Raw genomic sequence first — 141687 nt, 5'->3', positions numbered from 1 at the left:
CTAGTGAATGTCGACAAAAATAGCCTAGGCCGATGTCAGCCGCAAAACATCATCAACAGGCATTGGTTGAAAAAATTCTAGAAGACATCAGTCAAAAAATGACCCCGATTAAAGTTAGCTTAAGAAAACTTAGCCATCATCATTTGAAAAATTGCATCGGAAAAAAAAATCATCAATCGACATCAACCAAAAACTCTAAACAACATAAGCCAAAAAATAGCCCTAACCAAAGTCGAACAAAAAAAATCATAGCTGACATCATCCAAAAAATAACATTGGTAGACGTTAACTGAAAAAGTTTTGGACGATATCGACCAACATCGTTTGAAAAATATCATCAGTTCACGTTTATCGAAAAATAGTCTCAATCGATGTCTGCCAAAAAATCTAGGCTAATGCAGGCCAAAACATAATCTCGACCGACAATGACCGAAAAATAATCCAGCTGGCATTGGTCGAAGATTGTCCACAAAATCTATTGTTATTAAGTTGGATCAATTTTGATCCATTAAGTATTGATTACAAGATTCATTGAATTTTTAAAATTGGTGGATGAATCATTAACTATCCATAAAATTAAATGGGTGGATTTGGATCCATCAATTTGTTTTATTATTTTGTAATGGATTGGGATGCCTTTTATTATACTAATTACTAATAAATATTGAAAAATTATTTTTTTTATTTCCCATTTAAAACTCATTAAATACTTTAAATGAAAAAGAAAAATAAGTACAAATATAGAATGAATTTAAAAATTTAAACTGTTAAACAAATTAAAGTTTGAAAATAATTAATATTTTATTATTAATTAAGTATGGTTGAATGTAATTAGTGATACATTCATGGTATGTTATGTTATTTAATTTAATATTATTTGTTTAAAACTCATTAAATACTTTAAATGAAAAATAAAAAAATACGTACAAATATAAAGTGAATTTAAAAATTAAAGCTGTTAATTATAGTTTGGAAATAATTATTGGTTTATTATTATTAGGTATGGTTGAATGTGATACATTCTTTGCATGTTCGTTATGTTATTTAATATAATACTTCAATTGAAAAATTAGAAAAATAAGGACAAATATAGAATGAATTTAAAAATTAAAAGTAGTAAATAAATTTAAATTTGAAAATAATTAATGGTTTATTTTTAATTAGTTATGCTTGAATGTAATTGATATATTCTTGGTATGTTATGTTATTTAATATAATTTTTTAAAACTCATTTAATACTTTAAATGGAAAATAAAAAAATAAGTAAAAATAGAATGAATTTAAAAATCAAAAGTGTTAAACTAATTAAAATTTGAAAATGACTAATGGTTTATTTTATCATGATTCTTATCTTTCCCGTTGGTTTAATCACTTCCTGTGAAATTCCAAACATCAATCATTTGGAATTTTCCTATATTCCACCATTTGTTTGAGGGTTCAACATTTTGTTTATAGTGGAAAATTTCATACTTCTATTTACATTGACATTATCCCTTATGCAGCAAAACCAGATGAATAAATAAAAATAAAAGTCAGTATGCAATAGAGGTCCAAAACAAATCAGTTGGACTAATCATTATAAGATTTAAAGCCACTGAAAATGTAAATTCAATTGTCCAGATTTTAAGAAGTTAAGAAACAATGTTAGCTACTAGAACATGTGGGTGAATATTAATAAAGGAAATAAGCATTGATACAGCAGCACATGGTGGTCACAGAAAATTCTAACTCTACTATATTCACCCACATGTACCTAAACTAAGAAATTAGTCAATTATACCCTACAATTCCATGAATTGGCCAAAAATGCGTAGCAGTGATGACATTCATTAAAAATAACAAGAACTTTTGCATTAGTAATTTCTTATCTTCTAACTAAGTTATTCAGAAAAGATTGAAATATGAAAGAAATTATTCAATCTTGCTCAGTATAATGAAGACAAAATTTAGCTCAAAAAGCCTCTAACTCCACATGTGCTGCCACAGAAATTTCAGGCGTACACATAAGATGGGGGGCTTGCATAAGAGATATACATTGACTTACAGATTGTTCTCTTACATTGTTACGTGGATGAATCAAATTCACATCGAGCTCTAAAGCAAGTTGACATGTAAACCGAACATAGGATAAAAATAAAACCATAAATCTCTTCATCTGCTTCTATCCAAAATAAAGAAAACAGCGGCTTAATTTACAAAACTAATAAGATTTCTATAATTCCAGTAAGCTAACTTTGACCACAAAAGTCATGAAAATTTTCTCACAGTCATTGAAAAAATTACAATATCGGAAAAAATTCCCTAGACAGCCATTTCAGACTGTGATTTATAAATCACACGTCCAATTACATGTTTATGTTTGCATAGGTTATCCCCAAGTGATAGTATTCTACATCATCATGGTAGACTCAATTAATGGTCCTTCAATCTTTCTGAGCAACTGTATGGCAGTCCTTGTTTCTCCTATTTTGCATAAATCATTGATCAAAGTCCCATAACTAACTTGGTTCAACTTAGATCCTTGAGCTACTAATACTTTGGCATGGATAATGCAGGATCAATTGAAACCTGGCTCCGGCCCGTGTCACCCAAACAGGGAATTGTGGGTGCTCTTGGAGGACCTTTGAAGGTGCAATTTGATACACAAATCGGACACCATTAAACTCACCATTAAGACAGAGACCTTGTAGTGTTGACACAAGGGAACAGATCCTGAAATAAATATTATTAGTGGAAGATTTGATTGAATAGGATGCAGTTGCAGATGGAACATGCGATTGACTAAGTGAAGTGAATGAGTGGAGGATGAGGCTGAGGCAGAGAGTGGAGGCTTGTGGCATAACAAAGAAGAAAAAAGGGAAACATAAGATGAATCTAAATGGGAAGAGAGTGATAACCAGAGAGGAGGCATATCTTTGTGTTTATCCTTAACATTGATGACCACATAGTGTTTGGGATTGCTATAAATAAATAGCATAGGAAACTAGGGCTGAGTCATCCAAGTGGAAAATGAATTGGATTGGGCTATGCCTTTTCTTTTTGGGATATGCTAGGTGCACCAGCACCAGTAATTTTAGTGAATGGGCCATTTTGTCCTTTAAATAAAAATTTAAAAAAGGCGCTCCTCCTCCCGAAACCACTTCCTGCTTCTTTTCCTCGTCCCGGAAGACCACTTGGTGCTGCTTCTTTTCTTCTTCCTGCGTGCTTCTTCTTCTCCGCGAGACCAGCGAGCCCGGCTGCTTCTTCTTCTCCACGAACCACGCCTTTTTCATCTGCTCCCCACCTTTGTTAATAAGGGTAACTTCCCACTTGTTAAAAATATGCCTATTTTTAAGCTACACAAGCACAAACAAATGAGCGCTTATGTAGCTTAAAAATAGGCATTTGTTAAATATACCTCCCACTTTTAATCTTATGCCTGTTTTTTGTGATTGCTTTTCCAAATATATCTCATTCTTTTCCTCCTGAAAATTAGTACACACTCCGCTCTTACTTGTTGCGTTTTATTTCAACAACTTTCTTCTCCTTTTTCGTTCCATCTTCATCTGTGTTCCAGATAGAAAACGTTAGTAATATCAGTTCAGTGAGATAGAAACTAAAAAAACCCACAAACATTTACAGAGCGGAACGAACAAAACCGGGAGAAGAAGAAACTTGCTTCACACTCACGAACACAAGACTAACAGAAGAAGAGAAGTTTCGCAATTCGAATTCACTCATTCAATTGAATTCATGTGGTACGTAAGAAGCCTTTTATAGGCACACAAAATTCGCTGAAATCTGTTTCAAAAACTGTGTTTGTAATAGACAACTGCCGCTGAACATTCTTAACTGTGAAGAAAGAAGAAAGAAAAAAAGGGGGGAGGTGCACTAATCTCTGAAAATGAAGGATATATATTTTTTTAAAATAATTATAAATTAAGTAAGCAAATGTGAGGTATATGATTAAAACTGAGAGGTATGTTTAACAACAGCCTAAAAATAAGCTCCATCTGACTCATTTGTATCCTCTTTTTTGTTTCATGCCATCTATTCTTCTTTTTTTTTTTTTTTTGTCTGTAAAAAACTTGAGAGAGGTGCAAAGAGAAAAAAAGGAGATACACATAAAATTCCCCATAACAATAGTGAAAAAACAATACAAAGACTAGAAGGAACTGGGCTTAGCCCACTATGAAGGAAGAAGGAATACATAAGCCAGCTGGCATCTACTAATAAAAAAATTAATTATCTTTGAATTAAATTTTATTTTTAATATGTTAGGCCTCTGAATTCATTCCAAACGGGTAACATAAAAGCACTAACCTTGAAATTTTATGATTTCTAATTCTGAATAAACTTTTTTTTTTACTGGAGCTAATTCTGAATAAAGTTGAGTTAGCTTTTTGGATAAAAGACGGTTATGAAATTTCAATAGTAGCTAATATTCTTCTAATGACCAGGGATGCTGCAAGAAAATTAGTGGAAAGCATCTGCTATTATCTAAACCTGAACTGCTCAAACCTATATATTGACACCTTTTACAGGTACCATGAATGTTATTGACAAGAATATTGATAACTGCTAAATAATTGTATTTTGATAATAGAAAATAAGGCAAAATTGTCTTTAAAAATAATTATTTAGCAGTTATTTGCGCTTAAATATTAAAGAATTGATGTTTTGTTGAATTTTGGCTGCAGATATAAAAACTAGAGGTGTAACAAGCAAAAAGACCAGAAAAATTAAAGAAAAGAAGAAAATCTGAAGCAGGCCCAATTCAATACGCGCGCTGAGCGCGCGTCACACGCTAAGCCCATGATCCAATAGAAGCGCGCGCTAAGCCTGCAACACGCGCGCTAAGCCCGCGATCTAACAGAAGCACGCGCTAAGCCTGCAACACGCGCTAAGCCCGCAATCTAATAGAAGCACGCGCTAAGCCTGCAAAATGCGCGCTAAGCGCGCGATCTACACGCGCTGAGCGAGGGGGTGTCGCGCTGAGCGCGCCTACGAAGGCCCAAAGTCCACTCCAGCAGCTATAAATAGAGAGCCAGTCCAAGGGACAGAACACCACGACAGAACCCCCTCTCCTAGGGGTTTCATTTACTCCCTTTCTTTCACCCCTTCTCATTGTAAAGCCCTCAATGGCCATGAGTGGCTAAACCCCCTTAGTTAGGGCCTGACAGGCCTAGAAGCCAATGTGATGTATGATGTATGATGTACTCTTCACTATTTATCAATGCAATACCAGGTTTTTCTTTCCTATTTTCTTTTCTGTTTTTATCTTGCATACTCATCTTTATACTCTGTTAGGAGTTAGATGCTCGGGAGAGGGTAACTTCTAAATAAGATTTGAAGAAGATATGCATGCATTAGTTTTAGGGGTTAGACGCTCGGGAGAGGATAACTTCTAATAGAACAAGAAGAAAAGATATCATAATAAAATCATTGCTAGGCATATAGTGATTGTATTATGCCCATGCGTCAAAGCAAACATCTAGAATTAGAACTTCATGCATTTTATCTATTGAGTCTTTGCAAAGGCATTTGGGAGATAGATAGGTAGAATAAGCTTGTTATCGTGAGGCATCAAGGGCAAGTAAATGAATAGATGTGGGTAGGGTAGAATCACTTGAATTGATAAAGAAAAAATCATAAACTCATACATCCTAGGCAGACAAGGCAAGTCAGTTCCTAATATTATTTTATCGTGAATTTATCCTTTATTTAAATCTTTTATCTTTCTTATCTTTCATCTTTTTCTTTATCTTTAAATATCTTATCTTTTCTTTTATCTTCTAATTTTATCTTTAAATATCTTATCTTTTCTTTAGCTTATCTTCTATCTTTCTTTATCTTTTATTTTGCATTAATCTAAGTACAAACAAAGTCCCTGTGGATTCGACACTCGGACTTCCGAGAACTTTACTGCTTGTCACGATTTGGTGCACTTGCCAAAGAGCTAACAAATATGACGAGGAATTAAATTTCATTTTATGTGTCGTTCTTATTATTTTTGATAATGCTTACCCTGAAATTTTTGGTCCAAATTGCTTTGTAAATTCCTCCGCATTAAATGTTTATCTAGATCATATATGGAATACATGCCAACAGAAAATAAGAACTTGATCCATCTATCTCAAAGTAATTAAGTATGCTAATAAGAAACATTTCTGTAGTGTGACCAAGTGTCATTTGATTTTGAAGCAATTCTTTCATACGTTTTATTAGGAACTATGAAGTGCTGGCACTCCTTTTGGTTGATATGTCTAAGTTTGTGACACATTTCCAACAACGATAAAAGTGTGTCAGACACTCTTCATTAAGTGTTTAATTAAAACAGTTATATTCTGTGAAATGAAGGATTTTATCCAGTGGGTCTCCCATTGTTTGCTTTTGCTAATGTGAATTGAAGGAGTTAGACCTATCATGGAATAAATTTAGAGTTATTCCTGAATTTGAATTGGTGCAAGTGTCTTCAGGAAATTAGAGGGATTCTTCCAAACTTGAAATATTTCTATGAAGATTAATGCCTATCCTTGACTTCCTCGTGTAGAAGCAACTTACTGAGGCATGTGTTGTTTCTTATGTGTTTGATATGGTCATCGATGGTGTATTTAGTGTTGCTAAACTGAATGAATCATTTATGACTAACAGGAACTGCTTGAGGCTGGAAACACCTTTTATTTTCCCGTAGCTGAGATTCCAGAGTGGTCTGAGCACAAGACCTCGGGATCGTCAAACTCTTTGTGATTCCAAAACAAATTTCAAACAATTAACATTTGCCAATAAAAAACAAATTCAAACCATAGCTATTTGTCTTGTTGGGGATGAAGAGTATTATTCATTCCTTGAATATGAAGATGTATTCCCCATATGAAGATAAAGATGAAGATGGGTATTCCCCCCTAGAAGATAAATTTGAAGATGTCTATGTCTATTCCCATCTAAAAGGAGTAATTTTAAGCCCATTGTGATCATCAATGGCAATTTCCATATCTTTGAGAACATATTCTTAATAAGCATGGATAATGCACGCCCTTTTGATCTGCAGGAAATGGAACCCAAGGATAAACATTTGTTTGAGTACAATTTAGATGCACTTGTAGAAAATGAAAGGAACCATGCAGAGTTTATATTTGCAAGTTGGGGTTGTGTCCAAGTCCATGTAAAATATGAATTCATGTATTGAGACGGCAAAGTAGCATGGAGGATATTCAATTCACGGATTCTCACAGAAAAATAAAATCAGATGATGATCTCAATAGTTCAGAATCTCAAAACCAACAATTGCTGAAACAACAATGTAACTAATTCTCTTGCCTTACTGCTTACTGGAAACTGATTTATCTTTTCTATTCACGTTTAGTTTTAGACATTTGACTATGCTTTGGTTTCAATAAAAATAGATTGGGCATTTGAATGTTTTTACACATTCCTCTGAATCTGCGGTTATTTTTCCACATTTTACTTTATTTCCTGAAATCTAAACTTGAACTGCTCAAACCTATTGACACCTTTCAGGCTTTCACAGCTGCCATGGATGTTATTGGCAAGAATATGACAAGGAATTAAATTTCACTTTTTATGTCATACTTAATACTGATTATTTTGGTATAGCTTACCCTAAAATTTTTGGTCCAAATTGCTTCGAGACAGCCTGTAACTAATAACTAGATCCATCTATCTCGAAGTAAATATACTTAAAAAAAACATTTCTGTTGTGTCTGACCAAGTGTCATTTGATTTTGAAGCATTTCTTTCATGCATTTCTGATTATGAAATATGAAGTGCAGGCACTCCTTTTGGTTGAAATGTCTAAGTGTGTGACACATTTCCAACACTGATACAAGTGTGTCAGACACTCTTTATTAAGTGTTTAACTAAAAAAATTATACTGTTAGCTCATATGGTTCATATATTTTTGCCTGCACTTGCATATGCATGGACGTACACTCTTTAAGAAATTAGAATTGTAAAAGAAATCCAATTTGACCTCTCTTTAAGAACTCGAACTCTCAAGATGTTACTGGCTCAAGATTTTTCTAAAAATATTAGGAAAGGGGGAGAATATAAAATACCTTTGGTTTGCACGAAACTCACCCCAAAAAGATCCCACTTTCTTTTTGAAATCTTTCTCAGTTTCAAGAATTAGATCTGGGTGACAAAGAATTAGAGAGATTAAGAAGCTGGAAAACTACCATTTTCACTTCGAACATATCCATGATGTCAGAACCGCATAAGATCAGTAACGGATCCAGAAATTTTATATTGTGGGGACAATACTCATACAAATTAGTGGAGATAATATTCATATAGGTTACTTTTTTATACTACATTTGAAATTATGGGTACAATTTATAATTACACATGTATATTACAGGAAGAAAGTTTTTAAAGTTAGTGGGGGCAATTGCCCCCAAAACCCACCATGTAGATCATTCCCTGGATAAGATTACAGTTTAGGATTGAGAGGGTGGCAATGCCCTATAGTGACATTTGCCAGAACCATGTGTTCAAACATTCAACATCTTCGTCTCCAAAACTGCAACCTTTCAGGTGAGTTTTTTCCAGTAGGTCTCCCATCGTTTGCTAATATGAAGGAATCAGACCTATCATGGAATAAATTCACAGTTATTCCAGAATACATTAAAGACTTCTGTTTTTTAATTTGCCTTAATTTGAATGGCTGAAGGTGTCTTCAAGAAATTAGAGGGAATCCTCCAAACTTTAAATATTTTTATGCAGAAGGTTGCCTATCCTTGACTTTCTCTCGTAGAAGCAAGTTCCTGAGTCAGGCATTGTTTCTTATCTATTTGATTTGGTCATTCATAGTGTATTAAATGTTGCTAAACTTGATGAATCATTTGTTACTAACAGGAACTGCATGAGGCTGGAAACACCCTCTTATTTGCCAGGAGCCCATAGGAGATAAGATTCCAGAGTGGTTTGAGTGCGAGACCTGGGGACTGCCAATCTCATTTTGGTTCCGAAACAAATTCCCAACTATAGCTATTTGTCTTGTTAATCACAGGATGACTATTTTCTGCATGAAGATGAAGATGAATATTCCACCCTAAAAGATGAAGATGACTTTTCTCTACCAAAAGGCAAAATGGTTTGCCGCATTGTGATCATTCAATGGCAATAACAATTTTTTAAGAACAATATGAAGATAACCACTGATACTACTACACGTCTTTTTGATCTGCAGATGATGAAACCCAAAGATAAACAATGGGCAAAATACGTAATTTTATTTCAAGCAGGAAAAAAAAAACTTAAAAGAGGCAAGTGTACGTGCATGAACTAAACATGTGTGTACAATTGCAGTTGAGGAAGAAAGAAGTGAACAACACATGCTGAATTGTGAGAATTAATCAAGTGTAGGAGCTATTGCTTGAAGGCTCAACCTATCACTCCTCCTTCTACAATCTTGCTGACCTCTCTTCTCAGTTCTCATGGCTATGAGACCATCCTCATCTTCATTTAGTTACAGATTCACCTATGACATGTTCCTTAGCTTCCGAGGGGAAGATACTCGTTGTGGTTTCAGTGGCAATCTCTACAATGCCCTTCAGGACAGGGGAATTCACACCTTCGTCGACTACAAGGAGCTCCAAAGAGGGCATGAAATCACATCAGCACTTGAGAAGGGAATTGAAGTGTCCAGAATTTTCATCATCGTGCTCTCCCAAAACCATGCATCTTCCTCCTTTTGCTTAAATAAACTTGCTTACATCCTTAACTTTATTAAGGGGAAGGGTCTGTTGGTTTTACCAATTTTTTATTATGTAGATTCTTCGGATGTGCGACACCACAGAGGTAGTTTTTGGAGAGGCATTGGCTAATCATGAAAAGAAGTTCAATGCAAATAAGATGGGTTTCAAACATAACATGGAGAAGACAGAGGCATGGAAGATGGCTCTGCATCAAGTGGCTAACTTGTCTGGCTACCATTTCAATGGGTACCATTACAATCTTTTAACTTATTTTTTACACTCATTCATTAATTTTAACTCTTCTAATGATATTTAAATATTAAAATTTAAAGAGAAAAATAATACTTACTAACCTTGAACAACATATATACATAAGGTGGCGGATCCAAAAAAATAGCAGGACAAAAAAAATAATAATGTTTTTATAAAAGGAAAAAATTACAATTTCTTACAAAATCCATAAAGTTCCAACCAAAAAAGTAAAAAATACTCAAGTTTCTACGTACACATACTTTTACATATTAAAGATATTGTATAATTTTGTTACGTCAAAGTTATTTAAAATTACAAAGGTAAAGTAATAAAATTAGTACCAGTTTATTCTCTTTTTTATCTCCTATAACTATTTATATTACTTCATTTTAAAAAATATTTTATTGGAGCAACACCGTTTTTTATGGGGATAAAAATAAAATTTATTAAAAATATTAAACTATAATTATTTTTCTTGTGGGGGCAAATTGCCCCCATTGCTGTGAACGTAGATCGCCAGTGCATACATACATATCAAGACATGGACATGAGAGATTGGTCTGACTTCACACAAATATACTTGATTTAATAGGGGCGGATATAAATATGAGTTTATTAAGAGGATAGTTGACTTGATTTCAAGCAAGATTAATCATGCTCATTTACATGTTGCGGACTACCCAGTTAGACTAGAGTCTCAAGTGCTAAATGTTATGTCACTTTTGGATGTTGGATCTGATGATGTTGCCCACATGGTGGGGATCCATGGACTTGGTGGAGTGGGTAAAACAACACTTGCTGTTCCTCTATAATTTCATTGCTGACCATTTTGAAACTTTATGTTTTCTTGAAAATGTGAGAGAAAATTCAAACATAGTTACAACATCTCCAAAGGAACCTTCTTTCTGATTCAGCTGGAGAGAAGGAAATTATGTTAACAAGTGTTAAACAAGGAATTTCCATTATACAGTGTAGGTTCCGATGGAGGAAGGTTCTTTTGATTTTTAGATGATGTCAACAAACGAGAACAGTTACAAGCGATTGTTGGAAGACCTGATTGGTTGGGTCCTGGCAGTAGAGTCACCATCACGACTCAGGACAAACAGTTGCTAGCATGTCACGGTGTTAAAAGAACTTATGAGGTGGAATTGTTGAACGATGAAGATGCTCTTCGGTTACTCTGTTGGAAAGCTTTTAATTTAGAAAAGTACAAAGTTGATTCCTGTTATGAGGATGTTTTAATTCGAGCAATAACTTATGCTTAGGGCCTTCCATTGGCTTTAGAAGTAATAGGTTCCAACTTATTTGGAGGAAGTATGGAACAATAGGAGTTTGCTTTAAATCGGTATGAAAGAATTCCTAACAAAGAGATCCTAGAGATACTTAAAATAAGCTATGATGCTTTGGAAGAAGATGAGCAAAGAGTTTTTTCTCGACATTGCCTGCTGCTTCAAAGAATATGAATTGGGAGAGGTTGAAGATATACTTCATGCACATCATGGCCAATGCATGAAACATCACATTGGAGTGTTGGTTGAAAAATCTCTCATAAAGATTGGTTTGGGTGGTAAGGTAACACTACATAACTTGATTGAGGACATGGGAAAAGAAATTGTCCAAAAAGAATCACCAAAAGAGCCTGGAAAACGTAGCAGATTATGGTTCCCTGAAGATATAGTTCAAGTTTTAGAAGAAAATAAGATGAATAAGATTGGTATATGATGATGGTTTGGTTTTTCATCTTTATCCTTGAATTATCTCTTTTGTTTATTGTATTCTCTTTTCATACTTATTTTTTCCCTTCATAATAATATGTACATTTCTCTAAACATGCATGTATGTTGTGGTTGATTCGTGAATTTTGGGTTAAAAGGGAACTCGTCATATTGAAATCATGTTTATGGATTTTCCCTTATGTGAAGAAGTAGAGGTAGAATGGGATGGGGATGCCTTCAAGAGGATGAAAAATCTCAAAACACTTATTATTAGAAATGGTCTGTTTTCCGAAGGTCCCAAACATCTTCCTAATACTTTAGAGTATTGGAATGGTGGAGATATCCTTCACAGGTTTTGCCAAACGATTTTCATCCAAAGAAACTTGCTATTTGCAAGTTACCCAACAATTGCTTTACATCACTCAAGTTGGCCACCTTATTATTGAAAAAGGCAAGTGTATTATTGAGTTCATATCATTGACCATGTTTATTAATAAGTTGAAAGTTCACTCGTTATTCATTTGGTTCTTTTATTCATGTTTTATATTAATAAATTCAGTTTTGGTTTATTGATTTGCTTCTTTTTTCCTTTTCTTTATGTTGCAGAAATTTTTAAATTTTGATGGGTGTCAATGTTTAACAATGATACCAGATGTATCTTGCCTCCCACAATTGGAAAAATTGTCATTTCAATCGTGTCAGAATTGATATACAATTCACTGTTCAGTTGGGTTCTTGGACAAACTTAAAATCTTGAATGCTGATTGTTGCCCCAAGATAAAGAATTTTCCACCCATCAAGCTGACCTCTCTTGAACAATTCAAACTTTAGTTTTGTTCCAGTCTTGAGAGTTTTCCAGAAATATTAGGAAAGATGATAAGTATAACACAACTTGACTTGGAAGGAACTCCCATAAAAAAATTCCCTCTTTCATTTAAAAATCTTACTAGGCTTAAACAATTACATCTGGGTGACACAGTAGCACTGAGGTATGATGGTCGCATTTGCATTTCGAACATTTCCATGATGACACAACTGGCTGATATTACAGCTTGGCGATAGGAAGGGTGGCTATTGCCTAAAAAGGGTGCAGAAAAAGTTAGCTCAACTGTGTCTTCAAACATTCAAAAGCTTGCTCTCCAATACTGCAAGTTGTCAGATGAGTTTTTTTGGATAGTTCTCCCATGGTTTGTTAATGTGAAGGAATTAGATATACGTGGGAATAATTTTACAGTTATTCCTGAATGCATCAAAGAATGCTTCTTTTTAACTAGTCTTTATTTGCATCACTGCAAGCTTCTTCAAGAAATTAGAGGGATTCCTCCAAACTTGAAATATTTCTCTGCAAAGAATTGCCTATCCTTGACTTCCTCATGTAGAAGCAAGTTACTGAATCTGGTATTGTCTCTTATGTATTTGATTAATTTGGTCATTCATAGTGTATTCAATGTTGCTAAACTTGATGAATTATATATTACTAACAGGAACTGCATGAGGCTGGAAACACCAACTTTCATTTGCCAGGAGAAAAGATTCCAGAGTGGTTTGAGTACCAGGCCGGGCCGGGGGTCCATCAATTTCTTTCTGGTTCCATAACAAGTTCCCAGCCCTAGTTATTTGTCTTGTTACAGGATCAGTCGAGTATTCGCCACCCGAAGATGAAGATGAGTATTCCCTGCTTGAAGACGAAGATGAGTATCCCTTGATAGAAGATGAAGATGAAGACGAAGATGAGTATTCCCTGCTAGAAGGAAGATGAGAATTCCCTGCTAGAACATGAAGATGAAGATTATGGCTATTTCCTGCCAGGAAGTGAAGTTGTTAGTACCATTTTGATCATCAACGGCAATAAACATTTATTTGAGTACAATTTGTGGATGGAAATGGATACTACACGTCTTATTGATCTGCAGGAGATGGAACTCAAAGATAAACATTTGTTGAGTACAATTTAGATGAAGCACTTTCAGAAAATGAATGGAACCATGCGGAGATTATATTTGAAAAATGGGATTGCATCCCTGTCCTTGTAAAAAGTGGAATCCATATATTGAAACAGCAAAGTAGCATGGAGGATATTCAGTTCACCGATCCTCGTAGAGAAATAAATTAGATGATGATCTCGATAGTTCAGAATCTCAAAACCAACAGTTGCTGAAAAAGCACAGACTAGCAGACATGGAAGTTGCTAGGACAACATTGTAACTAATTTTACTTGTGCTACTGCATACTGGACACTGATTTAAGTTTTGTAATCAAGTTTGGTTTTAGATATTTAACTATGCTTTGGTTTCAATGAAAATAGATTGGGCATTTGAATGTTTTTTATACATTCCTCTGAATCAACATTTATTGTTTCATATTTTACTTCCCATCCTGAAATCTCCAATTTTATATAGCAGTCTCAACTTTATCTTTGGTTTAGAGTCTAGACCTCTTCGTCAGGTTTCAATATTTCATTTAAAATTGGTGACAAAGTAAAGATTAATTTTGTATTTCATCGGTAGAATTAATCACTTTTTTTATGTCGTTATATAATTAATTGTTGATCGTTTTTGAGTTTTTAATTTTGTATTTCATTGGTCTTTTATTCTAGGTTGAACCATAGGATGCCAAAACAGAAATTAATTACTCCTTGATTCAACATTTGCGAAAACCATTGCATATCAGAGACTTCCTTATAATAGTGTATCATGTTTATTTATGCCTCAAAAGGCTAATAATACGAAGTTATTCTTATAATATAGCATTTCTTTTTTTAGACAAACAAAAATGGACAAGGCGAGATTTACACTATTCATGGAAAATAATGCATAGGGTCAATAAATCCCAATCATCGACCATTATTTATGCAGAGGTAGTTATTTATTAATCCATGTAGCTAATAATCATATCAGAAACAGGAAATATATCTGGTTTTTCAGTAAATGGAAAGATATCTGCTCTGTTGTATACTTATAATATGAGACAGAAGGCAACCCAAATTGGTGCTAAATCACTAATACATATTCCTGTATTGTAAAAGTGTGTGTGTGTGTGTGTGTTGCAAGTAATGAAAATGTAAGCTTGGGTGTTTTTTTTTTTGGAAAATGGGTTTTATTACTTCTTAGTCTTGATTTTTTTTTTCTTTTCATTGTGGGTTTGTTGCCTGTATTCCCATGTATGTTCCTACCACCACCCTTCTTTTGTGGCAATTCATTCTCCTTGGTCAGAAAAGTTAACCTGTTGCTTTGACTAGTGCGTACGACTCTTGTATTCCTATTGATGATCATATATCTTTTATCTCACTAGCTTGTGTTTCATACAATTGGCAAATTTTGGCATGTTGGATTATAATTTGCCTACACTAAACTCTAAAATGAGGGTACACAAATTAAAATTTATCTAAACATGTATGCACATTCACAATTGCATCATGTTTAAACTTATATTTGAATCCCAAATATGATTGAAAATGAAAAAATCACTTTTTCCTTGGAAGAAAGCATGGTTTCCAAACTATAATCCAAACATATACATATTTATGTAGCTAAAGGAAAGATGGTGTACCAAAATATATAGTCAAAGTGGAAATGATATTTTCTCTCTGCAACCTGGTCAAATGATTTGCGGAATGCAATATCATGTATTGGTCCCTGGTTCGAGACAAGACAGTCTCTTCACTCTACCAAACCAAAAACTGCAAATGATATTTTATTATGATTATTATCTTTCCCTCTCCGAAATTGCAAATAGCAATCATTTGTTTGCAGGTTCAACATTGTCTTTGTAGTGGATGTTGAAAAAAACTGGCAAGTTAATAGGTGTACATTCTGACATTGAAAAAAAGAAAGAAAATATACCAAAAATAGAACTATGTAGAATAGGAAAAATATAATTAAGCCCAGCATCAACAACAAATTCCAATTTTCATTTGACTTGAATCTTATTGCTATTTTGCTGTTCTTTGTTCCCAAATCCTTAGGAAGTTAGGATGCTTAATAATACTAAAATAAATCAGAATACTCAACTTCACACACATTAACTAGGGCATTGAAATCCAAAGCCTAACTGGTGATTCATCAATTGTTTCAACAAACAATATTATCTTTCATCAATTAATAGCATTACTTAGTGAGTTAATTAAGATAAAGAAATAACAAATACAAATACAAATATCAAATATCTTTATCTTTAAAAAACAAAGTGCAAGTGCTTCTGTAATTTCTTTGCTTCAGATTCAAATGACTAACTGAAAAATAAACAAAACAAAACAGCCATCAAGGAAATGACCTCTCTTCAGTCTTCATCATCAAAGAGATAAAAGGTAAAGAATAACAATAAAAGAAACGCATGTAAATGTGGATAAGATACATCTTCAGGTGGACTATTTTTTGGTTTTCTGATTTATTAAGGTTGATTCACTATTTCTTTTATAGAGGGGGGCGGATATGCAGGGATTTGTTTAGAAAATGGAGAAAATCTGTTTCTGTTATTAGTAGTGTGCATGCAGGGAATGGAGGCAACCTGCTTCTGTTATTCCTATTGATGTTTCCTCTTCGAGATGATCATGGCTTTTCAACAAGCAGCTGATATTTGAAGGGGGAACTGGACTAGGCGTCGGAACTTAGTTCTTTGACAGCAACAAGAAGGAAGCCAACAGAAAAGGGTATGCAGTGGTAGGGAAAATAAGTCTTATTTGGATGCTGCAATGTATGGTGAGAATTTAAAGCAATAGGCATGGAGGTTAATGAAATCAAAGCAATGATAGATCACAATTGTCAAGTGGTGATATTGTTTGATTTTGATGTTTTTTGGTAATTTCTGCAGTAGGTAGCCCATATTGGTGGATCAGATTTTTTAATTTGGTGTAAGGGGGAACCCTGCTTGATCTTTTTACAAATTGTATGATCTACTATTTGGCACTTCTTGAGCTTATGAATATATATACTAGTTTGCCGATAAAAATTATAAAAAAAAACAATGAGAAGAAATGCATCAATGGAGTTATTCATAGACAAAATAAGGTAACAGCAGCTTGATTTATGAATAGTTTTAAAGCAATTACACATGTAAACCGAACAGAGGATAAAATCATAAAATTCTTCTGCTTCTATCCAAAATAAGGTAACAGCAGCTTGATTTATGAAACCAATATGTTTGTAATTCTAGTAAGCTAACTTGACTGCAAAATCATGAAAAATTTAGAGTGTGTTTGAACCAAGGGAATTTAAAATTCTGAAAAATTTTAAATTCTAAGAATTTCAAATATTTCAATTGAAATTCTTTTATTTTCAAAATTTTGTATTTGGATAAAAAAAATTAAAATTGTGAAGGTGAAAGAAAATGAGTTGCGAGTTCGAGAATTAGGTTTCAACAACTTTTAAGTAGAAGGGAAGATTAAGATTATAAAGAAAATATGGGAAAGTTTTGGAAGATGATTTTTTACCTTTTAAAATGAAATTAAAATTTCACATTTTTAGTTATTTAAAATTCCAAAAAATTTAAATTTTTCATAAAAATAATTAAAACAATAAATTTTAGATTAAAGAAATTTAAATTTTTTTGATAAATTATTTTCCCTATTTAAAATTTCTTGGAAATGACCAGATCGGGAGAGATCCCCTTGACAGCCATTTCAAAGTGTGATTTATAAATCACACACCCCAAGCTATCATGATAGTGTTGTTCATTACCACACTAGACTCGATTAATTGTCCTTCAACCTTTCTCAGCAACAGCATGGCTGTTGCTGGACCATCAACGGATCAAGAAGCATTGGGCCTTGAAAGGCCGAAGAGAAAGACTAAGCAATCAGTTTTGCTTAATTATTATTGGTCTCATTGCCATTGCTAATAGCCCCTACTAAGGGGCTGGCACCTCTTTTTTTTCTCCAAAAATGTCATTTTCCCAAAACATGATTCCATTACAACAGAATCGTGTTTCCGTTATGTGATGGGGTGTGTATATAAAAATACATAACGGAAATACAATTTTGTTGTACAATTATACAATGGAATCATGTTTCCATTGTATTACAGGGTCGGAAAAAAATTAACAACGAAAATAAAATTTCAATGAAACAATACAATAGAATCGTATTTTCGTTGTTATTTTAATGGGGTGGTGTGCGGTGCGGACGGACTAGAGGTGGCTTTGCGGCGAACAGAGTTGCAGAGGTGGCTTTCCGGTGGCACAGTGGTGACTGGACCATGGTAGAGGGGGTCACATGCGCAAGGGAAGGGGAAAGAGGGTCGCGCGCGAGGGAAGGGGAAGGAGGGTTGGGGGGGCACCACAAGGGATGGGGGCACAACGTAGGGGATGGGGGAGGAGTGTTGGTGGCACAGGGGAAGGGGAAAGAGGAAGGTTTGCACTGAGGGGTAAGGGGGTCTTTCCCTGAATTTGTAGGGGCCAACAACAAAGAAGGTAGGGCCAATAGTAGTTCCCTTAGGAATTTTATCCATTTTGGACTTTAAGTAGTTCTCTTGTTAAACTTTGTTAATTCCTTGTTTTGGACCCTTTGTTATTGAGCTTTTGTGTTGTTTCATTTACCTAGTATATGTACTCTGCAAAAGCGAATGCTAGCTTCATAAAAAATGAATGCAAAAGTTATCTTCCTTTAATTTCTTAGTTTATTCAGTAGCAGTAACCAAACAATGGCAGCCCTTGTTTCTCCTATTTTGCATACCCTATTGATCAAAGTCTCATGACTAACTTGATTCAACTAAGATCTTTGAGCTACTAGTACTAGTACTTTGGCATGCGAAAAGCATGGCAAGTTTAAATCTGTCTCCAACAAGTGTAACCCAGGCAAAGAATTGTGGGTGCTTTTGGAGGACCTTTGAAGGTGTAATTTGATACACAGATCGGACACCATTAAACTAACCATTAAGACATAGACCTTGTAATGTTGACACAAGGGAAGAGATCCTGAAATAAATATTGTTAAAGTGGAAGATTTTATTGAATAGGACGCAGTCACGGATGGAGTATGCGATTGAGTAAGTAATAAAAAAGAGTGATAAAAGAGGCAAATAGTGGAGGCTTGCAACATAACAGAGAAAAAAAAGGGAAACGTAAGATGTGTTGAAATGGAAAGATAGTGATAAAAGGGGAGGCATATTTTGTGATTATCCTTAACATTGATGACCACATCATGTTTGGGATTGCTCTAAATAAATACCATAGGAAACTAGACCTTAGTCATCAAAGTGCAGTGTCAAACTGGAATATGGATTGGGCTATGCCTTTTCTTTCTAAGCAGACAAACAATCATGTGAGTTGTTATCGGTCTCATTGCAATTGATTTCGTCCACTGCCAAGGGGTTGTCCCCTCTTTTATTTATCAATATTTAATTTAAAATTGGTGATAAAATGTTCTTCCTTGGTGTGGGGATTTCTATGGTCACGGGAGAAAACACAAATATAAGTATTTTGGTATTTGATTTGTACAAATACTACATTGATTCTATTTAGAACCAATGTAAAATGTTTTTACATTGGTTCTAGCTACCATAATCGATTAATGTTGAGTCATAAGATGAATCAAAATCCTCAATTATTTTGATTTGATAAATATATATTAAGTTTCAAAGTTTCATCTGATATCCATACAAAATAAATTGTGTTGAGTTTTCGTCTGATAAATCAGACGATAGCAGACAGATGCTAAGTCTACAATATTTATGATCAATTAAATACTTTGTCCTTTTGATCCTTTGTGCATGGAATGTTAGTTATTCTTCATAGGATCTGTTGAAGAACAAAAAAGAAAAGTTAGATGATAAAGCTATCACTCAATCTAAAGGTGACTCTAGAATAACCTTATATATAGTACAAAAGTTGATTTGCCTTGTGATGCAAGATTTGAAGTGTTCATCAAGGAAGATGAGTAAAATGTTTTATCTAATTAATTGACAAGTAGGTGACAAGCATTTAATGCTCCAATAAACACCTTTACCAATAGACAAAGATAAAAGGAAGAAGAAGACCCTTTAGAGACAATGATTACTTCTCTAGCAAGTATGTAATAAATAACATAAATTTTGAAGTTACAAACTCTGAACAAACATCTCTCTCAAGCATTCAAACTCTTATAACTTTTTCTTAAATTTTCTAAAAAGCTCTCGAAGCACCTTATAAATCCTGAGAGAGAAAGACAATGAAATATATTTATATATCCACCTATAAATCCCGAGAATGAATGACTATGAGATATATTTGTAAATATTATATGTAGTCTCAATGGTTGAGACGAACTAATATAATTTTTTTGTGTTTTTTAATTTTGTTTTCATTTGTTATACCTAAACTTGAATTGTGAAGTTTAAATCATTTCATTTTATAAAGGCTTTTGATAAAACAATAAACTACTAAGATTATATGGTCTTCATTTTCATTTTAAGTTTTGTTGACAAACTTATAAGCAAACAATAAGTTGTGTTTGAAAAGATTACAAAAATTTTATAAATCACAATTCAATCTTTTTTCTTATATTTTTTCCTTTATAATTTAAAATATTAGACTTTTTACATCAGCAAGATCTACGTCAGTTCTACAACCAATGTAGAATGACAACCACCACCCCTTAATAGTAACACATGTTGCATTGTGAGAATTGAGTGTAAAAGCTATTGCTTGAAGGCTAATTTTTTTAATAAAGGCGGTAGACAATAGTTGAATAACGAGATAAAGGGCATGAGAAGGTGGATGTGAGTTTTTTTTTACAAGTAGAAAGTGGACAAAGGTGAATCATGGATATAAGCATTATAATTTGAGTAGGGTATTTGAATGCATTATGAATTTTCAAAATAATTTGAATGCATAAAATATAAAATCACATGTCTAATTGTTTATATATCTACAAGTTAATGTAATTGACACATATCTTGACTTTCTAGTGTGTATTTGATATTGTTTGAGGATATAAGGGTGTAATTTTTTTACCATCACTATTAGTCACCTAATCGTTACTAGTAATGTATTTATGAAAAATAAAATATTTTAGTAAAAGTATTTTAATAACTAACTTCTTTATTTCCTTAAAAAAAAGTCACTTTTTTTTATTGTTTTTTAGGTTAAGTAATTCTTTTATTGTTATTCTTATTCAAGATGAAAAAAACTTTAAAAATCAATAATTTGGAAATGGAGGGAGTATTTAATGCTTCTAAGAAAATTATTAGAAAAATTTACAAACTTGTTATACATTTACAATCAAATAAAACATAAAAAAAAATCAATACACACATTATTTATTTATTAAAATTGTATAAAATACTTAAAAATTAAATAAAGAAAATCTTAATTAAAAACATTTTTTTGGTGAATAAATTAAAGACAATTTAGTAAACGTTTTCTTAGGCTGTCAAATGATAAATAAATAAAATCTTTCAAAATCAACATGCAAAGCAAATACCCAAAAAAAAAAAATGTAAAGCAAATACAAAGAGTAGCTTATAGCATGTTCCTGAAGAGTTAAAAAAAAAGAAAAATTAACGAGGTAAGACAAAATTTAATGCGTAGTCCGTGGCTCCCTTGGGCTTCGTCTTCATAGTTTCACAGTTGACAGCATATTTAATTATTTATATACAAACACGGATTGAAGAACGAGGGTTGAAGCCCCAACACGATGAAATGAAGATCGAAAACGCCACATTGAGATCTACTTCTCTTCCTTTTCGCTCACTCACTTAACCCCCCCAACCCTATTCTCTATTCAGATCCCTCTCTACCCAAACCCCGCCACGCGATGCGTTTCAAATCGGAGTCATAAACCCCCGCATCTCGCACGATCCGACGCCGTTTCGTGAAAAATGGGTGCGAGTCAGTCAGTGCAAGTGGTGGAAGACAGCGAAGAAGAAGAAGATGAGAGGAACCTCAACGGGCCCTTGATGGGCCGGGCCCAATTGGGCAACCACATGGTGAAGAAGGTTCTGGAACAGGAGCCCGAGATGCTGCCGTGCCACGCGTCGGCGTCTCCGCTCTCGCCGCAGCTCTCGTCCCTCGGGACGCCGCGGCTCGGCCCCTCGATCAAGGTCTGGGACCCCTACAACGTCCTTGGCCCGCCGCCCCCGCTTCCGTCGCCGCCCGCGCTGTCCCGGAGCTTTTCGGGGAACGGGATGGTCGCCGTGGCGGACGACGAGGCGGTGACGGAGGTTTTCCTGATCAGCCACGGCGAGTGCGAGCTGAATCTGGCGCCGGATTTGGTTGGCGGCCGCTGCCCCGCCGCCGCACTGACGGCCAACGGGAAGCGCCATGCCAGGGCTCTGGCCGTGTTTCTCAAGTCGCAGGGGGTTCGGTTCAGCGCCGTGTATTCGTCCCCGCTGGATCGGGCGCGGTCCACGGCGGTGTCGGTGTGCAAGGTAGTTTTCTCAGTTTGAATGTGCTCAATTGTGTGCAAGTGCACGGATCACTTACATTTTGGAATAGTAGTGTTTGTGTATGTGTGTTCTTGCCATGTGTTTTGAATGCTTCTAACTGCATTTTATGTTTTATAAGCTTTTTTAGAAAGATAAATTAGAATATCTTACAAATTAGACAATAGTGACTTATGTTTGCTTTTAGAGCATTGATTGTTTCTCTTGATGAGATTTGTGTTTTATGTTAATTTTGAACTAATCATGTACTTTGTATTGTAACCGATCCGACTGGCATGGTGTGATCCTAGGTGGGTAAATGCGACATTACATAACATCTATGAAATTGCTGAGGAGAGTGGAGGAAAAACCCATAGATACCACAACTGATTATTACTGTTGGCTTATATTGGATGTTGATTCGTATGAATAAAAGTTATAGATGTTAATCAAAGCAAGATGGAAAAAGTGGAAACGGTAAAAACTTCAATGGCAACTATTATTTTGATGCTTGACATTAAATAATCTTGTTCAGAATGATGTGGTTGAGAGGGTATTCGATAGTTGGAAGGCATGAACAAAATAAACTCCAGAATTACCTAAATCTGCAGTAGCAGCATGATTATTTTACAATGGTCATTTATGTGTCTTAAGTAATTTCACTTCTGATGGTTCATGGTTTGCATAACTGCCAATGAGAAAAGGAATAACTACATTCCAGAATCTCATGCTTGAAATCTTACTCTTTAAAGTTCCAATGAACAGGAAGTCAATTTTTCAGAGGAACAAATTCAATCCACAGATGCTCTTGCAGAGATTAGTCAAGGGAATTGGGAAGGCTGCCTTCGATCAGAAATATATACTCCCGAAATTCAGGGCTTAATTGACAGGTTCCAGCCAGATTTTACTGCACCTTCTGGTGAATCACTTAGACAAGTAGAATTCCGGATGATTCACTTCTTAAATGGAACTGTCCTTGCATTACATGAAAAACTATTAGATTTATCATCACATCAAAATGACAACCAGGCATTTGCACAGAACAACTCCCATGCTCTTCTCACTAACTCACTTCACGACCAAGATGGACCTTCTCTCCCTCCAAACCAATGGGATTTGCTCAACAGGCACCGGCCTCCATTCTCAAGGAAAAAGTCTGGTAAGAGCAGACTACAATTTGTGACAACCACTGGTGATGAAATTGAAGATGAAATTTCTTCTGGCAATGTAAACCACGGAAGTTCTCTGCATAATTCTGGTTTCAGCAGCTTTTCACCAACTGTGTCTTGTATAGGACTATTTACTCATTCTCTGCCAATTAAGTGTCTCCTGACTGGCCTTCTTGGATGTAGCCCTCTGATGTCACATAAGTTTTGCATAGAAGACTCTTCAGTGACTGTGTTGCAGCATTCTCTGAGAACTGGTTGGCAGATAAAAAGGCTGAATGATACTGCACACCTTAGGCTTCTCTAGTTAGGGAAGCTGTACTTAAGAATCTGAATTTTTGGCAATGGTTTGGATATAAATTTAGTTGGTTGTTGATATTCACCTATTCACATGAAATGAGGTCTTTCATTGTAACCTTTATTTATTTCTGCACTGATCTATTCCAAAAGAGGAATGATGCAGGAGTTGGATTGTTGTATTAATTCTTTCTGGTTTGTAGCATTACTGAAGTTGTTGTTATACATCTACATGCCATGTATTTCCATGTGCTTAAAAAGATACAATTGTTTCGGAATTCAATAGCTTTGAAGATAGTATTTTTATCCTAATCTTAGTGATATGACAGTTAAATTTTGTTCTAGAATTATACTTGAACTTTTCTTATGTACGAATAGGACCACTGTCTATAGTCGAGGGATTCTTGTTAGTCAGAGTAGGGTCATCAGCAAAAGACCTCTCATTTTAATTTGTTGCCATTACTGTAGCATGCCGCAGGGACCATGCTACTACCCTTCTGTCATGTGAACCTCACATGGTAGGTAATGATATTTTTTCATCCTTCAAGGATCTGGGATCTAACTAGTTTAGCAACTTCAACCGTGGCCAGTATCGCTTTATAGTACTTTTTGGTTTCAGTGAATTAAATCCTTTGGAAAAGTTTGGTATGTGGAATCTTTAATTTGTTTCACTTTTTTTAGGCATGATACCATTATTATCTGAAAGCTACTTTGAATTTCAACTAATCTAAGTTGAATCAGCTACTCATTTAAAGAGGTAAACTTTTGCTTCTATTATCCTTTTTTTCCTTTGTTCCCAAAGTTCAAACTCAAGACGAAGTGATGTTAAGTCTGTGGAACTAAGATGCACAGGTACAAGTTTAACCATCTTGAAAAATAAAGTACAAGATATGATTCCAAGACATGAAAACTTATGGACCCATTTTAAACTGTAGAACTGACGCAAGTTTTGAATAAATAATACATGTAATGACAATGTAAAATGTTGTATATTGTCATCATCAAAAACTGAAAACTGACATATGTGAAGTTTATTGGCTTATATAATAATTACTTTAAAAGTTATACTAACTATTATTTTTGATTGATTAACAATATAAAAACTTTTACATTACCAGTAAATGCCTTTTATTCTCTTAACGTTTTGTATGTCTCTCTTTTACTTGAGTATACTTAATTTACTCACCGAAAATTTTCAAAACTAGCAATTGATTGGCCGCATCATGGCTCGTGGACTTATGCAAGCCAGGTCACATGGGGTAGGGAAAGCAGCAGCAAAAGGGTTGAAATAAATGGGACCAGTGTATTCAAAAGTCCAAAACCTTCAGCATGTGAAAGAACCTATCATTAGTTGCAGTAGTACATGACTCACGGTTGTGCACAAGTGCATTGTCTACTGCACAGGTTCAATTCCCCTCTCATCCCTTAGAAAAATGGAATCTTTTCTGTACTGATGGCAACAAACAAAATAAAGAGAAACCAAAGGCATTCATAAATACATGTGCAAAGAGACAACAAAAGTTAGAAACATTACATCCCCCCTGCCTTTCCCGTGACGTATTACCAAATTCAAGTATATATTGTCACACATTCACATTGGTAAAGTTCACCAACATTCCCTGACTACATCACTATTTACATCCTTCTGTTTAGCTGAAGTTCTCAGGATTTCATGGCTACTAGCTCCAAGTTATCTTCCTTTGTCTTTGTGCTTGTCGTGTTAGCCAATTCACTAGTTCTCAGCTCAAGTACTGAGCCAACAATTTCAGCTTCTCCAAAACCTTATGTAACAGCACCTGGTATTACCTCTTTTTTTCCCAGGCCAAGTGCTGATAGACCTATGAATTGGGCAGCTCCTCCTGAGGAAGAGGCATCCTCGCCGCCACCAGTGCCAAGTTCTGGTGAGTTTGTTGGGAAGAAGTCTTCCGGTTCATCTAGGTTGGATTGTGCAGCTGCCATTGTTGGCACCCTGCTCTGCAGTTTCTTGATATCTAGCATAGTTGTTTGAGCATTTACCAATTACCATAGGTGATATTTTTCGTAAGATGTCATTTTCTCCCACCAGATGAAGTGTTCTTTCATTCTATTTCTCCTCCATATTTCAATTACTAGCCTTTTAACATGTATAAAATTCATGCCATACCTTAAGAAATTTCTTTGTATTCAGTCTCAATTGTGATCATTTTTGTTCCACATTTCTTTCAATTTGAACCCTTAAAAGTAACAGCTTCAGTCAAATCTGATTATTTTGGTCAATGTGATAAAGGGTGACACAAAAATCTATATTATTAAGATATTATTGAAAAATAAAACATTAACTTTACCACAAATTCTTTATATTTGTGCAACCCAACATTAAAAGGAAAGTACTTTGATTTTTTACAAGATTTTCATTCTCCTAATTCTCTGTCTTGGCTAAAATAAATCATGAATTTATTAACATAACAATTAATTTTCTTAGCCTTCACTAGCATTAACAAGAAATTTTTTGCCAAGAATAATTTTCACTAAGCAACATTTTACAAGTGTAACAACAGGAAACAATCTTTTTACTGAAAAATGTGGTTTTTGTTTTTTGTCAATCATGGCAGTTTTTTTTTACTATCTCAATGAAATTAAACTGAAATTAAATTAAACAAGATAGAGAATCAAAATAAAAAGAAAAAAAGTTAAAGGATAAACAAAAAAATAAATAAAGTTAGATATCCCAATTACTAATTTTATCTCTAAGACACACGTTTTATTTTAATAGATAATAAATAAAAAAATTATATTTCCAATACAAAAGCAAGAATATTTAAATTTATAATATTATTTTCTTTCTTCATTTTCTGTTATGTAACTAAAAAATAACTTTTTCTTTCCCTTTTTTTCCTTCTCTTAATCCAAATACTCTAATGTTTATCTATTTTTTTCACTTTTTATTTTATTTTCCTCTCTCTTTTTTCTCTAATGAAATCAAACATTAAAGGCAAGTATGGATTTCCATTGGGATGGTTTCAAAAGTATATTTAAGAGTAAAACCACTTTGAAGTTATATTTGGTTGCCTCCAAAACTATGTTTGGAAATGGAGATTCGGAGAAAATTTGGAATACTTTTGCAAGCTCAACTTGTAATTTTAAGTTTGCTTATTTTGTCCTCATGTTGAATTCATAATTTTGTTCCTCCATTTTATTTTAAAATAGAAATATTTGGTCATTTTATTTTTAAAATTTTTGTAATTTTAGTTTCACATTTTAAAATAGAGATATATTTTAAAAAATTCACAATTTCGATCCACATATTTTTAAAAAAATCAACAATTTTGATCTAATCTTCAATTTTATTTACATTTTATTTCTTTTGTTTCTTACATTATAATTAATTAAATCATTTTTTATAGAATATGTTAAACCTAAAATTCAATTGGATTAAAATAAAAGAAATAAAACGTAAATAAAATTAAAAATTTAACTAAAATTGAAAATTTCATAAAATAAGAAAATCAAATCTCTCTATTTTAAAAAAAATTAAAATCACAATTTTTTTAAAACAAAAAAACCAAATTTCTCAATTTTAAAATTTAAAATGAAAATATCAAAATTACATTTACACGTTTTAAGTTTAACTCAAACTTAAATTTATAAACTTTAATCCAATCCACCGGTAACGTAGTAAGATGAATAAAAAAACTGAATCATTCATCTTTACTTGGAGCCAAATCCAAGAAACGTCATACAAAATTTGTAATAATACTAGTAAAAAGTTACGTTCCAGAAATTGTAAGTGGAAATCAAAGTCAAAATCAAACTGAATAAAAGTCTGAAAACTGAAGGAACCATAGGGGAAGGTGGCGTTTATTGATCTTTCCAAGATTCGACCACTTAGTTTACTGCCGCCGCCTGATTGGTGTACTTTCCAAACTGTATGGAACTAGAAACATATGTCTCTCTCCGTATCTGACTTTCTATTGTCACTCCTTAATTGATTTGTCTATTTTTTTTTTTTTTATATTGTCATGCTGCACCTTTAAAATTATACTATTTTAATTATTTTTAAAATTAAATGTTATTATTAAATATTAATATAACTTTCATGTTATTTTGATAGGATAGTAAAAAATGAAGGGATAGTAGACAAGCTAAATTCATGCCTCTTACTCTCAACAATTGACACCTCTTAATGATATCACATATTCATACACCAAAGTTGAGCATTTTGACCCGAAATCTGTTTGACCAAATTCTTTCAAAGTTGAGCATTTTGACCCATAACAAATTTGAAATTGCAGCCATATTCAGAGAAATAAAAAGGCACTGTAACCTATAAGTGATCAACTTTTATTCCAATTTTGTTTGGATAAAAGTAAATTGCATGCGTATATTATCATAAACTCCAACTTGGTTGGTCTTTCTTTCCTCTATGTTGTAGAAGTCGTGAAAGGCTCAAACTGCCACGAAGATTCGCGCGACGACATTTTTGTCATGTTGGGGATATAAAACCCGCAAGAGATGAAAATAGTTTCCTTCTAAAAGCAGAACAACTAACACACCACAATTTCTTTCATTTCTTCTCTCTTTAGTTGCTCTCTTCGAACAACTTAAACTCTTTTTTTCACCTAGGAGTCTAGCTCAGTTGTGATTTCCTAGTTCTTGAGTTCGATTCCTTCGAATCAAAACATAAACAGTGCCATTGATCTCTATCATTGTTCCATTCCTTGATGGCTCCCGTGGACTCTGACACTTTGGGGCGCCATTCTCTGATTCCGAGCTACCTCTATTCCTCTCCCTCGCCGCAGAAGAAGAAGATGGAGGCTTCGAGTTTCGCCATTCATTCTCCGAGAGAGAATCGAAATATAGAGATGTTTTCGCCGTCGTTCTATGCTGCTTGCACCGTTGGTGGAAGCCTCAGCTGTGGCCCCACTCACACCGGCATCACACCTCTTGACGTTGTCAAATGTAACATACAGGTATCACTCTCTCCATAACCCTTTTGCCTGCCAATGCATTCTCTCATATTCAATTTTCATGCCTCACTTCAATCAAAATTGAAAACAGAAAATATTTTCTCCATACGAATGTAGATAGTTTTGATGTATATCCATAATGGTATATTTGTATTGCCACTGCAATTCTAGCTACATTTGAATTTCACTAACTGCAACCAGGATCATAGCCGCAAAAAAACAATTGCTAACTTTTAAGTGAGTTGGTGCTTGAATTTCACTTTAATCTTTAGAAAGCACTTATGCATTTGAATTTCACTTTAATCTTTAGAAAACACTTATGCATTTTTTGTCACAAAAAAACAATAGCGAACTTTTAAGTAATTTGGTGCTTGATTTGTCTGTTAACATTAAGTTAGTTTTCAGATTGACCCTGTCAAGTACAAGAACACCAGCACTGGATTTGGAGTTATGTTTGAGGAGCAGGGACTAAGGGGCTTTTTCCGCGGGTGGGGACCTACCCTTGTTGGTTACAGTGCTCAGGGTGCCTTCAAATATGGATTCTATGAGTTCTTCAAGAAGTACTATTCTGACATAGCTGGTCCAGAGTATGCAACCAAGTACAAGACATTGATCTACCTAGCTGGATCCGCATCTGCCGAGTTGATTGCAGGTGTTGCTCTTTGCCCATTTGAGGCAGTGAAGGTCAGAGTTCAAACTCAGCCTGGTTTCGCTAGAGGCCTGGCTGATGGGCTACCAAAGTTGGTCAGAACTGAAGGAGTCTCAGGGTATGATTATGATTTTATAAATGTTTTTAATTAACTCTTTCCGTTGTTTTGGTAGTAGAAGGTGGTGTCAAGGGATCTAGATTCCCTGCAATTGCTTTTCCATGCATTCGCACAGTTAGCAACACAAAATCATCGAATGAAGATCAAACAGTTCATATTTTATATCAGTAAATCGAACATGCTTTCGAATTTTGAGTTAGCTGTTCTATTACAATGCATTGACTGCATGAATGTGAGAAAAAATTGACTACACCTAATCCCTTTCTATGAAGGTGTATATGTTATTCATGATTCATACTCTTACTAGGATAAGCTTATAATGAAATGTCATATGCTTTCAGGTTGTACAAGGGAATTGTTCCTCTATGGGGAAGACAAGTTCCATGTAAGTTCCCCCCCATCGTATATTCTGTAGTTTGCACTTTGCACCATAAAGTCCTTTTTTCTTTTTGCTGAATTGGCTGCTCATGTGTTGCCTATTTTAGTTTATTAAGTCATATTCTTTTTTTACAAAAAAATGTCACTTTGTTTTTATTTTGTTTCCTGTTGTCTGTAATATATGTTGTAGATTAAGTCCCAATTTGACCACAAAAAGTCTGCTAACATACTATTTTTTTTCTGGGGGATACTGGTTGGTATTTTGCTTTCTTATGTGTTATTAAAACTCGGTAGGATTTATATAGTAGTGTTTGCCATTTTCCTATGTAGTTAGTGAAACAATATGGTAACAGTGAAATTTAATAAGTTCTTATAAGGACTAATCTGAAAACTTGTCATCATACAAAATCTTATCAATGATTCCTTTTTGTGTTTTTTCCCCTCTTTATAGGAGTTCCCTTGGAAAATTGCTAATCTGTTGTCATTTTTTGATGATTTTGGATGCAATTATATATCATTATTTAGAGTGTATATAATTTTCCTTCTTGCAGATACAATGATGAAATTTGCTTCATATGAGAACATAGTTGAGATGATTTATAAGCATGCCATCCCCAAACCAAAATATGAATGCAGCAATTCCCTGCAACTAGGTGTGAGCATTGTCAGTGGATACATGGCTGGTATATTGTGTGCCACTGTCTCTCATCCCGCTGATAACCTCGTCTCTTTCCTGAACAATTCCAAAGGGGCAACGGTTGGTGATGTAAGTGCCTGGTTTGATGTACAATCAATGTTGTTTGTTTTTGGTCTTTTGTCTGCATAACTGCATTTGAAAAAAAAAAGTATATAATATAGGAAAAAAAGGACTTACCTCATAGAAGATGATTGATGCAATTAATTATGTATTTCAAGATGGTTGGTACAATTTTCTTAACTGCATCAATCATGTTCTATGAACTGCTCCATTTTTATTTGAAGATAGAGAAATCAGGAAAAAAAAAAAAAAAGTACATAGGATATGCACTAATCACAAACAGTCACTCATACCAACGGTGATTCTGTGTAAAAAATTACTGCATAAAAATTAAATTAAAAAAAAATCATACTTGTAAGGTTTCATAGTTTTAATGGAAAAAAACACATTCCTGGAGTACTGAATTTTTTATTTCTTTCTAAAATGCAGGCTGTAAAGAAGCTTGGATTATGGGGTCTGTTTACCCGTGGTCTTCCTCTTCGTATTCTTATGGTTGGAACTCTCACTGGAGCACAATGGGGAATATATGATTCATTCAAAGTTTTTGTGGGGCTGTAAGTTTGCACCATTTGCTAGCTGATCATGGTTTATGTGATCATGGTATTCATTTGGATATGGTAATGAAATTCTTTTTTTCTTATCAGGCCAACCACTGGTGGTGTTGCTCCTGCTGCTGTTCTTGCTCCCGCTTCTGCTGCTTAGCTTGCAAAGGTGTAAAATCTCCAATGGATTAGCAAGATAACACTTCGATAGTTTTGTTTCAGAAACACAGAAAACCAGCGAATGTAGGGACCATAAATATTCAGAGAACTTCTGAAGTTGATAGATAAGGAACTTTATATATAGTGAAAGAGAATGCTACATGTTTTTGAGATCTTGGTTAAGGAATAAAAAAATTAGAAAGGTTTATAAAAAAAGTGTCTTCATAATAAATCTTAAAACTTTATGTATATCATTTTTTAATCAATGTCCTGATAACCCTGTTTTTTGTAATTAAGATTAATAGTGTAGTTCACTACCGATCGTTGAATTTAAATTTAAACATTATTTTAGGATCTCTTGTATTTTATTTTATTTTTTCTTTTAGATATTAGGATCGAATAAATGATACTTTAATCTTTAAAATTATGATTTGTTTTCATTTTAGTCCTTAAAATTAATGGAATTCAATAAAAAAAAATCTAAACTTTGATTCGTCATATATTTATTTTAGTCTAAAGTTACATATATGTGATTTATGTAATAATATTAACACATGCTCTCGGACCAAATAATAAGTGGTTAAATTTACAGCTTAGACGCAAACAATTGTAGTTTTAGAGACTTTTGTGAATTTCCTTAAATCTAAGGACTAAAGTTACAATGAATTACAATTTTAGAACTAAACTAGCCATTTACTATATAAGAATCTTCAGTATGACAGGATGAAAACAATTGATTATAAATTTTATAGTCTTGATTGATGGAAAAATAGTTTGACTATCCAAAGAAAATGATCCAATGAGTGCAAAACTCTTAACCATGGATTAGATTTAAGATATCAATCAATAATATAATTATCAATGAATAAATTTATTAGGAAAATTATAACAATAAATTGATAATTTAGATATAAAATTATAAATTAAAAGTATTTGTTAGGCTGAAAGTGATATAAAAAATACAAAATAAAATGTTTCACAAAAAGTTTATCACCTAAAAACTGAATTTTGGTCCTAATTTATTGCTAATATTTTGCTAAATATTTTTTCATCTATTAATTTTTCTCCTACAGAAAATAATGTCTGTGATTCTCTATATCAATTTTACATATAAATATTCTAAATTACTAATTCAAAGTATGTATTTAGTGAGAAAATTATAAGAGTGAGAGAGTAGTAATCTTCACTATCCATTCATAAGACAAAAAGTCCCCTTAAAAAAACTAAAAGTTATTTAATGTCAAATGATTATTTTAAAGGGGGTTCAAATATTTTTTTTTCTGTAATATACTATTTTTTGTCTTTATAATTTTTTTTCTTTTCAAAATGGTCCTGGTAAAATTTCTTTTTTCTAATTTGCTCCTTATTATTTTAGTTTAGTACTTCTAATAATTTTTTTCTGGATTTTGTACTTGTAATATGTAGATAATTTATTTATAGTCCTTATCAAATATTTTTTAAATGAATGAATTCAAAGTGAACAAAATATTAGAGTGACTAAAAGAATAGATATATTACGAGGTACAACAAAATAATAAGACCAAAACAAAAATAAATATAAAAATTATTTAGCAAATTTTTTTTATAAGAAACATATTTAAGTCTTTAACAAATTACATTTATTGTAAAACTTGTATAATTTTTAGAACAAATTACACCCGCACTCGCACCATGAGTTTTTCTCAAATCATACATAATATTTTTTTCTATTTCTACACTAACATCTCTTTATGTTTTAAAACATTACAATAACACTTGTTTATATGTTTAAAAATATTACACTGGCATTTCTCATATATTATACTAACATTCTCTACAATAGAATGGAGATGATTATGATGATTTAAAAAAATGTTTATATAATTACACAAAACTTTAGGAATAGTTAGTGTAATTTATTCTAATTTTTATGTTTTAATTTCCACTACTTATAACAACATATATTGAATAATATACATATTTTTTCATATAATTTTTGTATGTTTGGCATCCTATTTCTATCTTGAGGGGAGGTCCACCTGTTTCCCATTTGTTTTTTTAGCAAATGATGCTTTGTTGTTCTGCAAGGCCATGGTGGATCAAGTGCAAGTTGTTTCCTCACTTTCATAACTCTTCAGATGGATAGAAGAGAAACTATATGTGACAATTCAGTATATTAGTGACCATAGCCTTCTTATAGTGTGTTAACCTAATACGATTTACATTATCCCCTAATGGGTCAACACTGACATCTACTCATTTAAGTCTATATCATCTGATTTAGTTGTCTAACGGACTCACTTAATTTGATCACATAAAATAAAACTCACTAATGATAAATAATTAATATAATTGTCTTGTAATATTATCCCACATTAATTATTGGAATAGAATATCCCAACAATCTCTCACTTGATCTATATATTGTAACAATTATATCAAAAATAAGTGTGCATCTATATGTTATTTGCCTTCAGACTTCCACCTTAACAACCTGGTCCATCTCATGTATCAATAATGGAATCATTGCGACTTTTGTCACTACAACAAATGTAACTAGACCCCAATGACCACTATATCAGTACACTCAATGACATAGGTCAATATGGATAAGCAGCATGAAAATTACATGTAATGTAATCTTAGTCATGTCTATTTCCAACTGATACAAACTTTATTCTTAATAGAGATGTATCCAAACACAACATAAATATTGCAAACAAAACAAACTGATAAGGAAGTGATAAAATTTAACTTTATTTCTGCAGAAAATCCAAACAACTGAATGTTTGTAAACCATAAGATATAAAACATAAATAAGACTCCCACTAAACTAAAGTACTATCAGGAATTACACTCATATGAGCAGTGTGCTCATGAAAAATTTTAAGTGTCATACCTTTATTAAGTGGATCAACTAGCATGGAATGAGTCCCTATATGTTTTATACAAATTTGTATTTTTTGAATTCTTTATTTAACAACTAAATACTTTATGTCAACAAACTTTTACTTGGTTGAATCCTTAATAAGATCAAGATATTGTTTCAAAAAACACCCGATGGTTACTTAATGCTGACAACAATAGGCAAATTAGTTACAATAATTTAGCAATCATAAATTCTAGTATGATGTCTCATAGCAAAATGTGGATCCTTATGTGGAGTGATTACTATTAAGACATTCTGAAAAAATCAAAGTCAAAATACCTAATGATCTCTAAATTTCTAGACTTCTGATATGAAAACATGTAGTTTCTTGTTCTCTTCAATTAACGTACAATGCGCTTTACTACTCTCTTGTTGTCTTCAATAAAGTAACCATTACAAAATTAAATGCAATAAATAACAATTAAAAGTGATCATTGAACCAACCTTTTGAAAGCAGACATAATGATAAAGGAGTCATCCTTCCACTCAGGCATGAATTCCAATGCTTCTTTTAGTAATGTCAAAAAAATACCTCCATGAGTCTTTATTCTTGATCTCAACCACTGTATCCGCAATAGGAAACATCCCTCTGTTTGCATCTAGTCAAACAACAAAAAGTAAGATACCTCCCAAAGGACCTTTTAAGTGGCATCCATCAACACCAAACCATGGTTTACACCCTCTTACAATGCCCTTATTGATTGCACCAATGCAGACAAAAATCATTTTAAATTAGGGGTTCTTTGACACCCTAGGCTCCATACTCAATTTGATTATACTTCTTTTATTGTTATGTCTAACAACAACTGCCTATGGTGGCAAATCATTATATGATACATCATGTATACCATTATTTGTTTTAAGCACTTTTCTCTTAGCCAGATACAATTGCATATCATTTGAAGGTATAATTCCATATTTTTCAAGTAAGACTTGCCTCATTGTAGGGTAGCTAATATGTGGATCAACAACCAATAAACTTGCAAGCTTCTTAGCAATCCAAGTTGAGTTTGCATCAGAGTTCTTCATTGTTCTAATGCATGTGTGTCTACCTTCATAGGACTTTATCTGATAAGTTTCTTTGTCTACAGCTGGAGATGCATGGATCCTCCATATGCACTCATTGTAGGCTGTAGAGTGGTATTAAACACCACTTGGAACTTGCAATCGTATGAACTATGAACATGAGGGGATTAAGATTTTTATTGACTTTGATTCCTCAATTCAGAAAGATTTTGTTGTCAGCTTTTGAATGTCCACACGGTGGTATCAATTGCAGATTGCGGAAAATGGCGGAAAGCCAATAATCCGCTATATACATATAGTAAATAGTATTTGATATATACCAATTATATATGTATAAAATATAGAGCAGTATGCAACTAAAAACAAAATACATAAAAATTGGCAACTAAATTTCCTTTTGTACATGGTATATGTCTAATTTACAAATTTTAAAAATTTAGTAAATAGTAATATTTTACTGGTACCATGTATCAAATTTTCCCTTAGTAAAACAAAATTCTTAAAACATTGGTGCAAACCCAAGGTCCATAATAATAACTTAATAAGAAAAGGGGTGCACCTGGTCAAAACAAGTAACTAACTGCCTATGTGGCAAGACTGCAAGAGTAGTGGGGCGGTGCGTGTGATGCAATGTTCAAGGAAAGGAGTATTTGAAGGTTGGCTGGAATTAGTTGGGATTTGGGAGAGAATTGGGCTCTCTTGAATTTGCCCAAATTGTTGCTTTCTTTTTAATCTCCAGCATTGGTATCTTGTATTTGATACAGACTTGGATTTCCATTAAATAGCAATCAATCTGTGTTTTTGCATTTTTCCTTCTTGGTACCTATCAAACATTCTTTTAGAAGCATGATTTTACTTTGAGAGTTCTGGGATTACCAATCATTTACATAATTAGCACTTAGCCATAGGATATTGTGCTTGAATTCTCACGTATACTTGTGCCACTGCAGGGTGCAAAAGGTAGTGCAAGTTTGAAATTTAATACTGAAAAGGAGATATTTGATTTCCTAGACTTCCCTTGTCTTGAACCACATGAAAGAAATCTCTAAGTATACAAATGGTTAGTAAGAAATCTCTTGCTTGCTCTCTGCATTCAACCTTTTAGAATATGTTGATGCATTTAGCAAATGGCTTTTCGTTTTATTGGCAGGGTGCTGCTTTGTAAATAAATATACTTGTAGGATACAATTCCCTTATCTGATTTAATATATATTTTTTGTACAAAAAATGGCTCTATAAGATGAGAGCAATTTTTCTCGTAAAAAAAAAAGAGCAACTTTTCTGTAGGCTTTGTTTAAAATGCATTATAAGTTAATCGTCATGACTAACATGAGTTGAAATTTAACACGGTGATCACAAAAGGTTGGAACAAAAAAGCTGAGCTTACTAATTCAGTGGCTAAATATTTTTTAAATTCAATGACTTAATTTAGTCATGGTTTAAACAGGAACAAAATGAAACATAAATGGCAGCTAATAGGGGTCAACAACGATACTTAAAAATGTGATTATACGATTCGTCACACGGATCCTGTCCATTGTTTTTTTAATGAAATGTAAATTAGTGCCCATTTGATTTAGAACAGAGCAAAATTAACTATGTTGGGATATATTTTAAACCGGTGGTTGTAATTGACATATGTGGGTAAATTTATTTGAATCACGTTTATGTTGAAATTATGTTTTTGTTGGACAGTGTAAAAATTGATTTTCCAATTTTAAAACACAGGGAAAAACAAAACTAGTCGCAAGTCATCTCATAGTTTATTTAACTAATTTATAAACTTTTTATTAAATTGGAAATGTTCTAAACATAGATTGTTTCACCAACTTGTAATTTTTTTGTTATTAGAAATATTTGAATTTATAACTTAAATTCTCTATTATTATTTCATTTTATCGTTAATATTTTAATAAAATTTCTCATTTACTGTCTCATTTAATATTACATTATTTATTTTAGCCAAATTTATCCTTTAATAATCATTATTCAGTTTATTCATTACACTATTTTAAAATTCTCCTATAATATATTTAAACCAAAAATATTTTAACAAAAAAATGGTAAGTTCAAAATCAACTAAAGTCTAAAACAATAATTAGCAAAACAAAATATTTTATCTATAAAATAAAAAACTATAAATAATATAAACATTTTCGCTTATCAAATAGTTACTGCTAATTTTACCAAATTATTATAATACAATGAAGTTAATAGTTTTCAACAACTTTGGCTAAACTTTTCAACTTTGAACTAATTTTTAAACTCAGTTATATTATTATTTTTAACAAACATTGCTTTTAAGTATTTTAAAATGCTTAAATACCTATTAATAATTGGTCAAATAAAGTGATGTTGGAAGTTCAAATCATATAGTTATAAAGATTTATCTCCACTTTAATTAAATATTTAATGAAATTAAATATTTAAATTAATAAAATTATATTTAATTACAAAAGTCACCTCAAGTATCTACAAAAGATATAAATTATAATTTAGTTATCATAATCTACATCTAATATAAAAATTCTAAACATCGCATGGGTACAAAAACAATTTAATCTATATGCAGACGAATAAGTATTAAGTTACTCAAAATGTAATTTTAAAAAATTCAAGACAATTAAAATATTATATGATATATTGTAGATATTTAACAGGAAAATACAAAGATTCTAACTCCTCGAGTCGCACAATCACATACGATCGAACATAATGAGACAACTCAACATACAAGTTGCTAATGATCAAAACTTGATACCACAAAACTACACTTAAATTCACCAGATCCTTATCCTTCTGGAAACTTCAATACGCTCAAATTATATATATATATATATATATATATATATATAAAAGAATTGAACATGACCCTTATGTACAAGGAATCTTTCGCTGACCCTGAAACGAGACAGGGCTTGTTTCTGGGTGCTGCACTCAAACAAGATTGATAGTGAAGGAGACATAAGGGTGGGCATCAGCATCACCTGCTAGGCCAGCCATCCCAACTCCTTCGTCCTCAGTCTTCCAGTAAGCACTGCAGGGAAAATATGAAAGGAACAATAACAATATGAGCACATGTGACATTAAAGAGTTATAAAAAAGTTGAGAACAAGAAAAAAAGAATATATATATATATATATGTGTGTGTGTGTGTGATAGATAAATAAAGGAACTATGAATACGGCCTATGTACATCAAAATATTATGGGGAAGCAAGTTCTGATGAAAAATATGTCATAGGAATTGCTGATTGAGTTTCTGTGCATGTTGTTCCATAATGCTAGTATACCGCCATCATATTACAGGGGTAGGATTAAAGTAGAGTTCAAATCAATTCATCTGGATCTGGGCATGAGTAGAGCAAAAGTAGCAATAGTAATAGTAAAAGCAACAGACAAAGTGAGAAAAAAAAAAGTGAGGAAATTGAATTTTTCGGTTTCCCAATAATAATGGGTTGGCAATGCCTAAAAAATTTGAATGCAATTATTAAGATAGAATATGTGGCAGTATAGTGTAATGACGTGGACAGTGTTTTAGATTGATGCTTCCTTGAAAAAGGAGCATCAGATTTTTGGAGAGAAATCATAGGAATTTGACAAGCAGCATCGTTGGCAAGGCATGCACAATGTGACAGAGTACAGATTAACCAAAGCAGCAACAAATTTCTTTTGTTTACTTTCTCTCTTTTAATCTGGTTATTAGTCAAGGATTATGATGATTGATTAAGAAATCACCAAATATGGTAGTACTCTCTTTGATGTCAAAGCATGACGCATCTTGCCTTTACCAAATTTTATGAGGAAGATGCATGAAACTGTAAAATAAGACACTGCCCAACACATCCAGTGACAAAAAATTATAGAAGCATAAGTTTTCTCAAAAGTCAAAAGCATTGTTTTTTCATATCTAATAGAAGTAAGAGAACCAACAATTTGTTGGACCAATAAGTACTGGACTCAATCCCCTTAAGCAAGGTCTCGGGTCGAGACTTGTGGATGGAAAAACCGTGGTTGGGAGGAAGACCTCACTAAAGGTAACCAGCCAAGTTTCCCGGCGAGATTAGTCATCACCGCACCAATGTCATGGTGACCCAAAAAAAAGAAGAGAAGAGAAGGATCTTGACCCCAATCATGTCTGTGCTTTTGCGGGTATAAAAATTACTTAAGTATATCTATTTTAAGCCATACACTAAACAGAAACAAGCCACTCACCTGTTTGAGCTATCGCTCAACCCTTCAAGGATAGAACGTACTTTCTTCTCTGCTTTGACTGATGGAGCTAAAACACATGCCTGGAATGACCACAAGAATCAAGGATAAGTGATAAAATATTCGAAGAAGGAAAAGATGAAGCTGAAAGCTGTTGTACAGAAGGGTATATCTACCAAGAAAGATGGTGGAAGACCATATCTCAGAATGCTCTCGGTAAATACACGCACTGCACAAAAGTGCATCCAGGAGCTGAAAACCTTCAGGGAAAAAAAAGAAAAAATAACAAATCAGAAGAGTCACAGCATTTACGATAACAGGGCAAGCACAAGAGATCACAGAACTTATTCACATTTTATGATAGTGAGAGCAACAAAATTGTCAAAGTCAACAAACACAAGAAATTTAAATTGAAAAACTAAAGGCCGCTCAAACATGCCAGCAGTGGTTAGTCAAGGAAAACAAATCAACATATAAGAAATACAGGATGCAGATAGTCAAGTAATTGACCATTATTCTTTTCATCATCTGCTTGGTTTCTTCCTGCTATCTGTAAATTCTGCATTGTAATATTCTGGGCATATATTCTACAAATTAAATGAAGTGACATATAAATGAATAATACCTCTCCATAACTTGTATAACACCACTGCAATAGAGAACCCCTCAAACTTTCCTGATCTTCCACCAATTTCTCTAACTCTTGCTTCCTGCTGTCGTGTGATTCGGGACTGTATTCGAAATCACGAATCTGAACATGTGATATAAAATTCGATTAAAATACTTCTCATCAACTCATGAATTGATATTGCATACTTGGCATAACATGCCCCATGTTTTCCCATCCCACATATTTCCATAAACAAGTTACAGGATGCAAATCTGTAAAAGGATATATGAATTATGCCAATCCTAACAAATTGAAGACAGTATATGCAACTTAAGAAAAGTACTTACTTGGAACCCTTCTTCCCGTGCACTAGTTCTAAAATTGTCTGCAACACGACTGAAGAGTGTTACAGTATAAAGAGCATATTCGTTATCCTCATACAACTTCTTGGAAGACCTGGGAACCTAAAATACTTATTGTAATCAGAATAAAAAATAAATCAAGGAAAATCAGAAATATTTAAGTTAGATAACATGGTTGTACTATTTATAAATTACAAAGATTGTTTTCATTAATCAAGAGAAAAATATTGTGAATCACCATTTATAGTAATCTTGGGGAATTAGCAACAGAGATTTGAGTATATGAACAGAGAAGGTAACTCTTACCACATAGTTTGTCAAGATTTCATAACTAGAGAGCCAATCCTTCTGTGAATACTTGGGAACAATTGCCAGAAGGGTAGTTAAATTTTCTGAAGTTATAATATCCTCAGGTTTTACCAAGTCGGAAAGATCACGGACAGCTAAGCTAAAAACAGGCAAATAGGTCATTTAAGTCAGCTAAGAAATATGTATTATATTAAAAGTCATGATTGGTCAATAAATAACATTCACACCTTCCAGTTTGCTTTCGGTTGATGGCATTAAGCTGACTGCGGATATTGTTATACTCGGAAACACGAACCTGACATAAAACACATAGATTTAAGGGGAAAATAGAAATTTTAATTTGCATTGTGCAAAATGGGGATTCTGTATTTTCCTTTGTTCATCAGCAAAGAACAATGTCATTCTTTTTATTTTTTAGGGAGCAGAAGGGAGGGGGGAATGGAACAATTTTAGCAAGAACTTCTGACATTGTTCATCAGTCAAAATATTAAAAAATTTGTTGTGCTTTATTAAGAAATTGACATCTTTCCCATTGTGGGTCATAAGGATTAGAGCAAGAAGGAAAAGACAGGTAACAACAGTATTGAGTATAGACTATAGATAACATGATAACTGATAATAGGGGGTGTAGCATAATGCTCTTAGTTTTACTATTTAAGTCGTGTAGTATTACTAGTACAAGCTCGAAGCTCAGTAGAAATAAGACTAAAATTATTAAAAAAGAATTCATAGCCTATCGTACTAGTTTCTGACTGAACCCTAACAAAATGTGATAAATTGAGGTCCTCAGTCTAGAATAAGTCATGAAATAAAATGAGTCTATGCATAACATACAGAGAACTTCATGAAGAATGCTACTAGCAAGAGAAGGCCTGAAGGTTGATGACTCTCCAATGAAAAGCTAAGAAAGGTAAACACACACACGAAGCTCAATATTGTCAACTCTGCATCATTTCTGTCTTTTATCAATTACAAGCTTGCAGAAATTACAATATTGACTAACTGTGCATGAGGACAAACATCCCATGCTAAACGATAAAGCATGAGCAGTATTAAATTATGTTAAGATAAGACACCACCACATTGGGTTGCATGAAACCTAATGTAGTGTGTAAAGACCATGTTAAAACAGAACTAACCCATTTGGCATGATGGGCATTAGCAACTCTGTTGAATTTATGCAAGTGTAGGATAAGCACTACTACTACCATGAAAGTAACCGTTATTTAATCTCTGTCACTGTAAGCTACATGGTCAGAGTGCCAAAGCCATAAGAAAAAAAACCTATAAAAGCTTATCTCTACACTTGTTCATCTTCAACAAAATTAAAGTATTATCAATCCGTTACCTTCAGGCATCAATCAAGAAGAAAAGAAAAATCAAAATGCCCAGCAATAAGAAAGGACTTGACATTCCTCAATAGTAAGCAAGACCATTAAATCACCGACCACGTAATATACATCACTGTACAGAAATCGCTTACGCATTTGGCACTCACACAAGCTAATTAAATTATGTCTAAGAAACATGAATAACCTTGAGATCATCCTCAATCTTTGCCACCTGACCGTGAATCCCATCGATAATCTCCTTCAATGGCGACATAGTCGGGTACCTCGCTTCATCCCAAACAAACCTGCATCCACCACAAAAACACTAAATCCCCATCATCACACAACACAACAACAAGATCACCAGAAACAGATCACAGATTCGATTCCAATCCAACAAACCGCGTCAAGTAGGAATCAACGGGGACTCCATCCACCGTCAAACCACTGCTCATCACGCCCGACACTCTCTCCAGCTCCTCAATCTGCCGCCTTATCTTGTGCGACACTCCCTCCACGAAACTGTTCGACTGCACACACACACACACAAACAGATCAAGCAAAATGAAACCAATAAACAAACAAGGCGCAATTGCAGCCACAACATAACCACATTTATCCGCAATTTTCCACAATATCAAGGATCGCAACGAAAACGGTGAATGTTTTTCGTGTGATTGGGAATTGTACGTACCTTGACGAGATCGTCGCTGAGGGAGAGGAGGGAGTCTAGGGTTCCGACCCGGAGATTGGGGATATTGAACTGCGAATTTGGAGGGAAAATGAAAATGAGAAGAAAAGGAAGAGACGCGGTGGTTGTTTTGTTGGTTATAAAAAAAAATGTGATGTGAGAGAGAGAGAGAGAGAGAGAGAGAGAGAGAGTACTCTGTAAAGAGGAGTGTCGAAGGAGTGTTTGGAGATTTGTTCCTGCAATTTGTTCCAGAGAGTGGATGCGGAATTTTGAACGGGGAGAGACACTACCCAATATCTCGTCGCCATAAGGCCTGTGAATCTGAACGATCACGCGGGGAAATGAAAATGTAGAGAGTGTTTGTCTGTGTGTGATGGAAATTGGGAATGGATCGTGTTTTTGCTGATTTGTGTCTGGAGGAGAAAAGAAAAGAGATGAAAATGAAAACAAACTACAGACAGCAATAAACACGGAGAAGTAGGAAGAATTTTTAAATTATTTTGATTTAATAGAAGAAGAAAAAGTAAAAAGGAAAAAAGATATTAGTATTCACTTGTGTTTTTATAAAAAAAATAATCATATACTAACATGTCATTGAGTTCCATAAAAAGAAAAAAGAATAATTGATTTGAATGTTATTGAATTTGACTCCCTTGAGTTGAACAAATATAAAAAATAAAATAAGTATAATTTATAAGGATTAAAATAAGAATATTATAAAGAAAAAAATATTAAATTGTAATGACTAAAAAAGTATTTAAGTTTATTTTTATCTATTTTGAATTTCCAAGAAAAATTGTAATGACTAAAAAATAATATGATTAAAAAATTAGTACTCATTTATTACTTTAAAATTAAGATAGAAATATATTGAATTGAAATGGGGCGAATAATAAAATATAAAGTGTGTATAGGCTCTGAAATCCATATCCATACAAGAAACTTTTAGTTATTAGATTAGAATAAAAAGATACAAATAACATGACATGACTTAAAAAATTTGGAAAAAATATATAATATAAAATTTAACAACGATGTCGTCACTTGTTTGTGGGTAATAATCTTAAACAAATAATCTTTGTCATCTTTTTTTTATGCACTGCACAATTCATACTTAAAAGTCTTAAAAGTATTAAATATTTTTTATAGAAAAATGTTAGAAACATATTCCTTCAAATATGTATTTTTTATTGGCTGAAATTTATTAAAAATAATAAAATTTGATAAATCTCACATGATAGTCAATGATTCTCTATCATATTTTGTAATTTTTAATAAATTTTAATCAATTAGAAAAAATATACTTAGAGTGTATTCCTAACAACCCTTTTTTCTTTAATTTTAGTCACCCCCCTCTCCATGGTTTTTATTCGACAAGGTAACTTATCCTAAGGAGAATGACAATGGCACCATGCCAAATCCTTTGCAGACTCATCCTGGTGAAATGTATAAGGAAATAGGACCAAGTTAGCGGGGGATAATTAACCAAGCATTTCCTAGGTGCAGTCCAATGCATAGGTGAAGCATCAATTCAGGGTTTGTCCATTACCGAAGAATCCCTTCACAAGCATTTCATGGATAAATAGTATTCATCATTCCTTCAAACTACACTTGCAACACCTATTCTTCATTTCCCGAAAGGCTTTTATGAACACAAAATAAATTAATACATACAGTTGAAATTTGTGAGAAATCTTTATGTTTGTAGCGATTGAGAAGAAAAACAGTTGCATTAACGTAAACAGTAAAAAATCAGCAACGCCAGACTCATTGTATTATATTATTTTTTATCAAATTGGCAAATGAAATATCATGAGCAAGATGTGGGTCAGAAAATTGGATTTTGACCGTCAGCTTTTGAGGAAACTAGAAACCCATGCCCACATGACAATTCAAGTAGACAGCCTATTGTAAAAAAAACATTGCTAAAGTGGCCTATACACTTTCCAAAGGACTGCTCGCATTCAAAATTACAACCCAATGTATCATCATCAATTTTACTTGATTAAAATTCCAAGCAAAAGTAAGTTTCAAATGAATAACCAAACTCCACCTATACATATTATCTAATGACTGGGCAAAATAAGAACAGACTTCCCTCCAAGAGACGTTCACTTGAATCTGAGAACAATTATATGGATCTGCTGCTCTGGGCAAAATCCACACTTCCAAATATGGCAATGAATTCATGTACAGAAGACACCAGCCAGTTTCAAACCAATCCCTTGTTTAAACAAATTGCTTTCTTATCACTACATCTCTATCTTCAGTAGTCTCTAATCCCATTTCTGCTTAAAGAAAAGTTTCTCTCTCAATCAAACTTCACAGTTTTACCCCCTTCTTGTTGCTGCTTTGTTGGTTCAGCAGGGAAGTATTTTATGCCAACAAGATCACCCACTCTGCTAATAACCTAAGAAAGAAAGAAGATCATAGCAAATTAACACAACATATCATGGAAATAGCAAATTTAAACAAAATCCCTGTAAGAAGTATATCAAAACAAACAAAATGACTAGACATACAGATTGGTCCTTGTTATCTGATACAAGCAGGAGAGAGAAAAGGGGGATTTATTGAGTTGCTGGTAGAATAGAAAATATTCATTTTCTTAACAAAGGAAAAAAAGCAGCGTAATAATGTTGCACAAAACCTTATCAGCTACCTCATCAACCACTTGAGTATTTTTTTTAAGAGATAACCATTTAATGAAATTTAACATACATACCTGCAAGGCTTTGATAAGGTCCTCCCTTGAATGAGCTGCAGATATGCATATACGTGCTCTAGCCAGTAGCAGTGGGGTTGCAGGAAATGCCACTGTCACAATAGCAACCTGAATTCAAAAATGGTAAACATTGATTAACAATTTCATTCTTATACATGATGTAGGGTATCGACAAGGAGCATAAAGTTGGATGTTTGATCTTACATTCTGCTTGAGGCACTCTCTTGAGAAGGCAGGGATTTTGGCGGGGTTGTAAAGCATGATTGGCATTACTGGAGAATCATTATCCCCAAGAACCTCAAATCCCATCTTCTGCAATTCTGACCTGAAAAAGTTGCTATTTTCTCGAATTTGTGCAAGTTTCTGGGCACCTATATAGAAACAACTTACTTCAATGCAAGGTAAACAAAGTAGATGAATATTATTTGGATTGATGCACGTAAAAAACCATCAAATACAAATGCAAAGCAAAGAGCAGAACTAGTGCCAGCCAAACCTCTATTGGAACCATCCTCTCCAAGAATAACTCTTATGGATGAAATTATTTGTTGTGCAGCCGGTGGTGAAATTGAAGTTGCATAAAGATGAGCAGGGCAAGTGTACTTCAAGTGTTGGATAAGGTCCTGACAGTAGATACAAAAATTCAGTATAAGAAACAGTTTAAAATATTCTAATAATGAGATGCAGAATATCCGTGATCCGAACCTGTAGAATCAATATGAAACACAAATCAGAAAAGATCAATTTTCACATGTAAAACAAAAAATATTCCATGAGTAGCTCCAACAGCACATGAATACAGCAATATTACATAACTTCAATTGTACTTGTATGAAGCTGATTTTCCTTTCTAATATCTGACAATAATTACCATTTGTAAGCATGTTTGTTGCACAGGTAATGATACAAAAACCCAATACAATTTGATACGATATGCAAATGAAATAATATTTATAGAAATTAAGATACAGATGTAGGCCATGCGGCAATATACATCAGATAAAATAGAATTTTATTAAAAAAAATTAATCCATGATTATCTATCCTAAGCCCCTTACATTCTCTCTCCTTCATAATCATTTTACTTCTCATCTCCTTGCCATTCCCTCTCTTCGACTTTCACCCTTTTACCATCAGTCTATGTTGCCTACAATCAACAATTGCCATTGTAATGGTTCATTTGGTTAAGATGAAAGTCTGTCATTCTATGCAAGAATTTTGAGGAACACAAGATTGCAAGATTGAGATTTTTTTTATTTTTGGGGGAGGTAATTGGTGAGGAGACTTTTTGAGTATCATACATGTATCAATATTAGACAAATACAAATGTAAATGCATCATACAACTACACAAGAATTAATATTAGATACAAATACTCCAGCTATACTGAAGTACCATGTGCATCCATTTATTCCATAGGTCCTTTCATTTTATTCTTCATATACAATAAACTTTTTAACCTATTCCTGATAACTGATAGAAGAATATAACATGGTTGATTTCAAATATTCAATAAGAAAGAAAATCTGAACACCTACTCTGACAAACTTTAGCAACTTACTGCCTCAGTTAAACACTAAATTTGGATTCTAACATTTGACAAAAGTACCTTAGATCCCGCAATGTAACCTCCACAGGATCCAAAAGATTTGGTGAATGTTCCCATCATAATGTCAACATCAGCAGTATCCACACCCAAGAGCTCACAAACACCTCTTCCTGTCTTGCCCACAGCTCCAATGCTGTGTGCTTCGTCCAAATATGTATAAGCCTATAAAGCAATGAAAAAATACAGAAAGTAACAATGAACCAAAGTAAAATGGAAAATAGAACTTTATAATAAAAAGTTCATCCAAAATCCCCCTTAATGTCTGCTACTCTGCTAAGGAAAGGAGTGTTATATGAAGGAAAACCTCCAATACTGTTGCCCTCTTTTTCCACTTCTCTGAACTAGACTTTTAAAGAAAAAGCAGCAACATGAAAAGTTGTCAAGAGATTATCCAAAACTATTCCAACCAAAAAAAAACTTTTAAGTAGGATCTCATTTCTTTTTCGCCATGCCCTTTATTTTAGTCAATAGCTAAAATTTATCTTAAATGGAATACATTCTTCCTAGACATAAACCATTTAGAACAATCCATTCGGAAATTTTGCAGGTATCCTCATTTGTGTGACTTTCTTACTGGATTTTAAACTCAAGATTAAATACCACCCCCATAAAAATAAAAATAAAAAATGCACATGGGAAACAGGTATAAATAAAAGAATTACAATTTGTACATTAATAAAAATAGAGCTACCATAATTACCAACCTTGTATTTTTTACATACAGCTATGACCTCTGGAAGTTTGCAAAGCTCTCCTTCCATGCTGTATATCCCCTCCACAATAACCATTATCTTCTTCCAAGGCCTATGTGTCCTAGGTTGTCCCTCAGCAATTTGTTCTCTCAACACTTCTTCTAGATGAGATGGCTCTGTAGGTAAATAACCAAGAAGAAAGAGAATAAATAATACTGCAACCTCTGTGAGCAACATCATATTAACACAAATAGAGACAAATTGAAAAAAAAATACAACCCAACAGGTAACAAAGTGTTCAAATAACAATAGCATACAAACATAACTAATCAAAAGCCAGTTCAGTTACACTTTCTCTTCAATTCCATCAACAGAAATGAAGTCACCATGTAAAATTTAACTATCCAATACAAATTTAGCATGAAGATAATGATATGATGCAAAAACAGCAGCCACCATGATCTCAAACCCATGAATTAGAATGAAGACCTTTCTTTTCAATTTTCATAACAATATGTGGAAATTGAAAAGCTGGCCCACTCAATGACTAATTCATAATACTTATTCTAGTACACAGAAAATAACGATACCCACCATTATGTTGAAAAACACGAATTGTTGCTCCTGATCCTCGTGCACCATTAACAATTGAGTTGTGGTTCAATGAATCACTAATAATCAAATTTCCCTGTAAAAGAAAGTTATATCAATGAATATTCATGCAAACATTAGTGTCTCAACAAGGTAAAACCACTAAATTTCACAAACCTTTCCCATCAAGACTGGAAGAATAGCAGAGTTCGTCACATAGCCCATACCAAAAACTATAGCAGCTGGCTTCCCAACAAATTTTGCAACACACTCCTCCAGTTCAAGGTGAAGTGCAGTTGTCCCTATTGGAAAAGCCACATTCAAGGAAACATGATAAGACACATGCAAATGTAAACAAAAAAAACCACATTTTAACGACTGGAATACAAACTAATAATACCTACCCCCATCCACACGGGTACTGCAAGTGCTAGGAGAATACTTCTTCAACGTATCAACTACTCTAGGTGTGCAGTATTCATCTGCTGCCGCAAAACCAAGATAGTTGTATGATCCCAAATTAAGGCATCTACTTATTTTATCAGTCCGTCTGCATTAGGAGAAATAGTATGAAAAATAGGCATCGGATAAATATCTCATGCTAAAGCTCTAACTTAAAATTAAATAAAATAATAATAATTCAATCCACAAGGGTCGGTTTAGTGGTTGAGGGATTTGAATAGTTTGCATGAAATCATAATCATAACTTTAAACATCATTTCCATCACTGTTCACCAATAAAAAAATTGATATTTCAGAAAATAAATCCTCCCCCATCTCCCTTTCAAAGAAAAAATAAAATAATAAAACATAATTATAGGTCTGAAAAATAAACAGAGGGTTATACTTCAGTGTCTTGTTGTTATCATTCGAGTAGCGTTCGACAACATCAAACCAAGCATCAGGAGCACTTGCAATTGGTCTCCCAAAACAGTCCTGCGAAAAAACAAACAAAAAAAAAATTATAAAAAACTTCATAAGTCACAATCACATACCTGCATTGCTAATTACATTATGATGCGATCTAGTAGTCACACAAAAATGTTCAAAATATCCTACACTGCAAGATTGAACGAGCCAATGAAAATTCAATGTTCGAATTTTGTTTTTTTCACTACTAAGGAAGCGAAAAGTGAAATAGAAACCTGAATTCGGAGGTACAAACGGCGAATGTAGAAATCTTCGAGCCCTAAGCAGATCGGCGCGTAACCCTGAGAAACAAATCAACGCGTTGTTGTTATTATTATAATAATTATTATCATTATAAGATTAAATGTAAAATGTAAAATCTTCTTGGAACCTGGAGAGTGTTGGCGCTGCACCAGTCGAAGATTTTCCGGAAGAAATCCCTGAACTGGCCAAAGGCGAAGAGCAACCCGTAGCTGAAGTAGGTGGTTAAGGCGGTTAAATACGGAATCGCAATCATGTTTGTTTGTTTGTTGAAGTAGGGATCTGGATTCTGAGTTTGGAAACTCGTTTCGCGGTGCGGCGGCGATCGGAGATCCGAACCCGAGAGAGAGAAGCGGTGGAGGTGGTGGTGGATGTTTGAAAATGGAAAGTGTTGAAGGGATGTGTTATGTTGTATTTGTTGGGTTGGGTTGGGTTGGAGGAACCAATGAAAAGGGGACCGTACAATGTGATGGAATGGAAGGAAGAAAGAAAGAGGGAAAGGTCCACCTGGCGGCTAAACCAGGGTTCCCTCCCTCGGGTTATGACTAGATTTTTTTTTTCTTTCTTGGGGTTCATGATGGGGGGATCTTTGGTAGAAAGGTTTGATTTGAAGTTTTGAAAGAGACAAATTCAATCCTTTGAAGTGTAATAAATGGATATGACAAAAGAGTTTGGCTTTTCTAAAAAAATATTTTTTTAATCTTTTAAATTTGTATAATTTGTGTTTGTAGTCTTTTTTTTTAAATAAAAGTATTTAATAAATCTTTTTGGTAAATATCTAATTTTTTCTTGAAGTGTAATTTGGTGACATAATAATTTCTTAAAAATGAAAAAATTAAATTTAATCTTCTAATGTGCAAAAATGCTAACGTATTAATTTTACTACTAGTTTGTCTCTGATGACAAAAATATAAAAAATTGTGTTTGTAATTTTGTAATTAGTTTGTACGTAAAAACTCAAAACTATATTGTCATGGGAAAAGACTATTACATGGGATGTTGACTCAAGTGGTCTAATTTGTCATTAAAATATTGATGGATTAATTTGTCATTTTTGAAAATTATAAAAAAAGAAATTATATCAACTTCTATATACACATATATTCCTCTTCTAAACCTAATACTTGTTGTAACTTTTTTCTTCTTCCGAAAGCTGAAAATTTGTCAACAATGGGTGGAGAGTCATGTGATTGATTCGATGAAAAAAAAAAGCAATGACAACTATGATGTATGTCCAACATCCAGCAACTACAATGATGCTAATAGGTGTGTTGTTGAATTTGATCGTGGGTTGAAGGTTGTTATTCAAACATCAAAGACCAAAAGAAACCCAGGGAGACTAGTATACACTTGTACGTTGCCAAAAGGTTATTGTTTCCATTTTCTCAACTAGTTTAGTGTATATGGTTGTTGTTTGTTCATTTATTTTTCACGCATACTAAAGAGGTAGTGTTGATGTGTATGATGCTGAAAAATGTAATTTTTTTATTGGGTCAATCATATCAAAGATAGATGGGTGGAAGACATACAGGTGAAGATTGTTGGCTTACAAAAGGACTTGAAGATTATAAAATTTTGTTTTTTTGTCATTGTTAATGTTATTTGTATGTGGTTGGTTTAGGGTTTGAAAATGATTGCTTAGATTTTCTTCCTTTTATTTATGTTGATAGTGTAGGGGCTAGCTGCATTTCATCCAAAGATTTACTTGACAGTTTGTTATATTATTGAGGGACTACAATGACATTAAATTTTTTATTCAGAGACCTTTTTGTTAGTAACTTGTATTCTTATGGCAACAAATTTGCTTGTGTTTCCATGGTACAACCTTAAAAACTTGCAAATTTGACTAATGAAGCTTATAAAAAATTTAAACATAAATGCACTAAATGAAAGCAAACGATAACCATTGAAGCATGGATGAATTTAAGTACTTATGTATTAATTATAAACATACATAAACACCATAAATTGTAGTTCAGCCTGTCTACACAAACTAGCCAAATGATCACAAGCTGAATGTTACACAAGTTTTTAGATTTTAGAAGAAGGAGAAGGAAGTTGCAACAAGTATTGGGTTTAAGAAAGGAAGATGTTTCCATCTTATGTGGAAAATAAGATATAAAGGAGGGTGGGAACTAGTTTTTGGGGGAAGGGGATCAATGGTTTAAAGAAAAGAGATTGCTATAAAAAAATTTACAATTTACAAAAAATGAAAAAATAGTTCATTGACATTTTGATGACATATTGGTCCTACTAAGTTAGCTTCCCAATTGACAATATTTTCTTATGACATTTGAGTCTTCAATTGTCATGTAAGCAACAACGGTAGACATCACGGACGAAACTAACAGTAGGACTAATATGTCATTACTTTTGCATATTTGGGGACTAAATTTTATTTTTCTATCTATCAGAGATTGATATGTCATCGAGTTACACTTTCAAGGATGAAATTGGGTATTTATCCAACCTTATTCTTTTTATCAAGTATTCTAAGAATGAAAAAGTATACAATGAAGTAATAAATTTAGCGGTACACCGTGAAAGGTGTACCACTAAATTTACGCAATTTGGCAAGTTCTATAAAAGCATCTCTAATACGATTGTTTAAATGAGTCGTTCAAACTTAAACAACGTTGTTTGAGAAAATTTACATTAGAGTTGATGACTAGACAACACATTGCTTAAATGAGTTGTCTAATAAGCAATCGTTACTTAATTGATTATTACAAAAAAAAACATTCAATCCAAAATTTAATGTAGCTCAAGTTAAATACTTACCTAGCAACTTTAACATTATAGATGATGGTGTATGATGGTATATCTAATATTATTCTTGTGCATGATTGACGGTTTTAATGAACTAGTGGACAAGGTTGCTAAAAATGCACCACATTTTTACAAGATTTTAATCGCAACCAACTTGTCCTTTACATATAATATGCTAGAGGAAAACACAACTGAAGTAAAACATGATAATTTTTTTTATATAATCAACAACAAATGATAACTTGTTGAATATAAAGTTTGAAGGATTGAAATGCTTCATTGAAGATCTTAAGAATTTGGTTCAAGTCATTGAAAAAATCATAATTTTAGGACATAATTATTCCTTCGTGTGACAATTGACAATATGAATATCAACTAATTTCTTGATGTAGGTAACTACAAAATGAATAAAGGATAACTTATTAGATAAAAAAGTTAAAGGATTAAAAAATTCCATTGAAGATCTCAAGAATTTGGTTTAGATCATTGAAAAGAAAATTATTTTTGGACACAAAATTATCCCTTTGTGTGACTATTGACAACATGATCCATTTATGTAAGGCATATATTACCTTGTGAATCAAATCGAAACAATATATGAAGAACAATGTAACATGTTTTCCCATTTTTAAGGTATTTTGGAAGCCAATATGAACCCTAGCAAAGGCCTTGCGAAAACAACACATGTCATTGTGTTTGATATGTTAACATCAACAAGAAGGTAATAAATCAATGATACAATTAAATTAAACATAAATAATTGATTAGTCAGACACCAACAAAGGGTAGCATAGGTTACTAACTAAGACGACGTTCAAGTGTTATTTTAAAAGTGTTGTGTGAAAGTTACAATATTGATGAACTAAATGATATTCTTGTTAACAAAAACAAATTCAAGTTGAACCCTAAGGTTACAATGTGTGACCATGTACCACAATCAAAAGTAAACACTAACATTCACACTATTGTTAGATCACAGAGCTCTTACAACTTATGAGTTCTCATGGCAAAGATAAAAGACATCTACTTGATAAATCCTTGGCAAGCACAACAAAGTATCGTGTAAATAGTATAAAATGGAAAGTTGAGTATCGTATCCATAAGGACTTGCTTGTTTCAAGCATTTGCGCAAATTCAAGTTCTAGGCAAATGAGATTTTGTTTCAAATGTAAAAGTGTAGAAAATAATGTTGGTTCCAAACTAAAAATAGAACAAATTAAAGGTGAGCAAAAATACAAACAATTGGTGGGCAAATAGAACATATTTGACTTAGTTTAATGTGTAATTTTATATATTATATGTTAATGATGATATTTTAAAGAAAGTTATCAAAATTATATAATATATATAGTACTATTTAATTATTACCGCTTTGACCATAGTTTAATCACGATTGAACCATTAAACCTTGAACCAATACCTTCATCGGCTTAATGATCGATCCAGTTTTAAAAGTCTTGTTAATCCCTTAGAAGGTCAAACTAAACCACTTGGATCCAAGAATAAAGGTTTATCAAGGCTAACAAGTGTTATTTCATCCCTAAACATAACACCAATTAGATATCACTTTTAGATCTTAGTCAAAAAGTATTTCCCAATAACATTTTAACAATGAAACATGTTCATATGGTTAATCACTAATGATACTAACAAACATCCCTCCGTTCCTAGATGAGATATTCATTAGATGCTCTATTCAAAACTTAGTTATCAAACATTTCTCAATGACAATAAAAAACAGAGAATTAAGCTAGGGTAATTACGCCACAAAAATAAGCAATCAAAATAAAAAGAAACAATAACACATGGATAACACACAGGATAAATATAAAATTAACTAAATAATAGTAAGTTTTGTATACCAATTCCCCAACAAAGGATAAACTAGCCTCTCATTGTCATGAGAGACATAAAAATGCACAATGGAAGGGAGAAAAAAATGAAGGAAAATGAAAGATGGAGGTAGATGGGAGCTCTAACTGCTACACACAATCCTAAGTTAATGTCTTTTTTATCCCAATGGTAAAAGTGTCTTACATAGCATAAGAATCTCTATTTTTTTTTTGCGAAACAGACAATTCACTTAGCACAAATATCACTTGATAAGTGCACCACCACTTTTACACTGACGAAAGTTGTAGCTAGCTCAGCTTGCATATGCTAGCTAAGTCCAATTATAGAAATTCCTAAAATTGTCTTGTCATAGGAGATTTAGGCTTGGCGCAAAAATCACTTGTTAAGGTTTTCAAAAACTCGAATTTGACCTTTTCAACTTCAAGATGTTTGTCACGTGGCATTCCTTATTTTTTGCGTTAAGTGACTCCCAACTTGCTAAGCGAGCTACTTCAATTTTGAATTCTCCAATTTGATTATTGATGCACCAAACTACAAAGCACAACTAAAATTAATGAATTCACTAAAATTAATTTCATTAAACTTAAAACCTCAAAAGATACAATATCCAACTTTATTGGGATCAAATTAAGCATTAAAAGAGAATAAATGAGATAATTGCTATGAAATTTAAGTGCAAAAACCAAGTATGTATAACAATTATCAAAATCAAAGATAGAAAAATAATATTTTTCTATGAGGTCAATTTGTGACACCCATTAGTATAGAATTTATTTATTGAATGTACTATGTAATTTATTTTTCGGCGCAACTTGTGTCTCCTTTTACCACCATTTTTAATATTCACAGAAACTTGTCATTCACATCCAAGTCTTCAAGTCATTCATCAAAAAAGAAAATGGTTAAAGACAATCTCGAAGTGAAGAAGATGAATATTACAGTCAACATTTCAGAACAATGAGATTTACAATGTCAAAGGTAGATTGAACATGATGATTACATTTGGAAGCATGATTTTATTAAGTTTAGCTATATACATATATGTATGTATGTATATATCATATTTATAAATATATTGATATCAATATAAGTACATTAAAAATAATATAATTTGAAATAGTTAAAACACATATACTAACATGGGAACTTCATAGTGTTTGTGTCTATCTATCAAATGATAGCCTTAATGAATGAATGTTAAGTTTATATATTAATGATCATGTTAAACACTTTGATGTATTTATCCGTTATGTAAATAATTTTCTTTAGTTTTTCATAAGATCCACCCAAGAGCATGAAAAAAAACCAAGTTAATTAAGAAGCCGTATACTTCATTAAAAGGTATGTCAAAGCAAGTTGCAATGTAATGATTGCACAAAAGTTGTTTTGACCCTTGATGCAAGATATGTAGTATGGGTAAGGGAAGATAAGTAAACTACTTTATCAAATTACTTTGACAAGTTGGTAACATCCATTAAATGTTGCATCAAATGAAGGCTATAAATAAAAAAAATGAAGGTGAAGGTCATTTAGTCACAATAGTTTTTTTTATGAGGCTATAAATAGTTGAAGATCTAAAGTGTTGAAGTTAGAGAAAAATAATGTGCGAGCAAGCATTCAAAACTCTTTGTAACATTATTTTATGTTTAGAATCCTAACTCTCAAAATACCTTGAACATTCTAAGAGTTTAGACTTTGAGCTTCATCATTATATGTGTTTGTAAGACATTAAGAAAGTTAGTGTGTTCTTATTTCAAACAAATATGTTTGATTTGTTGAAGCCTAAAAAGGCTTTGTTGTAAAGAATATTTGGGTGTTAGCTTGAAGAGACTAGTATAAAACCACTTGTGATTGAACCAAAAGTGTCTTGAGAAAGAATATTTGTACTTTATATAAGAGATAGTGGAACTTGATAGGTCACCAAGAACTGAACGTAGTCTCAGTGGTAGAGACGAATTAGTATAAAAATTATGTATTGTTTCTATGCTTGATTTGCTTTTATCTAACCAAAAATTTTGCTTCAATTTAAACACTTGTGTTTGAAAATAGTTTGATGAAACAAAATTTTTAAGACTATAATATATTCTTTTTATTTGTTGCACAGTTAAACACATTTTTATAAGATGATCCCATCAGTTGCAAAATGGTTTGGCATAAAGTTTTCAAGAAACACAATTTAATCCTCTCTTTTTTTGTAACCATGTTATTGGTGCAGAGTATTCATATGCCGATGATTAATCTCTATCGGAAAATCTGACTGATCACTTTTAGTGGAATTCTCCTCTTCCAATCATGTTTTATTCATCCATAAAACTCAAACCTGAGATCTTTCTTAATAAGACCAAGTTTAATATCTCTTGAACCAATAACTTGTTAGTACATAATTCAATCCTCCATATTTTTCTACATTTTTTAGAATTACTCCTAAATTAAAATGACACTAGTAAGTTAATACAGATAACTAGAGATAATTTTGTTATTTTTCGCAAGAATCTCAATTAATTATAAAAAAAATACTTTTTTTAATATCATAAATATTATTTTAGACTTAAAATATATTTTTTCCACAACTATTAAACATTTTTATTAATTTATATGAACATTTTAGTCATTTTATTATTTCCTATGTTCGGATCGAGAAATTATTAAAATCACAAACGGATAGTGTCTTTTGAAAATTTCAAATCCCTATATGAATTCTTCAAAATAAATTGTAGGGGAAATAGAAGAAATAAACAAATAAAAAAAGTCTTACACATAATAGTTTCCTACAATGACGTATCAACACTTTAGAAGGTGTTCAGTAGAAAATTCTTCGAAGTTAAACAAAAATCTTAATGTTAAATTCTCATGCTATAAATATTTTAAAAAATGTAACAATCGTATTTTGATTATTTACTATTTCATGCGAGGATGTAAGAATCTAATATTCCCATAAGTGGGATTTTTTGTTTTTAAAAAATTATCTCTCTTATTCCCAATAATATCTTACACATACTAAATATATTTATGACATTCATAAACAACATTATTCTTAAGAAATATAATTATAAAAGATATGATTCTCATGTATGTATATAATAAAAGATTTTGTATATCAAACACTCCCTTTATTCTCACGTTAGCATTTTATTGTCATGTTAATATTTTTTTTTATCAAACATAAAACCCCAAGTGAATGAATGAGCCAAAATTAGATAGTTAAAATAATAGAAAATCAAGTTAAAAAATATGAAACCTAATTCGCTAGCTAATGATACTAAGGTTGTAAAAATAAAACTTACTATGCTAAGGGTGTGTTTTACACGTATTATTACGTACAAGATAAACAGAATAAGATATGATAAATATTTAAGTTATAGAACATCTTTTTTATTATATACATTTGACAAATAATAAATAACACAAATAAAATAATATTAAAATTAATAAAATATCTTCTTTAATATTAATTATCTTAATATAATTAATAGTATTATACATTATTTTAGTTCAAAATACAGGATATATACAAATAAACTAGCTAATAAATAATATAAATTAAACAATATAACTAATAAATAATTATGTAATGTGAATTCAAAATATATGGCATGATAAGATTATTATAGTTAATAAATAATGAGAATTTAAATGTAATGAGATATATGTATCTTTTAAATACTTTATATCTTAATAAAAAAGTGTCTAATGATTTTATGAATAGAAAAAAATTGAATTTCTATCATGTTTTCAAATATTTAATTTGTGTTGTTTCATTATCTTTTCCAAATATTCAATAATTGATTTAGAAAATAAAGAATTTTTTTATATAAAATAAAGAAATACTTTGATATAAAATTTGGCCAAACCCATTATAATTTACCTTTTTTTACTTTTTCATCCCACCTGAAAACTGATTTCCCTAGGCCGTTAGATTCAAAGCTCTCTGATTTCTCTAACACGAATCAAGGTGGCTGTTGGCTGGGCTGTATGTAACCATGGTTGTGTTGAGCCTCAACCAATGGGGTTTGAGCTTGCTAAATCAGTTCCACTTTGGTTGTGAAGAGATAAAAAAGAAAGGAAAATAATTTTTCAAAATTAAGTGTGAGCCTCTTACTTCAAATATTTCTTTTGTTATTTTTTTTTCTACACAACCAAATTAACTCATGGTAATTTGATTGTGATCAAATTGTTAAGAAATAAAAGAAATATTTAAAATTTTTTGTGGTTCATATATCTTTATAATATTTTTTTTAATTATCTTTGATTCTTTTTATTTTCATACAATCAAATTCCCTTATAGGCTGTGCTTGATTTATGTGTTGTTTGATTGTAGGAGAAATTGTTATTAAGAAAAAAATTTAAAAATAACATGGATTTTATGTCTTTTTTAATTTTAATTCAAATATTTTTTTATTTTCCTTTCATTATTTTTTTCTTTCACAAAAACCTATCCGTAGGAGAGAACAGAAAAATAGCTATTTTTATCAGTTTAAACAATGTAGCCGAGTAGGTCTACCATGTTAAATTACAGTTACTGAGTCAGGATTCTCAAATATGTACACTTTTCTTTGTTTCTTTGTTTTTTTTCTCCATTAACCTTTTTTTTTATTGTATGTAATCATCATCGTTTGATGTGTAGATCGTCATTTGCTGTTTGATTCTCTTCCCGTCATTTTCTTTTTCAATTTTCTCTTTGATTTCGTGAGAAAGTTTCTACCATGGTTGTGTGGCCAAGACCTTTCTTTTCTTGTTAGGTTTTATGTGGAAACTGGTATGAATCTCAATTGTTAGATCATGGTTATTGTGTATTGAAAATTGAAACTTCAAATTTGCAACCAGTTAGATTTTCTGCAAGTGTTTTCTCTTTTACCCTTTTGTTAGAGGGTGATGATTTTCTGGTAAAGTTGGGAGAAAATTGATAGCTTAGCTTTCGAGAGAGATGAATTGTTTTCCTGATGAGGTGATTGGGCACATATTTGGTTGCGTGACTTCACAAAGGGACAGGAATGCCGTGTCTCTGGTGTGCAAGAACTGGCACAGGTTAGAGAGATGTTGTAGGAAGAGTTTGTTCATAGGGAACTGCTACACCATAAGTCCTGAGAGAGTGATAGAGAGGTTCCCTGAGCTAAGGTCCTTAACTTTGAAGGGAAAGCCTCATTTTCCATATTTTAGTTTGGTTCCTAGTGGTTGGGGTGGTTTTGTGGCTCCTTGGATTGAAGCATTGGCCAGGAGCAGGGTTGATTTAGAGGAGCTGAGGTTGAAGAGGATGGTGGTCTCAGATGAGAGCCTGGAGCTTCTTTCCCGTTCTTTCGTGAATTTCAAGTCTTTGGTTCTTGTTCGTTGTGAAGGGTTCACCACCGAAGGACTTGCAGCTATAGCTGCAAATTGTAGGTGAGATAAGTGACTTTGGTTCAATATAATGTTGCTGCTGTTTATGAAACCACCATGATTTCAAGCGATTATTGGATTGTTACTTGTCAATTTGTTCATGTGATTTAGTTTGCCATATGGGTTTTGTTTGTGTATCGATCCTTCATTCTTGTTGGGTTTAGGAATGACACTACTCGAAGGAATCTAACTAGTTTGATGTTTTGTCTGTCTAGTTTTGATTTGCTATCAGTTGTTGTCACTTGATTATTGGCTTGCATTGTATGTGACTATTGGTTGGAGAAAAGGAATTCAGTTGCTTGAGTATAATGTGTTATTAGTTTGGATTTGGACTAATGTTTTTAATCCAATATGAGATTATTGATTGTGTTTATACATAGCTGATGACTTACCAACATGTCGTCATGGTTTGCTAACAAGCTGGTGTTTAAGAGGATCTTGAGTTTCATTGTGCCATGCATACTCAAGTTCATTGAATTATCAATTTGTGAATTGTTTGTGATTCAAGTTCTCCTAGGTGAAATACTTACCTTCCCTTGAATAGTTTGATTTTTACGTGGCATAGCCGAGGGTAGAGATGAACATTGAACAATGTTCAGAAACATATTTTTTAATTGGCCTGCAGGTTGTTAGGCTTGTTATCTTGACTCCTTCATTCACTGTTATGAAATGTAGGTTCCTTAAGGATCTGGATTTGCATGAAAATGTAGTTACCGACCTCAAAGGCCAGTGGCTAAGCTGTTTTCCTGATTGCTGTACATCTCTTGTCTCTCTTAATTTTGCTTGCCTTAAAGGGCAGATTAATGCGGGGGATCTCGAGAGACTTGTGGCCAGATCTCCTAACCTTAAAAGCTTAAGGTTAAACCATACCGTGCCCCTCAGTGCACTCCAAAGGATATTGATGCAAGCACCTCAGCTAGTGGACTTGGGTATTGGGTCATTTGTCTTTGATCCACGTTCTGAGGTCTACAATAATATGAAGAATGCCATCTTAAAGTGCATGTCAATAACCAGTTTGTCAGGATTTTTCTGGGTTTATCCTCACTGCCTTAGTGCTTTATATCCTGTTTGCATGAACTTAACAACCTTGAACCTGAGGTTTGCAGCAGGAATTCAGAACACAGAGCTAATAAAACTAATATGCTGCTGTGGGAAACTTCAGCGTTTATCGGTAAATATACCAACCTAAGTCTCTTTTCATCTATGTTCTTATGTTGTTGAATATCTATAATTGCTATACTGGTGCAGATAATGGATTGCATTGGAGACAATGGACTAGGTGTTGTGGCTGCCACATGTAAAGATTTGCAAGAACTAAGGGTTTTTCCGGTTGTTCGTGTTGGTGGAAATGGCCCTACAAGAGTCACAGAGAAAGGACTTGTTGCAATCTCTATGGGTTGCCCTGAGCTTCACTCATTGCTCTACTTCTGCCAGCAGATGACAAACGCCGCCCTCATAACTGTGGCTAAAAACTGCCCAAATTTCATCCGCTTTAGGTTGTGTATCCTTGATCCAACAAAACCTGACCCTGATACAATGCAGCCACTCAACGAAGGTTTTGGCGCAATTGTGCAGTCTTGCAAGCAGCTTCGGCGGTTGTCACTCTCTGGCCAGCTGACTGATCAAGTTTTCCTTTACATTGGGATGTATGCTGAGCAGCTTGAGATGCTGTCTGTAGCATTTGCAGGAGAAAGTGACAAGGCTATGCTCTATGTGTTGAATGGATGCAAGAAAATTCACAAGCTTGCGATAAGAGGTAGCCCTTTTGGTGACTCAGCGCTTCTGATGGATGTAGGGAAGTATGAAACAATGCAATTCCTTTGGATGACGTCCTGCAATGTCACCGTTGGAGCCTGCAAGGCACTAGCTGAGAAGATGCCAAGACTAAATGTGGAGATATTTAACGAAAACAAAAAGGTAGATCGTGATGTGGATGATGGCCAGAAAGTAGAGAAGATGTACTTATATAGAACACTGGCTGGGAGAAGGAAAGATGCACCAGAACTTGTATGGACTCTGTAGGTGTGCACTTTGGCTATGTAAGTTCTTGTTACTAAACTGTTTCACTAGACTGTACCAATTAATGGAACTTTTGTCGGGGTCCTTGCACGTGCTTGCTTAAACATGGAGTTTATTGGGGAACCAATTAAAGATTACCATATAACTTTGAATGAATCACCATTTTGGTCCTTGAAATTGTAAGAACCAAGAAAATTTATGGGGAGCAGCAATATATATGCAATATCATTGAACTTGAACTGCTTTAGTGAGACCAGGTCTCAATAACTTGCTGTTAGAAAAGCCATTCAAGTGGCTGTTCTTTTGTATTTCCAGGCCATAATGAAGTATAGATGAAGATGATAGTTTGAAATTGATCGATCGGGAGGCATTTTGTAATGTTTCTCGGGTTATTAGAGAGCTCAAAATAATTAGACCAGTGCCCGATACTCCTATATCCTCTGTAGCAACTGCATTAAGAATTTCATAAGATGGATATAAAGGAGATTAGGGATGAGTTAATAAGAATGTCATGATCACCTAAATTCACCTCTTACTACAGGCAAACTAGGGACCTTTCTTTGTCAATTTCTTTATTAGTTTAAGGATACTTTTGTTAATTTAATTAATTTCCACTTCAAATAAAATTTCAAATTAAAAAAAAAATATTTTTTTCTCACGATTCTTATATATTTTAATTAATTTGTTTCTAATTATTGATTTTGAAGAACGTTTCAGTTACTTTATTATATTCTGAACTTCAATCGAGAAAAATGGTTAAAATCATAACTCAATAGTATGAATCATTTTGAGTACAAAGTTGGGCTCCAAAGTTTTCGAATTCCTATCTGAACTCTCAAATAAATTACAGGGAAAATAGAAAAGCAATAAAGCAAAAGAGTGTTACAAATGACACTGTCTTGCCCCCCTTGTTTCGTAGGTGATAAATTAGGGAGGGAAGGGTGAATGATTATAATATAATGTCTTTGGAGGAGGAAAAAGGAAAAATAAGGTAGAGATAATTCTAAAAATATTGAAACTTACTATATTATTTCTTATCTATTTCAATTCATTTTTCTATCTTTCGCACATCTCTTTATTATTTTTCTTTAACCATCTTTAATTTTTACTTTATTTTTTATTTCTTATTTATTTTCACGCATCAATTATGTTTTCATCCATGTTACTTCTCATCTCTATCAAACAAGTTCATAATGTTTACATCAACACTTTATCGTCATGTTATCATTTTATTATCATGTTAACGTTTTTAATGAAGAGTTTAATAGGTTTTTAACCACCATAAAATCTAGACACTCTGGCAAAGACACGAGCAACTTGATTAACTTGCCTACGGACAAACTTCACATAAAAGTAATAAAAGCACGTGGTTTTAATCTTGCTTAGAGATTTACATTACTTTTGAAATAAGGATTAAATTATATAATCATGTAAAAGTTCTATATATGTAAAAATATTCATTCTAAACATTATAAATTAAATGTTCAACGAAGAATTCTCGCATTCTGATGCAAAAATCCTAAAGCAACTTGAGTGTTACTTCCGTTCAAACGGGTTGCATTATGTAGACTGTTATGCAAACAAGCTCTAACATATATCAAAGTCAAGAACCATTTTACTTTTTTGAAGTCAAGAACAAAATTAATACTTGTCAAAGTTAAGAAATAAATTGATGGCCTTAACATGAACGATAGAAATGGCAAAGGTTATTAACTTCAAAAACTTTTTTATTTTATTTTAGAGACTAAAATGATAAAAAAAATAATTTTAAGGACTTATTTGATATTTTACACATATATTCACAGTAAACTAATATTATAATTAGATTGGAAAATGTTAAGACCGTTATTGCAACGGATGGACAAAAAGAATTAATTTTTTTTAATTAAATTAGTCTATAAAATGTATAAGGTTTATGCTTCTGCAGTCAAGTTGAATTGACTTACATAAATTGAAACTCTATTAAATATCTTAGAATTGATTTAGTTGTGTTTACAAGTCACTCTAAGAATATCAATTCATTGTTTGCACTTCTAGTTAGGTATTTATAATTATTTTTTCATAACAACAATTAGACAGATGACTCAATAAAAAAAAATCTGGAATCCAATTAAAAAAAGTATAAGTAACTAATTAAAAATTTTGTAAAAATATAAAGACTCACAAAATAATAAATCTTTCTATACACTTTTTTACTAGAGATAAAAAAAAACTCACAAAGTATAAGTACCTAATTCTATCATTTTATACTTTTCCTTCCCTTTTACTTTTTAGATAAACACACGAGAAAAAAAAAACTTTTGCCATTTTTTTTCATTTTCTCGTTTACCAAATAACTTAGAAATCATTTCACTTTCTATTTTCTTTTCCTTTCGCTTTTACTTTTTTTTTCTAAATCAAACATATTAGTGATTCTTTTTGTTATTAGATTATAACATAGTAATTAGTTTTTTTTTTCTATTTACATACTTGGGAATTTGCAATAAAAAAAATCAAACACATTATTCTACTTCATCCAAATAATTTAAATACTACGAAATAGTACTTGCTAACGTCAATCTTTATAGAACATACTCTTTTTTTATATATATAAATTATGAAACATACTTTCACTTACCATTTTAGTAAGACCATTTAGTACCATTATTTTGAAAAAAAAAATTGTGCGGCACAAACCCAACACATCGTTTTTAGACAATCAATAAATAATTTATAAGTAATTTTAATTTTTTATAATTTCAAATCAAAATATTTAATTATTTGCATATTGATATCGGTTGATCATCCAATATGAAAAATCCCGTTGAATTAAATTAGGTCCATAAATCTAAGGGATAGAGAATTCTTGTAAGATATAAAATATAAGTGTTTTGGTAAGGATTAAACTCATGATTTTTTATTTAAAGATAAACTAATAAATCATTAAGATATTTATTTTTTTAATTAATTTTATAAACACTATTTCACATGTATCATTAGCCAAGAATTATTAATTTTATTCGAATTATAAAAATGTATAAATTGAAATAAAAATATTTAATATTTAAATATATTTATTATTTAATTTTATATGCATTTTTTTATTATAAAATTTTATTTAAACATAAATCAATAAATTATTATATATAAAAATTTGTTTTTATTTTAATGTAATTTAATTTTTTTTACATAAACTAATATATGGGTTATTTTAAAAAAATATTTTATGTAATTTATACAAATTATGTAAATTTAAAATAATATTAAATAATATAAAAATTAAAAATTTATTACTTTTATAATTAAAATAAAATTTGTATTATTTATATATAAAAATAAATTTACATATTTTTTATAAATTACATCAAATAATTTATATAAATAATTTTCATTTTAATTTATGTAATTTTCATGATTTATATAATTGGTATTAAAAAACTTATTCACTAAATAATTTTTTTAATAGTTAAAACAAAAATATTAACATATATGTTTCCTAAAAATATAAATATTAAAATTTTATTAATTTATATAATTAGAATAAAAATAATTTACATATTAATGAATGCAATTATGTTGATTGATATAATTAGAATAAAAAATAATCTATATATTACAATAAATTTATAAAATAATTTATATATTAATTTATGAAATTTAATTATAAATTGGTAAAATAAGAATAAAAGTATATAAAATGACAAAATAAAATTAAAAAGATTGATATATTAAATATTTTTTTAATTTATAATTTTTTATAATTTAAGGAAAATTAATGATTTGATAGATACAAAATACTGTTTATAAAGTTAGTTAAAACAAGGTGAAGTGTGCTAGTAGTTTTTTTAGCAGCCAACAAAGTAAATTTTATTAACATGTTAGAGTCCACAAGAAGTGGTCTAACAACAGAATACAAGCTTTAGTACCACCAGTACAAACAGAACAATTACATTAAGGTATAATTAACAACTACAAAACAATATATCCCAATCTTACACTACTAGTCGTGAGTTATGCAACCTGCAGAAGGCATAAGAAAGGTTGAGAATGTCATTCATAATAGGAAGATTGAAAGCATTTGTATTTAGCTTTAATCCATCCCCACGATTTAGACTTAATTTCTTCAATGACATACTCTGCACAAGGCTGCTAGTTCCGAAAAATGACAACATTTCAATGATTCCAAATGGACCAAACTACTGCAACCCAAATGAGCATAAGTACACCTTGAGACTTTACACCTTTAACCAAGCCATAATGACTTCAAAAATGGTGGACTTAGGCAGCCTTCTAGTACTCTCACCCACAGAGCTTCCTTCTCGTTAATTACCCTCCATCTCCACTTAGAGACTAGTGCTTTATTAAATTCATATATATTTCTTATGCCAAGGCCATCTTGCTTCTTACTCTTAGTTACTACTTCCCACTTGATCCATGCTATAGATTTATCACCATTTTTTGAGCCCCACAAAAAAAGTTACATTATAAACGGATAATTTGAGATACAACCTTTGAGGGAGCACGATAAAATGATAGAAAGTATAAAGGAATAGATGAGAGAGTAGAATTAATGAGACTAACTCGGCCTCCAATTGAGAGATGCCTCTCCCTCCAGGGAGTTAGCTTCCTTTTCATTTTCTGGATTACTATCCTCCAAGCGTCCTCTTTGCGAGCATTAATGCCTAACAGAACACCAAGATAAGTGAACGGGATGGTGAGAATCCTGCAATTCAGCACCTCTGCAAATCTGTCCATAGAGTATCTTTGCACATTAACAGCTCCAAGTGAACTTTTATGGAAGTTCACCCTAAGACCTGCAACAATTTCAAACCATCTACAATACATTTTAAAGTTATAATGTTCTTAAAGTTTGGCTCCATGAGAATGATCGTGTCATCTGCCAACCGTTGAATTTGCCTTCCTCCAACAAATGTCGATTGAGTTTCATCAAAGATTTTGCTCAAAAGAGGTTTCAATCTCAAAGGTAGTACTTTAGTTATAATCTTATACAAGCTACCAATAAGAGATGTTGGTTTATAATCTCCAAGACCAATAGGCACCTCCTTTTTTGGAACCTCTAGGTAGTTTTCCAGAAGAATGGAATTCCCGCATCATTCTCATGATATCATCTCTCAGGATGTCCCAAAAGCACTTAATAAAACAGAAATTGAACCCATCAGGCCTTAGACTTTGATTTTTGTCACATTCCTATATAGCGGCTTTCACCTTATCCGCCTCAAACATTTTCCCCAAGTTCAATCTATCTTCTGTTGAAATAGAGCTAAAGCTTACTTTGTCCAATGTTACTTCCAATTCCAAAGGTTGTTGGAATCAGATGTTAAAAAATTGGATAGTTTCCTTTTTGACCCGAGTAAGGTCCTCTGTCCACTCACCATCTATAGAGATCCAATTAGTAGAATTAGATCTTCGTCGCCAATTCACAAAGGAGTGAAAAAAGTGGGAATTTGAGTCACCCTCTTGGATCCTACAAATTCTCAATCTTTGAGCTAAAAAGAGTGAATTTGAGTCACCCTCTTCCTCTTGTAGAATTGTCAAAGGGTTGTAAACGAGTTACTTGTAAGTAGGTTTTCAAGATTAAACATGACTCTCATGGTAACCTTGAACATTACAAGGATAGACTTGTTGCTAAGGGATTTACTCAAAAAGATGATATTGATTATAAAGAGATATTTTTACCAATATCATGAAAGGATTCTTTTAGGATTATCATGACATTAGTAGTCCATTATGACTTGCAGCTACATTAGATGAATGTGAAAACTGTCTTTCTTAATGAAGATTTAGAGAAGAATGTTTATATGGACCAACTAGTGGGGTTCTTGGTTGAAAGAAAGGAACACATGCTATGCAAATTAGAGAAATCAATATACGGTCTTAAGCAAATTTCCCGCCAATGGTATTTGAAGTTCAATGATACTATTGTTTCCTTTGGATTTAAGGAAAATACTGTTGATCGGTGCATATATCTAAAGGTCAGTGGGAGCAAGGTTATTTTTCTAATTTTATATGTTGATGATATCTTGCTTGCAACTAATGATTTTGGTCTTCTTCATGAGACTAAGAAGTTTCTTTCTAGCAACTTTGAAATGAAAGATATAGGTAAGACAAGCTATGTGATAGGGATAGAAATATTCCGAAATAGATAACAAGAATTGTTAGGTTTGTCTCAGAAAACATATATCAATAAAGTACTAGAGAAATTTAGGATGAAAAAGTGTTCGACATCACTCGTTCCAATTCAGAAAGGACACAAATTTAGTCTCGCACAATGTCCGAGAAATGATTTGAAACGAAGACAAATGGAAGTAATTCTGTATGCATCAGTTGTTGTTGCATCTACCGTGGAAGTTGAATTTGTAGCATGTTTTGAGGGTACAATTCAGGCTAATTGGTTGCAGAACTTTATTTCAGGGTTTGAAATTATTGACAGCATTGTTAGGCCGCTAAAAATGTATGGTGATAACTCCGCAACAGTATTTTTCTCTAAGAACGACAAGTACTTTACAGATGCTAAACATATGGAATTAAAGTACTTTGTTGTAAAGGAAGAAGTTTAGAAACAAAGAGTGTCAATAAAATATATCAGCACAAATCTTATGATAGCTGACCCTTTGACAAAGGGATTACCGCCCAAGACATTTATAGAATATGTTGAAAGTACGGACATTATTATTTTATTGACACTTTGAGCTCATTTATGGATATGTTTTTTTATTACATGTTCTCTATGTTTGCATGCATATTTGTATTAGAGTAATCTTAACAGGTTTTGTCTTGAATAAAGACATTATGTTGGTTCAATTATGTACTCTTAATAATGGTCATATTAAGGAGAAGACTAATTTATAATACATAGAAGAAATTATGTCGATTAAGTGATGTACAACCGTCATAACTCGAATTGATTCATATTCTTAATCATGAAATTATGATGTATCCAATATATAGAACATAGAACAGTTTAGTCATTTTAATACGTATTATGTTAATTTAATCTATTTATTTATTTAATCCATAATGTTTGGTAATGTCACATGAGTCAATTGAGAGAATGTTAAAATTAATGTCTCATGTGAGAAACATATGACTTATGTAGGGACTAATAAATAAATAATTAATAATAAAAAATTAAATTATAATTGGATTAAATAGAACAAGTTTCAGAAATAAGCGTGAAACATTTAAGATTTACATTTCATGCATCCTTATGTGGAAACCTAGGTTTATTCACATATAGCTTCATACCATCCAAGCGTATGCTATCATGTTCCCTTTCGAGTATAGTGTTGTCCTTCATGTCTACATAACTGACGAATCCAAATCTCCAACCCTTTCGATCGCATTTTCTTGGGATCACCAACTAGCAAATAGAGCCTTTCTCCTCGAACACTTTTTGCAAAGGACCCTCATCATACATGTTTGAAAAATGGGTAAAAAAGGACTTCATGCCTTTTAGATCTCTCATAGTACCCCTCCCCAGCCTCGCCTCTTAACACCCTCTCACGTCAATGCTCCCTCTCATTCTCTCATCTATCATTTATATATGTCATTATATTATTTGATTATTTAATTTTTCCGGTAATTTATTATCTTTGAATAAAATATCATATGTTTATTTTTTTTTTCACTTTAGTTAATTCCTTGTTACATAAGAATCATATCAATCGCTACATAAATATCACGTCAACATTAATAAAACATATCAGTTGTAGTTTGATTTTGGATGATTAATTAATGAGATGATCAAGATTGTTTATTCTAAAAATAATTAAAAACTAAATATTTTGACTTAGAAATAGGAACCAAAATCAACTGAATTTGAAATTACAATATCAAAATTACAATTTAGTCAATAATAAATAACAATAAACAAAAATATTTTTCTTAAAAACTGAAACCGAGATTCTCTGTATCTGTTCAGTGTAAACTTCGTCTCATCTCTCTCCTGAAACAAACCCCATCAATCTAAATCTACACGAGCAAGGCATCTCTTCCTCTTATGGTGTAATTGTAACCGTCAGAAAACCCACAAATTGGACATCGAATTAACGTTATGGTTTAATTTCTAATTCCCTCATAAACATTGTAATTTGGGAAAATTTTAATTCTGCCTCTGCCTCCACGTTCAATTGTTTCAAACTGTATCCCTTGATTCAATTTTGTAATTCCCTTTTTCCTAATTCCTTTCTCCAAATTCAGTGGATTAACTATCTGTCTGCAATTTCATTTTAACTTTTTTAGTGTTCATTCTAATGTTTCATTCCAAGAAGAGATCGTTGCCTTCTGTTCCTTCTTCCGTGACACAAAATATTGTGATGGGCAGCCACGGAAATAAGAGGAAGGTTGGTTACTTGGTTATAGAGAAAATAGTGGATTTCTTTTTTAAAAAAATGATTGTTTATTTTTATTTGTTATTTTACATTTTTTATTTTAACATTAATTATAAATTTTTTATTGGTTGTGTCTATGATGTATTGGATTTATGTTCCCACACAAAAATTTCTCCATTATTTCTTGTGATTTGGTGCATTGAATTCGGTCATTTTAGTGGTACTAAAACTTCAATTTCTCTCTCTCCATAGTTTCTAACTTTCTATTGAAAATAACAAAAAATGCAAAATTGTTCATTTTGTCAACTACAGCCACAGCAAATCCAAAGTTTTATACAACATTGATTTTTCGCAAAACCGTCGCAAGTACCTTCTATGAGCCAGCATTAAACTTGCTCTGAGAAGCTATACAATAAAAAATTGTATACCCTTGGCGTATTAGAAATTGTATGAGAAAGCATGTTTGTAAAAAGATAAAACAGTACAGGTTAAAAATTGTATATGTATAAACAGACACTAAATCAGTAACACTAAAATCTATCCTTGGCGTATTAAAATGGTTCGAATTATCAATAAAAATATTCTTTCCCGAGCATATATATGGACGTCAAGTTGAAAAACGAAAGGAGGAGGAAACTGCTTGGATAAAAACGTTTATACTGGTTCTTTCTTCTACTTAACAACTCTACAATATCCTACAAACTATATGTACTAGCAAGTATTTTGCTTAAGGTGTTTGATATGCTATATAAACTGTGTAAATACACTCGAGTAATTTCCAGAGCTACTCATTATATTTCAATTTTCAAACATGAAACAATTGACCTACGTGTAAAGTAAGATAGCAAGTTAAGCGTCGTCGCCTGTAAAGACTTGTAACAAAAACAATACTTTGTAGCTTGCAGCTTGCAAAGACTCAAAGTGGAAAGAATAATCAAAATTAAATTAAAGAAAAATCTCAATAGGTAATTGCCCGTTAATTGATTCCATTGTCCTCTGGTAAAAGTGGCCTTCACAATTGAAATTCTCATGCTAAGTATAAAAGAAAATGATATTGATGCGTAAAGAAGGCGAGTAATATGTAACAAATTTAACCATATCATTGTCTGTTACACCTTATAAGAAACGGTTTACATTTTCCATTATAGTGTTCGTACAAAGCAATTCACATATAGACCACATCACAGAACCTATGCACAGACCAGGATTTAGGGTAGAGGGAAAAGACCAGAGTTACAAGAATGACCAATACTTGCCACCTCTCACACTTATTATCTAGAATTGTAGCCACATTTCTCTAGAGAGCCATAACAAAGTGCAGCAAACTGAAGAAACAACTTTTGTGGTGTGATTATTAGAAGCAACACTCCTCTAGCACACAACAGCAGCAAAGTGCTGCGATGCTGCAAAATGTAGATGAAAGATTCTTACTCTTATTTACCACCATAAAAAACTAACAGGAGATGAATTAGAGTACAGAAACTAAGAAAAAATTTCATGCGATTCTTTTGTTTTAATGAAAAGAAGTTGATGTCTCAAGCTGAAATAAAACAATTCTATAGAACTTCATTAATGATGCATCAGCAAAGCTAATTGAAGAATTCTGCATACTAAGGATTAAGGGTATGAAACATTTTTCTGCTTATACCCTTGGTTGAGAATTTATACCAGGAAAAACTTTGATTCAGAAATAATGTCTTAGGCTCATGAGTGAAAATGTAGCAAGTCAGTAAGTAATTAGCACATACATTTATACTAATATGTATTCTTTTGGGCATGACACTGCTACTGAGGTTAAACTTGATGCATCATCAGAGTTGTGCAACAGAACCGTCAATTGCTTTGGTATTTTAAAACTAGGATGCAGTACCTTAAGTAATTTTTATGCTATTATCCAATCAGAATTAGAATTTCATCTTATGAATCAACATAATACAAGTTTGTATAGAAGTAGAATTTCATCTTATGAATCAACATAATAAAAGTTTGTATTAAAGACCAGTATAGGTTACTGAGGTGAAACTCCAATTCTAATTGAAAAATAGTACCAAAAACATCTAAGAAACTACATCTAATTTTTATTCTTTCACAAAGAAACAGTTGATCCTTTCATTCTAACACATACTAAGCTGTGCACCTTGAAGGCTTAAACATGACAGAATCTCTCCAATCTAGGTGGATATTAACAAACCCAAACAAGTGATACATCAAATGTTAGCTAGAGCTGTCTAAGCCAAGGATAACATAAACCATAATAAACCAAGCCTTAGCCTCCCACTTCCCAACTCAAACCTTCTCACTAGGATATAATAGAATTAACATATCCTTCCATACTGTTTAACCTCAAATTCTCATTAACTCTTCCATTTGAATGTTTTGTCAACAATCTCATCCCTCATAACGTTTAGGGTTAAAACCCTCATAAACTATTTAACACGAAAATGTTCACAATCAAAAATATAATTGCCACTCTACCAGGAGAATTAGATCTAAAGGGAAATAACAAACAAAGCCACGAGGACAGACTAGCACACTCTAAACAAAAAAGCCAGACTGCAAAAATAAAAATAAATAAAAGGTAAGATATGTTTTAGATTGCTCAATTTTTGTTAATCCGTGTACTTTTTACTTTAGTCACCATGACATTGGTACGAGGTATCAATTTTTGATAACTAATTTGAGCCGAAAAACCTGACTGATTCCATTTCTCCTTCCAACCAAATTTTTTCAATCCACAGACAATCTGAATCCAATTCCACTCGGACTAACAATTAATTAGATAATTATTTTTAAAATATAGGCACTAAGATAAACGCTCATAAACAAATGAAAAAAACGTACCAGCCTCGCAGGAATGAAAAGCACCCGGGCTCATCGTGGAGGTGATGATGATCCACGTGCTGGTAATGGTAGTGCGGCGGCGGAGGTGGCGGTGGACGCCCGTTGTCGAAGTAGCCCTGGTAGGAGTCATACGGCGGACGCTGCGGCGGATGCGGTGGAGGGTACCCACCATATCCCGGAGGCGGCGGCGGCGGAGGGTACCCTTCATGAGGCGGCGCCGATGGGTAACCCGGTTGGGGTGGAGGGTAAGGAGATCCGTGCCCTATTCAGAATTCAATTGAACAAATTAATTCGGCAATCTCATTGAAAGGATGAAAAAAAAATCGAATAATTGAAATTGAAATCAAAGAATCATAGATAGATTAAGGGAATTAGTAGGGTATTAAGTGTGAGGTACCTGGGGGAGGGTAGGATTCGTGCGATATTCTCTGGAAATTGCTCATTTCAGTGTGTGAATGGGTGAGAGAGGGAAGAGCTGAAATAGACAAATAGTACAAGAGTTGAAAAATTAAGACTTTTTTATTGTTGGGTAATTTTTTTCCATTTTTCATATTCAGGTCTTTTTTAACTTTTTTTATTTATTGTTGGGTAATTTTTTTCCATTTTTCATACTCGGGTCTTTTTTAACTTATTTTTTTATTATTGGGTAATTTTTTTTCATTTTTCATATTTGGGTCTTTTTTAAATGATTTTTTTTTAAAAAAATAAGTTATAATAAATATTGCGATTTTTAACTCAGAAATTATTACATCGACCTGTTTTCTTTTTTCAGAAAATAATTTAAAAATGACCCACGTGTAAAAAAATGAAAAAAAAAGTAAAAAATTAATTAATTGAAAACCGATGGGACCGGTTTCTTGATTGTTAGTTGGTTCGGTCTGGCTAGTAATCATTCGCCACGTCTTCACACAGCGAAGCCGACTTTCCATACATCTTAGGCTTATTTGGTGTGATGTCACATTAGTAAGCGTTATATGCTATATATTGTTTAATTATATAATATTGTGTGATTTATTTTATTATGTAAGATAATTGAGTTTAATTTTTGTTTTTTTAATTAAAGGTATAAGATTTTTTTGTTGTTGTAAATTTAATATTTTTTTAATTTAATTTAGTTTAAAAAGACATTGTAATCTATAATTAATTCCAAAATTTTCTAATTCTAAATCTAACCTTTCTTGCATTCTATGAATCTTTCTCACCGTCATCACCTATGAGAGAATTGCATGTGGTTGGGTAGTGTTTTTCCAGGGCATTCCATATTAGCTCGTAGAAATTCAAACCATCAATTCAAACAGCTTTTTGCTTCTTTTTTTTATCGACAAAAAGTATATTCATTATATAAAGAGATATCGGTACCATTCCCCTCTCATAAAACAAGTATTTCCATATCCCACTCCATATAGTCCGATATAGGCAAATTTCTCCATTTAGAGTAGTTTTAGAAACTATTTCTCCAGATGGAGTTGTTTTTAAATTATTTCCAAGAGGGGACAATTTTTTTACGTGAAAAGCATGTATGTAGGACCCAAATCGTTAAAACCAGTGACGAGTTTGGTGTCCTTGAACAAATCGCCAACGTCAATGGCGATACCAGTGACCAAATCGCCACTTAAAATGGCGACACACGCAGCTTTTGGGAACCGCCAATCAAACTGGCGAGTTCCGTGAATTAAGCTTTTTGATTTTGGTTTTGTTTTCTTTTGCTGAACGATGAAGCATGAATTGGAAATATTCAACGATACGTGTCAGGTTGTGAAGCAGTAATTATGACGTGAGGGATTGAGCGATAACTCTGTATGTAAATTAAAACAACTTATATTCTTTTATAGAATTATAAATGAATACAAAAAAATTAACATTCGATTCGATTTAAATTTGAAGATAATAATACAACTATAACAAAAATATTTTAAAGATAGTATGGGATTTTTTAGAAATTAAAATAAAATAAGATTTAATTTGAATTTAAAGATAATGAAGTATTCTGAATAACAACATTTTTTTTATTACAATGATAACAATAATTAATACAGTTTAATGCCAATTTAAAAATATAATTGTAAGTTAAAATAACTATAGAATTAAAACTAATTAAGTTAATTTGATTCATCCTACTAAAAAAAAGTTAATTTGATTCTTTTGTCAATTTTTCATATTTTATCATTTTATCTAAATATTCTGCAGAGTTATGAAGATATAAAATAATTTCAAAAGCTTATAAATATTAAATATAAAATGTACCAACATGATGATATTTAAAAGATTTTACAACAAATTATTTGAGGATAGGAAATTTTAATCTTTATTATTTTGAGTGAAATTTATTTTTTAGTTAGTAAATTCGAAACAAAAATAAATAAAAATTTATTTGTTCAATTTTTGTAAAGTTTGTAGGTAGAAAATGAAAATAACGTTTAGATCAAATTTCTTTAATTTTAAAATAAAAACTAATTAATTTAAAGTAGAAAACAACTAAAAAATTAAAATACGATTAAGTTTTATTTATTTTTTTCTAAAAGATATTTGCCCACTCCCGTAGTCTATATAGCGCGAGGTCAGTTCCAATTTATGCTTCATGCTTTAGCAAAAGAAAACAAAACCAAAAAGCTTAATCCACGGAACTCGCCAGTTTGACTGGCAGTTCCCAAAATCTGCGCATGTGTCGCCATTTCAAGTGGCGATTTGGTCACTGGTATCGCCATTAATGTTGGCGATTTGCTCAAGGATACCAAACTCGCCACTGGTTCTGACGGTTTGGGTCCTGCATACATGTTTTTCACGTAAAAAACTACCCCTCTTGGAAATAATTTAAAAACAACCCCATCTGAAGAAATAGTTTCTAAAACAACCCAGATGGGGAAATTTGCCCCCGATATATATACCTCTCCCCTACGGCAAATTTCTCAAACTAGGTTACTTTTAGAAACTAATTCCCAAAATGGGGCTGTTTTGAAACTTTTTCTAGGGGGGGTCTGTTTTTGAAGGGGACTCGCCAGTGGGGTTGGCGAGTTGGACACGTGGCAGCGCCTGGTGGACTCGCCAGTGGAGTTGGCGAGTTGTTGTCCACGTGGCGGCCACGTGGCGGGTCCCGCCACTCACGAAATGTTTTTTACGGAAAAAAAAAATTTAACTTCAAACGCGTATAACTTTTGACATATTATGGGCCTCAAACGGACATTCCTATCAAAAGTTATACGCGTTTGAAGTTAAATTTTTTTTTTTCCGTAAAAAGCATTTCGTCAGTACGAGTGGCGGGACCCCGCCACGTGGACAGCAACTCGCCAACTCCACTGGCGAGTCCACCAGGCGCTGCCACGTGTCCAATTCGCCAACCCCACTGGCGAGTCCCCTTCAAAAACAGACCCCCCGTGGAAAAAGTTTCAAAACAGCCCCATTTTGAGAATTAGTTTCTAAAAGTAACCTAGTTTGAGAAATTTGCCTCTCCCCTACTGTATTCAGTGTAACGTTTTCCCCCAAATGCTAAGTATTACCCCATTACAAATATCCTTACAAAAGTAACATGAAAACAAGTGTAGAATTACAAATCCCCACGCAGCTTTTCGGTGATGCACGCTCTTGATGGGCTTTTTGCTTTGTTAATTCACGAAAAACGACCCAAAACAAAAAGCTCCTCTAATGGAGCTTGTGATTCGTTGAGGGATATAGCCTTCTTGCATTCTATCAATTTTTCAACTTCATTCAATATTTCCCACCTTCACATGAGGAAGACTAGGTTTAGAATTAAGAAAATTAAGAATTAATTAGGGATTAAAATGCCTTTTGAAATACATTAAATTAAAAATAAAAATATTAAATTTACAAAAAAAAATTAAGCTTTAATTATAAAAAATGAAAAATTTAACTTAATCATTTATGTGACAAAAAAAGTTCCATGACATTATATGATTGAACAATACATAAGGCATACCGGTATGACTTATTTTAAAGTTGTACTAAAGTAACGACCTATTCAGGATGTTTTCTCACTTATAATTTTAAAATTTTCAAAAATTAAAATTAGTTTTGAGTTTCGTTTTATTCTTTATTTTTAATTATTAAAAATATATTACAAATTAAAGATAACTAAAATAAGTCAATCATTTCATCTTATATCGTTCTACTGTAAAATAGTGACAGTGACAAAGGTAGCAGGGTAAGAGTGGTGACGGTGACAATAGTAGCAATAACAGTGGTTCGATCAACCCAAATAGTTGGATTGTTTCGAATGCGACCTAGAGGTTTAATTGGTTCGAGTTGCCTATCAGATCGATCATACATTGAACCAAGTGAAACTCGATACAACCCGATTAGATTTGTGGTTAAACCGATGACCCATTAAATGAGTCAAGTCATGCCCAAAGGAAGAAACATGCTGAGTCATGCAGATCAATCAAGGTTGGGTGGTGGTAGCAGCGTGGTGGTGGTGGAGGTGACAAACGACGTGGAGGTGATGGCGGCGATGGTGATTGTGGTGAAATGATGATAGTGTGGTGGCAATAGTGATGATAATGGTGGTGGCGATGATAGTGGTATGGTGATGTTGGTTAGAATGTATTTTTTAAAATTAAAAACCAAATTCACAAAACCTTTTTTCTTGGTTTTGGTTTTGATAATGAATGTCAAAGTTTTAAAATTGAGTTAAAAATCAATTCAACTCCATTTTTGTCGAATATGTTTTGTTTTGAAAATTACATTTTAAAATTGAAAATTAGAAACCCATGCCTCAAGTCTAAAACAAATTATAAAAAAAATTATTTTGTGTCCTTGCATGGTAAAGGAAGCCTCGATGGAAAATTGGAAACTAATCGTATTGTATATAAATTTAATAGATATTCTACACTAATATCATAGTAAAAATAAATAGTGTAGAGCTTTATTAATTTTCTTAATACATGTTGGTATGATTAGGAGAATAAAAAACATATTTAATCGTCCTTAATTCATACTTATCGTAGTCTTATAAAATATGTAATTATTATGAGAAATAAAATTATAAATATAAATTACAATCATGCTTGAATTATTAAAATTAAAAGAAAAAGACAAATAACTTTTTTAAGCCACTCATATGTCGATTGTGTTTGATTTAGAGTGAGTTGTAGGAGAGAAATATGAGAGAAATTTTGTACTTTTCATGTGAGATCTATATCTTTTACATTCTATTTTAATTCAAAATTTCTTAATATTTCCATCATCTTTATTTCTATCCTCTAAACCAAATGAACCTGCAATGATTCCTCGGAGTATTTGGCGATGCTAGAATGAGAAGTTATGGGATAATAAGAATAATTTTGATGAATTTGTAGTGTAGTGAGGTGATGAGTTCTTCCAAGATTAGTCACGGTTCAAGTCGTTGGACGCTTGCTTCCATAATCAACAACAAGTGCAACATGTAGATTGTTGGGAACCACCTCTAAACAGAGACATAAAGTGCAATGTAGATGCTGGTTTTTTAAGAATCTTAATGTTGATGGATTTAGGATGTTCTTTTGAAATGACTTGGACAACCCTGATTCTAACAAAAGTTGATTGGAGTTATCCATGTCATGATGTTCAAGAAGGTGAAATATTAGAGTACAAGTGTGAAGTGAAGTCTCACATTGCATAGGAATGAGAAGTTTGAGCACCATATAAGTGAAGACAAGACCCATAAACCCCGAGCCTTAAGGTTTTGGGTTAAGGTGTGGTATCAGGTTCACTTTTATAGTTGCTTATAGTTCATTGGTATAAATCTTCCCAATGTTTACCCCTTTAGTTACACAACAATTGATATTATAGCCTATGGTTTGACTTGGTGAACAACTCAAACAAGTAAGATGGTGGCGAAGGATCCTAGGCTTAGGGATCCCTTGTATTGAAAGTTTTCCTGACAGTAGGTCTAAGCGGTGCGGTGTGTCTTGTGTATGCAACAATGGTGCAAATATCTAGAGTATGTGGGCTCTAATGGCCACCATGGAATACTAGTGGATGATAATGACTTCCGTTCAAGGGGACTACCATGTGAAAGAGACTCACACTTGAGGGAGAGATTGTTGGAGTACAAGTGTGAAGTAAAGTCTCACATTGTGTAGGAATGAAAAGTTTGAGCACCATATAAGTGAAGGCAAGACTCATAAACCTAAGCCTTAAGATTTTGGGTTAATGTGAGATCTCAGGTTCACTTATATGGTTGCTTATGACTCATTGGGATAAATCCTCCCAATGTTTAGGCCTTTTTATTCCCTCAACAGTTCCATACTACACCCGTTTATGTGACACATTTTAATGATAAATATTTTTAATAATTAAAAAAAGTTTTTTTTACCAAACACTGAAATAAAGCAGGAAAAAGCATAACCATCCGCTCCTCATCATGTACTACACGATTTCAAAATCACAAGGATAACCTTTCATTGTCGCACCTCATCGCAACCTGAGCACATCTCACATCATCCCAACCTGATCACATCTCACATCATCGTCACACATTGTTGTAGCCTAAGCATTGTCTCAAATCGCCGCAATGAGAACAATGCGCATCGCCCTCATTGCAACCTGAGCTTTGCTTCACCGAATTTGGAGTTGCTTCACTTTTCAGTTCAAACATCTGATAAATACTCTTTACCCCCAATTTTCACCACTCCAGTCTTCACAAATCTTCTCAGGTAACTCTAACCTCTAGTTTGTAAAACCTTTCAACTATTCCATGGTCGTGATTTGTGCCCCTTTGAATTGGAACCTTGGATTGTAAAACCCTAAATCCCTAATTGCATCTTGTGGTATTTTTTATAAGAAACCCCCTCCCCGATATTACCTATAAGCACAAACTGGTATTTCTCTACATTATGGGACAACCCATAATTCATATATATATTTTTATTTTTATTTTGTAAGAAACAAACATATACATTTTTAGTTTGGGTCCATAAACATAAAAAAATACCTTTACTTTTAGCTTTCACCTTAATTTGTTGGCTCATTTTAGGAATCAAGATGTTTCTTTTATTTCTATAAAGCAGGGAAAGCTTCCATAATTTATATTGAAGATTGAATCACTCAAAAGATTGATAGCTATGATGTTAATTTTTTAAAACTAGCAAACCAAATGAGAATGATCAAAAGTAGTATCAATATCTTAGAGCTTCTTGAATTAGGCATTAAAAACCATTGAGGCATGTGTTCTTGGATTGAAACTTGGCACCTACTATGTGTCATTTATTTTTATGTGTAACTAGTAACATTTGTTAGTGTTGTTAGTGTTGTTGTTATTTGGCCTCATGATTTTTTAACTGATGTATGAATCAAAAATTTTGTGGTGATCATCAGGAGATATCCAAACCAGAGGATATGGAAATACAAATACCAAGAAAAGACTTGCATTGTTATTGGAGCTAATTCAAGAATTGGCTATGCAATTGTTGTTGAGGGTCTTGCAAAGTAGTTTTTGTCTTTCTCATATGTTTGTTTTTGGAATTTTGCACTTTTAAGTTTGAAATTACATGTTATGATTAATGATTTTCAGAGTGGTGCAACTGTCTATCTTGTATGTCATAATAAGGAGGGGTTACACTTTCTGATATTCAAACTAAAATTGACAATCAAAATGTATATTTAGAGTTATAAATATATTTTTTTCATGTATTTCAATTCACTAATCTTATTTTGAATTTTCAAATCACAGACACAAGAATTTCCTAATTTCATGCATTGTACATGAGTTTTATTATGAAACCTTCCACAATTTAGTGGATTAGCTAAAAGCAATTGGAAATTTTATGATTTTATATGCCTATAATTTATCTAGCAGATTTGTGACCTCTATTGTCAATGACATCAAGTCATTCACTTCCAAGTTTTTTAAAAGAATGTATCAATTCATGTGTTAGTAAATTATCAATTGTCTCTCAACAAAATATTATATTTCCCAACATAGTTGTAGCTACCAGTAGTTTTAGTATGTGAACTTCACCAATACCTATGGATTGTAGATTGTTGATGAATACTTTTTCTTTTCAAGATTATAACAATGGTTAATCCTTTTTCATTAGTGGTTAACTCTAATTATTTTAATATAATTACTCAAAAGCCAGGTGCATAAGAATTTGTTTGTGAGACATATGAAGGGCTCGTTAAACTTATATGAGGAAAGGTATGTGTGATGTATTTTGCGAATAATTCAGCCTCTATCATATAGGATCATGCACAATTACTAGTTAGTTATGCTCAAGTTTAAGGATATTTTAATAACTTAATTGGTTACATATGAAAGCCACCAAAGTTTTTCTGGTTTCCGATTTGATAGAGTTCTCCAGGTCATAGAATATCAAAACCGCCGCCTCACGGAGGCGGCACTTGACCGAAATCATCTCGTGCTTGATTTCCCCATGGTTGGCGGGGAAAAGGCTCTCCATGTTCAGAATCACATCCCTCAGGGTCTCGTACACGATCCCACGCGAGAGGTTGCCGAAGAGGCTCGCCGTAATGTTGTCCTCTGAAGAGGAGGAAAATGAAGATGAGTCTCCTCTTTGTCAAACATTAACTCGACTCTGCTCTCCGGGGAGCCACACGGAGGTGCATTCCTTCCTCGTGGGGATCTCGCGCTCTAGTGGCTCCTACTACATCTTCTGCACTTTATCCATGCTGAGATTCTCGTACCTTAGTAACTTGTGTATGCCATCTTCGAATGCGTGCCTTTGCAAAGTGCGTACCTACAATCATTTCTTTAGCTATTTTGCTCCATTTTGTAACCGTTTCCTCTTGCTGAATCGCACTTATGTCGTTGATGATCAAGTTCGTTTTTCCCTTGACCTTGTTTTCCTCTTGATCTTCCTCTTGATGAGACTGAGCCTACTCCGTGAAATGTTTCATCAACTTTGAGATGCAATTCATGCATTCCAAAAACGACGAATCCTCTTCCCCATTCTCACCCAATTTGACCTCATTTGTTTCGTACTTCACTATTTTCTCTTCTACTAGTTGCAAGAAAATGGGGATGAAATTAGGCATATCCAATGTGGTGACTTCTTTGTTGTTAGCATCTGCATTGTGTTGTAGAGTCGCAAGCTATGAAACACCGACACTGACACGGACACCAGACACGACACGGATATGGACACGTGAACACATGTTAAACACATCAAACTCAACCCAGACATGGACGTCAGTGTCGATGTCGGTGTCGTGTCAGACACCGAACACGGCAAGGGACTGGAGTGTCTGTGCTTCATAGGTCGCAAGCAATTAGTCGATGTCTTCTGAAACCTTCTCAAGGTTTGGAAGAGGAGAATCCGGTGGAGCCTTCGCGGATTCTTTTTTTTTTTTTTTTTTCTTCATCCTTTTTCTCTTCCTCTGTGGGATCTTGGTCTCCTTCAGCATGTTCTGAATCTGCGAGTTTTTCAGCTTCGTCGTCCGGTTTGCCGTCGAGTTTATTATCTTCGGGCTCCAACACCGACGAATGAGTACTGTTGTCGCTGGTGTTCATGTCTTGATCATCTTTGTGAGCCAAACTCTACCAGAATTCTCGATAAGGTTATTCTCCATTGTATTGTGATTGTTGCGATGAAGATTTGGTTTCCCTCATAGAAAGATAAACAAATAGTGGAAATAAGGAGTTTCATATTGATAAATGCAAATACAACATTGGTCGGAGAATTATCCACTTTGTGTTTTTTTTTCTTTTTTAATTTTTATTTTCCTTAATTACTTCTTTTTTAGTTTTGATGGATATTGAACTGTTACTGTTTCGGCTTTTTTCTTTCTGAAAAATTTTACGGGGCTGAGAGTTGAAGCGATTGTGTAAACGAGAGAGAAGAAAACAAATGGACAGAAAGCCTTCAATGAGAACAAAAATTACACATGGCAAATCTGTGCGGTTGACCGTTGACTCTCATTTTCCTTTTTCTTTTGTTTTTTAACCAACATGAAAAGTAAATTTTGTATCTATTTTTATAATTGTTAATTTAGAACTTGAAAGTAGTACGATTGTTTCTTGACATTCTCAAACGAGTGACTCTAGTATAAAAAATTTACTCTTAACGTGAATTACTTTCCGTAAATTTAAATAATTTGCTCAATGATATTAGATATTAAATTAATTGATACACTACAACAAGATATCAAATAAACAATTCTTAATTATTATAAAGATATTTTCCTATCATGTGAAACTTAAGTGAAATTTTTTTAACATGTTATTTGTCATTAACTTAAATTAATTAGACTTTATTTTTGTTTCATCATTTGTTTATTGAGTATTTTTTTTTAAATTTTGTATTTTTCAATAAAGAGAAATGTTATGCCTTATTAACCAACATTTTCATGATTTTGTATTTTTAATAAGTTAAAAGAGTGTATTAGAAAATAGGAAGTGTTTATGATACTTAAGTCAATTTTAACCAACAATAAAATGTGTTAAAGATTTTTGTCCTAGGGATTTAACCTTAGGTTCAAATTTGGTCATTTAGCATGACGCGTCACTCCACTTCACTCCTCTTTTCAAATTTTTATTTTTTTAAATCTTATATTATTATTTGTCTTGCAATTTATGTTTTAAATTTGTTTACTTCTTATTGCGGTGTAGAGTATTACTTCCTGTGTGTTTTTCGGGTGCTTGTGGTGCAATTTATTTGCTTATTGGATGAACGTTTTTCTTTTGATCATTTCTGTTGAATTTTCATCCACCTGTTAATCAATATTTTACTTTTTAAAATATTTAATATTTTAAGCTAATTTAAGATAATTATTGATTTTTCAGGTAGTTAGTTATTATTTGTATAAGAAATTATTGGCGTATTATTTGTTTAGTATTTTATGTTTTTAATTTTTTATGTGATTAGTCTGATTTTTTTTAAAATAAATTATTAATAAAATTAATAAATATTTTGTCATTTACATCAATGTTATGATTAAAAAAAAAGAAAAAAAATCTTTTCAAGTGAGATTATGACTTGGGGAGATTTAGTGGTCAGAAATGTCACACGAAGAATCCAAACCCATTAGAAAACACGTGTTATTTATGAACACTCAGTTTTTTCCTTTGTGGACTTAATTTATTGAACTCTAGACAGAGTTGTCTTCAATGGGAACGACAAAAAGCTTGAGAGAGAGAGAGAGAGAGAGAGGGAAAATGAGGTACGGTGGAGGAAAGAGGAGGCGCGTGGCACTGAAACCATTCTTTGTTCTGTGTGTGTCGGTGACTGGTTTTGGACTTTTGGTGCTTTCGCTCAGGCTCCTGGATGCTCCCGCTAGTAGCACAGTGCCTCTCTCAAGAGCTTCTTCTTCTTCTTCGGAGTTCAACACTTCATCCAAGAATGGCTCGCGCGTGAAAGGCGTCGTGGCGGTTCGGCGCGTGGGAGAGAAGCCATGCAAGACGGTGGAAGAAATGGGGGAGGATTTCACAAGTGGTGTCGGGAAGAAAGAGTCCCTCAGAGTGAGAAGGATGATTCAGAATCATTTTCTCGCCAACGGTACCTTCGCCTTTCTTTATTTTGATCTCTACTTTCGGCTTTCTGCTATGTTAAATAAATGTTTTTTTATATGTAGAAATCCAAGAGACTGTCAATAACTCATACATTCTGTATATTAATATTAATAACTATTATTATTATTAGGCTAAAATATTATTTGTTCTCTCATCTTATTTATTTATTTTACCAGGTTCCCTTACATATTAGACTAAATTAATCTTACTAACGGTTGATGTAGTATAGACTAAATTAATGTTTTTACCCCCATCGATTTATCATAGAAAATTGGTGTTAATTTTGTTACATGTCATCAAGTTTTGATTAATATGGGAGTCATAAGGTGGTTTGGTCATTGGTGATTGTGGGATGGGAGGGGCATAAGGATTGGAGTGATAAGGAGGTCATGAGTTCTAATCTTCCACTAACATAACATACTAATTGTTAACATTTGCCATTAAAAAAAGTTTGAATTAATAATTGGGCTCAATTAGTTGAGCAGTGTGCGTGAGTTGTTATTGTACTTGAGTAAACACTAACTTGATGTTAGAAAGACAAACTAAAATTAAAGTGGAACTTTATAAATTTAGAGAAAACCAACAGAATTTTCATAAACTGAAAAAATAATCGGAGAGAAAACTATTTCTCTATTCTTACTGCTAGTTTTAATCTTCTGAAAATACTTAATAAAGATCTAAAGTTGTAGACTCGTAGTTGTGTCCTATGAGTGTAATTAGATATCTGAAACTATGATATATATAGATACACTCCCTGTGCTTCTGGGGAGAATAGTGTCAGATTAGAACATGACTTTGTTTGATTTTGTTTTAGGTGCTTCAAGAGTCAGGGATTTTCCCCCAGAGCAATTCTGTAGACATGGCTTTGTTCTGGGGAAGGCAAGTGAGGCAGGTTTTGGGAATGAAATGTACAAGGTCTTAACTGCTGCAGCACTTAGTATAATGCTAAACCGGTCCTTGATCATTGGTCAAACCAGGCATATTGGTTTTTTCTCAAGCCTTTCTAATTTTTCTTTTCACTTTTAAGAACTTTTACATTCTCTCAACTGAAATTTAGAGAATCCATGTTCATTGGCTTGGCTCTTATATGAATGACTTTGGTAGCTTTAAAGCATAACTTGTGCCAGATCTTTTTTGCACTCTTCTGCTATGATTCCCACATTGTGTAGGACTTAAGTCGTGAGACTCTTTCATTTAGTAGCCTAGTCTTTTGGGTTAGACTCTCCTTGTAAGCTTAAATCATAGTATCATACATATACATATTACATTTACCTACCTATTTTCAAGAACTTGTGGAGACAACTTAGATTGTTCATGGCTTCTGATATTTGAAGACTAATGACATTGTGCCATTGATATATTTGTGAAACTGCTCTTACAAAATATAGCATATTTGAATCAACTATAGATCATTGCTGTTAAAATTGGTCTGGACAGTGAACGAGTAACTGGTGTGACCATGATTGGTTGAACAAGATAACATGAAAAAATATTCCACATGTAAAGATATGAAGACATTTTGCAATGAGAAAAAATAATGAGCTTTATTTAAAAAAAAAAAAAACAAAAACTAGGCAGTTTAAGTAGTATTTAAAAGTGGTCCGAATATAACATTGATTATCAAACAAAATCCCAACTGACTAGACCATACTGCCACAAATATTGTAATAAATCATGGTCTTGTCTTTCATTATCTGATTAATACCTTGTTGCTACATTTCAGAGGAAAATATCCTTTTGGAGACTACATTTCTTATTCCAACTTTACTTTTACGGTGAAAGAAATCAAGCATTTGTGGAGACACAAAGGGTGTGAAAGCAAATATGGGAGGAAACTGGTTATGAGGATTGATGATTTTATGAAACCAGTAGAAACAAATGTTATCTGTAGCAATTGGAAGAAATGGAAGCAACCTATCATATGGTAAGGTGAGAATAGTTTTGTTAATTATTAGTCTCACAACCATCATAAATGAGCATAAACTTTATGTTTTAGGTTTCAAGGAACAGTAGATTCTGTGGCGGCACAGTTTTTCTTAAAGAATATGCACTCTCAGATGAGGACTGCTGCTCTCAATTTGTTTGGTGACCCACAAGTTCTAGGTTTACGGCCGAATGTTTTTGGGGAGCTCATGAGGGTTCTCATATCCCCTTCAGAAGATGTTGAGGCAGCTGTCAATTGGGTTATTGGTGGTGGGGAGAATCCTGACATCTCATTGCATATGCGAATGCTTATGCATAGGTAATGGAAGTATGAGTTAATTTCATTGAGTGGAAATCATCATGCTTGATTGATGAATTAGTTGAAGAGATTTCTGATAAAATCTTAAAAAAAAATAGTTTTACTTTTACTACTTTTGGAAAGTTAAATTAATATATCTTGGATAGAACTCTTTTGAGAAGCCAAAGAATATGTTATATTGCCAAATTCAATTCAGTATCATATTATTGGTTTTCATTCCATTATGCTGTCCTCTATCTATTGGTTTTCATCCAATTCTGTAAGCACTAATTGGGTAAATATTTCTCTCCATGAGATGTCAAATAATTTAGCTTCTGCAATGGTATAGGATAACTGTAAAATACTAACATAATAAAACAGAAAGTAAGCAAAGGAAAGCCCAGCCATGCTGTAAAGCTGGTATTAAGTAGGGAAAGAATGTCAATTGTGGTACCATTCCCATCCTATGTGAGATCCAAAATAGGTATCTTTTATCCTTCAGAAAAACACTTGTATTGTATTTATGTGCATGAAAAGTGCTAGCAACATGCTATCTAATACATTCTTTCTAATACATTGTATTGAGTAGGGAAAGAATGTCAATTGTGGTACCATTCCCATCCTATGTGAGATCCATAATAGGTATCTTTTATCCTTCAGAAAAACACTTGTATTGTATTTATGTGCATGAAAAGTGCTAGCAACATGCTATCTAATACAGTCTTTCTAATGCACTTTCTATTGGTTAAAATTTATTGAAAATTACATAATCATGAGAGATGATCGTTAAATATGAGAGTGTACTTAAAAGGATGTCTTGCTGACATTTCTCTTATGGACATTGTTGATGCAAAATATCTATGTAATATGTTAGAAGAAAAAAATGCATGTAGCATCAAAACATTTTCTATATTTTTGGTAGCAACGGTCAACCTTCCTATAGGATATAGGTTTAAATGACTAATTCTGTTTTTGTCATCCCCATTTTCAGGTCTGGAAGAGCTGTGCAGGCAGTGTTGCATTGCCTGAACAAAGCCATGCGCAGTCAACATCTAATGTCATCAAGACCAAAGGTGGTTGTGGTGTCAGATACACCTGCTGTTGTTAAAAGTATCATGTATATGTCTAACCTAAGTGAATTTGTAGAGGTAATTATTCAGCTCCTGATTGCTAAACTGCATGCAACTAGACGTTATACATGTGTTGATGAAAACATATACAAGTGTTAATACTTCATACCAAAAAAATATTATTAGTTAACAATGAAATTATTACCTGGTATCAAGAACTGGCAAATGTTATTCTCTATGTTGCCAATCTTCTGTATTAAATGCTTCATTCTCCATTATACAATCTGTTGTTCATTTCCGTCAAGCAGTGATGCATGATGCTACTAACCTATGAATGCTGTAAAATTTGTGGGCCTTTGATTCTTTTTCATATCTTCTTGCCTCCAGGTTCTTCATTTTGATTATGACAAATACAGAGGAAGTATGTTTAAAGGTTTGCACATCACAGATTCTAGAAGGAGGGATTGGGGTACAGCGCCTAGATGGGTTGCTTTTGTGGATTTTTTTCTTGCTTCTCGCGCAAAATATGCCACCATTTCTGGAGCTCACCGGCGTGTCGGGACTACATATGCTCAATTAGTCGCTGCACTGTCTGCAGCTTACAATCTGGGTATTTCTGCTATTCACTCTGCTTATTCTAGTAAGTGCATGTTTGGTTTCACGTAGGATTCTTTAAAGTCTTGTTGAAATATCGGATAACATGATTTGAGGTAAATGGACACATGTTTAATTTCACATTAAGGAATTGATTTTGAGTTTAAATTTGATTTCGAGTTCAAATAACTTTTAGATGACTTTTGCTTTGGATAAAAAAAATTTGAAATTTGTTATTAACTTTTAGAATAAAAAACGTTCAAACATAACTCATGTCACTTCAAAATCAATTTTTACCAAAACCAATTTTAGAAAATTAATTTTATTTGAAATCAATTTTAATGCTCACCCTAGCACGCATTAAGTGATGCGTGTTTAGTTTTATGTTGAATTTTCTTGAATTACGTTGAAATATCAACTATCGTGATTTTAAATACATGTTGGCATTTGTTTCAATGATGAGGAATTGATATTGAATCTAGAATTGATTGAGTCAAAATAACTTTGAATATTTTTGCATTGAATTAAAAAAGTTATACTGAGTTGCTACGATAAAAAATATTCAAACATAAATCACATTACTTTAAAATTAATCTTAACCAACATTAATTTTGCATAATCAATTTCTTTCAAAATCAATTTTGCCTACATGAACAAATTTTCTTGAACCATGCTGCTGAAACATGATATTTTTCTACTCTTCAGGGGACATGTCTGGTTCAAGGTTTATATTCCTTAGCAGTTTCCAGAGTAATTTGTTGACTGATGGCCTAAAGAATCAGCGTGGTTGGGGCCATGTGTGGAACAGATATGCTGGTCCATTGAGTTGTCGCAAGCAGGGCAATCAATGTGCCTTCACACCAGTTCTCCCTTCTGCTTGGTGGGACGGTCTTTGGCAGTCTCCAATTCCTAGGGATATTAATCGTCTGGCTTCCTATGGCATCAAATTATCTGCTCTTGGCACTGTTGATAAAGATTCCCTTAAAAATCACTGTAAGAAAAAGAAAAATGTTGTACGAACCATTACATTCAAATTATAGTGTTTGGAAGTCACATTTTTCTGTATTCTTAGTTGTATAACCATAACAATTAATAAGATTATTATATTTAGTTTATATATTTAACTTATGTGCGACCTCCCTTCAAAAAAAACTTATGTGTGACCTGGGTCCCCTGTTGTAATTGTTTGCATTTAGCTTAAATCATCCTTTTAATTGTTAAGATGAAGTTTTTCACCCCAAAATTTTATCAAACAGTTAATGGAAATATAACAAGGATGTGATCCATAAAAGAAAAAGAAGATGTGACGAGACTTTTATTATTTATACATAAAGAGAAGCAATCAACAATAATTTTAAGAGTTATTTTTTATCCTTACTCTTCAGTTTTTTAATCTAACAATTTTAACTAGTAACTCATTTTTTTACTGCTACATTAAAAGAAAATTAAGAGGGAAAATAAGGAGTAATTCTTTTGAAGTAATCTGATCTTGGTGATATCAAGTTTCTCCTCACTCTTATTATTAATTTTCTTAAAATTTAACTTAAAAAATAATTAATTTTAATTATTAGATTATAAAAATAATGATGAAGATATATAAAAAAGAATTATTCTTAGAGTAATTTATCTATGTTCTTCGTTTCGTCTTTTTCTGTGTGTAATTTTGAATGGTGTAATTGTGAAACACAATAAAAGATATTTTTTTCACCTTATTATTATTCCAATATTTTCTTTTAGTCTCATCTTAGTTTTTTTTAATACAGAGACAAACTCAAGCAATTTCATTAATAAAAAAAGTACGGAATATGATTAAAAATAGTAAGACTAGCATAAGAGGAAACTACCCTTGCAAAAGATAAACAACTATATTTGCTTGGCTCCTACCAAACTCAACTCAGAGTTTGGAAAATTGGAATGAATTTGTCAGCAATCCTCTAGAATGGAACCAATCTCAGAATAGTTCAGACTATAGACTTGAGTTGTTAAATTTATCCACCACTAGTTTATTGTCCATCTCAAAGATCACACGAGTAAAACCCATTTCAATTACTCACTTCATTGCTTGCAACAACTCCAATGTAATGTGTCTTCCTCAGTCCCTCTTCAACTGGTTAGCACAAATTCCTCCCATGAGATCTAGCAGAGATGAAATATCCCCTATCATCCCAGATACACATACGGACATACCCCATTTGGTCCATTGGTCCTCTCCCTTAAAAGATGCATCAACATTGGATTTCAAGAAGCCAACTTGCAGCTTTGTCCATCTGCATTGGTTTTGGAGTCTCTGGATAATTTGCTTGTTGCTATTTTGTTCCTTAAAAAGTGAAGAAGAAAGGATAAGGGAATAAGGGAAAATAAGGAATGAACATATGCATGATGTCATGTGACATGACATTTTTTTTTTTCTAATTCTATTGAGAAAAACAAGTGAACATTTGGTATTTTTTAATATGTAAAAATAGAAAATATGATAGAGAGAAATGCCCTCCTTGTCTTGCATTTGTGAAATCATGCTACAATAATGTGATAAAACATGCTAGGTATCATACAAATGATAAATAATTTATCATAAAATGAGCATTTTTTTATAAAGAAAATACACATGATGTATTTTTTTTTTACAATATATGATGTATTTTAATAGTAAAACAAAGAGAAAGATAGGAGGTGTAACGATTTATTGTCGCTACATTAACAACTATCGACTTATACTCATCTCTAAGATCCATTTTATCGTAGAAAATTCTGTATTAATTTGATTATGAAAATGTTATGATTTTTTTTGTGGGATCATGCAACATTCATTTTTGTCTAATACATTCGCCTATGTATGCAAAAAGATACAACACACCACATAGAGATATCATATACATGATAAACGCATTACATGTAAGGATATACGTGTTTCTTAAAAGATATGATTGTACATACAACACGCATCAACTAGTCTCACACTACCCTAACGGATTTGAGTTTGTGTCTCCTCCCATGTCCTTTCGTCTTTAGAGAATTTTTCGATGATGTCACAAGCATTGATGGTTAAACGGTCCACTAGGTTGTACCATTGACTTTTGTGGCTTCCAATTCAATAAAAGTTTCCTTTTCTTCCCACTTCAATCTAGCATCCACATTACCATCTAATTTGTATTTGCACTAACATGAAAGATGCTACCTATGGAATTACTAAGTAGAGTGGGAGTGTATTTTAGTTTATGGAGCGCATGCCACATGTTATTTTGGAGGGATTCATCCTTGTAACATAGTTTCGTGAAAATGTAATGTAGTGATAAATTGATTGGATGAAAAATATAAATTTAATTCTTGAACATACAAAAAGTATAACAAATTAAACCTGTTATTAAATTTATAAGATCATACATCATTAAATTGTAATATTGAAAGACTAATTTGATAATAAATTATATTGTTTGATAATCAATTTGACATTAAGTTATAAGTTTTAAAAATAAATTTAGTATTAAATTATTTATAAGATTAATTTTTTGCATTTTTATATATTCAATGATTAAGTTTTTATTTTTTTTATCTTTTATAATTAATTTATTGGCGTCTCATACATTTAAAAGATAAATATGACTATTTATCTCTTATTATTCGTGAGCTTTTGGGCCTTGGCCCAGATGAAGCATGGGTGGGTTGACTGGGCCAACCAGCATTGAAGACTCTCTTCTTCTTCTCCTTCTTCTTCATTCCTCCTTCTTTCCGTTTCGGTGTGCGCCATCGTAGAAGTGAAGATTCAGTTTGGGATTTTTCGATTCGCTCTCAATTTGCAGTGCGTGAGTGAAGCACATGGATACTTCCGAATTGCCCAACCTAAAGAAATGGATTGTGATGTATCCCGTTTACATAAACTCCAAGAAAACGATGGCCGAAGGAAGGCGCATTGGCCTCGCCAAAGCCTGCGAAAATCCTACTTGCGCCGAAATCGGTGATTGCTGCAGCTATCTGAAGCTCCCTTTTGCAATTGAGGTTCGTTGTTTTGTTGCTGCTGTGTTAATTTTGGATTTGTTTTCATTTTCACTGGGAAATTTGATTTTTTATTTTTATTTTTATGGAACTTTGCAGATAGACAAGGCGTACCCTCGTGATTTCATGCAGAGAGGGCGCGTGAGGGTGTTGCTTAAGAAGGAGGATGGGACTCTCTTTAATTCCGCCATCTCATCAAGTAAGATTTAATCTTTCTACCTTTTCATTATTATTGTTGTTGTTGTTGTTGTTATATGAATCTGAATCACTATATTATTTAGATATCATGATCATTCATCCAATGGCTGAACCTCTGCATACTGTATTTATGTGTGTCTTGCTGAGGATAGGATTGTTTTTAAACATTGTCAACAGCCTAGCGAGAATGTTTCTGTAATGTACAACTGTCAGTGTCATGATTACAAAAAATTGATGTCTTTTCCCAACTGTGATGTTGGAACTCACTTGGCAATTGGGTTGGCACTTAAAGCTTATGGTTACTTTTAACGCGACAAAACACTATGGCCTTCAAGTGAAGATACTTTGTATCGGTAGTTAGATCATCAACCAGCAACAATTAGCACAAGTGGTAGCAGCTTGTGTCCCTTAACCAAGTGATCCAAGATTCAAATTCTAGCTTTTCCTTGGATATGAAATAAATCGTGTTGGGAGGGAAATATCCACCTTGCGTGTACTCACAATCCCCGACAAAAATTAGTCATTGCCTCTGGTGGTAGCTACTTCATACCAATACCATGGTCAACACAAAAAAAGTCAGTTAGATCATGAAGTCTGTCTGTCTATATGTATGGCACATGGTGTCAAGTTGAGCAAGCTTCTCTTCCCTCGGTCTTATTGTATTCTACTTGTATGACACAAGAGACACTAGATTGGGACTGGCCACTATGAAGTGTGGCTTGGACTTAGAGTACTATTGGTACTATGAAATTAGATTTGAGAATGCAAGATTGAGAAAAAAGTCGTGTATTCATATGTAGAGCTAATAATTAAATTGATAAATTAAAAATATGTGCTCTTGTTGTAGAAATAAAATTTTGAATGACAAACGGGTACTCTTGACTTGAACCCAAGGATGCACTGTATATATAATTTAAGGCAACTTGATTGACAGCGTCTTGTTCTGCCTTCTCATATTTGTGGTAATCTCTGTTTTGTGAACGTTTTAAGGTAGGGCCAGTACCATTAAGAACATAACATGATTATGGTTAAAGTGGTTTCTTTTTCAGTTGAAGTAGTTTGTTTCTGGAATCCTGTCAAGAATAATAAAAAAAAAAAGGAATCAAGGACTTATGTGGAATTGTGGGTAAAATCACAAGAGTAGGAGAGGATGAAAACATTTCATATGCGTAACACCATAATAAAATGCAATTTTGTTTGAAATAGAATTTTGAAGTGACAGTGAACTCTCGTTGAGTGAGTTTCCTCTTAGGGAAAGGCAAACTCAAAAGGGGGGAAAAGGTTCATTTGTGTTCACTTCGAAATTAACAAGTGTGTTCCTTTGATTTTGAAGGGTTGAAAATAAAATTGATACTAAGAAACTGTGTTAATATCCACTGGTTTATATATGAATGATTAAGTTGTGACAGTTACAATGTTATATCTTTTTTTTCCCCCTTAATTTTGTGGGTTCTTTAGATTTAATAGCTATTAGATACAGTTTAAAATATTTCAATTTTTAAAGTTGAAAATTTGATTGAGATGTGCAGTGTAGTGTAAAGTTTAGAAATGGAGGCATAAGTACTTGTCTATAGTATTATCTAAGGTGAAGGTCTGATAAGATTTTACTGGACTACTGGTTTTACTTAAAGTTGACAATTTTTACATGTTCTTTTTGAGAAATTTTGCTATTGTCCCGCCCCCTCCTTCCCTACACTTGTAGATAAAATTCTAATATATCCATTAGTTGATCACCTTTCTTGGCTCTCTTTTTAAATCCTTCAAAGACAGTAGTGTATTTGATAAATCTATTAAAATTCAGTTTAATCCTTTTGTTAACTGTTATCAAACCAATCCTTCTACATTGAAGTCTTCTTTTTGTTAGCTGCAGATCAAGATGGATTGGATTGCTACCTGGACCATTCAACCCTCCACAAAAGGAGAAACTTAGATTGTCTTTTATTTGGTTTAGTTAATATGAAATTCATGGAAATTTGCTTACAAACAGAGAGATAAGCCTTATTATAGATAGGCCAGAGTTTGTCTTGTTTAAGTGAATTTAAATTGATTGTAGATGTTATTAATAGGAAGATACCTTTTCAGTACATATTTATGACTTAATATACAAGAGATGAAGGTTTGAAACTAGCACCATAGTTAATACTGGTAAAGATTTGCTGTTTCATGGTGTTAAATACTGATAGCCTGGCTATCATGGAATGCCCTTGCATACTGTTCTGTGCCATCCCAATTTTTCGGTCCTTCTCAAGAAGGGAAAGACCACTGAGCTTGAAGTGCAGAAAAAGCACAACAATCTAAAGGACCTTTTAATATTTAACAATAAGATTGCAAGTGGTCAGGATCTAACTCTAAAATAGTTAGTCAGTGACATTGTTAATAAAACATCCAATATAAGCTTTTAACTTTTCTAGGTACCAAAATGTTTTGTTGAAATTAGAGGGTTTAGTTAGGGAAAGAATCTGTCAAAAAAAAGTTATAAAAACAAGACTTAAATAATCACAAATTGGTATAATATAGATTTGATGTGATATAAAATACAAAGCACTCAAAAGTTGAACCAAATACAGCCTTGATGTCTCTTGACAATATAAAAACAATTTCTCTGTTTTCTTTTTTCATTGTAAATATCACTTATCAAAATTGATGAGAAAATTATCCTCTGCGTGGATACAATGAATCTGACATTTTCATGCTTTCATCTTTTTCTGTGATTGTTTTGCAGGAAAGCAACTAATGGTAAAGGTTGCAGAGATGGTACCTAGGCATCATGGAAGGACCAAGAAGCAGGATCCTGCATCAACATCAACTGCTGGACCTTCCACCAAATCTGGGAAGGGTGGAAAAAAGAGGAGATAATTTTGTGTTTGAACATTGTCTTACATGTGTGATTTCGAGTGTTGTGCCGGATATATTATTTATTATAATTATAATAGGACTAATTACTACAACGGAGTTAAATTTTTCCCACCCCAATATGTGTTTGTTAACTTTAGCAGAATAAACAGCCTTGCACATGAGTTTCTACATTATGCATACTGGACATTTTTTTCATGGAGTTTTTTTGGGAGGGTGGGGTACCTTTTTGAAGTTGCAAGGGGTGAGTGTGGGACGGGTTGAGTCGGATTTATCTTTGTTTTACTCGATCTAAAATTTTCTTGTCATTTTTGAACAAGAATCTGATCCAATGATATAGGACAAAATTGGAATAGTTAAATTGTAGAATAGAAGTATATAGTTTAAGATATATTTTCTGATGCATATTTCAAAATAATATAATATTATGGTATGTGTAATATTATTTATTAAGAGTGTGTTTGATAAAATATTTCAGTTAATTATTAATTTTTTTTATTATTTGAAAAACTTGTTTCAATGTTTGATATTCGAGTTTTTTTAATAATTTTTAGTATTTTTTTAAACATTATTTGAAGTAATATTTTTTTAAATATTGACTTTTAATTTTTTATATTTATTCTTTTTATCCTTAAATATTTATTATATATTTATTTAATTTTTTTAAATTTTTCAGTTATTTTTATCAGACATAGTTTAAATCAACAAGTTATTATTAATACACAATTATTAAAAAAGTTATAATTTTAAAATGTAAAAAAATTAAATTGAGTTAGAATGATTTGAAATATAATTTTAACTCATCTTCAAAATATATGGGGTTTATTTTTTAAACTTATATAAGTTTTTTTATTTTTTTTATTTTTTATGAAGTAAAACTTATCCGTATAACTATCAAATTCAACTTGGAGCAAATTTCCATTCAGGGGCACGGAGAACATCCCGAATCTTGTCATAAGCAAAGACAGCTAAGAACATGCCAGCATTTGTGACTTTCACTTCAAGGGATTTAATCTTGCTGCACACGTGCTTGGGAATGCTATCGGGCAAGGCTTCTAGGTCTTAATTTCCATGCATGTTTATGAACTAGTTGCTCACCTCTCTAGTGCAGGGAAATTTAACATATTCTAAATTTCATTTATCCTGTATTAAAATAATAGTAGTTGTTTGTTGAAAAGTTAAATCTCAAATATTGTTTCATTAATCTGCATTATATATTGATTATTGATATTTTTATTACAAGTAGGTTTTACTGGGGATCACCTTTATGAATGATTCATGATGCACCATATTTGTTAACCATTGAGTTAATCTGATATGTATGATATTATGTCCACTCTCATTATCAGATTATTTTCTGTTGTCTACACCTTCGTCGTTACTGTGTTCCTCAACACCACAACAACCAACAATATAATGTTCATGGATAACAATATATGCAACAATGCCAATTGTTAAGGGTGTTTGGTTTAGTTGTTTTTTTTTTTTCATTTTCACTAGAAATAAAAAATGGTAATGAAAATGTGTTTAGTTGAATTTCTGTTTTCATTTTCAGTAAAAATATTTTCCCAAACGACCTAAAAGCTGGAAATAACAAAGTCTTTTGTTTGTAGTATTTTCAGTTGAAATCAGGAATCTCTTTTAAGTAAAATAAAACACGGTGACAAAGAATGTAATTTTAAATAAATTTAAAATTACATTTCCTTTTGAAAATTTTCAGTGTTTTTATTTTTTGAAAGCAAAAAATAAGAAGTCAAATATGAAAATAAAAAATAAAAATATAAACCACACACCCTAAGGTTCCTTCTATCCAGGCATCAACCTTTTGATTCGTATAGTTAATTGTGGGCAAGGGATACTTACATGTTACATGGGGCAAAGAGCACATGTAGAACAATCTTCTTAAGTTTCTCCATGTTCTAGTAGCTCAAATTTAAACTCTTCTATCACAGTTACAAAAACGCAAATTTCAACCATTAAATTATGCGCTCCCACTTACAGATATGGCACTTGAAGTTTTTTTGTGCTTCCTTCCTCGTGTAGAAGATGCTCTCCACTACACTCTATAGAGGAAAACGACAATCATAGATGAAGATGCAGAAGATTTGAAAAGATTTATGCTATTTAATGTAAATATGTAAATTAGAAAAGTAATCAATATTATAGCTTTGTGTCAAATTGGTTCCTAAATTCTTTTAATTTGGTTTATCTTACATAAAACTTGAGTGAACATTTAAGTAGGATAACACACAATAATTTTATTTTTAAATCATAAGATATCATGTCACCATTTAATGATATTTTTATTTTCATTATTAAAATTCCAATGACAAGAAATAACTTATTTAATGAAATTGGAATTCAATAATTTATTTAAATTCAAAAACAACTATAACAACCTTGTTTCACCAATCCAAAGAACCAAACACATATTTACTCATCTAAAAACTCAAGAAATCTTCTAACAATAACCTATCTAAGTGCGTGTTTGGATTGCTCTAAAGGATAAAAACAAAATGAAAGCAGAAACAAGACTTATGGTGCTTTAGCAAAATTACTTTTACTTCAAAAATATTTTTTCACCTAATTTCCAAATATACATTAATTCAGCTAGCCACTAATTTTACCAGAAGGATGAACTATTATAAGCATAGATACATACAAAAAACAATAAATCATAAGCCCCAATAATACATTATTAGCTTACAACTATTTTTTATACATGTAATATTTTCTTTTTTTAGTTTATTACCTAAAAAATATTTGTTTATATTTTCCTGCCTAACATTTTCAAAATATTATATTTAATATCTACGGATAGTTTTAATACTTCATCATTTAATAGATTTAAGGTAATAATAAATACCAATAGTAAAATATTTAAAAATATTAAAATAAAAAATATTTTTAGATAATAAACTAAAAAATAATATATTAGATGTATACGTATGAAAAACATGTTTAAACATGCATTCTTACATTACTTAAGGCAGCCACGTCATGGTGGACACTCTGTAAAGCACAGACACATATACTGTGACAGCAATAGTAGTCAAATGTAAAGCGAATCCGCTTGTTGTTTCTCAAACCCAACAGAAGAAGAAAGAAACCCTCACTTTACTTTACTTCCATTGCATTCACATTCACATTCTTCAGCTCGCCGGTGACACCTTCATCGTTTTCCGCCATGTCCTCCTATTCCGAACAACCTTAGATTGCCGTCAATCTCTCTCACCTTTTTCCCTTCTTTCAACAGAAAAAGAGAGAGAGTGTGTGTGTGATTTTTTTTTTTTTTGAAAAAAACGATACGGTATGTACGTGGTGCCTCCACCCCAGCGTTCGGATCCGGGTTCGGGATCCGGTGATTTGCGGGTCTACCAAGCGTGGAAGGGGAGCAATGTGAGTTCTCCTCCCTCCCCCTTTTTATTTCTTACTTTAAATTTTGTATATTTTAAAATTACTATTTTCATTCACCCACCATTCTGTCATAGCTTGTTTTCTATTTTCTTTTTTAAATTTTCAGTTTAGTCTTTATTTATTTATTTATTTTTTTACTGTGATCGTTTAGTGTTTTTCTTTTTAGTAGAAATTGGTTTTTTGTTGAGGGGAAAACATGGGAGAATGAATCTGGCCCAAGGAGGCTTTGGTGTTTGAATCTAAGGCCCTGTTTGGATAAACTTGACTATAAGCACTTAGAGGAGAAGTAACTAAGAAGGTAAAATGCGTTGAGCTATTTTTATGAGCTAAAATATCAACTTATGCACCTTAACTTTTTGTTTTTAGAGATGTTAATTTAAAGAGCTTTTATAAAAGTTAAGTGTGTAAGTTGATTTTAGCTTTTCTGGAAAGCTCAATTCATTACATTATTTTTTTTCTCTTATAAGTGTTTATAGAGAGGTTTATCCAAACATGACCCTAGGCAATTTGGGAAAGCTGAATAATAAAGTGAGGTTATGACAAGAATAGTGGGTTGATTGGCCATACATTTTAGTTGTGAAGTAGAAAGTAGTTGCTGGTTATTTTCTAAGATGATATATTGAATTTAGGTTGAACCCTTGTCACTGAATTTGGACAGTACTGAGTACTGACTAATATATACATTATTTTTATGACAAATTCTCTATATTGTGATGTTGAGGTATTGGTAGTATATATCTTGTATTTTTTTGTCTTAACCCTCCGGTTCATCAGGGAAAGAGACCCTAACTAGTTCGGAGTTCGGCCGGGAGGTAAGTAAAGCCTAATCAATAATTGTTTCCATCAAAGATCGAACTCGGGTAGTACCTGAACAATTCAACCTTAACTTTAGTACATTAACCACTTGTGTTCAATCACTTGGTTAGTTTATAACTTGTATTTGATTTTCCTAAATTGTCTTTTCCATAGTACTTAAAAAGAATATTATTATGTTAGTGGCTGATGCTGCAACTTTATTTGAAATGTGCTGCTGTTCTGGTGGTTATGTTACTGTGAAAATGCATATTCATTGTTTTCATCCATTTCCTGCAGAAATTTTTTCTTCAGGGAAGGTTCATATTTGGACCAGATGCAAGATCATTGGCCCTGACGATTTTTCTTATTGCTGCTCCCGTTGCAGTTTTCTGTGTCTATGTTGCCAGAAAACTAATAGATGATTTTTCTGATCACTTGGGGGTAACCATAATGGCCATTGCTGTTATATTCACAATTTATGTGAGATTCTCTCTCTCTCTTCCTTCTCTCTCTCATACGCATACAAACACACACCATGCATACAATTTTGTTCTTTGAGCCTACATTGTTCAACCGTTATTGATTGGGAACTTTGTTTATAGTCTTGACTTGAGAAACATTTCTCTATGTTGCAACTCAGACTCACTTGTTTGAGGTAAAGCTAGAAGCTGGGATTTGGTTAACTTCTGATTTCTGAATGAAATACAACTTGGCTGATGCCCCTTTTTTCTTCTGCTTATTTGAGTGATAATTAAAACAAAACTAGCCATGGCCATAATGAAACTAATTTGATCATAATCATTAAACTAGTGCAACAAACATAATTTTTCTCCTGACAAAAAAAATGGAAATCTATGGCCAAGCCAAGTATTGTGCATTGTGTCATTTTGTTTAAATTAAAGACAATATTTTATTAGAAGGGGAAACAAAGATCGCTAAGAGAAGTTTGAGTAGACATCCTCCTCCTTAAACCAATAATCCAAATAAAATTTCAAGCCTACTGTGAGCACTTTACTGCTTAGCTGTAAGAGAGTCATTCTAAACACTGGTCATGGTGAATACAATTTATTCCATTATCAATTATGGTGATTTCCCATTAAGTATCCAAGTGTTTAGTTCTAACTAAAGACACCAAATGTCAGCATAAATAGCACTCTGCTACAGAACAGTATTGTCCTTGTTTTTGTCAAAGCCTTTTAACTTAATTGAGATTAATTGCTCCTAAGCAATGGGGTTCTGATATATCCCTGTAAGTAAGGTGTATTCTACAAGGAAGGGGATGAGAAGTACATGATTACGTGTGGGTGAGTAGGGAAGAATAGGAAAGTGAGGAATATTCTTGTTGATAATCTGGGACATAACTGCGTGTTGAGCTGGCACTGAATAGTTTTGATTGTGAGAAATAAAGTATCGAAGGAAAGGGTAAAAGTGTGAGGCTGGCAGAAATTGAGTGGAAAAGTGTGGAGGATCTGCAGGTCCTGTGAAGCACTTGCTGTATCTTTTCTTGGGTTCAAACTTAAAAGAATGTGTGACAGGAGTAAACACTGCTAATACCATCTTTTTCCTTGACTGATATAATATAACATCAATTCCAGTAGAAAATTGTGAGTGGAAGTTCAAGAAGGCAGTACTTTGTTATCCATCAGGTTCCATGATTCACCAAACACAGAATCCTTCTCCGTATGATCTACTATTATGCATAGTAAATTTGCTGTTGTTTCTGAATTAGAAGTTAGAACAGCACATCATACACCCTGAAACCCATTAGAAGACAAAACTTTTTTTAGCTTCATTGTCTGCAATTCTTCAATCTAACTTGTGTAAAGTATCTGACCCAAGTTTGATAGTTTAATAGTTGCTAGGGGGAACTTCTATATTACTTTACTAGTTATTAGGTTATTGTTTTCTGTCTTTTTCTTTTTCAACTCAAATTGCATATAGTTTAGAGGAGTTTATTGTTTTCAGTTGAGTGGCAGATATCATATTAAGTCAAAGTCTAAATAGTTAATAAATTTGGGTGATATATGGGTTCTTGTTGAAGTCTGACTTTGACTTAATTAAGCAAAAGAATATGAATGAAATAGTTTTGTTGTGTTCATAGCCTATTGAAAATCAACAAATTAACCTCCTTGTCAAGAGAAAGTGTCTTCCGGGAGCCAAAGCGTATGTCTGATCTGGTTGGCACATTGTTTTGTATTTTTAATTTTACCTGAGAATGAACCTAAGGAGTGCATCTTGCTTGGAAATTCAAGATATATGACTTACAAATGTTTCCTGAAAGGAAAACAGGAGATGACCTGGGGTAACTGGTTTAGTCAATCTCATATAGGTGTCAAAATTCATGTTTAAGACTGAAAAATTCCAGTCATATCTGGTTTAGATGATACCTGACCATAATCAGTGAAAAATCTTGAGTTTAACTTGGACGATATTGATGATGCCATAATAGGTCTACATGGATATGCGATGTACTTGAGTGTCATGAAAATTTAACTGAAGTTATTTGGATCAGAGAGAATCAGAGAAAACAAGAGAAAATGATTGAAAGACTGAAGCTGAGATAAGAGTTAGTTCAGTAATGATCTAATAAGCACCAGCATTTTCCCCTAGAATTCAGGGTGGTTGTGTCAATAAAAATTGATCAACCACTTGGGAGTTTGCCTCGTAATTCACAAAATCAATATCTGGACAACTGGACAAGGCCTTGGTGAGTATGCATGCAGACTAAACTAATAATACATCTTTTACAAATTAGTTTGAAAGGAGAATTTTTTTCTTTACATGTAAATTCTTTCTTTTAGTGCATGTATTACTAGCCAGAAACATGGTAGGGTTTTTCACAACCATTGACTTTTATGTGCTGGTTAATTATCATTTGAGCTATTTTGTGATAAGGTGGAGCCACCAACACATCATTTTCTTTAGATGGCATTGCACATTTGCTGTACTATGAGCAATGAAGTATATTATTTCCTACTGTATGCTGATGCTATAATCTTTTTTAGGTGTTAGTTCTTCTCTTGTTAACATCTGGACGAGACCCTGGCATAATTCCACGCAATGCACATCCTCCAGAACCAGAAGGTTTTGAAGGTAGTCTAGATGTTGGGGCTGGTCAAACTCCTCAATTGCGGTTGCCTCGAATTAAGGAGGTTGAGGTCAATGGAATTACTGTTAAGGTCAAGTATTGTGATACTTGCATGCTCTACAGGCCTCCTCGATGTTCTCACTGCTCAATTTGTAATAACTGTGTGGAACGGTTTGATCACCATTGTCCCTGGGTTGGGCAGTGCATTGGGCTGGTAAGTTAGACCTTTTGTTTGACAAAATTGATTTTTAATTGAGTCTGATCTGCAGAATTTCCTCTGCTAGGCAGAAAGACTGGCTTGGTATCTGGGGTGAGTAGAATCTAATAGTTATGAAATTTAAAGAGATAGGTGATCTTTTGTCATCTTGGAACTTGTTGAGATAGTTCATATTTTGTACATAGGCTATGCTGGAAAATCTAGCATTTTCTAGTAATTTGTTAATTATCAACACTTGTATTTCCAAAATTTAGTTTAGATTCCTTGAGTCAAAATTTGAATGTAAAGTTCATCATCAGAAGGTTATATTAGTATGATATATTACTTTCCAGTTTATTATATCTGGCAATTCATAATAATAATGCAAAGTTGTAGAACAGTCCAGCTCATAAATTGTGACATAATGGTTGATGGGTATATATTGTCCTTAAGGTGAATTTTGTTATGGAAATTTTCCTTTCAGATGTATTACTTAGAGTTTCTATGCTTTCATACATAATACAATTATGCTTTATAGTTAATTTAGGAGCATTGAGTTTCATATTGGAAATCTAGGTTCAATTCTTGTTGGGTGGCTTTCATTTATTAATGATGGTCAAGAGAAATACTCCTTCCAATTATGCTTAGCTTCCACTCTCAAAATGCTTTGTACTGGAACTCTTTTTACTTTCATGAGAAAATTTTAGGTTGGATTGAATTTAGAGTTAGTATAAGAGATGCCTGTCTTAATATACAGTTGAACTAAACTGAACTAAACTTTTTTTTTTCCATTTGAGGATTCTTAATGTGCTTTTTATTCTCCTTTCAATTGTATATATATTTCTGGTTTGGTGACTTTTCAGTTATTATTTGATACATGTCACTCTTGAATGTTATGTATCTGAATGTGTGCACAATTGTTATGCAGCGTAATTATCGCTTCTTCTTCATGTTTGTCTTCTCAACTACACTACTTTGTATATATGTTTTCGCATTTTGTTGGGTCTATATTAGAAGAATTATGGAGGCAGAGGAGACAACAATTTGGAAGGCAATGATCAAAACCCCAGCCTCCATAGTGTTAATAATTTACACCTTCATATCAATGTGGTTTGTTGGTGGCCTGACTGCCTTTCATTTATATCTTATAAGTACAAATCAGGTAATCAGTCCTTTTTAAAATCTTTATATAGTAGTATAATTTAAAATTAAGTATCTATCCTACTGGACTTGCAACTTTATATTTGTGTCCATTACTGTTACAGACTACATATGAGAACTTCAGATACCGATATGATCGACGGGCCAACCCGTATAACACAGGAGTGTTCAATAATTTCTTAGAGATATTCTGCACCAGCATTCCCCAATCAAAGAACAATTTCAGGGCAAAGGTGCTGTTAGAATTTATGCAAATATCTTATAGTAGAATATCTTAGGTTATCCTCCAAATTTAGTTTCCTTTCTTATTTCCTTGTTATATCTTAGGATTGGTTACCATATTTTCTTTTAATTTGTATCTCTACTTTGTTGGGATTATGATTAGGATAAATAAGGGTTAGTTTTTAAATTGTGATAACATTAATTCTTTGTAATATATTTCAGTTAATATCAGTTCAGTGTTTCATCTTTTATCTCTCTTCCTCACTCTATCTATAAACTCCATAATTTCAACATGGTATTAGAGCAATACCTTCCTTCGTGACTTATCTGGTTATTATTCCACTGCCAAGACCCTCCCTCTGCTGCCCCCCCTCCCCACCTGACACACACAAATAGAGTTCTAGTTTGTCCACCTATTTTCCTTCTTAGTTGGCTATAAAGTATCATATCCTTTTTTTTTTGGCATTCTTCTCTATTCCAATAATTAGTGCTGTTGGTCTAGTTTTGTTTCTCAGAGGTTTGTGCATTGGTTTTTACCCCTTTTGGTCAGTAGGGTAAACCGTGTAATCATAGTTTTCCGCCTCTGCCCCAGTTAGTTGATGTTAATGCCACCCTATTCAGATTTTCTCTCTTTGATTCAAATTGTGTATTGTGTGACTTTGTGAGATTGGAGACATCAGTTTAGTCCCATGGCTTTCCTGCAGAATTCAACCTAGCGTTGTAAGTTTACAAGAATTATTAGCTGGCCTCGTGCCTTTTTCAGAGACATGATTCTGGCCCCATGGCTTTCCCAGAGATATGAATCTGTCCCCATGGTTTTCTTATGGAAATTAGCCTGTTCTCATGGCTTTACCAAAAGCAACAATTTGCCTTGTGACTTTTCCTCAGAAATCAGCTTGGCCCTGCAATAGTCCCAGAGAACAAGCCTTGTCCCTTTATTCTGCAGTCTCTAATTATATTTTCCCCCCCTGATGGTTATATTTATAACAAGTTTAAAAACCTAGTAAGCTATGACTTTAGATGAAGTGTTGAATATATGAAAATATCTTGTCATTCAATATAAGATAATTTTCTTGGTTTAGTTTCCTTGTTACTCATTATTATCTTTCCGATTGATTACCATATTTTCTAATCTTATCATGTTTACTTATGCTTACCTAATTAGTTAGGGTATATGATTAGTATTAGTGTCGTAGGTTTTATGATAACATCAGTGCTACATTTCAGTTAATATTAATTCAGTGTTACATTCTGTTTCCTTTCTTCCCTTTATACCTAAAATCCTATAATTTCAACAGGTACCAATGGAACCAGTATTACCTGCTCGATCGGTGGGTGGAGGCTTTATGAGCCCGAGCATGGGAAAAGCTGTTGACGACATAGAGATGGGCAGGAAAACCGTGTGGGCCGACATGGGTACTGCTCTTGATCCTTCTGAAGGTCAATTAAATGACCGCGTGGCTGTAAAGGATGGGGAATTTGGTGAGTTGTCTCCAGAAATTAGGACAACAGTAGACGAAACTAGTCACCGTGCCGGAATGCATCCCAGGAGATCCAGCTGGGGAAGAAAAAGTGGAAGCTGGGAAATGTCCCCTGAAGTTCTTGCTTTGGCAGCCAAGGTTGGGGAATCAAATCGAATGGGTGGAGGTAGCAGCAGTTTGACCACTGAGAACAGGCATACATAGCCACTGAAATTATATTAGTCTGGCAAAGGGTTTTATTTGTTGTAATTAAACGGTGTTACATTTCTGATGCAGCAAATCATCAGCAAAATTAATTGTATTTGCAATGTGGGGGATGAGGGCTTTGGAGGGTGTTTGTTAGTGTTGTTTTCGCCATATTGTGCTTCTAGGGAGTTGTTGTGTTGTTGTGAGTGAGCTTTTTTCCTTTGCCTTGTGTTGTATCACGCTTCCCAATTAACTATTTGTCTTACCAATTACCAATTAACTTTCTTTGCTACAGGTGGTCTATGCTGGAGGACAAATCATGGAAAATTGGAAACCCATGAAAAGAGTTCTCAATCAACCTCATCCCATGCAGAATAATTAATTCTCAAAATAAATTATGGTTAAATTTTTTAATTGATTCACTCTTTTCTTCACGGGCATCCAAAGATGCAATCCAAGCGGGAAGAATCGGACTGTGGTATGGGTTGGTTTAAAATTGTAAAGGTAAGCTTAAAGTTAATAAATCAATGTTGTCAATTGTGGGTTTACTTGTAGGATTGCTCGGTCTTACATGCTACTGCCATTTTAGTTTCTTTTTTTAAATATCTAAAATGAAAAAGATTTTTTAGTTCTTAAAATTAGAAATCATTGTCATTTTAGTTCTTATTATAAGATCTGTCAATTTATAATTGCGGAGTGTCTGATATGGCACATTGTGTGCCAACATGCCTATAATGCATAAAAATTATATTAAATTTGTTAATCAACAGATCTACCTTAAACATCACTACACATCAGCCATGAGAACTCGGAATCATATAATCTACTTAATTCCTTTTCTTTCAAAGGGTGTGATAGTTGATATTTCTATTTGCTTATTTACACTACGTATTTAAGTTTTTCTTCTAAATAAAAGTAAAATAATTTAATTTCATTTATATATTGCTCTGGCCAAGCTCATAACTAGGTTCATCCCAACCTCAACATTGCTCCACTCTAAGCATCTAACCGTGTATTTGCTTAGACGTTTGAGGGGAGTGATGTGCGTCCACTTGGTGCAAATATTACTAGCTTATGCATCAACCATATAGTTTGAACTTAAAAAAACACTGAAACGTGCATTGCATAAGCATTTCCAAACACACATGAGCATATGCGAGAGTACATTACCAAGGTCATGCTCGGTTGAGCCGAGCACCTAGCCCCTCGAGCACATTTGATGCAAGTGTTATCAAATAGAAACTAACCACCACATTCGGCATGCCAGAAAGAAATCACATAGTGCTAATGGATAGCGTTGAGATTCATAACAACTAAATCTCCTAAAAAGGTAGAAGTGTGATCAATCATTAATCTGAAACTAACATCTACCATTAATAATATTGCACACTACTCCCTCTATCCTTAACTATAAGATATAATTGACTAATTTGTGCTTATTAAGAAAATCAATTAATTTAGTTGTTAACATTTATATAGTTATAATTTTTTTAAAAAAATTTCTTTAATTGTATTGGGAACGTACTTCTCCGATCTCCATAAGAGAGAAAAAGACAATTCATGATATTTTAGTAAGAAAAAAAATAATACACAAGAAAGATAAAATGAAGTTTTATAATAAGGGATAACAAATTTGGTTGACTATATCTTATAAATAGGAACATAGGTAGCATATAAAAGAGTACAGTGCACGGATAAAACCTAATTTTTTAATAAAAGAAAAATACATGGTAAAACCTAATTTTTGAATAAAAGAAGAATACATGGGGCCTGTGCCTGTTTGGGAGACATCTCTAGAAGCACTTCTAGGTGAAGAAAATAAGAAGAAAGAAATGAAATGAATTTTTTTATAAGCTAAAATGAGCTTTCCATTAGTAAACCATTAGTTAATTTGTAGATATCCTTTCATCTTTTAGAGAAGCTATATGAGAGAGCTTTTGCAAATTAACTAATGATTAGTTAATGGAGAATTCATTTTAGTTTATGGAGAAACTCATATCATTAATTTCTTTTTATCTACTTCTCAGAAGTGCTTCTAAAGTTTACCCAAATAGGTCTATGTTAGACTTCTCCAGGCTTAGTGAAATGTTTTTGCAAGACTATTCATATCAACATAAGCAACAATGCAGCTGCGGCAGCTTGGCAGTCCAATGCATCATATTCTCTCTAATTTTCACCACTTGACTCCCTTTCATTGACTGGAACAAATATGCATTTCCTAATGCTGAATTTGTATAGGTTTAGCTGACTTATTATTTGGCAGGAAAAGCAGTTTTAACAAAACACAATGTTGTTGGAAAGTCGTTAGATGATTAGGATTTAGGAACCAATGTAAAACATTTTGCTGGAACACACCGCATGCCTAATACTTTAGGAAGCATTCACAGAAGTTGGTACTTAATTTGTAGGCTGCAGTTGGTCCAAAACATGCTTTATTCATCATGATATATGGATTTAGTCATGTAATGCAAATTTTAAACTTGGACTTGGAAGTTTGCTTCAAGCCTCTCTTTCATACCAACTAGTTGCCAGAGTATCTATGAGTTTGAATTCAAAGTTTAATTACAGCACAGCGATACCAACGTAGCAAGATCGATCCGATTCATTACAAATTGTTACACGGAGTTATACAGGTAGCTATTGAAACAAATATATATTTTTTTTCAAGGCAAAATCGATTGTGGAATAATGACGTTTCCAATGTTGTTGTGCCATGGGTCAGCCAAGTGAGCAGCCAAGTTCTCCAAAGGTCCAGTGCCGGGATAAGCTGATTGTTGAACACAGAATCCCACAAAAGCCAACAAAGCAAGACGTCCTAAACATTGAACAAATAACAAAATGTTGTCAATTTTCTATACAACAAACAAATGTTAGTAGTACATCCATTTTCTAGCTCAATTGGTTAAATAGAGTGTGCGAATTATTATAAATCTCTCAGTATCTGAGTTCGATTCTTACTGATAAAAAAAATAGATGTTATGGCTGAGGAGTTCTTACCATTTTTAATTTCTTTGACTTTGTATTCGTGGAATGTTTTAGGGTCCTTAGAGTATCCCAAAGGATCAAAAGCACCACCAGGGTATTTCTTCTTTTCAGGGTCCTTCTCCATGCTCCTTTGGTGCTCCACGAAGGAAATAGCAAGGAATTCAATGGCCAGAATGGTGGGTAGGGTGCCCCATGGAACTGGGTTGCCTAGGTAGGTTGCTTGGCCACCAGGAACTGCAGCCCATTCCTGAGCCTTTACCCAGTTGCCTAAGCCCAATGCCTCTGGAACCAAAATCCCTGGCTGCAAAATATAAGTAATTTCAGCATATTAGAGCTTTTATTTTTTAATATTGGGGACAATGTCTGATACCACACTTTTTCAAGTGAAATAAAATTAGATCTTAATATATGACGTTGGTAATGTGTTATTTAACACTTTTTTCTAAAATAAAATAATTGCAATAAATTATCAAATCGAGGTTCATGAATATGCAGTATTAGTGTAAAAAAAAATTATATTTTCAATTAATCATATGATAAAACATCCTTCATATTACTTGTGTAAGATAGTAATTATAAGAGTGGACAAATTTATTTTATATAATAGTTTCTGATTAAATGATTCATGGAATGTTTACTATCCTAAGTGCATGTTTCTGCTAGCATCTTACTATTTTACAAAGACTAAAAAGGAAACCGCTGTTTTTTAAAGAGACACTTACAACAGCAAGCATGGCCCATCTGCAGTGAATGAGTTCTGACTCTTTGAACCTCTCAAGATTCTCTGGTACTTCACCAAGACGAAGAGGGTCGAATCCAAAGTCACTGAAACATAAGAGCAAAACGTGCATGCATAAATCACCATCACACCAAAACCCACCAAACCATTCAAAATCACTAAAATATGCCAACAAAGTGATTTTTTTTTCGGTTCCAATCTCTATTTATTTATATTTTCTATTTTCAATTTTTTACATTTAATAAAAAACATTGTACTTTTAATCTTTCACTAGAAACTAAAACCATACCAGCTTTAATTTGTAAAGATTAAAAGATATATGAACTTTAATCAGGAATAAGTTGTTGAGTAGATTATATAGTTTAGATTAGTCACTTACCACTAAATGTGGCTAGTCAAGTTTTCTTGCAGAGATTAATAAGTAAAACTGACATATTTCATAACAATAACATAATTATCCAAAAGACGAGTATGTGAAAACACAAGTTTCCTTCATTGTACATAACATGCAAAGTTCTTCTTTAGAATCATAATTTGAAGAACCGAAAACATGTTGAAACATTATTGTACTAAACAAGAGATATAAGATTGGTTCACTGGTTGAAAAAAGGAAAAAGGGAAAAGAAAAGAAGAGAAAGGTGACAGATTCGAATCCCTACATGTGACATTTTTAACAAAACCAACCAACTAATGTATGGCGATTGAAGCATACCCAGGTGCTGAACCATCAAGGTAGGGGGGTCTAGGCTGGCCAGGCATCCAGTCAGCACTCATGGAAAAGCGAGAAGAAGAGGCATTGGTGACAACAAAGCTGGAAAGAGGAACTGCTGCGGCAAATCTGGATTTTGAGGAGGAAAGGAGAGATGGGAAGGCTGAGATGGCAGAACTCATCAATGTGTTGGCAGCCATTCTTTCTTTCTCAAGAGTTGTTTGTGAGAATCTTGTGAAGGGAATGTAACTGGCAATTTTTAGAATCTCAACAACACAAGAGAATATAGGAGAGTGGTGTGGATATAGGCAAATCCAAAAGTGGATTGCCATTGGGTGATGATGTTAGCCTGTGACTTGTTATTGGTCCACGTTGATATTTGTCCATCCAATTTGATTGATGAGGTGGAACCACTTGCGGATATTAGGGAGGTTTGTGTGTGGTGGAGGTTACATGTCAGATCTTCAAAAAATCAATAAGATTAAGATTGTCTGTGGTGGAAAGTAGAATTGTTTATGTTAATGGTAGGTGACTTAAAGTCAAATAATTAAGAGTAATGTCAATCCCTCATTTTCGGTGGATTGGGATTAATAGAATTGAGAAATATAGAAAAAATAATAATAAGTGATGTGATGATATAAAAATAAAAAAAATAAAAGAATGTAAGTGGGTGAGTAGGATGAATATTACTATTTAATAATCATGTTTTTAGTATATTGATTAAATAAATAAAAAATTATTATTAGAATTCCATTAAAAATTACAAAGGAGTGCAGTATTATATTTTTTTGATAAAAAAATTTCCCAATAAATAAAACTTGTAAAGGAAGATGTTATCAATTGACATTAACAAAACATTTAATTTAAGAATTAAGAAAGATGTAAATAACACACAGTTATCAAAGGAATTTTTATAATAGCACAAGAATAAAAAGAAAACCCAATTATATAATAAATATTAAGACAAAATTATTTGTTAATATATAAAATGAAATCCGTAAAATACCCAAAAGAAAAGGAACTTCAAAGTTCAAACATTATTTTTATTTCCAAATTTATAAGATCGTCAATGTTTGCCCGTTGCAAACCCGTTTTTGAGTTGGCCAAGATTTTGAATAGTTTTCTCAATCTCATATTGTGCTAATCACAAAAAAGTGACTCTCCTCCCATGAACAAAAATCTCAAAGGCGTTGAAGTATTATTCCGAACACTTAGACCATCTCCATGACCAGGAGCCAAAGGTCCCTTCCTCTTATATGACGTAAACAAGGGAATTCCATGACTCTCGAATACGCTGAGGCAATTGAGCTTTTGGCATAAGATTGAAATCACACACACACAAGAGCTGCTAATTCTGGCAAAGGGGACCTTGTTATTGATAAATCTTACTATCCTTTTCCAACAACAAAAGAATAAAAGGTCCGTATGTTTCAGCGACACAGTTGTCAACGGTGGCACTTTCTTAAATTTAAATTTTTTCGTTTGTTAAAGTCAAGAAAAAAAAAACTGTAACAAGCCTTATAAACAAGACCTTATAATCAAGACACTTACAATATAGCGTAATTGATGAGTTAAGGATGGATATCCCTTTAAGCACTTATGATATCAACTCTGGCCTTTGGAGAATTTTGAAGCAAGTACTCCATTACTTTGTTTATGTCCCCATCAGATAGTTGGCGTAATTGATTTTTCACTTTCAACGACTCCAATCTAAAAAAGCACGGGATTGAAGCATCATTGAATTGGGATATGAGAGATCCTACAATATTAGAATACATATTTAAATGGATATTTTGAAATGCAAGACTGTCTATTGACAAAAAATTTGGATATAGAATACAGACATGTTATGAGCATTAAAAAGTGAAGAGACAAATACATGCTAAAATAACTTACATATAGTATCATTCGAAGGGTATCCCAAGTTAGCGTCAATATCTTAACATTGGCAAGCACTTGCAGCCATCTTGTGAAGGTTGAAATAGAGATAAAACACAAACAAATACTCACTGGTCCAAGAAAAGAAAGATTGCACGAGGAAGAAAGTTGGTGACAAGCAAAACCCTTGATAAGGAAAGAACTAAGATTTGGTGTAGAAAGCACAATTTACTAAATAGTAAGAAAATTGATGTAAGTGGTTAATTTCAAACAGGAAAGGGTAGAATTAGGTATATGGAGAACGACCAACAACGGTTGACACAAGTCATAACCGTTTGTGTTCCATAACTAAGTGGTTCAAGGTTTGATTCTTGGCTGATTCTTGGGTATGAAATAAATTGTGTTGTAAGGGAAATACCTATCTTGCGTGTGCTTATTGTTTTTGACAAAGATTAATCATTGCTTCCGGTAGAAATTACTTCGTACCAATACCATATACAAACTTTTGCATTGTTATGCATTTCACAATTTCAAATGAATAAAGTATTTAACACGGGGCAGTTTGAAAAGGGCTCAGCACAGTCATTGTCAATTGATGTAAAATAGACACATTCAAGATGTAGAATTGTCAATGCATGCAAGTGCAGAGATTTAGGAAGTACTATTCTAGAAGAGGAGTCATGCACACCGGAAAGCTGAAGGGATGCCAAAGACTTACTGCAAAAGACCAAAGGGAGGGAATCCAAATTGGGTCTGCTGCTTAAACCTATATGCATTGTCAACTGCTGGACATTGTGTAACATAACATACTCGATGAACACGTCTAGAGCTTCAGATTCAATCCAACTCATAATGTCAACACTAAGTAGGGAACAAGAGTGATCTCCACTAAACAAAACTCAAGACACAAATTTCTTAAAATTCTTCTTGCACTTGCAACTAAGCGAGGAACACTCTTTCCATCGTTTAAACAAAACACAAATTTGAACAACAGTCTTGTGTCCATGAAACTCATTAAATGCATCAGAATGCCGTCTGGCAACTCACTGATCATGTCCCTCTTGTCTCGCCTCTATCTCTTGCATTCTGTTTCTTTACCTCTCACCCATACCTGAGCCTAAGAAATTTCACTAACATACTAGCTTTTGATCATACAAACATTATTATATTAATACAATTTTCAACAAATTATTTTTTTTATCTCAAGAGTTTTCAACAACCTGCTTAATCAAGTGAGCTATATCCTCCTTATATTTTAAAAATTGATTACTATCTTTTACAAAAGAAAAAAAAAACTTAGCATATGAAATACCTTGTGATTTGTGATTGGGAGAACCCAATTGTGATTGATCCACTTGTAGTGAGTCCTGAGTTTGTTCTTGGAAAACACCATGTTCTCCTCTGAGACCGGGAAATACACACAAAACCTTCCATTCCCTAATTTTTGAGTGATGTGACCCTCCCACAAGCTGTCGTTGTGAAATGCACCCACCTTATCGCGGAACTTGAATTCTTGATGTTTCTCCGGCGGGGGCAGTGTCCGAAGCTGGTGAAGATTGACAACTTCTCGCAAGCCATGAGGTTGAGGTACTTGACAAAAAACCAGACGATGGTCACGCAACTAACAATGGTGGCAGAAAACTACGACCCGTAGAAGCCATCGTCGTCGATGCTCACTTCCACGGTGGAACCTGGTGAGAGTGGCGAGGAGTGGGGGTCAATTTGTAAAAATTACTTATTGGGGGTCAATTTGTAAAAATTACTTAAACAGTTTATTGGATCGTTTTAAAAAATTATAACCAATTCAACCGTTTAACCACTAGAGGACCGAATTAAATTTCGAAAATAATTAATGGACCAAATCAATTACCATTTTTACAAAAACACCCTTGTCTGACCTCATGACTGAGAATGACAAAAACACCCTTGATGTTATTTCTAAACTTTATTTTCAACCCAGTTCCTGTTAGGAAGTTTTTGAGAGCTTTTCTACCAAAAATATAGAATATTTTTTGGTAGAGAACCTCTCAATTTTTAAAATAAATTCTAATTGAAAACATTTCACACCTTTAATTACTTATAAATTTAAATAAAAAGAACATTTTTCTTAAAATAAAAAACAGTAGTATTTAATTTGGATCATCACTGTTAGTGTAAAGTGGGTCTCTGAAGATCAGATCCTCATCTTCTACCATTTCAGGTGCTCACTTTCTTCGCCCATTTTTATTTGTTTGTTGTTTTAACAAAACCCATAATCAGATCCGATCCTCTTGAGATTGGGATCAACGCCGAGTCCATGAGCACGCCAGCGCTTTCAGGGGTAACACTTTACTGCTTCTTCATTCCGATTCTAATTCTATAAACTTGTCCAAATTTCGAAGCTTCCTCATTTCAATTTTCTTTATTTTGATTAATTTATGGTTTCAGGGCACGGGCCTCTTCTCTGGGTTCACTCGGTTATGCAAGGGCCTTGCGGTGGTGCTTGTTTGCGGTCACATTGCGGTTCAGTTTTTCCCTTCAGCTGTTAACTACCTTGCTCTTATTCCCGCCAGGTACCGTGCCCTAACTTGTAAAATGAATCGCATGTTCCACTATGCATAATTAAAATGTGTAAATATGATTTATGATTATTTACTTTACCAATCATCTGTGACTCCAATAGTCCCTAGTTTCTGGTTGTGTGGTGGAGGATCGAGGGGGGATACGCTTAAAACTGCATGATTGTGATGATGATTGTGAGATCCTACCTGAATTCCAGATTTGTATACGCATGTAAAATGACATTGATTAAGGTATAATTAAACTAAAATTGGAACCGCTAAGAGATGATTATTGCATATAATTGACCGATCATAACTTGAGCTAAAGTTACAAGCTAATGACTCCTAATACAAATTACTTGAGTTTTTGAGGACAGATTAAACTAAAACATTAAAAGAAGGTAGCGGCTGACATTTTTACAATAGCAAAACAGCGGAAAGGATGAGTTGAACTCAAATCACCCATCATGTCACCTAGCAGAGATCAGCTTAAACCTCTCATCTGTCAATGGAAGTATGTGACAATTGTACGGTATTAGGCATGGTTTTGAAAAATGGTTTGCAACTGAGATTTCAGCAACAACATCAGGTTTTTGAACTCTTTGCAACCGTGTCACAACTGCCATCGCAGTCACATTTGTTCACAATTTCCCACAATGTCAAGAACTGCGATGTAATCCTCACCATTACCACAATTTAAAACCTTGGTATTAGGTATAAAAGGTATATGTTGCATTTAACTTGTGCCAAGATTTGGGTTGCACCCAATCAAATTCCTTAAATCGTGGCTGCTTTACTTGTCATAAATGATAACAAGTACATAACCTTTTTTAGGGTAAATTTTGCTAGGAGTTATTATGTAACATTACGAGTCTAATGACAGTACTGTGGTGGATTTTGCTTGTGATTTCTTGTCTATAGATATAATGAAAGTGTCCAGCCAAATCACCATGCTGTTAACTTTTTTCCCCCTCCAAAATGGCTTGTTGGTGATGATAGGCATTTTTGAATTGATGTCCAGCTAACTCTCAATTGCATGGGTACTGACTTTAGTTTCACTATAAATCTCCTTAGGAAGGATCCTAGGGGTAAGCTGGGCTTGATGAGGACATCTGGCATTTCAGTGGAGGATTAAGAATATATAAAATAGCTAGGGCTTAAGTTTTGTGAGCCTGTGGTTGAGCTTGTTCAAGTTGTTTGAACAATAGGTATGGCTTAAAATATAAGATATTAGAGCACAATATCCACAAGTCCAAAACGTACTTGTGATAGCTTGGCTATCAGGGTTCTTTTTTATCCTCATTATTATCACCATCTTGTTAGGTATGGAGGGGGCTTGCTAATGCTAATTATCAAGGATGGGGGCAGCAGCAGCACAGCGGGCCTTGGCTTCATGAGGCTCGTCTATGGAGACTTGCATTAGCTGATGGAGGATCTTGACCATCCAATGGGCTTTATGGCATCATCAATCACGCACCCCAAGTTTGTAATTGAATGGGAAAGATTGGTGCTAGGATATGTAACATTAAGTCATTAAGGCAAACTAATGTTACTAAGTTAGTATGGGCTTGACTGCTTGAGTATATATTTTAGTCCTTTGTTTAGCTTGTTTATGCTGCTTTTTCAGTGAGTACTTATGTTATTACAGTTACTACTTGCCACTAAATGTTGATTGAAGAATGTGAAATCAAGGGTCCTTGGGGAAGTTGTTCTTTTCATTTTGTTATTGCAAATGCCAATAGGAAAAGTACTATTCCTGCTGTTCCTTTTTATAAGACCCTTTCAACTAATTCACACCCTTTAGGAAAATTGATTAATTTAGTTAGTGACATTAAATTTGTCAATAATTTGTAATTTTCTTCCAAATTTACCCTTATTTTTTTTGAAATTAATCATCTCTCTCTTTCATCTTAATTGTTTCTCACCTAGTTGTTACTTATCTTCTCCAATCCTAATAAGAGAGAGAAAGTGTTTATTTCATTAATTTCCAGCATTTATTATTTCCTTGGCTGAAAAATTTGTTAATTAATTAAGGGTACTTTAGGAAAAAAAATAATTAATGCAACGTACAATTAGAAATGGTTATATAAATAGGGACAAACAAATTTTCTGAAATGGGTCTTATAAAAGGGACAGATGGAGTAAAATAATGCCTCATCACATAGTGACAAAGTGAAACTATTGAAGTTGGCAAGTGCACAAGAAGAGAGGGTTGAATTGTTCCTTTCTCTAACCACTCTTGAGTTCACAAATACATAATATAGTTGAGAAGAGTTATCTGATACAGGATGTAGTTGAGAAGATTTGCTGATCACTCTTCTCAACTTAGCCAATATAATGAACAGATAGAACGAACTGAAAACTTTCATTCGGTGTGTATAGAAATACTTTTTGAGATTTATAAATTTGAATGTGTAGAAGCTAAAGAGTTATATGGATCACAACAACTAAGTCAGTTTTAGAAGTTAGTCTTGATAAGAACTTTCATTTTCCCTTTTGATAATAGGTTGGACAGATTAAAGAAAAATACATATAAGAGAAATGCTACAACAACTACAACAGCCTTATCTGTCTAAGTGAGGTTTGCTATATGGATCCCATGATATATTTGGGCTTGATTAATAACCAAATTTTCAAGGATATTATTCACCATGAGATCCCCTTTTACAGTTTCTTCCAGTGTCCTTCGTGGTTTCCCTCTATATCACTTTAAATGAGGTTAAAAATCATTTTATCTACTATCCTTAGGGGTTCTAATATAAATTAGAATTGTGACACCTACAATAGACAGAAGAGTTTTGAAACTTCTAATAACTGTTCAGTAATAAAAACATTTTCCCTATTTTGTTATACATGTAGATTGAAGTAATCAAGTAAAGTTTTAAAAATTATAATATCTACTTGCTAACATGATTTCCTAGTTTTTAGGAAAAGAGTTGTTTTGCAGACCACAAAGACATCAAATTTAGGTTTTGCTAGATTATGTTAGTTTATATATAACTGAATCAATACAAAGCTCATTCTTTTTACTACTGTGCTTGTTGGGTTCTCCATATAAGTGTGATTATGTAGGTTACCATACTGTGAATATTTCAAATTTCTTTTTAGAACTTATTTTCCTGTTCTGTTCATTTTGCAGGACAATCCCATTTGCCTGGAATCTCATCACAGCTGGTTATGTTGAACAATCTATATATGGGGTATGCACATGCTGTTTTTTGAACTCACTATTCATATTTCATTGTATTACCAGAGTTGTAAATCTTGCTTACAAGAAAACTTCACAATTAACATGGTTTGTACAATTTTATAGGTAGTGGTCAGCACATTAAGTCTCCTGTTTATTGGGAAGCTGCTTGAACCAATATGGGGCTCCAGGGAATTCTTTAAATTCATCTTTGTGGTTAATCTTCTAACTTCAGTATGTTTATTCATCACTGCTATTGCTTTATACTACATTACAAGGCTGGAGACTTACCTGTAAGTATATAAAAATCCGTTACAATCTGAGATGATATTTTCTTTCTGCTGATCATGATGTTTTGTCTTATTTTTCTTTCAGAGTATTATACTTCTCCCTTTCCCACACCTTGTGCTACATTTTGGCTCTCCATTTTTAAAATTTTAAAATTAAAAGCTAAATGGAGGCCCATTTGAAGTTTTATTACTTGTGCTCTTTTGGCTCTAACATTTAGAAAACAATGGAACAGAAGTTCTGTTTTGTTGGTCCCCCAGACTTCCAAGTTACTTGTTTTCTAGGCTATCTGTTAAATCTTAAGAGGCATTCAATTTTCTATATCCACCTTGAACAAATATTCTTTTGATCTTAATACTCTTGTGGAATGTTCTAGTTACATGCCACTTTCTGGATTTCATGGAGTTGTATCTGGTTTCTTGGTTGGCGTCAAGCAAATTATACCAGATCAAGAGCTTCCTTTCATTAAGATAAAAACAAAGGTTTGATACTCTTATCCTCTTCTAATTTGTCACTTATCAGCGACAATAGGTTTATGCAAATGCCCTAAATTTTTTACCACTTACATCTCTTCAGTGGTTGCCATCTATCACTGTATTGCTTTCCATTGCTATTAGCTTCTGGACGCTAGAGGCTACAGCATATCTTCCAACCATTATATCTGGCACGTATATAAGCTGGATTTATCTTAGATACTGGCAGAGGAAACCAGAAACTAAACATAGAGGTGACCTGAGTGAAGATTTTGCTTTCTCCACATTTTTTCCAGAATTTTTAAGGTAATTTCAGCTTTTAGTTTGCAGCAAAAATAAGTGACTAGTTGCAGTATTGGCTTTCTAGATTTTAAGAAACTCTTATTTTTTATGTTTTTGCTGCCTTGTAGACCGGTCATTGACCCTATCGCTTCAATATTTCATCGAATGCTCTGTGGAAGATATGATGCTTCTAATGATGATGGCTACAGTCTGGAAAATGAGCCTTTACCAGGTTCAGACTCAATTGAGGCATCCAGGAGAAGGTAATTCTACATAGCCGTTGTTAATTTTAATTGGGTCACCTGTATATTATTGTAAAGTAGAAATTGCTTCTGTGGAGCATGTCATGTGGAAAAATCAAATAAATAAACAGTAGAGAGGTGCAAGTGTCCAATCTATTTTTGCATATTTGGTTGCTTTATTGGCTTTCTTTTAGATAAATTATTCAGCTCAAACAAAGAACAGATAAGTTGTTTATAAATGTTCTGAGTGCATATTTTGTCTTGCCTTTCTTTTTCTTGTTTTATTTTATCTAAAAGTAAAATTGCTTTTTATTCTCAAATTTCTAGTTGTCATGTTATCTTTCTGCTAGCCATAAAAAAGCAAATAATCTTATAGAAGGAAAGGAATTAGAATCAAAAGCCTGGCTTCTGTCTATTAATACTTCAACTCCTTATCATAGTGGCTAAAACACATACCTTTTCTTTTGGTTTGAAAAACTAGTAAGGTCAAAGTTGTACTAGAATCTGGATATGTAACTGATTTTGTTAGGTGTTCATCAACTCAAGAAGCATGCTATGAAATTTTCCATGTGCTATTGCAACACTAACTAAAGCAATCATATTATTTCATCAAGATATTTTATTTTGTTTATTATTTTGATAAAACATCATACTACTATTCCATTAAGCAGAACTTTTTTTTTTTTTTGGGGGGGGGGGGGGGGGGGGGAGTGGTTCAAATTCCTTGTCTTCATTTCTTTTTTTTTTTTTGGCATTATTTTCACATTTTATTAACAGCAATAACAACTGTTGCATCATTCTTGTAATTATTGTACTGCATAAAATAACTTGCCATGGCAATTGGTACTGTTCATGCAGAGAAAGAGGTGCTCGAGCACTGGAAGAACGATTGGCTGCAGAGAGGTTGGCTGCTGCACGACGTGAGTTGCAAAGAGAGGCTGAGGAAAATGTGTAATTCCTCAGATTTTGTAAATTTGGATCAGTTCAGCCAATATGAAACTATTAGGAGTGATATTTTCAGAGGTCGTACAGTAATTAGAAATTTTTTGTTTAGGTCAAGGAAGATTTTATTGAGTTTTGCCATGGACTATGATCTTTACAAAACCAAAGGTTTCTCTTTCTTTTGTCAGATAAATATAATTGACTTTCTTGTGTACTTTACCCAAATATATAGAATCTAAGACGGAGTCTACCGTGTGTACGAAAGTGAAAATTTAAACCGTTAGATCAACTTATTTTAAAATTAAGGGTTCGTGTTTTTCTTCACATTTTATTTTATTTTTTATGTTTTTTTCTCTTTATCAATTTTACTCCTCTTTCCCCTCTTCTCTTTCATCTACCTCAAACCCCTTACCTTCTTCGCTATCCCACCATTTTGTCCCATCAGAAACAATGAAGAGAAGAAGAGAAAGACTCGACATTTGAAGACCAAGGCCCACATCTTTGTCACGGTTCCCGAATCCCTCTCTTTCTAGATATCGCCACCATACCCATGTACTTCGTCGCCATCAAAATCACACTCTTCGCATGAGAGTGAGTGTGCCACTATGCGAGGGACCACAGTCAGGACTCGCGACAGAGCAGCTTTGGAGGTGGTGTTGTGGCTGTCAGGTATGATGAAGTGTTTGTCGTCAGGGATGGTGGAGATGGTAGAGCTTTGATGCGATGAAAGTAGAGGACGAAGGGAAGAAGAGAGAGAAGTTCAAGGCTATGCCGCCATAGATCGTTCTCCTTCCCTCTCTTGTTCTCCATCTTATATTCCCATTAACAACAAAGGTAGATCATCATAGTGGTGGCAACAGCACCACCGCCTTGTGGCGCGAGTTTGATAGAGGTGTGGTGGCGATACGGGTTTGATTGTTAGGATTGGGAAGAGGTAGTGGACAAATAACATTAGAGAGGGAGAGGGTTAATTTTAGAAAGAAGATACAAAAATGAAAAAGAAAAAAAAAATTAAAAATTAAAAAATATCTAAACCGTTGATTTTGAAAATAAAATGATCTAATGGTCCATTTTTACTCACTCATGATGCAAAAGTTTACTCCATCAGAATCTAAAGAGTTTTGTAGTTGTTGTCCCCTGTATAAAGACAAACTTTATCATGCAATTGATTGGACAAGGCAATTAGCATACCATTAGATGTCCATCCAAGTTCTTGAGCTTGAAGATATAGCTGCCCCAACGTTTTGAATATTGGCAGCTTTGGGTTGTGCAAGAAGTGGAATCATACACATCTACCCCTGAAGTATATTGTAGGGTGCAAGATTTTTTCTACCTATTTTAATGTTATGCTTTAGTTTAATTTCACTACGGCCTACCGAATCCTTGCATAATCGGATATTTGCTGCACAATACATTTTGTGCTCCCAAATGATGATAGTGAAGATTTTTACTACGCCTCAACTGAATTATAATATGACAAAACAACCAACCTCTTGTGGAATCCATGGTTCAGTGGTAAATGAAAGTTAATAATGATTGTGGAAACTATCGTATGTCATATTTGGTTATCGTGATAAAATAGTGAAAATGCTAAGGTTGATGACATTTTTTGGCAAATCTTATTAAACTATTGTGGTAGAAGACCTAGTGTATCCACTTAAAATAAATTTTTGGCCACTCATGAATTCGTAAGCAATTTCTTTGGTTGTGACACTGGCGGCCTTGGGTGTTTAGTCCCTCAAATTTGGTGGTCTGTTTTTAGTCCCTTGTGACATTGGTGGTCTGTTTTTAATCCATTTTCTATAAGCTTTTTTTGAAAAAAAAAGTCTTGCAAACTTTTAGACCTCAAAATTAAGTTAAGAATGGATTGAGTTAACCCACCATGTTAAACTGAATAAGCTTATTAATTATTTTTAGTTTCTCAAATTAAGAGGTATGCTTTTTTAACCATCAAATAAAAATTTGTAGTTTCTAGACTCAAAATAAAAAATGTTATTTTTAGTCCGTTTGCCAAAGTTTGAGGGACTAAAATAAAATACAATTTTCATTTAAAGGAATAGACTAAAAAAATGTTTTTTGAATTTCAGAGGCCGAAAGATGCAAATTTTTATTTGGGAGACTGAAAAAATACACCTCTTAATGTAAATGACTAAAAAAATAATTAAGAGGAACAAAATCAATTAAGTTTAATTGGATTGATTTGGTTTAGATTTAGACTTTTTTTGTTTAATATGAACCAAAAAAATATTACTTATGTGGTGCCAATGTTTTTTTTTGGGAAAAATATAAATTATATTAAATCTAAAATGATACAAAAAATAAACGGGACATACCCCGTAGCTAGAGAAAATCGAAGGTCTATATCAAGATGTTAAAACAAATGCAATAGGTGCACTTGTCTATACATAAGAAACTTAATCTTACTAATAACCTCTATTACAGAAAATTGATAATCTTCAAAAATAAGCTTGTTTCTAGACAGCCAGATGCAGTGGTCTGTAATTGTTATAGTCAGACAACGAAATTTTCCTTGAACACCTGATGTGGATCTGCTCCTAATTAAAGAGTCAGTAATGCGCTACAAAGAAGTGAAACGTCTGTGGAAAGGAGCCAAATCACGAATGTGAGTCTAAACTTGGAGATATTTCCTGCAAGAAAAGAACAAATGAGCATTTGACTCAGCTTCATTTGAACATAAAGGATAGAGGAAACCCTTGTTCAAAAAAGTAGTTTTGTCAAGAGTAAGCAGTCGATTCCTTTTAACAAGTCATAAAATGAAAGACATCTTAGGGGAGATGGCTGGGCTTCATATAACAGAACACCTACTAACAGTAGGCTTAACACCTCTAATGTAATCATAGACTTTGCTAACAAGTATTGATGCTTCAAGATTGAATCCTCTTTTTGGCCTCTTCCGTACTTAACTCTTTGGAGATAATAAAATTCTTTATTTAAATGATTTTCTTTATCAAAACTGAATCTGATGAAGAAGTATTGTAATTTCACATATCGCTCTCTCTGAAATAGTAATAATGAACCCACCGAATCCATAGAAAATCTTTCTTATAATGAAAGTCCCACAGAATACGAGACTTTATACATTGACATCACATTTATATGCAACATTTGTTATTAGCATTGCAAAGAAAGATAGTATGTATTTATACACAAAATTGACATGAGATGATTTAAAATTGATTATTTGCAATGGCTTGATATTGTGCATCAAATTTATCAACAAGCTTGGCAAATGAAAGTTGTGCTACTATATTTTTTTGACTCAGCAATATTCTTCAAGATTAAGAGATTGAACGGCGAAACATCACTAATAATTAGTAGTAATATGCTATACTGTCACTGCACCATTTTTCTTGCTTCAATGATAAGAACATCACTTCACTGCCTATTTGCATAGCCTGAGACTGAGTTGTAATAGTTTATTGTACCTTTTCTTAGTTATATGTTAAGTATTTATTATTTTCTCAATATGAATTTTCCTATTAAAAGACTTCTTGTGTACTGCACCCTAGACTAATGAATTCGTGAAATCAGTAAATTAAGTTTGAGTGCACGTGTGAGACAAATTCTGTGCCTTATCTTTTCTCCTCCATGCATATTAGTTTTATTTATTTATTTATTAACAAATGTTAATTTATTAATTTTATTAAAAATGACAGTTATCAAGGACTTTAAACCCGCTATCTTTCACTCCCCATTCTCCCTTCAACCTTCTCCATCCTCTGTGAGTTAGTGTGTGGAGCAATATTTCTTCTCTCCCTTTGTTTCGTTTCCTTCATATTTTCTCCTTTATCTTATCCCTTGCCTGAAATGAGCGTTGTAAAATGGGATCGGATAAAAGAAGGGGATGGGAAGGCACAGTGCGAGTGTAACTTACTCTTTTTATAATCATAACACAAAATAGTTAAATTTTTCAACACATCATACCTGAAAATTAAACAATTTTTTATACACTGTACGCATTTATTTTTTTACATTGATTGAATAAATTTTCTTATAATATATTTTATTTCCATTATATCAAGTACTTTTAATTTTATTTAACAATTTTTATTGCAGAGCATTTGTAAGCGACATATTTTTTTATTTACATCCATCATTCCAGTAGTGTTCCAAATAGTGTTAAAAATTATTACATTTTGTAATGTTCTTCAAGGATTATTACTTGTTTTCAATAAGTTTTTAAAATTAAATATGTAATTAGATCAATAAATATCATACAAAAAATAGACAATATATGATGCATCTATATATTCTAGGGGCAATACAATTAAGAGATTGTGATTGCATTGTATTATTACTTGGGATCTTTATCTGGTTGAAATCCCATATAGGGAAAGATGGGGTCATCGTCACATCCTTTTGCATTGTTCCCGAGATGTCAACACATTGATGCACCTCTGCAATGTAAACATTGCCACTTCTATCTGACTCACAAACTATGCTCACATTCAAACCTAGAGTTTTCTTGAAAGTTTGTAGTATCCTATACGTTGGATATGAATTTCCATTGGCAACAATACCTGACATTTATGAGAGCAGGATCACATTCCCATATTTTGGATGTTCCTTAAATTAGGACTGAAACTTTCAAGAATAAATTTTGTATAAACATAGTATGAAACTCATTCCTCACTATATATCAAGAAAATACCAGATACCAAACTAACTTTTTTAACATGAACAATTCAAGCTCAAAACATGGTCAAGTTAAGTATTCGATCTATTCTTTTTCACTTAACTTTTCGTGTGAAACATGAATTTGAATTTCATATTATATTTACCTGCACTTGTCAAGATTCTCTTTAGATCGTATCAGTTTCTATTGTTGAGTGCATAAACAATATAATCATCTGGCATCATATAACAGCAGGGTCCAAATTTTTTCCCTTGGTCCCTCCATAATAACTTGCTCTCTATAAAATTGTCAGTTGTCAGATCAGGCCAGAATCTAAGTAGGTCATATTTGTTTGTCTCAATCTGCATGAATATACAAACTATCAAATTATTTAGCTATATAAATTTGAAGTGCGATGTTTAATTTGGATAAACTTCTTGATAAGCATAAAGAAAAAACTAAGATGGTAAAATAAATTTAGGTGCACAAGTTTATTTTAACTCATGAAATTCAATTCATTTTAAGTAAATATTTACGGAGAAATTTATATATAAAAACATGTTTTATTCTAACAAATTTCAAGGACATTTTCCGTGAAGAACACTTGAAAATCAAATGCATAAAATGTTATAACTATGATCTCAATGAATGGGAGTGGAAGAGATACTAACAATGCTATTTGACAGAGTAATTGGAGTGCGACAATATTGTAGATCAGGCCCTCCCATTTTCCTGGGACGAAAGTAGCTAATAGTGAAATATTGGGGCACTATATCCATGCAACCATCTTCATGTGTTAAGCAATAGGAGTTTGGCCACCTTAAGGCTAGTTCTAAATAGTCGTACGGGTTGGCATTGAAATATTGTGCTTCACAGTTAAGAATTTCCGTGAGTAGTAAAACCAAAAGGAACTTGCTATTCATGATCATCTAGCTTCTTGTATTTTTTGCCTTTAGTCATTTCAGTATCTTTGGGTTGTGGTTGATGACCAAATATTGAAGCCTTATATGCAAATCTACAGCTCACCCTTCTTACTTTACTTGGTGACTAACGTGATATTACCAACACAAAAATAAAATTAATGGGACCTAAAAAAATTATAGTGGTTTTTATTATAACTAATTTTGTGTTTTTATGACTCATAACTTCATCAACATATTGATTACTAATCCAATTGTTATGTGAGCTTTTATTGAATGAATTTTAAGTATTTTTTTTCACATTAAAAATATAGGTGAGTTAAGTCTCAGGGACTCATCAGAATCAAAACATGCCTCAAGACTCAATGAATGCTTGTAGAAATATTATTCATCACCAAGGTTCTCAAATCCACAACTCGGTAATCAAATCGTGTTTAACTAAAAAGAAAGTGAATCTAAATTTTTTAACGAGTCTCAGATTAAATTTATTTACTAATAAAAAATACGTTATTAAACTAGTACTATTTGCATTACAAGCATTTAGAACGTTTGACTTTTTTTTTTCCATTGTTAATTGTTAGAGAGAGTAATGCTTGGAGAAGATATTTATGTTTGAATTCTGTTATTTGTATAACATTATTGGATATCAACAATGTAATTTTATATTCACTAGTGCAAAAATAGCATTTTACAACAGGTTTCTATATCATTTCCTACCATACAAGACATCGTAATTAATGTATCATATTATGCTAAAGTGGGAACTGTTATTGTAAGAAAACTCTATCAAAGGTAAGTAGTACATATCCCAACTCCCTTTCCCCTCTAAGATGCAAGTCCTAAGAATAACCTCTAAAAACTATATAGTCCCTCCCACTCTAATCATCTAACTGAAGATGGTAGGCAATGCTAAAATTGAGCTTGGCACTAAAGGCTTGATGGGTGCCTTAAAAAATCTAGAGATAAATTTAGGATTTCTATTTAACACTATGTGAATTGGTACCCTATGCAGTCTAACTATCTCTTGGAGGTACGGAAAGTGTTAAGATTGCTGCAAGTGCACCGGTCCTTCACGTAAGAAGTAAGTAGAGTATCATTTCCACAAGGAATATATGATTTAATAATCAACCAATGCTCTTTTGATTTGAGAAGAAAGAAAAAAAATCAGGAAGTATTTTATTTATTTAATGGAAAGAAACAAGAGAAAGAAAAAGATTAAAAACATATTTAAGTCGATAAATATTTATGCAATCATTGATCCATAAAATAATTATACCAAAATTTTTGAATTTAATTGTATAAATTTTTTATGGAAGAATTATTTCATAATAGAAAAAAATCTCATTCTTAATGAAATTTTTGCTATTACAAAATAGTTGTTTTGAAAATGTATATGTATTATGAAATAACTATTCCATAATAGAAAAATCTCATTCTGAAATACTTTTTCTGAAAATAATTTTTTCTATTAGGAATAATTATTCGAATAAATTTTTTTTATTACAAAAAAATAGTTGTTTAATAATACATAAATACTTGTAGAACAACTATTTCGAAATAAGATTTTTCTTATTATGAAATAATTGTTTCATAATACATATATATTTTTGGAAATTTCATATCAACAATTTCATAATAGAAGTTTCATATCAACAATTTCCTTTCTAGGTGGTCGTGCAGTGGTGTGTGGCGTGGTGGTGCTGATTTGATTTTTGATTTTTGTGACGATGGGTGGGGTGTGATGCAGTGGTAGGTGGCGTGGTGGAGGACGGGGTCGGGCGCATTACTAGTGGAAGAAGACAAAAGAAAGAAGACGGGACATTTTTGTCCATTTAGTTTCCATTGGAAGACACAAGATTCAAAAATGAGAGGTATTGGATTCAAATGCTTGAGACTGATTAACCAGATCCATATGTAGTCGATTTTGGGCTAACTGATTGTAAAGTCTACCGTAAAACCGGATGCGTATTTGATGTGTATGTGGATACAATTTTGAGTTGAGGAGCTGATTCTACTACTTTCAAGGTCTAACAACCCATATAATAATTCAAATCTATCCATTTGTTATTATAGATATAATATGTGTTTGGTTAAACATTGAAACTCACGTTTAACAAAAAAAAAAAAAAATGCATTTCAAGATACAGAAGCTAAAACAATGTAATCATTTTTTTTTTCAACGCAATTGGCGTTGAGTGCAACTTATTCGCAACCACAACATTAGTTTTCTAGTGATTACATCATGATTCTCCTTTATTACTTTGGTTTAGTATTTACGTACCAACCAACATCTCGATTTGAACTAAAACTGAAATATGTTTCAAGCATAATTCAAGGAAGACAATGAATATTCCATTAGGCCTGACGTTATTACACCCTTGAACTTATTTGCATACCCTTACATGCATTTTGGTAATTATGCGCTCAAAATTAATTTTGTTACATGTTTTCAGACAACATTATGTATCAAATTCACTTTTCTAATATCTGATACACAAACAAAAATCATGTAACTACAAATCAAGTTTATAAGAATCAATTAAAAAATCGCATTAATTCAAAATGAATTTTACATACACATATCCAAACACTCACTTAAAACAGTTCTTTGAACACATGACCTAACATTAGTCATTTGGAAGGGAAACATATTTTGTTGTTGTACACATTCATGTACACATAATGAAATTTCAACAGCAAATTTGCCTTCAACAAAGTGTCACTCCTCATTCAACAAATCGTGCTCCATCAAAAAAGATTATGCCTCATTCTTCAAATGCATGGCTTTGCATTGCAGCAAAAGCATGCATGCATGCATTTGGAACTTTGATATGTACAGAAGCTGTACATTTGAACCGGTTAACTAAAAACTAAATCTACACATCTAATCACTTCCAGGAATGTGTCTTTTCTCAAACGAAAACTCAGATGAACTAACTCTGATATCAAGTTGAGAGCTAATAGGCAATTCTGGTGCTGAACCTGAGCAGCCTGAGCCTGGCTCCAAAACTTGCATCTGGGTTTCATCAGCAGCTACTGCATGGTGGCTCGGGGAAGGTGATCCTTCAACACCCCACTGTTCATTTTCATAGTTGGATGTTCTTGGAGAAGTTTGTGCACTCTCACTTCTTCCAGCAAGGTGTTTGTGTAGCAGATGAGTTGGAGACATACCATATTGAGGGGTTGATGGCCTGCTTGAGAATGGTGTGGTGTGCTTACTGTTTTTTACATGCTTCTTGGCAGTGTTGTGCCAGTTCTTCAGAGCTGATGCTACTCTCTGATTGAAGATGGTGGGCCTCATGGTTGAACCCATCTGCAAAAACAAAATGAAATCAGTGGTTAGTCTGGGGAAAGAAAAATGACTTAAATATATTTTTAGTCCCTCAAATTTGAGGTTTGTCTTTTTAAACCCCAAATTAAAATTTTCATTTTCTAATCATTCAAATTTGCAAAATGCTTTTCTTTTATTCCCTCCTGACTAATTTTTGACAGTGTAGATACACAAGCTATGGTGCTTTTTAACCGCATGAAAGACCGGAAGGAACAGAAAAAAGGACTAATTTTGCAAATATAAGGGTCTAAAAATATACAAATTTTAATTTAGAGGACTAAAAAAGACAGACCCCTATTTGAGAGACTAAATTTATGCCAAGAAAATAAAAAAAAAAAAATATATATATATATATATATGCTTAGATGGATAAGTGAGACCTGTGTGACTAGAGCATATAGAGGCAATGTCACATAGCTGCACAGAACTTGTATGACAACCCTGAAATTAAAATTGCCACTTCTTTGTTAGTTATATATATAATGAACTAATTAATGGTTGTTCTATATATTGGCACGTGCACTTTTTATAACAGAAAATGAACTTACCCCGTTACAAGTCTTATGACATTGTCTTCGGTTGTTTCGTGGAAGCAAGACTTTACGGAGAATTCATACTGAAACAGAAAATTATGGAGAAGTTAAGAAAAATCTTGCAGCTTTGGATGGAAGTGGCTCTTTCTTTATTCTTGTTATCTATTACTAGACATCTCCTTTTGCTAATAACGTGTTGTACCTTTTAGGAAGCTGGCTTTTCAGTTATGTCAGAGATGTTAATCAAATACTCTAGTTATGGAATTTCTCAACTTCTTGAAGTGTTTATTTTTTACATGGTATCAAATTTGTTCACCTAGTGATCCAGTGTTCAATTTTTCTTCCCAAATTAAAATCAAATTTAAACATAAAGTTTCGGTATTAGCTAGGTTCTTACTTCTTCTAATTCAAGAGGAGAGAGCTTTCATGTGATTTGACAATTTAGAAATACTAACTCAGTTATAAAGATTGTCTCCTAATACTGATAAAGATTGTCATTTTATTTAAACAAATTATTTCATAGCAGAGAAACGACATGATTCCTGAATGCATGCATGTTTGTACTTCATAATATTAAGCATTGCTAAAATTTTCTTCAATGTTGTAGCAATAACCGATGTGAGCTTGTAAGTTACAAATTAAAGAAAACTTGATCAAAATCGATAAACTTACAGTACTCCAAGAGAAAAATGCGAGTTGAAAAGCATTCTGCAACATACAAGCAAACAAAGTTATTTTCTGAGCACAAGAATTCCTTAGATGAAAGAATCTAAGAAAAAGAAATAGTGAAGTTACCTGAAACAGAACAAGATGAATCAAAAAGAGAAGGAGGCGAGGACGGTTGAACCAGAACAGATCATCGCCTGGCTCAACCACAGGTGCACCTTTGACAACTTCTCCTCTGTCTGTAATCCTCAGTCCCATCTTTGTTATGATCATTTGTAACTTAGCACCCACTAATAAGATTATCTGTAAAATTCACATTAAATATAACAATAAGTTATTTATATACTTACATCAAGAAAGGAAATATAGACAGGAAAATAGGCAACATAAACAGAATGAGTAGTAATCTGTGCTTACAACTAATGGGATGAATGGAAGCCAATAATAGGAATACCACCCTGTCCACATAGAACAAAAAATTTAAACTAAGATTAGTGGGATAAACTGGAACATTTTAGAATTTATATTTTCTGCATAAATAAGTTGCATTATATTGCTGGTGCACAGAAGTACAACTGTAAAAGAGCACATAGTTAATTACCTTGTTCAACAGTACAAAATTAATTCTAATAAAATCATTTAAACTCAACTTTAAAACAAACAGAACTTAAATTGAATAATGATTGCCAGAGTTATAAAGATTAAATTTGCTTCTTTGTAACACTGGGGACCAAATTGAGTGATGCAGGCAATTTAATAGACTAAATTAAAGTTTTACATCATTAAAAATTTTGAATACTGCTTACCATGTGTATTAGTCAGCAGGAATAGCACTGCGAAGAACCATATGATTGGGCTGCAAGTCACAAAACCATTGAGCTTAAAACGATGGTTAAGTTAATGAAAACAAATCAATGTTTTTATTTATTTATTTATCGGAATCGAAGACTAGCATAATAAGGGAATTTACAATAACTCGTAAATCAATGTAACATACCTTATCCCCACTACAACTTTAAAATCCTCCTCAAGTGATCTTTCGATGTACTTTTGGAAATCAAATCTTGCATGACTTCCCGGTGCCAGATGCGCCTAAAATAATCACAAATATAATAGTCTTTCCATTTTGAAATGCCCCCAAAAAAAAGTGTCAAAATTAGGAAATTTTTTCAAACATAACTCACCGTGATGAATCCATGTCGTAATGTTAAATAGTCAACTTTGTTGACAGATCCAAAGAATTGTCGGAAGAAGCTAACCTGATTCGAGCATCGTACAAAGGCATTAGTTAGAAACTTAGAAATTAATGTATTTATTATGTGTCACAAACTAATCACAACTAATCACAACTAATTAATTAAACACTTGAAATTCAAAAGCTGGCTAATGGCTTATTAGTCTCCTTGTGAAAAATTAATAACTCAATTGAGGAATTTTAGCATATTTCATTTGTAAGTCGAATAAACGTGTCCTTACTATGGATAACGAAATTGTTGACTGGCTCCAAGAGTTCAAGTGCCTTCTTCCAAATGTTGTGTCCCTTGCAAACCTGAACCTCTCAGGATCTGTAATATGTACACATTCATAAATGGCACAATCAGAGATGGACCAACTTTATAAGAAGAAAAGAGAGAGATGGACCATATAAAATGGCCGAAAGCAAAAACAGAGACCCATTCTTTACGATATATCTTGAAAAAGTATATTTAACCAGCCAAGAATGGCTACTATTTTCTTGTGGGGAATTTTTTTTTAACTTTTTCGTTTTTGATATAAAAATATTAGTGTAAATCAATAATATATGTATTAACAGTATAAAGAAATTATAAAGATAAGTGTAAGTCATGGTTTACATTTAACATAAAAATGTAGTTTCGTTATCGAATGAATATATGCAGATTTTCCCACACTTTATTATCGGTACCTTATAATATTTTGACAGTTGATAGCAGTAATTTAATTTATCTAGCTACTACATTTTCATCACTACTATAAGTCATTGTATCAAGTATATATTAGTATATTTTAAAAATTATCAACATAAAAAATTATACATTAAAATAAATGAAAGTGTTATTATAAAAAAATATTTATAATACATTTTATAACGCACTTTTAATTTTAATTTATATTAACTTTATTATTAGGTGTATTTTAAGTAATTAACTTCCACTAAATAAAGAGAACAAACCCATATTATTCTGTAAAATTGACCTGCTAACGAATAATGTACTACTATTATAATAAAAAATAGTGTTTTTGTTTCTCATCCAAAACAAACGCAAGACGTGTTCCACCTAAAAGTCACATCAAAACTGTAAGAAAGTCAACCTCCATGTTATCACGTACATCAAGCCAATGAATATTTAATTATATATATATATATATGCATGGTTGAAATCTTGGCATAGAAAATACGATATCATTGACATTATTTGGCACCTAACAAATGAGTAACAAGAAATTATGGAGTTTTACCGTTATAAAATTGATATTCAATAGTCTTGGTTTCATTTTCCCATGCTCTCCACTTTCTCATCTGCGTCCATTGAACCAAACAATGAATTCACCCACAGAGCAACAAAGAAAAATCCCGCACACAAGTTCTGAAACTATATATAGGAGCATCTCTGAAGTCAAAATCGGGGGGAGGACATGAGAGTATACCTTAGTTCTTCCCAAAGCCAGTGTTACAATGCATTGTAGAATATGAAAAATGGCCAGCACAAAGATGAATATATGGAGCTGGTGAATCCCATATGCTGAAACAAAAGCAACTTTTCCCTGCAAATGCAAAATCACCCATCAAAACCATCTACAATAATTAACTACAAATATATAAAATTGGCCAAAATTAAAAATATATAAAAATATACTTAAATGCAATTTTGATATTTATATTTTTCTTAATTTATAATTTTTTTTTAATTTTAAAACAGAGACATTTGATCTCTCTGTTTTAAAAATTGAGATTTTAGTTCTTATATATTAAAATAGAGATATTTGATTTTCTTATTTTAAAAAATTTATAATTTTGATCTCATATTTTAAAAGAAAATATAATTTTGATCCAATTTTCAATTTATCTACATTTTATTTCTTACATCATAATTAACTAAATTATTTTTTTATGCTACCTAATATGTTATGCTTAGGATTCAACTTAACCAAAATAAAAAAATTAAAGCTTAGACAAATTTGACAATTTGATTAAAATTATAAATTTTGTAAAATAAAAAGACCAAAAATGTCTTTATTTTGAAATAAGAAAACTAAAGTAGTTGTTTTTTTTAATATTTAGTAACCAAATATTTCTATTTTAAAATGTAAGGATCAAAATTGTGAATTGAATAAAATAGAGAGACTAAAATTGATTTAAGGTATAAAAATATGTATGTTATTTTTTAATCTGCATCATTTTAGTGATATTTATTATTTCATTTCTAATAGTATTTCTCTCATCATAACCTTGATTTTTTAAATTATATCTTTAATCTCGATTTTTATACTCTAAGGCTATAAATAAACATTTGTTTGACTTTTTTTTTTCTTTTATCTCATATCATATAACTTATTTTTGTTATATTTCTTTCTCTCTTTGGGATATAGACAAGGAGAAGTATTAAGCAGGTATTTATAAACCTATCAATCTCTAAGTAATATGTATTCAAATTTTAATTTATAATAACACTTAATTATATGTTATATGAAAATTAGTCAGAACCATCACCTAATAATTTTTAAGTAGGTGGATGTGGGCAAAATATTATTCTTATCTTCGCAAGCCTGTTATATACACAAGTTGTTCTTTCAATGCAATAAAAAGTAACAAATAACTCAACAGTGAAGATGCTCAACTTGCCTTTTCATCGCACTTGTCGTATCCTTTTGTAGCTAGAACACGCCTTGGTATGATGTCATAATATTGTAGGAGTTTCCTAGAATTGATCTGAAAGTCTTCAGATTCATCCTCAGATTGAGATGTTTTTGGGGCCTTTGGGTTAGCACAAGGATGCCAAGTGGATGCAACATTTTTTGATACGCATATCTTAGAAATTGGATCTTGCAACACAGTTAGGAGCAAGGATAAGAATCCTAGCAGCATAAGCTCTGAACAGAAAAATGTCAAAGAAAATTGTTTTTAATTAGAAACTCAAATTCAGCAGCAACTATTACAAGAATTCAACCATGATGAATTTAAAGAAGAGCACAAGTACCTCCTTTCACCTTTTCCAACGCTTCAAAGAGAGCATTTTTGTGTTTCTTTTTGAACCACTGCAATAATTAGAAGTAGCAAGTTACACACCAAGAGGTCAGGGATGAACCGAACAAGGTACAAGGCAGATGTTAGAAATATCAATATTGAATCACAAAGATAGAATAATATACAAAAGGTTTTAAAATCAAATTTTTTGGAGTTTCAGTTGCATTTGTTGGCAATTTCCTATAATATCATGAATTGCGACAAAACTGCGACCGCATGACCAGAATTTAAAACCTTGAATAACACTATAAAGTATCGATGATTATTCATAATATTATACTAAATGATGGTTAATTAACTACGTAAAAACTATTTATTCTACTTTATGGTTAACAACATTAATAATAATAATAATAATAATAAGCATGTCTTTTGAGTAAAACATAAACCCTGCCTAGTTTAATTACCTTTCCAATACCATGAATAATATGTTCTATGACGATTGAAACCGAAAGCAGCACAAAACACACAACCGCAACAGCCCAGGTTGGTGTTTCCTCCAGAGTTCGTTCATAAACTTGGGTATTTTCAGCCATGTCTTGCTATTTTTCTCAACCGTTAAAAAAAACACGGTTTAATCGAAGATTCGGAAGATTGTGTAGCTATAGTATAGAATGAGGACTATGCTTTATCAAAAAAAATTGGAGATTTCTATGAAATAAAATGAAAGGGTGTTTGCACTTTGAATTTGTTAATATATAAGATGAGTATGTTCTAATATGCAAGAGATAAGCGTGTTGGAATATATATCTACGCAAGACACGATATGAGAGAAAAGAACAAGTCACATTTTATGGCAACGATACGTTAGACATGTTCAAAAGCGGTGATTAGTCAAAGAAGGAGAGCAGATAAGAAGGGTGGCGCAGAGTCGCAGAGTCGCAGAGTATCAAGACTGCTTATAAAACCACGGGTCAACAATTTATTTAAATATTAGAAGAAAATGGAGATAGATCAATTTTAAGAAAATTAAACAATACTATATATTCGTGTACTTGCACAGTTTTTTCTTGTCTTTATATATGTATTTATCTTATATTAAATCACATGATCTACATTTCTTTTATATTTCTTCTCTTATCACTTATTTTCTCACGATTAAACTCACCTTATTACCATCAAGTTATAATAATAAGTTTAACTCGTTGTATTATTTAGGGTTTTTTGAGGCCGTGATAAAATTTACCGACAAGTAATTACCAAAGGATATTAAGCCATTAGTTTACGGTGAGTTTTTGATACAATGGTGGACTTTTAACCATTGTAACAGTAAGAATTCTTTTAGAGTGTGTTTGGATGAGAGAATTTTAAATTTTAAGAAATTTTAAATTTTAAGAATTTCAAATACTTCAATTCAAATTCTTTTATTTTTAAAATTTTGTGTTTGGATAAAAAAAATTAAAGTTAAGAATTTTTAACATTTTAAAGATTTCAGGAACTTTGAGGTAGAAGAGATGATGAAAGTTAGTAAGAGAATACGTAAAGGTTTTAGAAGATTCTTTTATATAAAAAAAATTTCAATTTCTCACCTTTTAGAAGGAAATTAAAATTCCACATTTTTAGTTGTTTAAAATTCTGTTTTAAAATTCCAAACATTTAAATTCTTAAAAAAAACATTCAAACAATAAAGTTTAGATTACAGAAATTCAAATTCTCAGATAAATTACTTTCATCGATTAAAATTTTCTATCCAAAACATACTCAGATTATTTAGTTGTGAGGAGAGAAAATGAGAGAATAGAAGATAAAAGAAGCTAGATAGGTAAGAAGTAGAGTGAAAAAGAAGCTTGTAATAGTACACAAAACCTCTCTCATTATTTCTTCCACTAGAAAACCACCACTACCAAAAACGCCAAGATGTTCAGCAACTTCATGCTGACCTAACAAATAAGACTTATCATTTTATGTATAGTAGTCTAGAATTATGGGACAAAAAATAAACCCACTTGGTTTCAGATTTGATACAAATAGTGGGATGAATGAGCTCTAGTTGCTTTTGTGTGTCTAAGCCCACAAGTTCCACGAGGCAGGTAAAGGGCATGATAGTCAAAACATTTGGACAGTGAAAAATTCTTCTCAAATCTACTCAAGAAAAAATAGAGGTGGATTCCACAGAATTCTTTAAAACATTTCTCCGCACATCTTTGCAACCAAACACACTTCTTTGCTCTTATGTGCCTCTTCTCTCTCTTCTTATATATTTGATCGCAACCAAACTTTCACTTAGTGTCTCTTTTTATCCGTCACTAGGTATATACCTTAGAGATGATACTTATTTTATATTCTTTAAATAATTTTTATAAAGAGATTAATTTTAGATTTATCATGTACACCAACCATTTTTTACGATTATGACAACATTGTATGATTTTTTTTAAAAAAAATACAATAATGTACTAAATATTATAGATTGAATAAAAAATTATTTTTGATGTAAAATTAATAAGTTTTACTATTGAATAGATAAATTTAATCGTTAAATCTATAATTTTAAGAATAATTTGATTATTTTTTAAAATAAAAAGTAACATTTATTATTATTATTGTATTGTTATCATTTATAATAATAATAATTCGATCCTTTTCAATATTTTTTAATATTTTATTTAAAAAAATATATTAAGAGATTAAATTTAGAATTATCATATATATACACCATCTTTTCAATGCTTTGATAAATTGTGTTGCTTTACTTTTAAAAATTAAAATAATAAACTAAAATTTTTAGATTTAATATAAAATAATTTTTTTATTCCTAACTCAATATATAAATCGAATTATTTAACTTATAAATTTAAAAATAAGGAGATATTTTTCAAAAGAAAAGAGACTCAAAATAAAATTTATTATTATTATTTACTTTTTTTTACAGGGTTATTATTATTTACTTCATTGTCACTATAATCTCCAATAACAAAATGCTTTAAATTTTTTTACCGAATATTTTCACTAAACTTTTAAAATTAAACTAGCAGATGTGTACAAATATTTGAAAAGAGAAATTGTTGCTTATAATCTGTACTAAAAAAATAAACTAGCAGAGACAGTCACAGAATAAAAAAGAAAAATAAAAGGACAATCAGATTAGCTGTCGTCGTGATTGATGCTGATTGACAAATAAATGGTTTCTTTTATAAACGACGCTTCTATTAATGCCAAAAAAAAATATGGAAGAAAGAAGAGTTCAATTTCAGGTTTCAGTTTACAAAAAAATTACATTAATAATCAATTATAAAATATTATTAGTAAAATTTTTAAAATAATTAGAATAAAAATTAATAAATTTATCATATATAATAAATTACAATTAAATAAAATTATAAAAAAAAACTTTTTATACTATCAATATATACTGATTTTCTTAAAAAAAATCATATTAGTGTAACATATGTTACACAGAAAATTATGAAAACTATAATATATTCAATTACCATAAAAATATATTTCCTTTTTGGACCGTCAAAAGCCGTATGCAGCATTTGATTTGAATAAATAAATAAATAAATAAATGTAATCTGAAAAGTCTGTCTATGCCAAATTCAAGATTGTTTTTTAAATTATTTTGCATTGAACATTTTGAGAGATTTAGTGCATGTTTGTGTATCCATTTCCAACAAAGTCATCACATTCCGAGACAAAACGTCAAAGCTCCAAATTTATTACTTTTATATTTTATTTATTGGAATTCGTCTGACTGCATTTTCAACACGAAAACAAATATGCTTTAAAATAGGTAAATAAAGGCTCCAATGTTTATATAGTTTTCGCTGACGAATGATTGATTGAAGTCACGGCTAACGAAAATCTGTAACAATTAATGCCAAATTTGCTATGTTTCATTGACCAGTTCTAGAACTGGAAAAAAATCATAAATTTGATTGTATGGATTTAGCGTTTTTGATACTATGGATTTAGCGTTTTAAAAGTCTTAGTTTGATTGTATCATAATGAATATTGTGTGAAATTTTCCAATGAGAAGCACATTAACATTATTATGAGATTATTGTCTACTGAGATTGCTAGAAGCCCCCGAAAAAAGAAAACGTGAATGAAATGTAGAAACATAAGTTGTGGGGACCGTTATACTTTTTTTTTTTTTTCTATTCTTTAGATAATCACTTTGATCTACAAATAAAATTTTTGGAAGTATTAATTTTCTCATAAGTGGTTAGAGTTGTTATTTTAATATTTTGAGTTAAGAGTTTAAATCGGATGCCAAGAATGTAATTATGTTGGAATAGTCATACACAAATCATTCTTCATTTTATACATTTTATTAATATCTTTTATTTTTCTCTACATTTCTTTTTCTATCACATCATAAATGTTATCTTATCTATATATTTTTGGATAAATAGTCACTTTTTATCAGTGAATGTGTAATTCGCTGAAAAATATATCCTTGAAAGATAAAAATACAAAATTTAGTCCCCGAAAATGTAAAAAGTACGACAAATATATCCGGCCGTCAACTTCCGTCCGTAACCATTAATAAAATAGTTTACATGACATGAAGGGACGAATTTGTCACTGAAATGATTGTCAACATGATCACCTCTAATTGTCAGCATAGTGACATATACTGTAATATTTTTTTGACTTTTGGTCTTTCCACTTTGCTGACAAATGCATCCTTCAAAAATGAAAATGCAAAATTTAGTCTGGGAAAGTATAAAAAGTGGGACAAATATATCTAGATGTTAGTAATTTAATATTTTTTTAACTTAACTCATATCAAATAAAAAATAGAAGTCCGTGTACATTTAAAATTTCGATTTAGTTGTTTACTGAAATTCAGATCATAGAATTAAGGTTAAAGAGATGAAAGTAAAAAGAAAAAAAAGAAAAAATAATTATTTTGGTATTTGCTTTATTAACTTTAAATTAATGATAAAAAATCGTAAATTAATTGAGTCTAAAAGAAAAAAAAATACTCGTTTTATAAACTCGTAAATAATTTTTTTTTACTCCCATGCTTGATGAAAGGTTCAAGTAAAAAAAATGTTTATTGTAAATCATTATAGTTAGTTAGATTCATGAATAATTTCTAGGAAAAATTGTAATTACAATGACACTTTTAATTTGTAAAAAACACTCACCTCCTTTGGAATATTTTTTTTAAGGTTATGAGTTTTTAAATGATCAGTCAATAAAAAATAATTGTGTATGATTTTAAAAAAATTAATTTAAAAACTAAAAAACTTTTATTATAATTTGTAATTTGATGTCATTACACATACTAATAGACATTTATATTTTATTATGAAAAATTTATTAAAAAAAACAATTAAAACAATTAAAAGACTAAGATTTATGGATCTTATCCTCACTTATATGATGTTCAATCTTCTCATTCCTATTTAATGTGGGACTTCGCCTCACACTTGTATTCCAATAATCTCGCTTCAAGTATGAGTCTCTTCTACATGATAGTCTCCCTCTCAAGTGGAAGTCATTTTCATTCCATTGTGACCATTAGAACTTAGTGGTGGCTACCTCGACCCTGCCTAACCATTGTCGCTAACATGCTTTAGTACCTTACATCGTCGCTTGTAGGACCCATTGTCTAGCCTCCATGTATGAACTCACTCATCAAGTAGACTTTCGATACAAGAGATCTTCATGTCCATGAATCCACCACAAACTCCATTTTACTTGTCTATGTCAGTCACCAAGTCGAGTCATTGACTCATCATACCAATTGTTGTGAATCTTAGGGGGGTAAATACTGAAAACATTTTCACTAATGGGCCATGATTAACCATGTAAGTAAAGTTGATATTACACTTTAATTCAAAACCTTAAGGCTTGGATTTATGGGTCTTTTTCCCACTTATATAGTGATTAATCTTTTTTTCATTACTATCCAATGTGAGACTTCACCTCATACTTGTACACCAACAATAAACATTGAGACTTTCTTTATTGTAAACATTGTTCCGCACACCTGTAGGAGACTTTTTTGTACCTTCATTGATCACAATGAAGTTATTTCTTCAGTTTAAATAATTCATGATTTTTATCCTTACTTTAAAGAGTTTTCTATGTTAAAATCTTTGTGTCTCTTATGCACATGTGGTTTATCTTTTCTTGCTCTATATTAGTGATCATCACTAACTCTTTCACGTTAGATACAATTTATTTTGTTTTATATTGCTTTGTTATTGTGTTCCTATTACCGCATTGAATTTTCCATATTATTGTTGAAATATCAAGATTCTTGTGAGCTTAAATTCTATAAGTCCTAGGTATTGAATCTTTTTGTGCACTTGACCATGATGGGTGCGTCTTAAAGGTATTCATGTCGAATATTGATAAAGATCCAACAAGCCAATTCAAAGATATATGACTAAGTTCAAGACTAAGATGATGAAAAAAGCTTTCCAAGTCCTAGTAGGAGATCAAGGAAAGTTTAGGTCAATGTGAATAATAGGTTTCACCAAAATGCATCACTTTTTCTACAAGTTGATGAGTATTTGAGCCTAACTTGAAGAAAATATAAAAAGCCCAAATTCCCATGACAGGAAATATTCATTGGCTTATTTTCTTTTCCATGTAATTTTGCACCTATTTTTGTTGGAATAAATTCTCAGATGTATTTTAATATTTTTTTAGGTCAAATTTTAGTGTTTTTTTAGCTTCATAAACCATTATGATGATTAGTGGAAAGTTATATCAAATGGGAGTTACTGGTCAGGCAGTTAATGCCTTATGAAAAATGTTAGTGGAATTTTTCCTTTTGTTTTCCAAGGTTGATTAAGTTAGCCTATAAATAACAACCTCTTGTAAGCAACTAAAACAGAATTTGCACATTTATAAAATTGAGTGTTTCTCTATATTAAGTGACTTTTCTCTTTGCTTTTAGATTAAGGATTTTATAGTATTGATTTTACTTGTCAAATTGTAGTTAGGGTTAGATTATTAAAAGGTTGAAATAAGTCCTATAATTTTTAACATAATATTTTAATTAGGTCTTTTACTTTTAAAATATTTAATTAAGTTCTTTATTTTTTTAAAATAAGTTCAATTTGGTCTCATTTAAAAGCAAGTCTAATTTGATCCTTTTCTTAATTTTTTTGAAGTTGGTAGAAGAAAAAAAATCAAATTGAACTCATTTCAAAACAAAAGGTCTAATTGAACCTTTTAAAAATAAAAGACCTAATTAAATAATTTTCAGAAAACACAAGACCTAATTGAACCTTTAAATAATGAGAGTTCAAATTGAACCTAAAAAATAAATTAGAGAAAAAATAATTAAACTTATTTTTAATTATAATTTTATAATTTTTATATATTTACTTTTAAATTAGAGGAAAGAAATAATGAAATTTTTTTATATTATTATTATTAAGGTTTAAATTCTCTTGCTATTTAAAATTTTCACTTCACCTTAACTTTATATTAACTTCATAAATTTTAACGTAGACAATTAATTAAGTTAATGAAACCTATAGAAACCAAGGGAGCAAGTCCATAGCCTACCGAAAACACAGTACCTTGTATGTTTTACTTTGGCTATGAAGTTCTAACGTACGTATAAATTTTTTTTTCTTTCTATAATTTATATTTTTAATGGTTGAGAAAATGTGCAGTTGCAATTTTAACTACAGTTTGCAGATGATCCTAATCTTTTCGCAAATGATGCAACAGCCAGCAGCCATAACTAGGGCCTACATGATCTCTGAACGGACACCACTCTAAAAGCTA

General features: G+C 32.5%; 14 protein-coding genes, 2 long non-coding RNA genes, 1 other non-coding gene and 3 pseudogenes across 21 annotated transcripts; 11 read left to right on the top strand and 9 right to left on the bottom strand.

Moving 5' to 3' along the window:
* Positions 1–2218: 2218 nt before the first annotated feature.
* Positions 2219–2938, bottom strand: LOC100306468 (uncharacterized). The gene has a single exon (NM_001248556.2). The coding sequence runs from the start codon at positions 2909–2911 to the stop codon at positions 2585–2587; it is 327 nt and encodes a 108-aa protein (NP_001235485.2). The 5' UTR covers positions 2912–2938; the 3' UTR covers positions 2219–2584.
* MIR5767 (microRNA MIR5767) lies at positions 2604–2714 on the top strand. The gene has a single exon (NR_126618.1). It is a non-coding gene; the product is annotated as a microRNA MIR5767 (primary transcript).
* A 5971-nt stretch (positions 2939–8909) lies between the features above and the next one.
* Positions 8910–14003, top strand: LOC100777514 (TMV resistance protein N-like; annotated as a pseudogene).
* A 4365-nt stretch (positions 14004–18368) lies between these two features.
* Positions 18369–18765, bottom strand: LOC112999795 (uncharacterized; annotated as a pseudogene).
* A 2352-nt stretch (positions 18766–21117) lies between these two features.
* Positions 21118–23687, top strand: LOC100804787 (uncharacterized). The gene is made up of 2 exons (XM_003547982.5): positions 21118–22005; positions 22765–23687. Exons 1-2 carry the CDS (start codon positions 21457–21459, stop codon positions 23470–23472), a joined length of 1257 nt encoding a protein of 418 aa, XP_003548030.1. The 5' UTR covers positions 21118–21456; the 3' UTR covers positions 23473–23687.
* Positions 23688–25134: 1447 nt separating this feature from the next.
* Positions 25135–25470, top strand: LOC106796452 (uncharacterized). Its single transcript, XM_014768738.1, has one exon. The coding sequence runs from the start codon at positions 25135–25137 to the stop codon at positions 25468–25470; it is 336 nt and encodes a 111-aa protein (XP_014624224.1).
* Positions 25471–27777: 2307 nt separating this feature from the next.
* LOC100804257 (mitochondrial phosphate carrier protein 3, mitochondrial) lies at positions 27778–31227 on the top strand. Its single transcript, XM_003547981.5, has 6 exons — positions 27778–28411; positions 28814–29175; positions 29517–29560; positions 30105–30319; positions 30740–30864; positions 30955–31227. The coding sequence occupies exons 1-6, from the start codon at positions 28163–28165 to the stop codon at positions 31010–31012; spliced, it is 1053 nt and encodes a 350-aa protein (XP_003548029.1). The 5' UTR covers positions 27778–28162; the 3' UTR covers positions 31013–31227.
* LOC121173731 (uncharacterized) lies at positions 29569–36064 on the bottom strand. The gene is made up of 3 exons (XR_005889053.1): positions 35505–36064; positions 34364–34518; positions 29569–30379 (listed from the first exon to the last, which is right to left on the bottom strand). It is a non-coding gene; the product is annotated as an uncharacterized lncRNA (long non-coding RNA).
* Positions 36065–37558: 1494 nt separating this feature from the next.
* On the bottom strand, positions 37559–42935 carry LOC100803728 (V-type proton ATPase subunit C). Its single transcript, XM_006599348.4, has 11 exons — positions 42654–42935; positions 42463–42531; positions 42171–42298; positions 41974–42073; positions 40665–40732; positions 40435–40576; positions 40114–40230; positions 39782–39907; positions 39333–39416; positions 39160–39239; positions 37559–37982 (listed from the first exon to the last, which is right to left on the bottom strand). The coding sequence occupies exons 1-11, from the start codon at positions 42765–42767 to the stop codon at positions 37883–37885; spliced, it is 1128 nt and encodes a 375-aa protein (XP_006599411.1). The 5' UTR covers positions 42768–42935; the 3' UTR covers positions 37559–37882.
* A 1509-nt stretch (positions 42936–44444) lies between these two features.
* On the bottom strand, positions 44445–49816 carry LOC100803194 (long chain base biosynthesis protein 2a). The gene is made up of 12 exons (XM_003547979.5): positions 49377–49816; positions 49222–49287; positions 48924–49012; positions 48481–48626; positions 48254–48378; positions 48080–48173; positions 47498–47661; positions 46794–46955; positions 45681–45807; positions 45389–45555; positions 45185–45292; positions 44445–44869 (listed from the first exon to the last, which is right to left on the bottom strand). The coding sequence occupies exons 1-12, from the start codon at positions 49500–49502 to the stop codon at positions 44771–44773; spliced, it is 1473 nt and encodes a 490-aa protein (XP_003548027.1). The 5' UTR covers positions 49503–49816; the 3' UTR covers positions 44445–44770.
* Positions 49817–58313: 8497 nt separating this feature from the next.
* On the top strand, positions 58314–61388 carry LOC100802672 (protein AUXIN SIGNALING F-BOX 2). The gene is made up of 3 exons (XM_003547978.5): positions 58314–59245; positions 59918–60413; positions 60491–61388. The coding sequence occupies exons 1-3, from the start codon at positions 58794–58796 to the stop codon at positions 61262–61264; spliced, it is 1722 nt and encodes a 573-aa protein (XP_003548026.1). The 5' UTR covers positions 58314–58793; the 3' UTR covers positions 61265–61388.
* Positions 61389–70655: 9267 nt separating this feature from the next.
* Positions 70656–72896, bottom strand: LOC100526997 (uncharacterized). The gene is made up of 3 exons (NM_001250131.3): positions 72830–72896; positions 72433–72694; positions 70656–70994 (listed from the first exon to the last, which is right to left on the bottom strand). The coding sequence occupies exons 1-3, from the start codon at positions 72873–72875 to the stop codon at positions 70946–70948; spliced, it is 357 nt and encodes a 118-aa protein (NP_001237060.2). The 5' UTR covers positions 72876–72896; the 3' UTR covers positions 70656–70945.
* Positions 72897–78745: 5849 nt separating this feature from the next.
* Positions 78746–80055, top strand: LOC100776459 (uncharacterized). Its single transcript, XR_418859.4, has 2 exons — positions 78746–79079; positions 79741–80055. It is a non-coding gene; the product is annotated as an uncharacterized lncRNA (long non-coding RNA).
* Positions 80056–83454: 3399 nt separating this feature from the next.
* Positions 83455–88893, top strand: LOC100775912 (uncharacterized). The gene is made up of 7 exons (XM_003548866.5): positions 83455–83879; positions 84708–84870; positions 85617–85817; positions 85890–86135; positions 87106–87262; positions 87572–87794; positions 88484–88893. The coding sequence occupies exons 1-7, from the start codon at positions 83492–83494 to the stop codon at positions 88816–88818; spliced, it is 1713 nt and encodes a 570-aa protein (XP_003548914.2). The 5' UTR covers positions 83455–83491; the 3' UTR covers positions 88819–88893.
* Positions 88894–91417: 2524 nt separating this feature from the next.
* On the top strand, positions 91418–95250 carry LOC100801614 (signal recognition particle 19 kDa protein-like). Of its 3 annotated transcripts, none has more exons than NM_001253124.3 (3): positions 91418–91771; positions 91868–91967; positions 94689–95250. In NM_001253124.3, exons 1-3 carry the CDS (start codon positions 91592–91594, stop codon positions 94820–94822), a joined length of 414 nt encoding a protein of 137 aa, NP_001240053.1. In that variant the 5' UTR covers positions 91418–91591; the 3' UTR covers positions 94823–95250. The 3 variants fall into 3 exon arrangements, with proteins under 3 accessions (NP_001240053.1, XP_006598750.1, XP_006598749.1); XM_006598687.4 differs by having other exon boundaries at positions 91421–91771; positions 93837–94980; XM_006598686.4 differs by having other exon boundaries at positions 91422–91771; positions 93831–94980.
* Positions 95251–97838: 2588 nt separating this feature from the next.
* On the top strand, positions 97839–105637 carry LOC100799812 (probable protein S-acyltransferase 7). Its single transcript, XM_003547974.5, has 6 exons — positions 97839–98218; positions 99329–99511; positions 102037–102333; positions 103244–103477; positions 103581–103709; positions 104997–105637. Exons 1-6 carry the CDS (start codon positions 98132–98134, stop codon positions 105381–105383), a joined length of 1317 nt encoding a protein of 438 aa, XP_003548022.1. The 5' UTR covers positions 97839–98131; the 3' UTR covers positions 105384–105637.
* A 2221-nt stretch (positions 105638–107858) lies between these two features.
* Positions 107859–110124, bottom strand: LOC100800350 (chlorophyll a-b binding protein 6A, chloroplastic). The gene is made up of 4 exons (XM_006599347.3): positions 109802–110124; positions 109073–109175; positions 108363–108651; positions 107859–108180 (listed from the first exon to the last, which is right to left on the bottom strand). The coding sequence occupies exons 1-4, from the start codon at positions 109996–109998 to the stop codon at positions 108029–108031; spliced, it is 741 nt and encodes a 246-aa protein (XP_006599410.2). The 5' UTR covers positions 109999–110124; the 3' UTR covers positions 107859–108028.
* Positions 110125–113654: 3530 nt separating this feature from the next.
* LOC100799282 (rhomboid-like protein 19) lies at positions 113655–119844 on the top strand. Of its 3 annotated transcripts, XM_014769140.3 has the most exons (9): positions 114104–114228; positions 115291–115424; positions 115540–115772; positions 117356–117416; positions 117530–117696; positions 118068–118173; positions 118268–118470; positions 118575–118709; positions 119547–119844. In XM_014769140.3, exons 3-9 carry the CDS (start codon positions 115711–115713, stop codon positions 119641–119643), a joined length of 831 nt encoding a protein of 276 aa, XP_014624626.1. In that variant the 5' UTR covers positions 114104–114228; positions 115291–115424; positions 115540–115710; the 3' UTR covers positions 119644–119844. The 3 variants fall into 3 exon arrangements, with proteins under 3 accessions (XP_025981959.1, XP_006599407.1, XP_014624626.1); XM_026126174.2 differs by lacking the exons at positions 115291–115424; positions 115540–115772 and adding an exon at positions 113655–113996; XM_006599344.4 differs by lacking the exon at positions 115291–115424 and having other exon boundaries at positions 114103–114228.
* A 4101-nt stretch (positions 119845–123945) lies between these two features.
* Positions 123946–125189, bottom strand: LOC100798758 (extracellular ribonuclease LE-like; annotated as a pseudogene).
* A 2604-nt stretch (positions 125190–127793) lies between these two features.
* Positions 127794–134859, bottom strand: LOC100775372 (MLO-like protein 12). The gene is made up of 15 exons (XM_003548865.5): positions 134388–134859; positions 133934–133991; positions 133579–133826; positions 132384–132500; positions 132195–132255; positions 131193–131281; positions 130901–130975; positions 130714–130808; positions 130523–130572; positions 130134–130174; positions 129846–130019; positions 129723–129758; positions 129066–129133; positions 128898–128958; positions 127794–128499 (listed from the first exon to the last, which is right to left on the bottom strand). Exons 1-15 carry the CDS (start codon positions 134514–134516, stop codon positions 128071–128073), a joined length of 1731 nt encoding a protein of 576 aa, XP_003548913.1. The 5' UTR covers positions 134517–134859; the 3' UTR covers positions 127794–128070.
* Positions 134860–141687: the final 6828 nt, after the last annotated feature.

This window comes from Glycine max, chromosome 16, assembly GCF_000004515.6.
Source record: "Glycine max cultivar Williams 82 chromosome 16, Glycine_max_v4.0, whole genome shotgun sequence".
Lineage (NCBI taxonomy): Eukaryota > Viridiplantae > Streptophyta > Magnoliopsida > Fabales > Fabaceae > Glycine > Glycine max.
Note: the sequence above shows the minus strand (reverse complement) of the source record. Positions and strands in the feature narration are given on the sequence as shown.

What these genes read in the sequence shown, in the direction of transcription:
- LOC100306468 (NM_001248556.2), bottom strand. Translation starts at nt 2,911, where the DNA reads ATGCCTCCTCTCTGGTTATCACTCTCTTCCCATTTAGATTCATCTTAT.
- LOC100526997 (NM_001250131.3), bottom strand. Translation starts at nt 72,875, where the DNA reads ATGAGCAATTTCCAGAGAATATCGCACGAATCCTACCCTCCCCCAG. An exon ending in CGAATCCTACCCTCCCCCAG is followed by an intron (nt 72,695 to 72,829) that starts GTACCTCACACT and finishes AATTCTGAATAG; the next exon opens with GGCACGGATCTCCTTACCCT. An exon ending in TTTTCATTCCTGCGAGGCTG is followed by an intron (nt 70,995 to 72,432) that starts GTACGTTTTTTT and finishes TACATTTTGCAG; the next exon opens with CATCGCAGCACTTTGCTGCT.
- LOC100775372 (XM_003548865.5), bottom strand. Translation starts at nt 134,516, where the DNA reads ATGGCTGAAAATACCCAAGTTTATGAACGAACTCTGGAGGAAACACCA. An exon ending in TTATTCATGGTATTGGAAAG is followed by an intron (nt 133,992 to 134,387) that starts GTAATTAAACTA and finishes TAATTATTGCAG; the next exon opens with TGGTTCAAAAAGAAACACAA. An exon ending in TATATGCTCTAGTCACACAG is followed by an intron (nt 128,500 to 128,897) that starts GTCTCACTTATC and finishes TTGTTTTTGCAG; the next exon opens with ATGGGTTCAACCATGAGGCC.
- LOC100800350 (XM_006599347.3), bottom strand. Translation starts at nt 109,998, where the DNA reads ATGGCTGCCAACACATTGATGAGTTCTGCCATCTCAGCCTTCCCATCT. An exon ending in CTTGATGGTTCAGCACCTGG is followed by an intron (nt 109,176 to 109,801) that starts GTATGCTTCAAT and finishes CTTATGTTTCAG; the next exon opens with TGACTTTGGATTCGACCCTC. An exon ending in AGTCAAAGAAATTAAAAATG is followed by an intron (nt 108,181 to 108,362) that starts GTAAGAACTCCT and finishes TTCAATGTTTAG; the next exon opens with GACGTCTTGCTTTGTTGGCT.
- LOC100799812 (XM_003547974.5), top strand. Translation starts at nt 98,132, where the DNA reads ATGTACGTGGTGCCTCCACCCCAGCGTTCGGATCCGGGTTCGGGATCC. An exon ending in AAGCGTGGAAGGGGAGCAAT is followed by an intron (nt 98,219 to 99,328) that starts GTGAGTTCTCCT and finishes CATTTCCTGCAG; the next exon opens with AAATTTTTTCTTCAGGGAAG. An exon ending in TTGGGCAGTGCATTGGGCTG is followed by an intron (nt 102,334 to 103,243) that starts GTAAGTTAGACC and finishes ATTGTTATGCAG; the next exon opens with CGTAATTATCGCTTCTTCTT.
- LOC100803728 (XM_006599348.4), bottom strand. Translation starts at nt 42,767, where the DNA reads ATGGCGACGAGATATTGGGTAGTGTCTCTCCCCGTTCAAAATTCCGCA. An exon ending in GTTGATTCCTACTTGACGCG is followed by an intron (nt 42,074 to 42,170) that starts GTTTGTTGGATT and finishes TGGTGGATGCAG; the next exon opens with GTTTGTTTGGGATGAAGCGA. An exon ending in AACCGAAAGCAAACTGGAAG is followed by an intron (nt 40,577 to 40,664) that starts GTGTGAATGTTA and finishes GCCTGTTTTTAG; the next exon opens with CTTAGCTGTCCGTGATCTTT.
- LOC100803194 (XM_003547979.5), bottom strand. Translation starts at nt 49,502, where the DNA reads ATGATTGCGATTCCGTATTTAACCGCCTTAACCACCTACTTCAGCTAC. An exon ending in TTCCAGTCTTGATGGGAAAG is followed by an intron (nt 48,174 to 48,253) that starts GTTTGTGAAATT and finishes TTTCTTTTACAG; the next exon opens with GGAAATTTGATTATTAGTGA. An exon ending in AGAGGATGGTTCCAATAGAG is followed by an intron (nt 45,556 to 45,680) that starts GTTTGGCTGGCA and finishes GTTTCTATATAG; the next exon opens with GTGCCCAGAAACTTGCACAA.
- LOC100775912 (XM_003548866.5), top strand. Translation starts at nt 83,492, where the DNA reads ATGGGAACGACAAAAAGCTTGAGAGAGAGAGAGAGAGAGAGAGGGAAA. An exon ending in TTGATCATTGGTCAAACCAG is followed by an intron (nt 84,871 to 85,616) that starts GCATATTGGTTT and finishes GCTACATTTCAG; the next exon opens with AGGAAAATATCCTTTTGGAG. An exon ending in GTCTGCAGCTTACAATCTGG is followed by an intron (nt 87,795 to 88,483) that starts GTATTTCTGCTA and finishes TCTACTCTTCAG; the next exon opens with GGGACATGTCTGGTTCAAGG.
- LOC106796452 (XM_014768738.1), top strand. Translation starts at nt 25,135, where the DNA reads ATGGCTACTAGCTCCAAGTTATCTTCCTTTGTCTTTGTGCTTGTCGTG.
- LOC100804787 (XM_003547982.5), top strand. Translation starts at nt 21,457, where the DNA reads ATGGGTGCGAGTCAGTCAGTGCAAGTGGTGGAAGACAGCGAAGAAGAA. An exon ending in CGGCGGTGTCGGTGTGCAAG is followed by an intron (nt 22,006 to 22,764) that starts GTAGTTTTCTCA and finishes TCCAATGAACAG; the next exon opens with GAAGTCAATTTTTCAGAGGA.
- LOC100801614 (NM_001253124.3), top strand. Translation starts at nt 91,592, where the DNA reads ATGGATACTTCCGAATTGCCCAACCTAAAGAAATGGATTGTGATGTAT. An exon ending in AGCTCCCTTTTGCAATTGAG is followed by an intron (nt 91,772 to 91,867) that starts GTTCGTTGTTTT and finishes GGAACTTTGCAG; the next exon opens with ATAGACAAGGCGTACCCTCG. An exon ending in TAATTCCGCCATCTCATCAA is followed by an intron (nt 91,968 to 94,688) that starts GTAAGATTTAAT and finishes ATTGTTTTGCAG; the next exon opens with GAAAGCAACTAATGGTAAAG.
- LOC100804257 (XM_003547981.5), top strand. Translation starts at nt 28,163, where the DNA reads ATGGCTCCCGTGGACTCTGACACTTTGGGGCGCCATTCTCTGATTCCG. An exon ending in AGAACTGAAGGAGTCTCAGG is followed by an intron (nt 29,176 to 29,516) that starts GTATGATTATGA and finishes ATATGCTTTCAG; the next exon opens with GTTGTACAAGGGAATTGTTC. An exon ending in ATGGGGAAGACAAGTTCCAT is followed by an intron (nt 29,561 to 30,104) that starts GTAAGTTCCCCC and finishes TCCTTCTTGCAG; the next exon opens with ATACAATGATGAAATTTGCT.
- LOC100802672 (XM_003547978.5), top strand. Translation starts at nt 58,794, where the DNA reads ATGAATTGTTTTCCTGATGAGGTGATTGGGCACATATTTGGTTGCGTG. An exon ending in GCTATAGCTGCAAATTGTAG is followed by an intron (nt 59,246 to 59,917) that starts GTGAGATAAGTG and finishes TATGAAATGTAG; the next exon opens with GTTCCTTAAGGATCTGGATT. An exon ending in GGAAACTTCAGCGTTTATCG is followed by an intron (nt 60,414 to 60,490) that starts GTAAATATACCA and finishes ATACTGGTGCAG; the next exon opens with ATAATGGATTGCATTGGAGA.
- LOC100799282 (XM_026126174.2), top strand. Translation starts at nt 113,973, where the DNA reads ATGAGCACGCCAGCGCTTTCAGGG. An exon ending in TTGAACAATCTATATATGGG is followed by an intron (nt 117,417 to 117,529) that starts GTATGCACATGC and finishes ACAATTTTATAG; the next exon opens with GTAGTGGTCAGCACATTAAG. An exon ending in TTTTTTCCAGAATTTTTAAG is followed by an intron (nt 118,471 to 118,574) that starts GTAATTTCAGCT and finishes GCTGCCTTGTAG; the next exon opens with ACCGGTCATTGACCCTATCG.